Source organism: Nipponia nippon, unplaced genomic scaffold (assembly GCF_047370975.1).
Source record: "Nipponia nippon isolate SJK-2023a ecotype South Korea unplaced genomic scaffold, ASM4737097v1 scaffold_3, whole genome shotgun sequence".
Taxonomy (NCBI): domain Eukaryota; kingdom Metazoa; phylum Chordata; class Aves; order Pelecaniformes; family Threskiornithidae; genus Nipponia; species Nipponia nippon.
Window position 1 is genome coordinate 67,685,265 of NW_028262347.1, and position 127,315 is coordinate 67,812,579.

Below are 127,315 nucleotides of genomic sequence, written 5' to 3' on the forward strand. Positions count from 1 at the left end.
TGTTCATGCGTGTTCTTTGTTTTCTTGACAGTATTTGATCTCTGCCACTGCAGAAAAAGCTTCTAGGTGGAGTATGGGTTTACACTTAACTTCATACCATTTCTTCTTCTTTTTTTTTTTCTCTTTTTTTTTTTCCCCTGTGTATCTTACACAGGAAATCAAACAAACATGTTTGGTCACACAAACTTGTCCCACCTGAAAATCCCCATGTACTTCAGTGGAACTAGTCAGATAAGATTCAGAGAATCAAGCTCATATTCCATTTTTTCATTTTACCGCAGTATTTACAAAAGACTGAACAACTGTCAGTTCAAACAAAAACCTGACTGACTCTGAAGAAAATGTCTCTGTGTAGCTTTTGCTCTCTAGAATTAATCAATTAAGTGGTCAAAGCTTAATTTCATGAAGAAGACAGGAGATAATGCAACATTTAGCAACATCAAAAGAGAAAGTGCATTCTAAAGAGAGACCTTGATTCCTTTTAATTTGCACTAAATAATGCAAGGCTGCAATAGCACAGTTCAAATACAGTCAAGATTTAAAAATGTGTCAAAACTGCACATCTCAGCTAAGGCTACAATACAGACTTGTACCTTTTTCCTGATGAGCAGCTGTTTTAAAATATTTATATGTCAGCTTAGCTGTACACCACGGAAGAGGAAAAAAACCAACAACATTGAAAGAATCTGAAGTATTTGTCCTTACCACATCTCAGCTCTTTATGTTTGATTTATAGAACAAGATATTTTCCCTTTGCTTCTGATTTTGTGGTATCAGTATGAATTAACAATTCAACAGCCCCAACACGGAAGAGAGTTCACCGTGTTGCAGATTTCAGTTTAAAGAGCGTAGGTAGGACCGCAGAGCACGCCACCTGGCTTTTAGGTGCCGGACTGAGGTAGAAGATGCCAGAGGACTCCTCCCGCCTTTACTCAGTCCTCATCTGAAGCAGAGGCAGCACTGCTGTTGACTCCAGCACTTTCTAATTACAGACCCTCAGTGGCATCCTGTGTGATCGTGGGCAACACACTTTAGTTGGTCTTAGCTTCATTTTATCCATCTGTTTAACAGGTGTAAGCAGACAGTGACTTGGCTTAGACTCAAGATGGTAAAACATCTCTCATTGATCTGAATAGTTTTGGATGAGGCCTCAAGTGAAAGAAGCCTGAGTGAAAGAAGCATTCAGGAGATGCAGATTTTTTTTCCCCATCCATGAATTATGCATGAGTACATTGTGATTGTCTTGATTCTATCCTCTATTTTGAAATTATTCATCTAATTCCTGCAGAATTTTTTTGGTCTGTAGGCTGTTTGCAAGCAGTTCTGAGAATCTCTACTCAAGCAGCTGCCTACTTCCAGGTGGGGCTGAAAATGCCCCGTCTTCCCCCAGAAATCAGAATGGAAGGTGGCAACACAAGACTGTGATTCTTGCGTCTCCTCCCTCCCATCTTTTACTCTAATTCTGTCTTTTTTATATGATTTGTGTTATGCTTTCTTGTATACTTCTTAAGAACTGGATGAGAATGGATCCGGTGGGAAACACTGGCTGCGGGGATTTTACTTGAGATTCTGCCACGGTTTTGAGAGAGACAGGAAGAAGGGGAGAAAACGTTAGGTTAATTAAGGTGGGTTGGCCAACGTTAAATCTGCCTTTCCTTGAGTACTAAGGACTTGACCTTGAACACCAATAGTCTTTGTTTGCATTTAGGTGCGCTTGTATATAATTCTCTTTCTCCTAAAAGAAAGACAATAGAAATATACGTCTTACAGAAGTATAAAAACCCTTACCATAAGCTCATAAGCTTATGATAATAAGACCATAAAATCATAGCTGGGAACCTAAGCTATATGCCCTGCATCTCAAACTGGTAGCACTTTGGATACTGAATTACCAGGAGCAAGTTGTTACCGTGCAAGGCCTGGGCATGGAAGGTGGAGGAGAATGGGGTCAAACGCAAGAAATGGGGAGAAGGCTGCCTGGATTTGCTGTGAGGAGCCCCTGTCCAGGAGGAGGAGATGGAGTGTAACTGAGAGGAGGGAAATGCCTGGAACAGAACTTCAAATGGAAAAACATGGGAAGTCTTTACCTGTCAAAAGGCTGGAGTGATTTGTTCGCATCAAGTTTCAGTGAGCTGTTGCAAATTAAAGTGGGATTAGGACCTCTCAGAAAATGTTGTAAGAACACTCTGCAGTGAAAATTTTTCTGCAGATGAAACACCTGAAGATGTTACTACCTTCCCTATCGTGTGTGCTTATTAGTATACCCTTCTTTATGGATTCACTCTCCTCTGACTGAATTAAATAGCTAAATAAATATAAAATTAAATCACATAGTATTAGACCTTTCCATTAAATCCTGGGGCTTGACTCATTTGCATTTTGTTTTGTTTTTATAATGCATGCTTATTTTAATTACTACTGCTGCACTTTATTTGTAATTGTCTGTGCAATGCCCAAGCACCTTGCTAAGTGGATAAGGGAAGCACTTTATTCCATAATAGCATAATTAATCTATTATTATTCATTATTATTTTTTCCTGGAATGGACTGAAGAGAATCAGGATTTTGAAAAATACAATGCCAACAAATTATCTGTGGCAAAAATAGTTTTAACAGAATTCATACTTTCCTCATCTTCACCATTGTTTCCCTCTAGATATCATCTCTCCTGAAGAGAGAAGCAGCAGCATTTAATGACCTGAAGATCGGGCTAAATGCCAACGATCCGTCCCACCGGCTTCCTGCATGGCCTTGGACAAGTCATTTAACCACTCTGTGTCCCTGTTTCCCTATTTCCGATGGCTACAATCCTAACATTCACCTTCTACGGAACAGTGACACTTACTTCACTCGTGCAGAGCTTTGCAAACGACGTATGCTAGGTATTGCAGCAGCATAATCAAAGGGACACAATGATGGCTGGATAAAAGAGGAGGCGTTTCCTAGCTATGCAGGATTCTTGCTTACTGAGTGAAAGAAGACATTCAGTTTCTTCTGATATCCTTTCAGAGTCCTCCTGAATGAATATGCTGTCTTCAGTGAATTTTCTTATTACAGAGGATTATGCAACTCTATTACCTCTTGAAGATTTTTAAGGAGATCCCTGCATAGTTTTTCATGTTAGGCACAAAAGCATTCTGCTGCATTTTCCTTTGGCACATGCTCTCTGTAGAAACCTGGAAGGTCAGGGCTGGTCTTACCATTTTTGTCCACCAGTCACCACATCTGCACAGAGAACGGGTTTCTTTCTTATTCTGCTAGCCTGCGTGTTTTTACCTTACCAATCCATGGCTGTAGGTCTCTGTTTAATTTATGACAAAGATTTATTAGTAGAAACTAGGCCAATGAGGCTGGTCAACCAAATTAAAGGCGCAGAAAAAGTGAAAAAATGTATCGGATCCACTCCGTGCAGTAAAAGTCACATCTTCTGACAGGTATTCAAGCACCTGACATAAGATTTCCAAGCTGGTTTGCCCCATCCCCTATCATCCAAACCAGGATGATTTTTTCTTTTTAGTTAGTATTCCCTCAAGAATACATGCCACGACCTGGCTGACTATACCTGGATAGGCCAGTACAATGTCTATGACCCTGATTTCTTCATCACTTTTATCCAGCTGAGCTGCAAAGGAACATGATGCCCACTGCAAAGACAGAACTCTGCACAGGGCTTGCCTTAAGAGTTAAAGCAGCCTCCCCTATTCTGCAAGATAAACAATTTCTGCCTGAAGTCTCTCCTAACAAGGACAAGGTAGCTGTGTGTGTGTGTGTGTGTACGTACATACATACGTACGTCCACATGTGAGCATACCCATAGCCATCCCTGGTTGTTTCACAGAATGTATTAATGCCCAAAGCACATTATTTCCATTGGTGCCCCTGGACTCTGTTCCTGTGAGGCAAGACTGAAATGATGCTGCTCAGTGGTGTCTCTGAAAGGAAAAAGCACACCAGCACAATTTCCTGAACGATCGCTTCCATTCTTCTCTCTCTCCCAAATATAGCTTGGGTGTTTTCACCTCCCCTGTCTTTCTGTGTGAGCCTTTTTTCACATTCCCCTATAACCATCTCTCCCCTTGCTAAATAATGCCAGTTCCTGCTCAGTCAATCTCCCATCACAAGACATTAATGACACCCTAGGCAATGAGACGGAGGAAGGTCTCCCCTAAAATTTTCCAATAAAATCGTAAAGTGTGTGGGATTTGAATGCTCTTACTCCTTAGAGTTCACTCTGGGGTCTTCCCTCAACACACAGGGGGACATATGGCAATGTTTCACGATCCCCAAGCCATCTCTAAGTGCTTGCAAGAGAACTGTGAATAGCAGTTCTTTTTTAGGAGGAGTCTGTGAACAGCTTCTAATCCTGGTGATCCTGTTTGCATCAGTTTACATTCCCAGGGCTATCTGTGAACTGGAAATACACTTTTTCAGCTCATCTGAAACAGAGATTCTCCTTTACATTGCTCGCTTCCTCACTTCAGGAAATCCTTGCTACGGTGCAGGTTTCGCTGATCTGAAAAAGGAAAATAAGAGTAGCTCTACACTCAAAATCACCTACTTAAAAACAGTTGTGTTTTGTTCTGTGGTCTTGCACCTTCTGTACCCTCAGTTGAATCTACTGACACGCTTGCCTAAAACCAGGTCTGACTGCTCGTTACGCCTCCTGGATCTTCAGCGCCCACAGTGACTGGAAAGGTTGCCACTCTTCCGCCCTTTACAGAAATCATCAAAATTGTTCACGGATCTACACAGGAGCTCCTGAAAGTAAGTTTATGACCCTTAGCCAGGTTACTCATTGACGGGTATGACAGACAGCACACAGGTGGTTTCTCAGACCCACGGCTGTTAAGGTTGCAAACTCCGACAGCTGTGGATGAGGCAGGGCAAGGGAAGGTGTTGCCTGAGAAACGAACAAAACCTGCACGGAGCGTAACAGCAAAGGCCCGGCCTCTCACTTCTCGGGTGTTGCCTCCCCAGCCCCCAGCAAAACTCCACGGTTAACTCCCAGTTTTCTTCCCCAGAAGCTGAAGGGCACCGAAGACTGGAAGGAGTGACACACTTGCAGGGAAGCAGCAGATTCCCCTAACATCCATTTTCCTCGGTGACTCCTTCCCGGGGGTGCAGAGGCAGCCCTGCCCTCCGCAGGCTGCAAGGCAGAGCGGAAAGCGGGACCCCTATCAACAGGCGGCCGAAACCAGCCACGAATATTCAAGTCCCTTTGCAAATAAAAAAAGAAACCACTAAGTCACCCTGGGGAAAGCCAGGAACAGCAACACCTACAAGTGCCATTCAGGGCGGAGAGGAGAGCGGTACCGGAGAGGAGAGCGGGTACCGGAGTGGCCGCCAAGGACTCCGCAGAGGCGCACGGCCGGGCCGGGCCGGGCCGGGCCGCGCCCCGCCGCCGCTGCCCGCTCCCGCCGCGGGCTCCCCTCAGCGCCGGCCGCTCCGCAGCGGGGGGCGGGCGGCGCGACCCGGACGCGGCCCCGCCGAAGCCATGGGGGAGGGCGGCGGGGCCCCTCCGCGCCCGCTCGCCCCGGGAAGGACCGGCCCGGCCGCCGCCGCGGGAGCGGGCCCCCGCTCCTCCGCCCCCGCCCCCTCCCGCGCCTGCGCGGCCCGGGCGGGGGGGCGGGGCCCGCCGCAGAGACCCCACCCCTCCCCCCTTCCCTCGGCCTCGCCGTGCGTGGCGCGCGGGGGCAGGGGCCGGCGCGAGAGCGCGCGCGGGGGCCTGCGCGCGCGCGGGGCGGTGAGGCGCCTCCTCCCCTCCCCTCCTCTCCCCTCCCCTCCTCTCCCCGCAGCCCGCGCCGCTCTCGGCGGAGCGGCGGCGGCCGGGCAGGGGGGCCCGGGCCGGCGGCCGGGGCATGGAGAGCCTGCTGGAGAACCCGGTGCGCGCCGTCCTCTACCTGAAGGAGCTTACCGCCATCGTGCAGAACCAGCAGAGCCTCATCCACACCCAGCGCCAGCGCATCGACGAGCTGGAGCGGCGGCTGGACGAGCTGAGCACCGAGAACCGCAACCTCCGCGGGCAGCAGCCGCCGGCCGCCGCCGAGCCGCCGCCGGCCCCCGCGCCGCCCCAGGGCCCCCCGCCCGAGCAGCCGCCGCCGCCGCCGCCGCCGCCGCCGGGCCAGCCCGACCCGCTCCAGCACCACCAACAGCTCCCGGCGCCGCAGCCGCCGCCGCCGCCGGCGGGCAAGCAGGCACCGGCGGGCCCCGGCGGCAGCGGCCGGGCTGCCGGCCACCAGCACCCCCCTCTCCAGCCCCACCAGCACCCGGCGGAGAAGGACGGCAGGGAGAAGGGCTGCTGCGCCGCGCTGCTCCAGCACAAGACCCCCCAGGCCATCGGCAAAGGCGTCCTGAGCCGGAGACCGGAGTAAGTGAGAAGGGGGAAGGGGGGCGGGCAGGCGCGGCGGGGGGGAGCAGGAGCGTAACGGGCTCCCTCCGGGCCCGGCTCCAAGAGGGAACCGGGTTATACCCCCTGCAGCCTTGCACGGAGGGAGGCAGCGTGTGGGTGGGTGGGGAATCCCTCCCTCGGTGCGTGCTCGGGGAGAGCAGGCAGAGTGCGAAGAGGAGCCAGGATGCTGCTTCCAAGCGGCGCTTGCCTCCTAGTTCACCGCTTTTATTTTCATGTACAAGTGCCTCTGGCCCGTTCGAACCCTCTCGGGCGGCTCACCCGCGGCGCTCGCACGCAGCGTCGTGCCCTCATTGTCTGCCGTAAATAAATAAGTCTTTGAGCAACGATGAGTGCGGTTTAGCCCAGGCAGGGAGACGCTTTGCAAAGGACAGCAGCATTGTGGCAGCTTCTCTTTGCCTTAAGTCGCTGCTTTCTGTCAAAAAAAAAAAACCCGTCATCCCTGGAATGAGCTGGGATTTTCCTGCCCTCACTGATGTAAGGGGTCTAGGGTATGCATTGTATTGCACGTGATGTATATATGTTCGTAGAGATACAGATGCCGTACATATGTTTGACATTTAGGATGCTTATTGCACTTGTGTGTGGGGGTTGTCTTTTTTTTTTTTTTTTTTTTTTTTTTTTGGTGAGTGGTGCCTGACACTGATCCAGCTCTTCAAAAGGACAAAGTATTTTTTGCTGGTCTTTCCTCTTCAGTGAAGAAAGCATGACTACTAGTACTGAATACTGATAATGCTCTATGTGCATGCATGTATAGTAAACAAGGATGAGCATTCCAGCACTATAGGTGGTGGAAGAGGCTGCTATTGAAGAGTCACATTTTCTTGGATTACATATCCAGTATATGCCATCAGTTCACCAGCTGGTAATTACAACTGTACTCAGCATTGTATTGTCCTTTGTTTAGGCACTTTGAAAGCAGGGGAATGTTTTCTGGTTGAAAGCCAGGGTTAGTGAAGTTAGGAAGAGAAGGAGGATAGTTTCTGGTGTGGCTTCTTTTATGTAAGAAATAAGCTAATATAAGTAGTAAAACTAGATTGGAATTTCTTTCCTAGAACGAGCTCTGTTGTTTTGGTTATAGTAATGTCAAAACAAATGAAATATGCAGCACACCGTATAGCCCAAAACGTCTTCCGTGTCTCTTTTGACACTTTAAATAAAAGGGCCCCTTCCCTCTCATGTCTGTTTTGAATACACAAGCATAGCTACAACATGGAGCTGGATTTTCAGCTGGTGTAAGTAGAGTTACACCACTTCATAACAGGGAAGCATCTAGCACGTGATTCTATGAAAATCAGTGGAGAAATTACTATTGAAAGAAATAGTATTAAAAGAATATGTATGGTCAAGGCACGCTCGAATCCCAAAAGACAGATCCATACTTCTAAAATACTGCACTGTAAGACTCAGGTTTGCAGTCACAACTTAAAGGAAGTGAGTGGGCTACTCAGAGTATTAATACAGGTAGTAAGCATTTTCAGGATCTGGCCCTTATTCGTCATGCAATAGATGGAGTTTTAAAAAGATGTAGGGCCAGATCCTGAACTCATGCCGATTGGTGTAAATCCAGAATAGCACAGTTTAAGTCACCGAAGTCAAAGGAGTAAGAAACCCATATAAAAATGCATAATCAACCTCATTGTTTTTTCAATAGTGAATCCCTGCAGTGAAGGCTCTGTTAGAAACATCGTATCGGTAAGGGCTTTCCTTTCTTCTGAACGGAGTTTCTAACATACGTCATTACACAGACTAAAGAATCGATTTCTGTGCATAAGTATAAATACCTCCTTCTTATCTGAGCTTTTTTTGCAGTGGGGTTCGACTGGGGGAAGAATTGTAAATTTTTTCTTCAAACCAAAATGCACAAAGAGAAGTGCATTAAGAACACAGCTGATTGCTGGCATATCATATGATAATCTTTATATTTCAGATAGATAGATAGATGGATGGATGGATGGAGCCTTTTTGTGGAAAGTCAGGGCTGCTGCTGGGGATAGCAGAGCAATCCCTGCAGTGTTCTTCACTCAGGAAGACTAAAATAGACTGCTTCTGTTTCCTTCTATAGCTTAGGCAAACCAAAATCTTTGTATAGCAAAGGAAATATGAGAGATGCGAAACAGTCTACATTGCTCACTCCTGCAGGTTCTTTTTTTTTTTTTTCCCATTGATTGTATATATTGGGTTTCATCTTCTCTCATCTCTGACTGTTAGAAGGAAATCAAAGAGACTGCAAAATCTAACTTAGAGGCAACTTGTATGGGGGGGGGGAATCTTTCACCACCTATTGACAGCATGCCCAATATCCCTTATGATCCAGCTGGCCAACCTGAGAGCTGTATTTTTGCTTTTGTGTGACAGCAGGGGACATATACTTTAATACCTACACAGACTAGGTATCTGCACTCTCTTCCTTCCTTCCCACATCTGAACATGTTTTTCCTTCTATTGTAAATCTGAAATTCAGTGTTATCTAAATTCTTTTCTCTTGGCCAAGAGCATAGGAACTGACTGTTCACTACAGAAAATGGCCACTCTAAACAGAACAGAAATTATGTTTTAGCATGTCAGGATGCGGTGGCTGAAAGCAAGGGTTAAAGCAGCACCCAGGCAGTGCCCGGCTGTCACTGCCCAGTAATGGAATTTCCTCTGCTTCTCACAAAACAGGAGGTTCTGGCAGCATGTTTAAGTGTACTTGTGCTGGCCCTTCTCACCTCAGACACAGCCCGGGGATTTTGCTCATTTTGAGTCAGGATTGAGGTTTTTTTGCAGCCCAGCTCACCTCAAACCCCGGACAGAAGTGAAGACCTGAGCTGTTGGACACGTGTGACTATTCTTGTCAACTGGGGCAGTCTTCTGTGAGGGGCTCAGAAGAAAAAACAACTGAAGCATCTCTATTATTTTAAAGAAAAGTTGAGTCTGATTTTTGTTGTTCGCTTTTTTTAAAAATGATAAACTGTCTTTTTCTAAAGCTCTTTTTTTTTTAAAAAAAAGCCTACATTTTAAAAGAAAACAAACCTAAGCTCATCTCTAGAAAGGGAAGAATTCCTGAGTTATGCAGAGGCCCACTAATTGTTGCTGCATGCTGTTGTGTGAGAAAGGTAGCAGTGAGCTTACCTGTGAAAGGAGAGGCAAGGAGAAAGAATTTTGCAGAGATTCTCAGCAAGAATTAGGCTGATTATTATTCCGTGGCATCTGTCTCTTTCTACCTTAGGAGTCTATTGCATAAGCACCTCACAGCTTTAAAAACAAAAAAATAAGGTCATTCGTCATGGAATGTTTTGCTTCAAAAATACAGGTTGCCAAATTAGCATAGCTTAGATCACCCTTACTTGGCAGCCTCTTGTCTTAAGGGACCATCCCAAAGGATCGCCAAATCCTGTAAGTATAATTTTTCCTTCCCTTCTTTATCAGAATACTACCTTCTTTGCCAATCCCCAGTACCCTTCATTGAGTATCAGGGAAATGCCACAGGGTTGAATTTAGCAAATTAAGTCTAAATGGCCCAAATCCTGCTGTTTTTTATCAGTGAAACTCTCAGTAGGAGCTCTGCCTATGGAAGGGCTTCAGATTTTGAGCCTATGCATTAGCTGGAAAACTCACTTCAATAAATACAATTACAATAATAGCTAATAATCTGTTATAGTTCCTTCCATCAAAAGACATGGGTGCAATTTACAAACATTCGGCATTAAAGTCTTCTTTTAACCGTGTCACCAACAGTGAAAACAAGGCATAGAAACATTATTTGTGTAGCATGACATAAAGAATCTAAGTACTGCCTTTAAATTATTAGTCTCTGTTTGCGCTACAAGATATCTCCTCACGCAAAACAAACTCTTAGAACTCTTGCAAGAAATTTTCTAGAATCACATTTTCCCAGAGGTCTTAAAGCTCATTTGGATTTGCATTAGGCTGAAAACTATTTTATTTTATTTTATTTTTTATTGGTTTAGGATAGTATTTTTTGTCTTAGTAAAGAGGCAAGTTTTAAAAGACAACGTTAGAGCACTTAGTTGCTGTTGTGGTCTGAGGCTGTTTGCTATATTTTTGTTGAATTTTAAAAGCTCAATTATGTAACTTTAAAATGAAGATATCGCATATGCAGAGGTGCTGTTTTCCATAATTTTTCTTTTTAACTATGCATTAATGTTCTATTCTATGGATTATCTCCAGGGTAAAGGCATTAGACACAATCCCACTGATTTCAGTGGATACTAACAATAACTGTAAATATTACGGCTTACTATTAACATATTTTGCTATATTTGCGCATTGCACCAGCACCAAAAAAAAAAAAAAAAAAAGACCAGAACAACTCTGAATGGCTGGTGTACCCCAGATACCCATTCCTTTCACTTTGGGCACACAAGGAATGCTACGTTTGCCCTCTGCTTTCATTCTTTCAGACTTCCCCCAGCCTATTTCAGGGTTTAACTCCCTTGAGCTTTCACACACCAGAAATAGTTGCATTGGTGCTGCCCTGGGTTCTGCAAATCCCTGCTAGAAATGTACCGTTTCAGCATCAAAAGTTATTTGGAGTAGAGTGCTGTAAGCTGGTTTCAAATGACAGAGATCTGCATTGGCATCGCTACAGAGATGCTAAAGCCCTACTTAGATGATTTTGAAATAAAGAGCATAATGAGAGGAAAAAAGAAAGTAGACTGTCTGTGACTACATCCCATTTAAAGATATATCCATACTGGTTCCATTCACATTGTAATCAGCCTAAGATGTACTTTATGATGTGAACACGCCTGTGTCGTATCTACATCAGGGCCTGTAAAATCCCAGGCAGAGGAATACAGAATTAATGATTCACAACAACATTTAAGAAATAACAGATTAAGTGAGAGAAAGAAAAGGTCTCAGCCTAGGAAGGGTTCAGGATGCAGTTCTAGGTATAAAATTGCTGAGTAAAGACAGCATGAGGAATTCCACCCACAGGGATTGCACCTCAATATGATGCTGTATAAAGTCCCGGCCAGAGCAACACAGTGTCAAGGCTGAAAATACTATCGTGGGAAATCTCACTGGCGGGATGGGAGCATCAGGAAGTAATAACAAGGAAGGAATCCGTGTGAAATACCGCCTAGCGGTGCTTTGGACAGATACTCCCTGTGTATCTGTGTCCCAAGCCCAGTTACAGCACCAGCTGGAGTAACAAAGACTCATACTAATCTTTTAACAAGAGAAGCCAAGGGCTGAAAGCAACAGCAAAAAAGGTGAATTTTTTAATGCTTAAATGAGGAAGGATGCAAATGCATTATTTTGTTTTTCTGGTAAGACGGTGATATTTTTATGGCACTCAGCTATGTGTTCTGTTGCAGCCAGGCTGCTCTTCTCTGGTGGCAAGGGTACCTTTCTTCCATACGCTTTGCATTGGCCCATTTGGTGTTGCTTCCCAGGCAGATCCAAGGTAGGGCTCTATGAGAGGACTTTAGGAGCAATGGGCTCACATAGCAACAGTGTTAACATTCAAAAGAATTCACGCGTGGCTGTTTAGAAGAGGTATAAATGGAAAAATGTCCCAAAGGAATAGGTATTTCAGTGCCCTTGGGAATTCCTGCCAGGGACTCAGTGCCAGGTGACTCTTGGGCTGGCTGTGCCATTCTTTGCAGCACGTACAGTGTGGAAGGACACCCATTGTTCTGAGATTGCAACAAGTGACTGATACTTCCATGTCCTTCATAAAATGATGTGCACACAGGAATATACAATTTAGGCATGGTTCATACAGTTCATGCATGCAGCAAGTGGCTACTTATATGGGGCATAGACTGTACGCATTCCCACCTACACCATACTTGAAATTATTCACACTTTTAGTCAGAGTAAGCCGGAGAAATCTAGCCTTGGGATGCTCTTCTAGTCCTTAGATGGTGCCAGATCAGAGCCTGTCAGCTAGAAGTCTTGTCTTCTATTAATTATGGCTTCTACCTACTCATTCAAAAAAAGTGTTCATTTGATAAAACGAAGTACACTTCTGCAAGCAAAAATACCTCTAGACAAACAGATATATTAGATTATAGAAATTTCCCAGTTTTATTTTTTTTCATTCTACCTTAGAATCCAAGTAGAAACAGTAAAAAAAAGCTACTGTCTCTCTACCTTAATCTTTCAGTACATAGGGTCTACTCGTCTTCTGCTTTCCTGTTATTTTCCCTATAAATGCCTTGTTAGGTTCTCCTTTCTTTCCTAGTTCGGCAGTGGTTTATTTCTCTTTTTCCATTCTCAGTTATGAAACCTTTTGTTGTTTCTCCCTTAGGAAAACATTATAGAAAGCCAGAAATATTCCTCTGTTTAACAGATGGAAAATATTTCATTTGTTATAAAATTACCTGTAGCCTGTGATCATCATTTGGTCCACATTCCATGGAACCATATAAAAGCAAATAAGGAAAAAATAAGAGAGTCATTTATGAAGACAGAGCCTGAAATGTGACCATTTTTCCTTTCTTTTTCGTACTTTTTTTTTAAAATACATATTTTTTCCCTCAAAGAGGTGTATCTTGAAACAAACTCGTAAAATTCTTGTATTCATCTATTCTGGAGTTCGTCATTTCGTTTAGCTAAGCCCTACGTGAGACAATGAGAGTTTTGACTATTGGATTTGTTCTGCCCAATGGCTCTGTTTAAGATCCCTTAGTTAGAGCATTGGACTAACAGTCTTAAGATTAACGTTTAATTCCTCCTAAATGTATTTCTAACAGACTTGTGATGCTGGACAGTCCCTTTCATCTCTGTGTATTTCAAGATCTGTAGCAAAGCAGTTGGAGATTTATTGTTACAGATAAGAGTGGGCAGATAGATCAGGAATGATCCTTTTTATAAATTTCAGCATAGGAAGCAGCATAAAGCTCCTGTCATTACTTGCAATGTGTACTGCAAGGCAATATGTATATTTGCACATAGAAGAGAGAATGTATTGTCTACAGTAGGTGTCTTAAGAGCGAAGTTGAAACAGCACCTAGTTCCTGTGCTTTTTACATACAGAAAAGCAAATCGTCTGCTGGAGGAAATCAGTGTATCTTCACTGACGTCAATACAGCCGTGACAATTTACATCACCTGAGGATCTGTACCAGATTTTGTGTATCCGTCCTCACTCACAAATACACATACATCCACTAGTGTAAATGAATGTTGACAATAGCAATGAATAGCAACTCATCACAGAAATAACAGTGAACAATGTGAAAACCATTAAGCAACATTCCAATTCTTCATATAATAGGTTTGTAATGTTTTCTTATGGTATCTTAGTATAAGGTGGTAGGAGTTTTGTTGCTGCAGGGTTATAAAGATATATTTGCTCTGTTTGATAATATTTTTTCTTTTCTCTACCCTGTGCATGCACCCGCAATCTGCTTCTCACACAGGTATTATTTTTATTGCTTTTGCTAAGATTATGCTCATTGATCAGCTGTTATTTTCATGTGCTCTGAAGTTGCACTTTCTGAAGGGGATAGAAGGGAATCAATGTTTTACATAATTAGTCACATCTAAGAGGGGACATTTTGGTGAAGTTGAAGTGATTTGGAATAACAAATTAAAAATGGCAAACCTTCCTGCCCTTTTCTAGCTGAAAACAAGGGGGTCTGTGAGCTGCAGAGCTAATGAAGTTTGGCTTCCAGATTTATGTCACGGTTACTTTGTCTGATGCTTAACAAGATGGGAGTTCTGATCTAAGCTTCTCCTGGTGTTGAGGCTTTTATAACATCTCTCTCCAACATGGAGACTTCTGTGTGGAGTAATGGCTTCAGTTCACTCGGCAGCCTTTCCCTCAGTGGAGAGCCTACAAAGTTCTCACTGTTACACCCCGACAGCTATTTTCATGGAACTTTAAGAGGTTAGTATCTGTGAGATCACTGTTACTCACTCAAACTTGGTTGAAACTCACAGTGGGATCTGCAGTTACAAAGCGGGAACCGACATAGACGCACACACCAACACAGAGAAAGAGACACACATGCATAGAAGGAAAAAGGAGAAGATTATATGAAAACATATTTTGCTTAGGAACCCAGGCAATAATGACCAAGTCCTAGATAATTTTTTGATTTAGCTCACTAGTACATCAAAATGGCTGAACAGTCCACTCCAAATCTGTGACACTTTCTTGGAGCTGGTGTTCTCTGTGTGATAGCCTCTTAAAAGTCTTGGAATATTAAAGTTATAAAGAATTGGGAAATTACTGTAGGAATTCAGGGGGCGCCTAGGTGGAGGTTTACCATTGGCAAATGGAGGCTGTTCCTCCTCCCGGCTTTAAATATGAAGTTGGTCGATCATCTTAATCCACTTGCCAACATTTGCATGGGCATGGGCTGCTGCTGAGACAGTTACTACTAAAGAGGTTAATTTATATTTGTTGAAACACACTAAAGCATCTATGTCATTGTCAGGAGTAGTATAAAATTGACACTGAAATTATTACAGAACTTAAGGAGGCTTGGGATTTTTTTCAGGTTTTGCTGTACTTTGGATGTTTGTTCAAATTCTGACCTTTCTATTAAAATTCAGGACCGTGCTGTCAATCTGTTTGTCTCTGTGACGTCACTTTCCAGGCATTCCTCCAAAGTGGTTCACACTATCCCACTCCAGTGGGAGAGTTGCTCTGACAGTACCTCCTTTAGCCTCAGCGTCCAGCATCTTGGCGTTGCTGTGCCTGGGTGAGCACTGCCTCCATGGCACATCCTCAGATCTGCCTCCCGGAGCAGTGTGGTTTTGGCCCTGAGGTTCTTGATGGACTTTATACATGAGAGCATTTTCCAAAAGAGAGGGTACCTCTCCAGATTTATAGAGATTATTACCTTTCTACTGCAGTTATGGAACCAAGATCAGACCTGTCTTTCCTTGCTTTTGCCCCTCTGTGAGGAATACTGTTTCTGCCCCTGTTGGGCTGTTCCAGGAAAAGTTTCAGCTCTGCAGTCAGTTCAGAACTCTCACAAATGTCCTTGTCTTTCATTTGCTGGTTTTTAATTTGCAAATCCATTCCCAGTAGGACACCAGTAAATTGCCTGTGTCTGCCTAGGCACTCACATGGCCCCCTTCACCATAGTAACTGAGTATCTGGATTTGTCCTGAGGGCCCATGCTGATATCCATGCACGCTGGACCACTAACCTTCATCTGAACTAGCAAAGAATCTGAGGAATCTTCTCCTTTTTCTCTGAGCATTCCCTGGTTCTCATGCCAAAGACCTCTTTTCAAGCAGTTTTCTTCTATAATGTTTTGAGCCAATAAATCTACATCCAGTCAAACTTCTGATGTAGATAGACTGCATGGCTCTGATCAGTAATTTGCAGTATTTTACAATCTAGGTGAGTCTAAGAGCCAGATTCTGTTACCACTTAACTGTAAATCTGAGTGGCTGAACTCACTTAACTAAGTGGCTTCAAATTTGAAGAGACGTGAGGTAACGCTCATATATAACTTCTGATGTTACGGATCTTCTTGAACTGACTTCTGTCCCACCACTGGAGCTAGTTAGTTTGAGTTAGCTATTAGCTTACTAGATTCTGTGCATACTTGCCATGGCAATCATTTGGGATGGCACAGCCAACTGCTGTAATGTTTCCCCCAAGAATTCTTTATTACTCATTTGGGAAAATACTGATCTCCATGTTAGCTGCAGCAACATCCGCTGCTGGTCCCTTGTTTCTGCCAAGAAAGGAGTGAGTTTCTCATCTTTGTCAAGCTGAATACATAAATATTGACTTCACTAGACATGCTCTGACTGGAACTATTATACCACCTTTATCACCTCATTTACCATAGCTCTTACACAGCCAAGCAGATAGGGAATACCAGATTGTATCTTTGATGAAAAGCATTGGCAAAGAGTTTCAGTCTCAGACATTTAAAGGTATTAAGCCTCCCAAAGGTGGAAGAAAGAATCTACTTGTTTCTAAGGGAGGGATCAGACTTCTGCCAAACTCCATTTGCTTTCAGCAAGTTATTTTACACATAGGCAGAAGAAAGGAAATACTGGTGACAGGGGAAGAGGGGAAGAAGAGGATAAGAGGCATCTACAGTGTGTCTCTACTCTCTGCTAAAGGCAACCTTTAGGCTGGTTTTAAGTCCTTATTAACCTACTCTTCAAATCCCAAGCCTGAAAGCATGGCTGGAGCGTTGCCTCAGGACTACATCCCAGCGGTGTGCACATCTGCATGCTCTCCAAAGCCTCTGCAGAAGTAATAAGATATAGGGTATACCGTACTTCTGGGTTCTGCAGAGGTTGTCTGTGCAGGGAGATACCAGCTGGTGGAAGAGTGGACAGCAGTGGGGAGAAGTTACAAGTGGAAGGGGCCCAGTGGAAGCTATAGAATGCAGGAGGGCCAGGAGCCCCATAACCTTATCCTGCAGAGGCTGTGAAGTTTTTGAATGCCTGGTTCATTTACATGTGCAACTGTAATGATGCTTCAGTGTAGCTGGAGAGAGGGAAGGAATGACAGGGTTTATGTTCTATTTTTATGAAGCTTCTTACTCAGGAGAAATTAATAATAAACAGCACACACTGAACATTATCCTTAACAGATACTGACTGGTTGAAGCTACCTCCCTAGTAGGCAAGTCCTGGGCTTAAGGAAGGAGCTCACTACTGTATGCCCAGAGTGCATGTGACTAGTTCTCATCACTGTGGGGTGGGAGGTTTATCAGATCTTATAAAGCAATGCAGTTTAACCTGGTCAGGCAGTGTCTGGGAGATCTCCAAGAAGTACCCAGAGTGCTAGGAGAGGACAGTGAAGTATGTCTGCAGATAGCATCCTTTTCAGGATGTCTCTGCCTGGCATTAGCACCTCTTTTTTCAGATGAGGTGTTGGCGACCTTGGCCACCTGTGTCCCTTCACAGGATATATACACACAGAGAGCAAAGGTGTTATCCCTGTTCACGTGCTGGTGTAAATTTGTCATCGCATTTCTCTCGCTGTTTCGCTTTATTGACAACAGGCCCCATTCTTCATTGTCTTCCTCTTGTGAAGTTATTTTCTTTTGTGTGACATGGGTGTCAGATGCCAGCAAATCCTCACCAAGCAATTCACATCCCACTACCTCAAGCAAAAATGATAATATGACTTATAAAGCATAAGGAATCAGGGCCATTCTTCTGCTGCAGTTTTTTACAAGGCTTCATTGCAGGCTGCTATGGCCAACTTTCATATCTAACACCAGAAGCAGCTGCATTTCAGAGATGAGCACATATACACAGTAATGATATGTTTTTTAAAGTGCTTTGGGAAGTAATGCACTTATTCACAAGTGAAATATTGTTAGTGTATGTCCCTACAAATATCTAAAAGTGCAGCAAGTAGAAAGCATGTAAGCGTTTCCTCTAGTACACCTCTAACCATGGCAAGATCTTGCTGCAGGATGAGTGATAGAAATACCATGCAAAAATAAGTAATCATAATAATAATACTGTCTGTTCTGCATTACTCTTTATCAGTAGACCCTTCAGTGCTTACAAAGGTAGTCCTCATTTTACAGAAGGGGATAAAGACATGGAAAATGGTTTGCTTGAGTTCACCCAGCTAGTCAAAGCTGAGAGTAAAACCTGTGTCCCAGGGCTCTGATCTGTCAAGTAAGCTACAGTGCCTTGAAAGAAGGAGACAAACAGGACAAGAAGTGTTAAACATTACGAGGTCACTTCTATGGCATAAATAACATTGCTCTAAATTCTGAAATCTGATTCACTCCCCAGACAGCTTGATATCAGGAAGAGTTTTGGCCAATTAAAGATCTATAACTTGGCCAAAAATCTTTAACAGCCATTCATGGTTGGTGTCAGTTATGTACACTAGAAAGAATGAGCAGTGGAGGCTGCAGATAAAATTGAATACTGAATTTGAAGATGAATTGAGACACGTGGTTTCAGGTTGGCAGGGCTGTGAACACGTATTGCATGCAAGTCCAGCAAGATTTATGAAAGCACCTAGTCCAGCAAGAAAATGTGTCGGAGTAAAAAAGTGGCGTAAATGTGTTGGAGTAAAAAAGTGCTAGAAACCACACGCATGCTGGAGCGTGTTTTGTTTCTTGCAGCAATGAACCAGTTATGGGTTGCGCAGAATGCTGAGCGGAGGGGGTAGCGAGAGAAGGTAGGTTGAGAGTCTATAGTCTCTGCTGATTCAGTTGTGTTTCATGGGAGAAAGCTCAGCAAGCACATGGAAGACACCAAAAATACTCCTCTCGTGGGAGCAAAAGGAAAAGCCTCCCACAGAGGTAGGCATTGCATGTGAGCTAGGGAAGCGGAAAGTAATTATCACATCTGTGCATGTGAATAAGTTGACAGAGTACCTTCTCCAAAAACCACTGCCTAGCAAGACGCAGTTCCTCCTTCTCACAGCTATATTTTCTCTCCCCCTGTTCTCCTATTAAATGCAGAGCCATACTGGGGTCTGCTGCCTCCATCCCCCCCTCCCCTGACACAATCACAGCAGTACATGCAATCACCAAGTCGTGTAGACAGTCTCAAAGTCTTGCTCTGTCAGATTTTTCCTGCCTCACCCAAGGAGAACTCCTGCGTGACTGATACGTGTGGCTTAATGGATTCTGGGACGAGGTTTTCATTTCCAGTAATAAGAAGAGCATTTGTGTTCCCCCATCCCTCTCGTTTGTGGTACAGGGCTTGATGGTAACAATGTTTCCTTAGCTCAGTCTGATTAGCTGTTACCTGGGGACATCACTTTGATAGGGATCCTCCTCCATCCCGCCTGTTTTTTCGTTCAGTATTGGGGCAGGCCCCAGCGTTTTACAGACCCGAAAGGTGCTCTTTGGCACACTCTGGTGCATGGATGAGAGGGGGGCACGCTCTGGAATTCTTACACAACTTGAATACATTTCCCACAGTCAAGGGGTGCGTTCAGTATAGGCCTAGCCTGCATTTGGTAATGACAGAGATGGCAAGGGAGATCTGGAACAAGGGCAAGAATGCCTTCAGGATGTGAATGTGCCTTGGATGTTTCTGGAATTCCTTTCTCTTACCAGCGAGGAGCTATTTATGTTGGTTACTTTTTCCTCTCAACTTGTACTGTAGGAGTATACCGATTTCCTCAATTTGAAAGGACTCAGCACCTCAGAGGATCAGGACCTCATTCTCTCTCCTTTATCTTTCAGCTCTATTTTTTATTTCTCCATTCTGATTTTATTTGCTGCTGTTTTGCATTCCCTGAGGTAAACACTAACCAGAGGCACAATTAGTAACTGTTCCCTTGGGATCCAGTATGGCACTAGTTGGGGATATGTCACAAAAAATAGCTAAAATATGACTGATTTCATGACATTTCTCTATTATTACTCCTTTTATTAAAGTCACGAAGAAAAGTTAGGACCTGAGTGGCTCCTGATAGTACAGCAGCATTTGCAAATATACCAGCAAGAATGAAACTGGCCTTCAGGAAAAGAGCTTGGACCCTCTCTCCAAACTTCACTGGTTCCTTCCAGACAGCACCTCCTTTTCATCCTTACTTAGCTCGCCCTTGTTCCTCTTTCTCACTGGCAGTTACACTCTCTCTTTCCCCCAAAACCTCCATTCTACAGCTCTGCTGCAAGAGTAGTGTAGGTGGCAGCTACACCACAATGGCAGCATATGAATACAGCACTGCTGAGAACAAGGCTGTGATAAAGGTTTCTGTGGCTGGATTCCCAGGTAGCTGTTGGGAGGATGAGGAGCATGGCATGTCTGCATGTACTGAACAGTGAATGGGTAGGGTGACATGATGTGTGAATGATACACCTGTATCCCCACGAGAATATGTCTTCCTTTCCCTCTAGATATACATCTCTGTGTGTAGAAGTGAAGTCTGAAGGAATTAGGGGTTCAAAAGTATATAGACATATATATTCACTCACAACTGGCTGGGTGAACAGTCTAAGTGAGATGTGCTTTATGTCACATATATCCAGTTTTTACATCTGGTGACTTATATGGGTTTCAGGAACTGGATTAGCAAAATCATCAATAAGGAAAGATGGAAGGGAAGGTTATTTTTTTACTCTCTCCTTCCAGTTGTGGGCAGTGACATTGGAAGAAACAGACCGGCCCATTCTATTAATACATGTTGTGGCTGGCATTACTGCAACAATTTTGGGTTTTTTGATAATAGGATGGTCTACATGGCACCAAGCTTGCTGGCATCAGATGGGATTCACCTTTCTCAAAGGGGCAAGAGGGTCTTTGCTCACAAGCTAGAAAGGCTCATGGACAGAGCTTTAAACTAGACTTCAAGGGGGGGAGGATAATATCAGACTTGCCCATGACAAGTTGTGGGATGACATGCCAAGGTTAGAGGGACAGGGTGCTAGTGAGGGCCCTCAGCCTGTTGCTCTGAGATGTGCTGGCTACACTGTAGCACACTTGAAGTCTTACAGAGATGAGCCAGGGGCTCCTGAGGTAATGGGAGCCAACAAGGAAACACCAGTGAAATACCTCAAAGGAATTAAGGGGTGTTCCTCTAAGAAGGTGACATGGCCAACAGCCCAGCTGAAGTGCCTCTACACCAGTGCACGCAGTATGGGCAGCAAACAGGAGGAGCTGGAAGCCACCGTGCTGCTAGAAAGCTATGACCTAGTTGCCATTACTGAAACTTGGTGGGACGAATCCCATGACTGGAGTGCGGCTATTGATGGCTACAGGCTGTTCAGAAGGGACAGGAGAGGAAGAAGGGGTGGAGGCATTGCCCTCTACATCAAGAAGTGGATAGAGTGTGAAGAGCTGTCTCTGAAGAATAGCCAGGAGCAGGTTGAAAGCTTATGGGTAAGAATTAGAGACCGAGGCAACAAAGGGAACCTTGTGGTTGGTGTCTACTACATGCCACCTGATCAAGGGGAGCTATTGACGAAGCCTTCTTACTCCAGCTACAGGAGTAAGTCCCCCTGCTGGAGGACTTCAACCACCCTGACATCTGCTGGAGAAGTAGCACAGCAAGCTTTAGGCAATCCAGGAGACTCCTGGAATGCACTGAGGATAACTTCATAAGCCAGGGAACAGACAGCCCCACCAAAGGGGATGCGATACTGGATCTGTTGGTCACCAGCGCAAGTGAGCTAATCGGTGGTGTCAAGATTGGAGGCAGCCTGGGCTGCAGTGATCATAGACTGGTGGAATTCACAGTCCAGAGGGATATGGGTCAGGCGAAGAGTAAAAAGTCAGGACCCTGAATTTTAGGAAAGCAAAATTCCAGCTGTTCAAGGAGTTAGTCAATAGGACCACCTGGGAAACTGCCCTCAGGGACAAGGGAGCAGAACAGAGCTGGCAGATCTTTAAGGACACTTTCCATAGAGCGCAAGAGCTCTCAATTCCCAGATGTAAGAAATCAAGAAAGGAAGGCAAGAGACCGGCATGGATGAGTTGAGACCTGCTGGTCAAACTAAAGGGCAAGAAGGAAGTGCACAGGCAGTGGAAGCAGGGACAGGTATCCTGGGAAGAGTATAGGGACGCTGCCCGGTTGTGTAGGGATGAGGTCAGGAAGGCCAAGGCGCAGCTGGAGCTGAACTTGGCAAGGGGTGCAAAGAATAATATGAAGGACTTCTGCAGGTATGTCGGCCAGAAAAGGAAGGTCAAAGAAAGCGTACCCTCCCTGATGAGCCAGACTGGCAAACTGGTAACAATGGACGAGGAGAAGGCTGAGGTACTCAACAACTTCTTTGCCTCAGTCACCACTGACAACCTCTCTTCCCACACCTCTCGAGTGGATGGACCACAAGACAGGGACTGTGGGAGCAAAGTCCCTCCCACTGTAAGGGAAGATCAGGTTTGTGACCACCTAAGGAACCTGAACATATGTAAGTCTATGGGACCTGACAAGATGCATGCCAGAGTCCTGAGGGAATTGGCTGATGTAGTTGCCAAGCCACTCTCCATGGTATTTGAAAAGTCATGGCAGTCAGGTGAAGTCCCCAGTGACTGGTAAAAGGGAAACATTGCACCTATTTTTAAAAAGGGTAGAAAGGAGCACCCTGGGAACTACTGACCTGTCAGCCTCACCTCTGTGCCTGGGAAGATCACAGAACAGATCCTCCTAGAAGCTATGCTAAGGCACATGGAGGACAGGGAGGTGATTCAAGGCAGCCAGCATGGCTTCACCAGGGCAAGTCCTGCCTGAGCAACCATGTGGCCTTCTATGATGGAGTGACTACATCAGTGGACAAAGGAAGAACTACAGATGTCATCTATCTGGACTTCTGTAAGGCCTTTGACACGGTCCCCCACAACATCCTTCTCGCTAGATTGAAGAGATATGGATTTGATGGGTGGACTTTTGGTGGATGAGCAATTGGTTGGATGGTCACATCTAAAGGGTAGTGTTCAACGGCTCCATGTCCAGATGGAGATCAGTGAGAAGTGGTGTCCCTCAGGGGTCTGTATAGGGACCGGTACTGTTTAATATCTTCATCCATGACATAGACCGTGGGATTGAGTGCACCCTCAGCAAGCTTGCAGATGACACCAAGCTGAGTAGTGCAGTTGACACACCTGAGGGATGGGATGCCACCCAGAAGGACCTGGACAAGCTTGAGAAGTGGACCTGTGTGAACCTCATGAGCTTCAACAGGACCAAGTGCAGGGTCCTGCACATGGGTCAGAGCAACCTCTGGTATCAACACAGGCTGGGGGATGAAGGGATTGAGAGCAGCCCTGAGGAGAAGGACTTGGGGGTACTGGTGGATGAAAAGCTGGACATGAGCTGACAATGTACGCTCGCAGCCCAGAAGGCCATCCATATCCTGGGCTGCATCAAAGGAAGCGTGGCCAGCAGGTCAAGGGAGGTGATTCTGCCCCTCTACTCTGCTCTGGAGAGACCCCACCTGGAGTACTGCGTCCAGCTCTGGAGTCCTCAGCACAGGAAAGACACGGACCTGTTGGAGTGGGTCCAGAGAAGGGCCACAAAAATGATCAGAGGAACACCTCTCTTATGAGAAAAGGCTGAGAGAGCTGGGGTTGTCCAGCTTGGAGAAGAGAAGGCTCTGGGGAGACCTTATTGTGGCCTTTCAATACTTAAAGGGGGCTTATAAGAAAGATGAGGATAGACTTTTTAGTAGGGCCTGTTGCAATAGGACAAGGGTTAATGGTCTTAAACTAAAAGAGGGTAGATTTAGACTAGATGTAAGGAAGACATTTTTGCAATGAGGGTGGTGAAACACTGGAATGGGTTGCCCAGAGAGGTGGTAGATGCCCCATCCCTGGTTCAAGGTCAGGCTGGATGGGGCTCTGAGCAACCTGATGTAGTTGAAGATGTCCCTGCTTCTTGCAGGGGGGTTGGACTACATGACCTTTAAAGGTCCTGTCCAACCCAAACTATTCTATGATTCTAAGATTTGCCCAAGGGTTTTTTAAAATAACTTAACATTTAATTGTTTTGTTTAGTGCTGTGGTGTGGTGATGACTACAGAAAAAAACCAGCTCCTTTGAACTATGTTTTGTGCTTCAAAGAGTAAGTGACCACATTCTGAACCTGGGACTAAGAAGGCTCCAGAGATAGCTTAGAAGAAGCTCTGAGTAAGCAAAAAAAAGAAGTCATGCTACAAGAAGGAAAGAACTAAGTAGAGGCTTCTAAGCAAGAGGAAGCTGAGATTGGGAAACTTCTGACAGTGCGCAAAAAACCCCAAGTGGAAGTGCTCAGGAGGCAAGCAAAATGCTGTCTGTCTTCCTGTTACCCACTTCCTGCTATACACTGAAACAAAGAGCCATAGTTACATATACTACTAAAATCAAGCATAGCCTTCCTCAGCATCAACTGTCAGACCACAGTCCATAGAGCTAAAAGATGGATCAACCTTTCTCGCCACTCCATTTCTGAGCTGTTGTAGGAGACAGCGTGGCAGGTGCTGTAAGATCATCAGCAGTCACAGCTTTGCTTTGAAACAAACTTTAGAGATGCATTTATTGGTAATAGCACCATAACAGGGGATGCTCCTATGTAAACTGAAGTACATTTTGTCTACTACCACTACCCTCTGCTAGGTGGGGAGATTTCTGATGGCAAGAAGTCCACACAGTGGCTATCATGCCAGTAGGCTACCATGGGTCTGCCTTAAGATAAACTAGAGTGAGCTTAGTGACATTTGTCCACCCTTCATGTGGGTATTTCCCCAGGTAGCAAACCCAAGTTTGCTCAGCAGAGCCGCTGTGCAAGTCCAGAACTGCATTTGTGAAGTAGGAGTTGCTGGGCAGAACTGAGATGAATGCGAGAGGTCTGCATTTTGAGGAAGAGACGTGGAGAACTGGAGGAAGTGATGCTGCAGGACTCAGACCAAGACTGAGTGTTGTGCGAAGGACTAGCAGATGCTGCATGTGGTGAGACAGGTGAAAGAGCAAGACTGGAATAGCACAGGAAAGAGTAAGACAGGATTCTAATGCATCAGCAGAGCCGCATGGATAATCCACACTGGAATAACGAGAGATAATATAGGCAGCTTTCTGCATCAGCAGCAGAGCTATGTGGATGAATAGGTCTGGGCTAGCAGGGTTTGGGTGTACTGGCAGCTGCACGGGTGCTCAGGACTAAGCTAATGGAGGTGCTGCAGGTGAGGAGAAACTGCAGAGCTGCACAAAGGAAGCCTGCCTGTGCTCTGCTTGGCACCAAGCAGTTGCTATTAATCTTTTACTTCCCCAAGGACTGATACTCATATAAATTATGAAGAAAAAAAAGGTTCCTCAAATGCAGCAGGAAAGGCTCTTTAGCTTCATATTTATGAACTTAGATAAAAGAGAACTTGATATGAATCTGGAAAAGTGACATCTCAATTTTACCCTGCCCATCATGATGATGAGTGCAAGTGTGGGTTGATTACTTGCTACTGACCCCTCCCTTTCCCTCATCCTTTGTAAAGTTCTGTTTCTCAGGGAACTCCTTTTCACTGAACAGTTGAGGCTGTTCTTTGTCCTTACAGACTTGTGATTTCCACTAGCACCAAGCCAGAAATTGCCTCATTTGCTAATATGTATTCTAGTTAATAATAGCAAATCCATCCACTGAGGATATTTCTGGCCTGCTTTGCAAGACAGGAATGCCGTTTTAATGGCACAATGCTGGCACACGAGTGGGAATGCTTGCACCCATTTGTGTAGCTGCATGTTGCACACAGTCTATGCACCCCTGAGAACTTGCGATGCCCCACATCGCTCACCACACCATAATTACGACGGTGGAGAGAGCATAACAATTCCATAGATAGCTGAAAATCTCCAGGGTAGAAAGACTTGCTGAATTTCCATGGCACAGGATTTCTGGGTATGCGTTCATTGGCTGTTTAGGGATTTGACTATGAAGAATCCAAACCAATTTTCTCAGTCAGGCTTTTGATGTTGTTGTTTTAATTATTAATTACGTAAGAATAGGTTTTCAAGAAAAGATAGATCAAGCTGTTTCCCAAACAGCATTCAAACCAGTCTCCAAAACAGATTTTCTACAGAATAAACTATAGATCTAAACACGAGAATTACTCACATATTTTGTCTGTTCCCAATGTCTTCTAGATGCTTAGTGTATAATTCCTGTTTTGTTTACCTTGGCACAAATGGAGAGTAACCATCAAAGGCAAAGAAACCAATCCAGTGGAAGCCCACAGCCATGAACAGACGTAAGTAAGGAGAGAGCAGAGGCCCTTGGAGTTCTAATGGGCCCACAGGCAACAGAGGCAGATTTAATTAAACTTTTAGTAGCTGGATTGAACAGTTAATAGGGAAGGCTATTTCAGCCTTGGTCGAAATACAGGCTGCATTGCTAACTAAAAAATATCTTGAATAAGCAAACAAGAAGAAGGGTAGTGCTGTAGTCAACAGTGGCTATTGTCTGTAAGAGAACAATTGGCTGTAGTAATGGACATGGCATGGGTCCCAATGCCACAGCAGCTGTTCTGTGCACTGCTGCATATCTCAAAGTTCATGCCCATCTTGGTTCTATCATGAGTGAGACAAAGATGCATCGAGAAACATTTTTTCCTTTTAATTTGTCTTTTTTAGCCCCAACAGATTTTTAATTTCCAAACACTCAAAGCATGAAGTCTTTGTTCCCCTATTTCCTCCTTTTTCTTGAATTCAGTCAAGGATATTAGAGATTCACAAATAGGAATGTCACATGAAGCCAACACTGACAGTACTGCTTTCCTTCTGCACTCCAGTATTTAATTTGTCTTTAAAAAGTACAAAAAAACTCAAAGAAAATCGTCATTATCATCAAAACCCTCCCAAAATGGAATAAAAGTTACACTACCTTTATCCCTCATCCCCTACTTCTTCCCTGACACAACTGTCAAGACCAAAAGCCCCAGGTTCCTTTCAGTAACAATCTGACACAAAAGAAAAAGGAGGTAAGGCTGAATAAAAACTGTGAGAGGAAAGGAGGTATGAAATTAGAAGTACAATGTCATATGAAGGCAACCTTTATAAATGCTAAAAGCAAAAAGCAAAACACTTTATTTTGCCTTGCATTTCCCCGGAAAGCATTTACAGGGGCACACGAGTGCAACAGTCAGTCTGTTGAAATACATGCATAGTTTTCAGCATACTTATTCAGTTGCCTTCATTTTGCTTCCTACTTTAACAGGCTGAGGGTCTTGAGACAGACTGCAAGCCTTCCCAAGGAGAGATAATAAAGAGAACGTTGATACCAGAACTTGTTAAGACAAATGAGTTTCAGGAGAGTGATTTATGTAAAGGATCTTGTAATCACTCCAACCCCAACACTGTCTGACAGCAGTTGTTTTTATGAAGGAAGCTAAACACAAGAGTGGCTGCTGCATAGCCCTCTCCTTCAGAAGGCTGGGTTAATTAAACAAAACAAAGCAAAACAACAAACAGCTGGAAGGAGAAGATGAGGCAGTAGCTAATGCTATCAACTGATAAGACCTGCTCCATTTCAGAGGTGCATGCCATCCAGGAGACACAAAAACTTCAGCACGTTCTGCACGATGGCATTTGGTCATCAAAAGCTTCTGCTCCTGGGCCAGATGGCCTTATTGCTGTTGCATGTTGAGCAGTCTATTCTCAGATTCCAGCATTGTTGTTTTGTGGAGAGCTAAGGGTCATGTGGCAAGTTTCCCATTCTCAAATGTGCTAGTATTGCTTGATCCCGGAGGTTCACAATTACCTCACAGCTTATTGTATTTCATATGGAGCCCATCAGTGGAGGAGCTTGCAAATTCGTCTTTGAGGACCAACCCCCAGATGCATCTGAATTTCAATTCTATAAGGTTGTACAATTCCCTTTTTTCTTTCTTCCTGACTGTATCCTCCATCTCCTTCTGTTATTAACAATTCCTCATCTTATCTTTCATTGGAGCACTCCTTGGATTGATGTAAAAGCTCTAACTTAATTAGTCGCCAAGGCAGAATTAGGGTGCCCAGAACCCATGATAACACTCCACATCCACCTCTTGTACTTCCATCGCGCTCTCTTCCTTTCCTTTTTTGTCTTGCTCTTTGTAGGTTTTTCTTGCTATGAATCTCCCATTGGTCAAAAACATCGCATAACCAGACAGAGGATTTTTATTTTGTATGAGGTCAAACAATAAATGTAAGTGCCATCCCCTTGATCTTTTTGAGATGCTGAGGCTGCCACAGTCTTTCTGAGACATTACAAGCAAGTGAAAGGCTGAGGAAAGGGAATGAATTGCAGGCACCTCCTAATTTCATCCTGATGCTTGGAGTCTCAGTACCAGCTGTTACAAAGCTGTTACACTGGTTCTAGTTCCTTGCAGACAAAGGCAGCTATGCAGTAGATATCTAGTAACAAAAATCCACAGTACTTTTATTCTATGTGCACTGCAGGCAGCAAAACACTTTCCAACAAACTTGCAGCCTCTCTCAAAAGAGCAAAAGAACAAAACCAGAGCTAGAAAATGTCCCAGAAAGAGAGCAAAGGAAATCAAGAATACTACACAAGTCTTAATTACTGTAGACATAAGGTGTGGTAAGTCAAACTCAATGACCCTAGAAAGCAAGCCATGCTGTCCACTGGAGAGAGGCATGATTAGAAAATAATGATAGGCTCAGGAACGGCATGAAAGAATATGACAAATGCTTTGGGTTTAGAATCTCCCAGAAAAAAATGAAGGAGTGGCACAGACTTACACATAATAAAACTCCTCCCTCCCTGACCATAACATCTCAGGAGCCCATGATTAAGGAACCTAAGTCTATTTCTAGGCATTCACAGAATTTTATTCAGAGCACTTAGCACATGAAAACACCAACCTGTTGCGTTGGACTAAGATGGCCTGTATCTTTCATGTCTACATAGAGACTACGAAACTTTGGGTACTATATAAAGGAGAAAAAACCCAACCCTATAGAGATTGAAAGCACCATCACTCCTTCTCTGCTTCCTAGCGTCACATTAGCACCTCCTGCCCTCAGCTGTGTTTTAGCTTCTAAAAGTTGAGGAGTCGGTCTAATTACAGACATACTTTCAGAGGTTAAGAGTTCAGCTCTGGGTTATGGAGAAGAGGGTGATAAGGAAGGACCCAAATAATTGTCTTTCCCATTTTAAGGCTCATGAAGGAAAATGTAAGGCTGTGACACTGAACTGTTGAGTAAAGAATATTGAGGAATATCCTGCCAACCTCTAATATCTTACCCATTCCAGCTAGCCACCATTAGATTTCCAGTCAGATTTCCAGAATCAGTGTAATGCAGAGCTGTACGCACATTTGAAAGTTCAGCTCATCCCAGTCTCTTTGCTATTTAGTTTTCCTAAGGAAAGTCTTGCATGCACTTCCCTTCTGTGCCTGGTCCTCGGCAGTGCCCAGCCCCACAGGTCATCCACAGAGCATTGCTTTGACACAACCATGCTATACCATCTATTCCAAGCATGCTCTCAAGGTGCCCATGACCAGTCCAATGGATTCCACTTCTCCTGCTCTATGATCCCAATTCTGTTGTCTGCTAGAGGCTTTGGTGTGCACTTCACAGGGGCTCTTACACAACTGCAATTAAATTTCTCTTAGTTTCCAATAGTTGCATGAACTTTAGAGGGATTCTTAGCATTCATACCCTGCTCTGAAGCACTAGCTGAAGCAGTTAAGAAATTCTCTCCCTCCATACACAGCCTTAACGAGGCTTTTCAGAAGCATTATTCCCCTTAGAAAAAAAGTGTTTGTGAATTAAGGAGTTCAGAGGATATGTAATTGGAAACAATTCCATCAAATAATGGCTGTAGACTGGAATTCCCTTCTTGCCCTGAGGGACATTGTACTTTGTTTCCAAGCCAGAAGAATATTAATTTTCATTGACAGAACCTTTCTTCTTTTTGAGCATGCAAACTGACCATTACCTGCCACTGAGACACAGCTGCCTCTGGGACGGAAGGCAGCAGTCCCCTGTGATCAGAATTTCCATTTCTTCCACTAATTTGTTGTGCAGGTGTTAGACTAACCAACTGAGACCAGGCTGTTAGCTGGTACATAGGACCACAGCACCAGTGATTTCTGTTAACCAAACGGACTTTGACAGAAGACTCCAAGTTTAGACATGCAAGCATAGAACAACACCACCAACAAAAAAATCCATTTAGTCTTACTAGGAGTTCAAGTGACTTCAGCATTACATCCTGGTAGGGACACTGAACTTGTAGCACCATGCCATGGCACTGGTGCAATGATGACTCAGAAAGAAGACTACCACTTACTGCAGCACCTCCTTCAGTTTTTCTTGGAAGTCTTCAATCCAACCACACGCCTAGACTGACTCACTTAGCTTATAGTAGCTGACATGCATGCATCCTGAGGAAGTGTAGCTGTAGGTCACTGAGCGTTGCTAAACAGACTTATTCAAGTCGGTGAAGGAGGTCTAGCAACTGCAGCGAAAACTTGTCACAGTCTGTCTGCTTTGGAGTCACCCTGAATCTAACTTCTCTGTGCATTTTGTCATCCTAAACACAAAGATCTCACTCCAGTTCTGTTTAAAGGAGAGAAATTAAACATACCCTTGCAGGTGACAAGAATATGACACAAGCAATGCCCAATCTTATTCCTAAAGCATTTCTAACTACCAGTCTTGAACTAGATGAGCCTCAATTTCTGCCTGTTCTCAGTATTTTCACATTTTTTCTTATATAAAGGCTCCTCATGCTTCAGTTTCTACTGGTGAGAGGAAACTAAGCTATCAAACACAAGTGAAAGGGTAATTTCCCTTTTTGTAATCCAATCAACTGCAACAATTTAGTCAGAAGTGCAGAAAGACTAATGCAAAGTGATAAAGAATCATGTAGAAGCTTATGTAGGGTCTAAAAGCAGTAGAATGACATACTGTTGTGGAAACTCACATAATCCAGCCTGTACACTTGCTCTAGGACAGCAAAATAAGCTTAAGGAAACCAGTCGTCTTTCAAGGAACCTTGGTTTCTGAGGACATGCTGCAGTCATATGTGGGATCTTCAGCTTACCTGCAATCTATAGTCAAGTGGGACAGCTCTTAGTTTCTATCTAAATGACTTTAGTGATCTAGGCATTTATTTTCAAAAGGGATTCAGTTCAAAGGCAAAGAAGCTGGCTTCTCAGGAGCTCACAGTGGAGCAGCAAATCTCGGATTTGAAATCTGAAGGTCAGCGTTCCCATCTGCCCTGAACGAGTTAAAAAGCCTGCATCTTCCAAAGTCACCAAGAGATTTCAGGTGCTTAGGTTCCATTAACACTCATGGAAAAGGAGCAGTTAGATCCTCCTAGGCAGACTTGAATCCCTAAATGATCTTCCAGTATATTTTGCAAGAGAAAGGGTTTGTTTAGATATCCCTGGCTCAAAGTTCCTCCTTACACAGCTGTGCAGCATACTGACTGCCAAATCCCACCTAAGAGATGGCTAGACATCAATGGCACTTTCTCTGTTTCTCTCTCCCTCCTACCCCCCTTATAAAGCACTTAGGGGATTAATGGAATTATTAAAAAAGTTGCTTATTGTTCTTATTCCAAACAGCTGCTCTACCTTAATTTTACAAAAGATATTAGTAGCAGCACAGAGGGCAAGGTGTCTTCACTGTCTCCTTTGCCCAGCTATGCCCCTCACACAGGCTGGGGACTGAAGACACTTAAGTGTCATCAAGACGTTAATTTTTCTCTCTTTCACATCTTCTCCAGCAATCAGGTTTCTAACATTTTCCCCTCGCCAACATGAATGCAATCACATATGTATCCATGGTCACCACTACTGCATGAGAAAGAGCACATGATATATCCCAGATCAATGAATAGCATTGCAATGTCTTTCCACAGCTATAGCGTGAAAGCAGACATCATCATGCCAGTAGATGGGGTGGGTGGGGAGAGGAGGTGAGCATGTGTTCACAGGTAGTTTTGAACTGTACTAACACTGTTTTACAGGGAGGTAAACTCTGCTTCGCAGGTGCAGTTCAGCCACCCTGCACTGAGATGGATCATGCTACCAAATGAGGGAGAAAACACTGTACTTAGTCCATGATGATGGAATTGTGCTACCAGAATAACAGTATCTAGTGGCTAGTATCCAAGAGGATAGGTTTTCCATGTTAAGAAGTAACACAGATTAGTTAGAATTCAGAAGCCCTTTCCATTGAGCACAAGCATAAGGAGTTCTTGTAATCTCTCTCTGGCACCATTTGAGAATATTTATGAACACTAAAACTGGCTAAGAAACCACCCACACATTTTCAATGTATGATAAGGTCTCATGAGAACCTGTATCTTTCAATAAAATGTGACGCTTAACAATCAGCAAACTGTTTTTTGTTCCTAGATTTTCCATTGGAAGGTTGTTAAAAAAAAGTTAACCAACATTTACAATTCTTTAAGTGTTCCTTCTGGGCTGAAAAAGCACTTCTTGTCAGGAGAACGTTTGGACTCTAGCAATTCTTGACCATTTGTTGTTTAATGAATTGTCATTCAAACCAAAAACTGGAATGCTTTGAGTTCTTTTGTTTCAACCAGAAGTGATATGGGTCATGGCACCTTTGGAGCAAGCTGTCAGAAAACGACTCAACAATTTTGCCTCTAATTGTACCCACTAACAGAGCAAGGAAACTTCCTACTCATTATTCCAAGAATAGCAACAATGCCTTTTGAAAGAGGATTAGCTGAAATTTCAAGTGTGCCAGTACTCCTCAACTCTGAAAGCTCTTCCATTGACGCCAAGCAGCAATATTAGTCTGCAGGAGGAGGGAGCCTGCACAGCAGTGATGTGGTGTGCAGGACTGATGACATAAGTTGCAATGTGATGAAAACTTCTAGCTATTCCATATGAGTAAGCACAGTTATAGCAAGATGGCCTTCCTACTGGCAGGCTCAGCAGAAGAACTCACGCCTGTGGGAATCTGCAAAGGCTAACAACCTTCTCAAACCTAAAACCAAAGACAAGGCACAATGCTAGAACAACATGGAAGGGGGAAAAAAGCCTGCTTTCCATTCTGTGTGCATTGTATGGCCCATTGCTTTCATGTTCTTTCCCCATACTGGAAATTCCACATAAAGGAGTATGTGTTGGGATCAATCACAGAAGGGGATAAACCTCATTATGTGAGGGCTGCATTTTGTTTGTCTATGTTGTTTGATAAGGAGAGAATGTCCCAAATGCCTGTATGAACGTTTGTTGGTGTTTGTTCCTGTTGGCTGGCTGATGCTTCCATTTTGCTGGCTCTCCATTTTTTTTTTTCCTTTGCTTGCAGTAGCTATTAGCGACAATCAGTTAGTAAAAGAGATTTATTGTTGCCTGTTACGGCATGTTGCAACTTTTCAGTCTGATTATTTTATTATATCAACCCAAATTAAGTATCTTGCGTATGCCGCACTTCCCACCTCCTGATATACCTTCTGCCTGAATGGAAGCAGGCAAGGTGTGAGGACTCAAGTAGATTGTTTATGTGTGCCTTGGGGAAAGTTAACATTTTTAATGATCCCATGAAACAGACCCAAGTTCTAGACATATCCTTTATCTCTAGTTTTCTTTGTGCATATATGCCATCTGCTCTTTGTGGTGTAGTAGGAGAGATGGAGAATGTTTGGTTTAAGTAAGCCTGGAGACTGGAGGAAATAGTCCCAATGACACCTATGCATTCTCACAGAGATCCTCTTTTAGCTCAAGCAGGAGAGGGTTCTTTCTTCATAAGAAGACATCAGGGGCTCCATTTCTCTTCTCTCAACATACAAGCAGATGTTTAGCCAGGTGCTGCTGTGCCCATTTGTATGCTGCTGCAAGACTTTTATGAGCTTTAGTGGTGATTTCAACAGGTGTTGCTTACTTGGTGTGCTGACAAATAACTGGAGGTTCTCACTGGGTTATAGAGGCTATATGTTCTCTTCTGGAGAGGAGGAGGCTGGTTAAAATACCTGCAAAGCTAGCCTATTAGTACCAACTGAGCAGTACAGGTCAGCTTCATTCCTGTTCCTGTGGTTTATTAGTGACGTGAACCATTTCATTCCAGTTCATTTTGTGTTGCCTTTGCTACTTGTAACAAATGGATTGGTTTGCTCAGCCTGGAAAGACCAGGTTTATACTGCTCAGGTTCAAGGCCTTTTTCTGGTTATGTGAGCTCATTTGCTATTCCAATGACAGTTTACATAGCATCTGCAGCCCTGTCAGAGCAAGGATAATATTTAATTCAGACAGGCTCAGAAGCATAGTGCTTCTGAGACAGACATACTCTTTTGGGACCGCAGTTTAGGCTATGTAGAAGAGCACCAAGATTCAGATGCCATTCTTTTCAAGGAGAGGTGCCCAGTTCTGTTCCTTGGGGCTGCTATACAGTGACCTTGAGGGGAGCACCTGGCCAGGTGAGCTACTGGGCAGAAGTGACTTGCACTCTGTTCTCTAGGCGGTTTCTCCCTCATTTAAAGAGGCTTTTTGCTCTGCAAATTATCACAAATCAGGGCAGGGGAAAGCAGTATGGGAGGGCTAGATTTGACAACTACAAGCTTTAGCAGTTAAGCGTAGGTTGTTTCTGTCTCTTAATCAGTACACGTGTTCTTCACCCCCCAACTTGTTGAATTCTTTGTGCTGGTTCCTTTCTCTCCTGTGAAATTAATTCTTCTGGCTCCCGTTCAATATGGTGTTAAGTACCTACTTAATCCTTTGCAGTAGTTTGAGGTGCTGAAGACAGAGGAAGCTTGGGCTATTGCTTAGAAACTAGGACTGAGGTGTTAGAAAGGTAGGAGCTTCACGCTACAGACAAGCTTGCTGTGTGACAGCGGGCAAACTGTATTGCCTTGCTGTACTTTAGCATCCCCCTGTGTGACTAGATGAGTGTTACTCATTTCCCTTGCAGGGGGTAGCACGAGGTGTCTGCCAGTGGGGTTTATAAAGAGCTTTGAGAATGCTGCCTTTGAAAGATGAACAGTTTTGCTGCAGTGAGCGCTGGATGACTGGACATGTTTGACAGCACTTTGTGGAGCAAAGAAATGAGTGGGACTGTGCATTATTGTCACAAAGGGGAGACAGTTTCTGAGACAGCTTTTGAAGTTGAATTCTATATATCATTGTAATGCAAGAATATATTTCAATTTAGACGCAATACAAGGCGCCACAACTTCAAAAATTAGAGTAGAGGCTGAATCAGGCAGCCATACTGGAACATTCCTAGTGCTGCCCCAGAGCCAGCACTGAGCTTTGGATCTTAAGACCCTCTGATGGAGAGAGTCACATACTATGCTTAACAACTCCATTTTCTCTTCGAGTCAGGTTAGGCGGAACAGTTTGAGGTACAAACACTGTTTGGTGAGAGAGCTCTGAGGATGGCAGTTTTAAATTGCTTACCCACATTCCAACACCTCAAAGCAAGCATAGTGATTAAGACGTATGGGTGACAACACAACTTCCTATCCCAATAGGTGGAAGACGGACCCTGAAAAGAGGCAAGAATTGCCTGGGAAAGCTCAAGGAATACAAAAACAGTGAGAGTGTTCTGCTAGTCTCTGACAAAGACTAATAAAATTTTTGGTTTTTAAATATGTTTTGATTATTAAATCTGTAGATGGGTGTGGCATTCCAAATGCAATGGTACAACTTGCCAGTGAGAATACTAAGAAAAAAATTTGGAGGCTGAAATTCAGATCCAGCTTAGCATTTTTGCAGGTAAGTTTTTTGGATTCAGAGCTCATTTGGGAAGGGAGAGAGGCATAAGTTCAAGTCCCTGCAGATTCAGAGCAGAGGGTTTCCTCTCCAGTCGCTCTGAATTAGGTAGAAGAGCAACACAGCTCACTCAGTCTTCCACATGCCATATCAACAACTAGAAAAGCCCGTTATGCAGGTCGTACACGACAATCAGAGGTCTCCTTCTGGCCTTCTGGCACACTCATGAGAGGACGATGTAAGACAAGATCTGAGATGACTAAACATAGAGATCATTCCTGCTGCTCTTTTCCCTTCAAAGGGAATTTAGCCCTGGTGAGAAGCTCAGAATTGACCTTACTAAGGTCTGAGATTTCCTGTTTACCTCAGAAAACAAGCACAGCACAGGCCGTGGTAGCTCAGGCTTCCACGGAGTGCCTCAACAAATCATTGTCACTCCTCACCCAAAGGGACGCGCCGCAGGAGCACAGGGGGTAGTATCCTTGCAGCCACCACCCCTTCGCTCTTTCAAAGTGTCCTCAGCCCAAGGATCGAAGGTCTTTCCAGACATTCCTAAATGATGTGCCTAGCACCTGCAAGAGGTTCACTGATCTCAGTGAGGAGATGGGGCAGCTAAGAACTACTGCTTTCTCTTCCTAACAGTGAACCACGCACCGCCTTCTACTGCAAGCTGTGCCTGCTCTCAGCATTAACTTAGTGGCACACAGTAAGTCATGCAGAACTTTGTAATACTGGCATGCAGACTCTGTACAGATAAGTGGGACAGTTCACACCTCTCTTGCTGTTACTGCAGTCTTTTTGTGGCTCGTGCTGGATCGTATGTTGTGGATTATATGTGAGCCACAGATTTTTCAGAACTGCATGCCTGCACACGTAATCTCTCTCTAAACCCATGTTCAAGAAGTATTCAGCATGGAATCATTAGGGGCTCTTAAGATCAGTTGATTCTGCTACCCATAGAAAAATATTCCCATTTGAAAGTGTTTAGTTACAAATGTAAAAAGATTGAAGACAGAGAGGACAACGTAGGCATTGCTAGGGGAGGCTGCTGTGTGAGAAGCCATATTGTTTACTGATTCTCCCACTTGAAATGGCAATAGATGACATTTCTCATGCACCAAACACAAAAGTAAGATCTGTTCATAAGTAGGAAGAGCCTTCATTTGAATGCAGATAGTTAGCATTTGAGTCAGGACAACCCTTAAGAGCTGAATTGGCTAGGATTCATTGCATGGGACTTGAAATCAGATTATATACAAACTCAGTGGAAATACTGTTTTAGTGGGAGTTGGAGGAGATCCCAGATGAATAACAATCAGATTCCATTTCAACCCTTACTCTTGGCCAGCTGCTTCTTTTGTATGTGCTGGGAAAGATTAAAAAGTTTGGAAACAGTATTCATGTGGTGCCTTATCGCAGTTCTGGGGCATTCACTGTACCAGAAGTGCTAACAGTTTAATAAGACCAGAGTCTGGGGTTTAAGAGTGTGCTGTTAAAGGACTGCATACAGCCAGCCAAGGTACATTCTGTTTCAATCAAACCCATTCTGCCTTGAGAAAACTTCAAGGACAAAGGATGATTAGATGTAGAATTGATGCCTACACAAGCAAGTAGGTGGTCAAAGACATCACAAGCTTTATTTACCCTTTTCTGGCTAGCATATTGATAGCAGTTATAATATGTTTCCTCTGAAAAGAGTAAGAATTGCATAGAGGCCTCCAAACTCCTCCCTTGTTCTGTACCTCGTACTCTATACAGAGATCTCCCTGTGCATCATTGGAAACCTTTCAGTCCTCTGGAATCGTTCCAGTCTTTTTGCTTATGGAGAATCTCCTAGTACATTTATGTTTTGCTTATATTTTGTTTATGGGGTATCTTCTAATATGGTTAACCTTTGCTAGAATCTCTGATCCTGTCTCAGAACTGTTGATAAATGGATTGCATGGAAGCATTACCATGGCGCCTATGAAGTTCTCCACTAGAGCTGGACAAACTGATTCTAGAGTAAGAAATATCACAAAGTTCACTGAATATTTTATTCATTGATTTTCACTTTATTCACACAGCTACAGAGTGAATAAAAACAAATTATAAAATGACTCAATTAATGTCATTTGCCTAGCTACTGTATAAGAACAGAATCCTCCTTCTCCTGATATCAAGGGCTGACATTCCCATTAAACTTGTTGATTAGATAGGAGCTACAAGTCTCCAAACCAGATGCATCTATGCATAGGCTATGTAAATGCCATTGATGCCAATAAATTTACAGTAGGGTTGTATTTTGCCTTAAATGTCCTTTTAGAAGATTCTTCTCCACAAAATCCAGTCTCCCATTGGTACTTCAATTTCACTGCAACACAAATTCACCCTGGGTTTGACTATTGATTTTTTTTAAATAGGCTGATATCTTGAAAACACACAAATCAGCTAGGCATTTTCAGCTATGTAAGCAGTGAAAGCTGACTACTCCAGACAACATCTTAACAATGGGACCTGAAACATGCAATTGAATCATGGCATACAGTTACATCCCGTGGCTGAAGCAGCAAAACTCCCCTATTTTCTCCTGTATTCATGCCTTTTATACAATTCAGCACTGTTTTGCAAAGAGGCTTGAACTGTCCTATGACAGTAATCACTATGAAATCTCAATAGATGGTAGAAAAACATGGTCCATTCCAAGTGCAGCCTAACCATGAGACTCCAATCTGTAATGCCGCCTGTTTTTCAAGATGGGAAATTCTGTCTCTGTCCAACTAAGAATGGGTCACTGTTTGGAAGTGAATGTGGGAACAGAATCCAAGTCCTGCTATCGTAAGACCTAAAGAGAAAGACAGTCTCTTCCACTTAAGTTATTTGAAGAGCATTACTTTGGCAAGAAAAGAAAAATTATTGCTATTCTAAGACCTTGCAGGTTCCAAAATAACATCCCTCTGGAACATCCCAACGTACTCTTCCAGTGAGCTTTGTCTATGCTGGGTCAAAACTCTGGCAATATGATCTTCATTGTCTTAGTAGTGTATAGTGCAGAGACAAGTGGTACACAAGAAGAAAATTGTTAAGGCAGTGGATGTTCCTAGAGATACAGGAATTAAAGTGCCTAGTAACTGAGGACATAGAAACAGGGTCTGAAATGTCTTATATATTCCAGTTATTCTGTTAATTTACTTTGGAAAAAAGAGATGGTGGTCTTCAACATGCCTAAAAGGGTGGAAGAATTCAATTGTTCTGCACAAAGGTGCAAAACCCAAGCAAATGCCCTCAAATTCACAGTGGCATCAATTACCCTGAGCTTGGGAATTTGGAAGATAGGCTTCAAATTATGGAATAAAGCAGAAACAGAATAAATAAAACAGCCAAGTATGACATTGCCTTTCACAGACAGAGAGTCATGGAGGGAAGTAGCAAAGCAGTCGATACCACAGTTAACCAGAGGATAATTTTGCAAGGGGAAGAGAAAAGGCTTTAGAATCTGCCTTTTCCTTAAAGAGACAAACGTAAAGCTTTTTATGTACTTGCTGCCCTCAGCCCCCGCCCTCCACCATGCTTCCATAAAGGAGGGAGCCTGGTACCAGCAGAGGGAATACCACAGCAACACAATTCTAAAATGCTATCAGTGAGAGAAACTTCTGACTTGCAAGAATCAGCTTAACTTTTTTTCAGTATTCAGCTTTATACAAAATGCCTGTATCTCAGGACTGTACTATACTGCTTCTTTCTACCACATACAGACACACATCAGTACTTTTAGTGACATCTCTTTTGTCATTTTGTAAATAACACGTAATGCATCCTTTCTTGCAGAAGCAAAGTTCCTCCTGATAGAAACTGCCTGTCAGAGTATCCCACCACGTAATCTGTAGTGACCACTGTTATTGTCCTCTTGCCAAAGTATCTCTTGCTTATGATGATTCAGATCCCAGCAAGGACCACTGTGCTGAGCCTCATCCCAGTTGTATTGCAGGCATAACTGCTGCCACACAGACCAGAGAGATTAATCTGTTGGCATCAAGCTTAATTTGAAAATATGGGTAGAAGGAGAAACAAACACATCAATGAAGTATGAGTTTTTATGGCTTGAGTAAGCACTGACTAGAGTGGTGGTGAAAGCAATCAGCATTCAGCTGAGAAACAACTGTTAGGAGAGGTACAATGAGAAAGGGGATAAAATGCAGTGGGAGTTAAGTTTAGACTGAGCTGGGAGATCTGCTATTTGATGGAGCGGTCAGCTGACAAACATGGAGCTATCCATACAACTATTCTCATCTAGTCTGGATATGATGTTGGCCATTGTATTGAAGTAATCATGACCAAGGAGGAGGCAGGGATAAGGAAAGTCCTGAGGAGATGATGCCTTTCTAGTCAAAATAGAAGGCAAGTGTATAAAAATTTGCCACTCAGTTATTTACTTGTTGGTTTTGAAGCAAGGCAGAATGACTTTTATCTCAAAAATAGAGAGAATGCCCTTTTTCCACCCCATTTAGGTGTGTTTGTCAGTTTGCTGCAACGATGGACATTATTCAGTATTACTTGCCCTCCACTATGATTTTTTTTTTTTTAATCAGATGACTGCTGACTGTCTAGCAAGAATTTCACTTTACAGATGGTCCCCAGATCCCTGTCCAAAATGACCTTGGAGGCCTCAGCCTGTAGAGACTAAATAGTGGTCTGGAGCTGCAACTCAAATTCTGCCTTTCTCAAGGGCACACAGGCAGGAGCCCAGGACAGCATTCCTGCTTCTTATACATTTCAAGAGTATTTCTGCTGTGTGAGCATGCTGGTCTCTGCTAACTGTGTAAGGAATCAGGTACTAATCCTTTAGAAGAGGAAGTAGCAGCCATGGGAAGAGAGGAATCCTGGCAAAACAGAATCAAGACACAAGGCACAAAGAATCATATCTCCCTGTAGGGCAGGACTGGGGTGGAGCAGCAGAGCCTCATGTAAACAGCGTAGAACTAGACGACCCTGGAGACAGACTACGCCTCCTAGCACAGGAGGGAGGGTATTTAGTCTCCATGGCACATTGAGCGAGCTCTACTTCATCGCCATGAAAGAAATACGGTGACTAATGAATCTCTGTCACAATTTGTTTGTTCTGGAGTCACCCTGAGAACAACTATTATATGTAGCTACTCCCTGGATGCAGGGGGCTGTGTTTCAGCTACAGGCAAGGCTGACCCTCCTAGCCTGGGAGTGTGATAATTGCTCTCGCCAATTCATACCTGTGCTTAGAGAATAGGAAGGGAGATGGCTGTCCTTTCTAATCCAGAGTTCTACCTCTGTGCTTCTCACTGTTTGACACTTGTTTGATTAAAATCTTATTTTTACTAGGTTGTTTTTCCTGTGAGAGGCTTCATTGTCTCTTCCCAGCACCTTTTCTACAGCTCTGGGATCTCTTCATGCGCTACACACTTATTATACAGAACGGCAGCTGCCAAAAGTGGAATTTCCCCCACCACACAGCTTCCAAGGCTAAACTAGAGCCTAGGCAGAATCTGTTCATCACAAGAATCAAGATTTCAACAGCTCCTAGTGCTAAAGTAACCACAGATGCAGCTACTGCCACTGCTGTCACCTCTTCCCAAGATGGGAAGTGTTGCCACATCCCAGCATCTAGGGTCTGGAGCCATCACTGATGTAGCTTCACAGCTGAAGCGTGAAAGCACAAATAGCACTGCTAGCTTATGCTGAGCCACATGGTGTCAGCTTATGCTACAGCCCTGTTGGCACCAGGGTACTGAAGCAAACTTGTTAAATCTCAGTTGTTAGAGGAGATTGCCCAGCTCTAAGTACCACAAGGTTCAGAAGGTCTGCATCAGCCATCTTGTTTCAGGAGCAGAAACATAATCAGTCCCACAGCTGCTCACCCTGATTTCTAGTATTTTTTTTTGCAACTTTCCTGAAATATCTCTGCAGAAATCAGGCTCCTGTACTACAGGAATATCTTTTATGTTTATGTTTCCAGAACCACACCTTATATATATATTTTTTTTTCCAAATAAAGGAAAGGAAACAAAGGACTCCAGCACATGGTGGGAAGCTCAAAGCTTTATTAAGTGAAGAACAGTAATGGATTTGTAAGTCAGATACTTTAGCAAATTAAGACTCCCCACAAGGCACAAGCTAGCTGCAATAAGGCACTACAGAGACATCCAGTAGTATAGACAGGCGTAAGCAGCTCATTTAATTCAAGATAAGCTGTACCTTTGGTTGCAGATGCAGGCTATATGGGTTCCTATAGTCATCACTGACTGAAGTACTGCTCTTTTGGCCAGGTATATGAGTGTAAGCTGACATTCGTATCTCAGTTCTGAGATAGGGCATGGATGAACAATTAGTGTATGCAAGGCATCAGGTTAAGAAGTGATGCCTTCTCCATTTTTGTGGTGATTTTTTCCCAGTGCTGCCACACCAGACAGGGAGTATAAAATAATCCAACTCCTGGGACTAAGACTAACCTAAACCGTCATTGTCTTGATAAATGGACCTGACAGTACATTGTATATCCTACTGGTTTTAAATTCCAGGAATTATTGAGCAGTTAAGATGGGGAAAGGGAACAACTTTCATAGCTTTTCCAAATCTTAGGATACCTCATTAATTTGACCTACTCTTCTGCTACCTTAGCAAGGTCAGGAGTTTATGAAGCCTCAAGAAACTGTGAAATCTCCTCTTAACCCAAAACCAAGTATCCATGATGGCCAAGTGCTGAGCATACAAGTTGGACCCTCTCCCCACTTGCATTAATGCCAAATGGTACTTTCCTTCCAGGGCAATTACATATACAAATTCAGCTGCTTTTGGTGTCAACCAGCTGCTGTGTCCACAAGCAGTCTTGAACATTGCCTGCTTTCCATATGTGAAGGCCCTGGTGAAAGCACATGGGTATGTGTGGAAGGGAAATGGGGAAATTAAATTTCCCCTGAAACAATGGTGACTATTCCTGTCTGTCACCTGAGGCATTAGAGTCAGCTCTGCAACTGGTCCTGCCCTTTTCCTCTGCTCCTCCCCTTCCCACAGCAGAAGCAGCTCAGCTCTGAAGCATCAGAGAATGGCAAAATTTAGTCTTTTGTATGCCACCAAGCAGCTTATGTCTGGCTTTGCATTCCTAATTCTCCTTGTTGTCCTTCCCAGTTAGGAAATCACTCCACTTTCAGTTTTAAGTGTCATTGATGCAACAGCCCCAGATAGCTGCAGGTCTGGTAGTAACTGGGTTTCCATAGCCAAGGCCCCAAACCAAGGGCCTGCAGCAGCCTTCTGCAAGCCACGCCAAGCCAAGCCATGATCTTTCTCACTGTGTTGTGATCTTTATACTGTTTTGTGTCAAGCCTCAACATACAGTAGAGTCTGAGCAGCTCAGTACTAGGGAGCAGGACTTAACCCACAGAACAATCTTGATAATCTTTGGTGAGTAGGCACAATAAACCCACTACTTAAATTTAGTGCATCAGCCCAATGTGGTAGTAACAAGCTTTTAAGCTTCTCTTTAATAGCTGGTACAATTCCTTCACGCTACTCTGGTATCCAGCATTGAATGGAGAGCTGCCTGCAAGGGACAGAACTGCAGTGATACAAGCAGCAAATCTGGCCATGCAATTCCATGCAGTGGCAAGTCTACAGAAGACAGTGTGGCTAAGGTGCATGAAGAGCTCAGTGATGAGCCATTTCTGTGTATGCAGCTAATTTGCATGTTTATGGGATTCTGAATTATTGAGCAGCACTCCTTCATATAGCTTTGTGTCATTCCCCAGTGCTGAGGGACAGTTTGATTTTAGCCTCTGGAAAATTCCAGGGCTTTCTTCCTGTACTAAGGGGTTAAACATGAGCCACTTGAGTGAGAAGCCAGTAAGAAGTCTAAGCCTGATTAAAAACAGATCTAATACTCAGTCATAACAAAAATCCTTTTACTGAGTCCAATTCTGACACTTATTCAAAAAGTAAAAATCATTTATTCTTACTGAGGAAGAGACCTAAATTCCGTTTATATCTCACAGTCCCAGTAATTACGAAAAGGGTTGCCAATTCCACTAACACAAGCCTTTGCTTTTTGATAGTGTTCATACATATTAGCCCAAAATAGGAAAGAAGAAAAAAGGTGTTTACTCTGCTAGCAGAGCATTCAGGCAGAGCGCTAGTTCTGGATCGCTTTAGGAGGACCACGTACTCATTGGTATTAGGCTGACAAACTATAATTATTATATGAAGAACTGGAGGGGATTTGAAGAATGCTCATCAGTGTAATTAAAAATGAGCTTTTGCCAGCTATTTCCATTTTATGGAGTTATAAATCTATTATTTGAACAAAGAAGAAAGGGCCTTTGTATAGTACAAAACAGAAGAGGTATGAAAAGATGTTTCAAAGCTACAGAAGGTCGCTATCAGCATGCATTTGCAGACATGTAATTATTCCATTACATATATAACCTTTAAAAGAAACGATGATATTGAAGATAGTTGGAAGTAAGAGATGCTGTCTTGGAAAAGGTCACATGTTGTCTTGGAAAAGTAGTTTTGTATTAATATACCATCTTTCCATTAAGAAATTAATTGATACAACTTCTGTTTATGGTAATTATTTAATTGAAATGATTTCAGGAACTTACACAAACTCCCCCTCACACATGCTTCAGATTTACATAGCAGCTTCCTAGTTGTGATATCCAAAGTATAGTTTTGGCTACAACTTACTAAACCTCTGCTCACTCCCAGTGAGTGCTGCATGTGTCACTGGAGGATCCCTTCCACATGATTAGCTGTGCACATACACTTAGAATATCAGATTGCTCTTTTATACAGTAGCTGTTTTTCCTGAGTACCACTATTCACCCTGTTAGCAAGCCAGAGCAAATGATGTTGTGACTTGGCTATCACAATAAGTCCTCAACTGTTTCCACCTTTGACAGAGGATCTAAACAAGACTGGTGGTGCACATCGGGCTATTGCATAATCCAACACACAGCATTCCCTCCCGTCATGGCCACTTTACCTTCTTCCTCTTAGTGCGTACAAAGCACCAATCCAATTAGCAGACAGCCATGCTTTATGTGGCTGATGTTCCTCTGGAAGAGAGAAATCCAATTTAAATGGAGTGAATGGACTCCTTATTGACATGTGATTCAAAGACATTTCAGGAGAGGCAGCCCCCCCAACCCCTCTAGCAGCCGATGACAAACTCTCTTCCACCCTGGAAGTTTCTTCCTGGGAATTGCTTAGCAAGTACAATCATTTCGCTCATCCCTGTTTCTACTGTGCCTTAGGAAAGAAATTAATAGCAAGAAGAGAAGCTTCTGAGTGAATCGCTTCTGCTGGGCAAACATGAGAGCATGAGAAGCATCCCCCGTAAACCCAAAGAGTATTTCCTCAACTAGTAATTCTATAAGAGACACCAACATAGCTACATCAGAGATACAAATACCCCTCTACAGAGAGCTTTCAGCAATGCTAGCTTCTCCCAGGCTATCCACGTGTCCCACATATGAATGTTTTGTTTCATCCCAGTTGAGTATTGGTTCCAAATCACTTCAGGCTGCTGCCTTTTATTAAGGCACTGCATGTGTATGCAATACATTATGTTTACTGCTTTAAGGATCAGATTTTCTTTGTACAGTAGATACTTAATCTTAAGTTTCCTCCTGTGGACAATTTCTGTCACCTAGACTGACTCTGGTTATAATGAAGTTAGTCCACAGATAATTGAGAGTGAGCGTATCATCCTTAGTTCACGTTAAGTAAGTTATTTCATCCCACTGTAGCTGAAGCACCAAGAGCCACAAAACTGCACAAAGAGTAATGCACCACCTAGCATGAGAAGTGCTGGAAGTGGGTCCAAAAGCTGGCCCCAGACTTTCCTTCTGGCTGTCACAAGGACATTATCTGGCAGACTGGACCCAAAAGCCAGGATGGACTCTCCCCCTCCAGCTGAAGTTCCTTGTTCTGCTCTTGCCCTTTTCTAGCACATAGGGGAAATCTGGCAGTTAGCCCAACCACTCCTTGTAGGCTTAACAAATAGATTAGGTTTCCTTAAAGTGTTTCTGGGTAACAAAATGGACTTGTCAGCAACAATTTTCATTGAATACAGTGAATCCACAAGTGACATCTTTCCAATCTTCCTCACTCTTGCTAGTGATGGCTGGAGCCTAGATCCTCGGGTAAGGAAATTTCTGTGAAGTAGCCTCTCACCAACAAGACAAAAGAGAGTGTCTAGGTCTGTGGCAGAGGAGCAGACCCCACTGAGCCAGAACACAAGAGGCCACAGCTCATTTTCACCATCTCCCAGACACATTGCTGACTCTGACTCTAAGCCCATGAATGCCAGCTCACGCTACTGCTTCATGCTCAGACCCTTTTTGGTACACATCCACACACGTGTGTCCACCAGTCATGTTCTTCACACTGAAGTTGGTGCAAAACACCCCAAATTCTTTCCGAAATCCATGCACTCATCTGCCAGTCATGCCCACACTTTTCCCCAAGAATTTCTTCAAGGTAAGAGTGAGGATGTACATGGGAAATGCCTGCCCCATATATGGACTAAAGTAAGCTGAGAAGCCAACTGTTCAGGAAGATATGGCATTAATATCTCCATCCTTAGAAGCAGATGGTGATAAATGAATGGCATATTTGACATATCTGTTATAGTCACCCAACTAGTTAACCAAAAAAAGATCAGATCACAGCAGCATTGGCTCAGATCTTCTTCCTCCAACACAGGAAATTCCATTTCCTCAGCACGGTGCCTTGTGCTTACCCTTCCAAGCTGTGCTGTTCTGAAGAACCCACAATAGCTCAAAGACACACATTTGCGTCAGCATGTCACATTGAATTTTCACTTTCCAAACAGTAGTGTATGCATATGGTATTTTATACTACCGAGGTGAATTTGTTTTAAGATATTTTATAGGGTCTCTAAAATCAACATATTCTGGTGAGGCACTGGAAATACTCTATCAATGGGAATCCCGCCTTCATCCTATCCCCTAGCACAAGAAAAACAAATTTATAGTAATGCTATACAAAGGATGTATGACTTAAAATGAATGTGTACCAAGAAACAATATGATGGTTAGGCAGGTGCTAAGTAGGTTTTAGAGGATAAGCTCTGATCTTTTGATCATCAAATTTCTAGAGAAACATCATGGAAGAACACATTCTCTCCAACGCTCATGAGGTGTTCAAGGCAGGCCAAGTTCCAGACTACAAAACATATTTGATTTTTCCTTTTTGGCAGGCAAGCAGAGAGAATAGATGCTCCTGGTAAGTTCTCCCCTCTTCACTCCTCCCAGCATGACTTGGGGGGGAGGAGGAGGGAAGAAGGAAGAACAGCTCTGAGAATGCTAAAGAAAGAGCTGTGGAATGATAAGCACTCAAGTGGACTGAAAGAAGAGCTACCATGCATCCTGGCAAGGCTGGGCATGTATGTGTATGCTATACATTCATCCATCATGCTGACACTGGCAGGGGGTTTCTTCAGCAATTTGTTTTTGTAGGCAGTAGTTACATGCTGGCATCTAGACATCATCTAGACACACCTTCAGTTTTTTTCATACAATTAATTAGATATCTAAGCCTGTGAAGGGTTACAGGCAGAGCTAGAGCTGGTCTGAAATAAGTTAAGAAAATCCTAGATCTGGGTGATGTAACTGGCACTCTGCACATAGATACATTATGAACATCTACTCCTGTAGGCAACAGACCAGAGTCAATGGAACAGATAGATATAAAGTGGTTCTGCATATACTATAGTGGGATATGCAAGCCCTTTACAAATATGGCATTGACCTTCCAGATAGCTAAAGGACTAAGGATAGTCACTGCCACTTGAGAGGATGTTTCTGATGAGGGAGTTGAGGCAGTGATGACTTGGAGAGCAAAGTAAATCTACAGCTGTAAAAAAAAAAGTAGCTTAAAGGTGTCAGTAAGAGCTTGTTGGGTCAACACACAAAAAGTCCAAATCATCTTCCTGTCAGCTTTTGCTCAATTCTTCCCCGTGCTTCATTTGTTGTAGTTTCATCCTCATCAATCTACCATGCAAATCTGACTCCAGACTGCTTCAGGCTCATTCTCCTCTTTGGGGATTAATACTGGAACATTTTTTGACTGAATACAGAAGTCTCTGACAATTAAGAGAAGATTACCAAATCAGTCCGTTCCTCAGCTGCATCCCAGGGACACTCAGGTTGGGATTGTTGTAGTTACTGGAAATGTAAAACAAAATTACAGTTTCAGTCTTGTTGCAGTCCTACACTTCAGTATTGTGGCTACTAAGACCCTTGCCCTTTAACACAGGAATTCTCAGACGGTCAGATTTGTGAATCTGCTTTGTGTAGCTGTTTTTCAGAGATAGCCAACAACAGATGTTCAAGAGGGAAGAGCAAGAAGAGTCACAGTAGATAGCCATGGGACACCTGTAAAAGCCACCTTCTAATGCTGAAAAGTTTGAGTCCTATACATTGGCTTTGGGAAGGATCTGCATTAAGTATTCTCATAGCATAGTCTTTAAAATGTCCAGTTCCTCTCTGAATCTTATCAGATTCTTGCCATCAGCAGTATCCCATAACAATGAGGAGGCCATCAGACTTACAAGGAGTTAAAGGACTTAAATTCCAGAAATTACCTTGAATTTATTTTTAATCATGTATGGTTTCCCTATAACATAAACTCTGCCCATGCTCAACTCCCTCCAAAACACCAGTCTAATGACCTACAATTGAGATGAGTAATTAAGACAGCTAGAAAGTTTTAGTGAGGGTATTTTGGAACAAAGAATGAAGAACCGGAGGAGAAACGGCTAGCTGCTAGAAGGTACTCTTTTGGAAACACTGCGTCTTTCAGATCTCGCTTCAACTCTGAGTTCCAGGTTGACTGGAGTCAGAAATAGATCTAGCACAGGAGGGAGATGACAGAAGGAGTAAGGCCTGCAGCTAACCTTAGCTAGGTTGTGCCACAGCTCCATTGGTAGGTAGAGGTAGCATTGAGCTATACATTTTGGGGGAGTCAGAAGACCGTGCAACCGGCCTTTCATGAACTTGACATTGCTAAATTGTTCCTGTTTGTGGTTCTCCAGTCCTCACCTTAGGAAAGATAACAGCCAGTAAAACTTCATCTGAGATTAATTCAGTTCTCCTTTGACTCTTTCTGCCTTTAATCTTCCCCTTCTAGGCCATGATTTTCTGTGACTCCATCTGTTCTCTTGGCAGCTATCAAAGAAAATGCAAGATAGAGACAAGTAGCAAAAGTCTCCAGGAAAGCTGAGATATCCAGCACTACAAACAACGATTTTTGGTCAAAGCCTCTAGCATTTCTTCAAAACGTGGAGTTTTAAAGAGAAACCAGAAAGGCTGCATGAGTTGGACTAGTTATTTACTGATAGAACATTGCTCACCATTTGCCTTTCATTGCATTGAGGGCTCACCCTTTGCCTTTCAGCATTGTCAGATTTCTAAGAACTGATGTGCGCTTGGGCCAGGGGCAAGGCTACTGAACATGCAGGTCAGTAGTGCCCAAGCACCAGGCTACAGAGGTTAAGCAAGTTGGAGAACCCAGTGATCTTCATTGTTCCTGCAGTAGGGGCCACGCCAGCTATCCTACATAACTGACCAGGGCAGCAGTCACGGTGAGATGCAGGGGTGATGCAGCATGTTAGAGAGAAGCACACTCTGTATACTCATAGTGAGAGCAATTTTCATTCTGTCTTGTTTTGGCATTTCTTATAGTCTAAATCATTCATGCAGAAAAACACAGAGCTGCTCTTTATCTATGGGAAGAGACTACACTGGCTATTTGTTTAATTAAAGCTGACTGCTGGAGAGCAGGGAGCACCACCGTTTTCCATATGCTGTCTGGGTTGGGGGTTTGCTTTTGCAGGGGGCAGGAGAAGAAGAAAAAGGGGTTAGACTTGTTTACCATAATACAGCTCTCAGCAGACAGGCATCTCTATTTCAGGACAGCTGTCATCAGCGCTAAACTAGTGGGCACTGATGGTTAGGATGGGCAACAACACTGAATGAACATAAAGCCCCAGGCACTTGTTCAAAGGGAAGATACAGCATTAAGGCAATTTTAGGAAAGTTTGCACTCCTTTGGCCCTGTGTTGTGCAATCTAGGTAGCTACAGAGACTTCCAATTTTTGGAGCTCAACTCTTGGACCCTCTACAACACCCGTTTTTAAGAGAAAAGAGGCTTGGCTCTTTGGGATCCATAGCTGTAAAGATCAAGGCAGCATGAGTCAGGGGGCCCCTTTGCAGCACAGTCCAACTTTCTGAGAAACCAGAAAGGTAGAGCTAACTCCTGAGCTGACTAGACAGCTTGTACTAGCCAGGAGGTTTCACACAGACCTCTCTAAAGTTCATCACAGAGCAGGAATTGCTGTGGCCGGACAGTTCATTCACAGATACCCCCATTGAGGCTGCAGGCAGCTGGCTGGAGGATACCTCTTGTCAGGAACAATGTAAAAGACAACTCAATAAAATTCAGTCAGTTGTTTTCTCTCAGAGGAGAGGGGGCTAACGTTTCAATTGACAGCATGGGTTACTGCTGGGCCAAGCATAGCTTTCTCTGCATTTAAGATAGGTCTGGACTGTCAAATCCTTGCCTCCGGAGCATGCGTCCCAGCTAGACGGAGCAAGGCACTGACAGGCTCAGGCTGTTCCCAGTCCTTCTTTTGCATCTATGCTTGCTCCTCCCCACACAACTCACATACTGCTGGCAACATTTACCTCAATAGGCCCTTCGGCACGCCTCCTCCTCTCTGTTAGCCTCTTCCTCTTTTGTACCACCCAGCTCCTCTTCACTCACCCAGAAAAACCTTTTCTTCTTGCTGGATTTTCCCTTCCAAGCTTTCATCAGGGTGCAGCCCAAGAGATAATAATTTGTGTGTTTTTAAAGCAATAAATTGGAAACAGAACAGTTCAACAGTATCCTGACAGAACAGAGAAATCATCTCTCTTCCCAAGTAATGAGTCTGAATCAACTGTCACTGGATTGACGACACATTGCCTTCCTCACTGTTTTTCAAAGGCAAAAGAAGCCTTAGGCCTTCTAGTGTTTAACTCCTCAGAGGCTGCACATTCAAGTTTTATGTAGCCTTTATGACTTATGAAGTAAGATTTGTTTAAAAACAAAATAAAAAGAAAGCACAGAAAGGAAAAAAAAATACCATCAAAAGTCTTACACTGACTTCAGACAGACACTAAATATATCAAGACTCACTTTGAAGCTGCAAAGGTTGATGACAACACCACAGGGGAATGAAATCCAGGTAGCCACCAGCCATTACAACCCAGCCAGGCCCTCTTGAATCACAGCAACAAAAATAACATCTTACCTGAAGACTTCACACAGTTAAGAAGACATCTGCTTTCCTAGAGCACTTACTTTAGGCTTAGAAGTGATAGTTAGGCCCTAGGACACTTGCCTTTTCCACCCAGATGAGAGCTGCTTTGTCCAGACAGCAATTAATACACCCTCTTCAAGGTGGGAACAGGTCCACTTCTTCCATAGCAAGTTAACCCTCTCCCAGCTCCTGTCTGGGCTATGCATGCTATGTTGCAAAGGTGAGGGCATGGATTTGCAAAATAACAGACATATGCAGGATCAAGAGATGGAAAGAAAGAGGGAAATGAACAGGGATAGCCTCCAAGGTAGAACCCAGTCCCTGTGCTGTATGCCTGGGTAGGACAAAAGAGAAAGAGAAGCAAGCTGCAAAAGAAGAATGTAAATAGACTCAGAGCTCCAACTGCTCTTGGGCATTTGGGGAGCTCAGATTTAACAGGAATAATAAGATATCCTTCCCTGCCCCCAGTCAGGGGAAGAGCTTTCAGCACAGTCTTGGAAAACCCATTTACACCTCATATATTTACCTCTATCAGGCAGTGCCTGCTTCTCACCACCTCCCTGGTGGCTTCTCCATGGGAGTCATGGCCCCCGGAGCGGGACTCAAGGATCCCAAATGCCCTGGAGGCAGATTTCTGCCTGTGGACATGATCAACATCTGGTAGTAGTATGTAAGGTACACAACTACTCCAGAGATCTTGGGATCTCAGAGGTTCAAGAGGACTCTGGTTTGGGCAGAAATTACCCAAGTTTAGTGTTAAACACACATGAGAAATCATGAGAACCAGAGTCAACAGCTGACCGTGCAGCTGCCGTGCTCAGAGCATACTGATTCTCCGAAGAGTATCTGTGAGATGTTTTTTCTTAAAACGCCCACAGGAGACTGAGCCTGAAGTCCTGTAGCTTCACAACACTCTTCCTTTCCCTGTTTCTCCTTTACTTTTCTCCGTGTTTTTATCCTGATAATTAACTAGCAAGGCATTTCATCTGTATACAGGCTTTTATTTCTCAGTTTTTTGTCTGTCCTTGTTCCTTCCTCTTTTTCCCTATGTTTTCCCTCCCTGTTGTTTGCTTTCTTCATGTGTAATTAGGAATTGGAGTGGTGCATCTGCTGTTCAAATAAAAGCAGAGAACGGTGTAGTTCATTTAGGGAAGCGTTGAGATTAGAAATGGCTGAAATTTGGGGTGTCCATTTTTTGGAAGATTCCATTTGGAAGCTGGTGAAGGGTCTAGAGCACAAGTCTTCTAAGGAGCGGCTGAGAGAGCTGGGGTTGTTTAGCCTGGAGAAAAGGAGGTTGAGGAGAGACCTTCTTGCTCTCTACAGCTACCTGAAAGGAGGTTGTAGCGAGGTGGGGGTCGGTCTCTTCTCCCAAGTAACAAGGGATAGGACAAGAGGAAACAGCCTCAGGTTGCGCCAGGGGAGGTTTAGGTTGGGTATTAGGAAAAATTTCTTCACCGAAAGGGTAGTCAGGCACTGGCACAGGCTGCCCAGGGAAGTGGTTGAGTCCCCATCCCTGGAGGTATTTAAAAGACGGGTAGATGTGGTGCTTAAGGACATGGTTTAGTGGTGGACTTGGCAGTGTTAAGTTTACAGATCTTAAAGGTCTTTTCCAACCTAAATGATTCTATGATTTCAAAATATGTTGTTTCTTTTATCTGGAAGTAGACCCTTTTTTCCCAGCTGTTCCTGTAGAGATGAAATTCAGTAGGAAATGTCAATATATAATACTTCTGAAACCAAGCATGCTCCTCAGAATGAATGCTGGCTGTTGCTGAATCACCTGAGCACCTCGTGCCTTTCCACACTGCAGCTGACGATGTCCGTGACTCCAGGGCTGCTCTGGAAAGCCAACAGAGGTGCTCCACACCTTTTGGGCTAGCCAGCTCCCAGCATTGCTGCTTTGGAAGCTGGGCAGAACAAAGAGCCGGGTGGAAAACCTGATGTCCCCTCTCGGAGGGGCTACTTGTACGGCCTGGCTGCACTAGAGATATGGGATATGGAGGCATGGCCCTCCAGCAGCCTGCCAGGAAATCCAGGTAAAGCCCTGTAATTTGAAGAATCTTTGTCAAACCCAAGGTGCTTTCATGAGATAGTTTAAATTTGATGAATCAGTGTTTTCATGCAAAACCAAAACTTTACCAGAAAATTCCTGACAGATTCTAGCTGGAAGCAGAGTGACAAGATGTAGGAGATGGAGTATTTGTGTGAGCCTGCTTGAACATAGACTCAAATGTGATCCCACCACTTGCTTCAGTGAAAAGACAACACAAGTAATTTATGGACACACCAGTCAGATAGGTTCTTGCCACCTGAGAAGTTTAAATTAGAAACAACACAGTGAGAACGAGCAATAGCCAGGCTGGCAGGAGAGAAAGGATGTGAGCTGCGTAGTTACAGAAATGGAAGAAGACCAGGAGATGAATTTGATGTGTCACACAAGCATGTCCTCTCTTTTCCAACAGATCACATGTCACAGGCAGGGACTGAGGGCATGGGCAGAGGTCAGTGAGGTAAAGCTAACGCTTTCATCATCCCCCTGCTGTGTTGCTCCTGCCAGTCCTGTTGTTTCTAAGGCAAGATTCCTTTTGAGAATGCACTGGAAGCCAAGGAAGTGGAAGAACTAAGCAGTTTGTTATATTAAGCTAGCTGGGAGGCTGGACGGAGGTGCCTGGGAACAGTGTCATCATTGTCTGTAATTTAGCTACCTTTGTGGCCGTTTCTGTCAGATTTTCAGAAAGACAAAGGTGATAAGCTTCACATTTCAGAGTGACAGAAAGTGTGGCAGGGCCCTTGGAAGAATCTGAGACTCCACGACAAGCCAGGAGACTTAGCCTTACTGGTTATGTCTGGGTTAGAAGCTGTAAAAATATTTTTAAAAGGAGATGACCCCATTTGAGCCCTGGGTCTCCGCAGTAGCACTGAGAACAGAGCTCTAAGTGCTGTTCCACTGACTTGGAACCAGGGTGATTTTATACCATCTGAGGGTTCAGCCTGCTTTATCTCCCCTGCTTTTCTTCTCCTCCTCTCATTTTGTTTTCCATTCCCCTAGTACTTTCCCCCCTTGACACTGTGTCTCTTTTTAGTGACTCCTTTTCATTGATGAAGGTCAGTGTGTTCAAAATTGGCTGTTGATTTGTGCTGCCTATGACACCTCAAGGGCCTCCCTGGATGTATCCTAAAAGGAACTCATTTTCAGAGGTGCTGAGCAGCTCTTACTGGGTTCCAATGCTGTGATAAGTGTCCAGCACCCCTGAAAAACAGGCTCCTTACAAATGGTTCCAGACAAGGGATCCAGAAACAAGTCACTCAAGATTAGTGAGCAGTTTTGGAAGTTTGGTCTAGGATTTCTTCCTTTGGATGAATTCTTTTGTCTTTCTGACCTAATAAATGCATTTTTAGCCTTTTGTTTTCCTGTTTTGCTCAGGTTTGTTACTTCTTACGGTTTTGCTTTTCTTTGCTTTGATCTTTTCCTCTTGTATGATCTCAGCCCTCCTACTTGTGCTTGTCCTGTCAGTTTTCCGCTACTATTTCTGGTAATGCCCAGTGCTGATGTGCTGAGGCTATTGCTGTGCTCTAGAGAGGTTTCAGGAGAAATGTCTGCAGAGTTAATTTAGCCACTGTCAACATAAAATCAACTTCTTTGCATTACAATGTATAGGAAACATATCTAAGAAAACACATCGAAGGAGATGTTTCTGTCCCAAAAGAAATAAAAGTTAGAGACAGGCAAAACTGTTTTTCATGAGATGTACGGGATCATGAGACAGATACTGATAGAAGGAAAACTTTTTGTTCAGGTGCTTTTGCCCCATTCTCTACAGCTTGACATCAGCAGCAGGACAGGTAAGGTAGGGGAATAGAATTGTCAACCCCCTTCTCCCCTGCTCCCCACCTCAGAGTGCAAAACGTTCATGTAATAATCAGATTTCTCTGTCAACATCACTGGGAGTCACTGTCCCCTTGGAACAGCCCTGGGAAAGACATTCTCCCTTGAGTTTTCTGCTGAGTGAGCTAAAACACTGACCTGCTATGGTTTGTTTTTTCTTACAGGAATGAAACTGTTTTACACCAGTTCTGTTGCCCAGCAGCTGATGCAGAGCAGAAGCCTTCATCTCCAGACTCCTCACCAAGGTGGGAAATTGCTGCCAGCAAGACTTTTTCTTTTCCATCCCCTACTTCCTTATCATCCATCACTAATCTTCCTGTCCCAGAAAAACTCACATATTATACATGCCCGTCCTCCTCCATCCTCCCTTATGTCCCATGTCCCCAGCACTGCTGCCCCTCTCTTTTCCCTCCTAGAGATTACTGTTCATACTGTTGTGTAATTGCTCAGAAACCCACTCTGGCCACACACACCCATGAGCCTCCAAAAACATACTTTCAGCCTCTGTTCAAACATCTACTTCCATCAACGCACATCCACGCTTGTACCTTTTCTTACCTTTCTGCATTGCTTTGACACTTACATACGCATGCTTCACTCTTCTCCTTCAAATTAGTTGTCCCACAATATAAGGTGCCTGGACACACACCAGTATAGACCCATAACCTTTGAACTACAGCGAAAGTCACCAAACAAGCTCAAGGTTCTGTCTCAAACCCTGAGACAGGGTGGGGGGTGCAGTTTTACATGTGTTGAAATGGTCTGAGCTTGCCAATGAAGGACAGTTATAGACGGGTAATATTAACTCTTACCAACTTGCATCCAGTGCAGCCAGGTGTGGGTACACCAGCAATTGTCATAGCTCTCCCTCATCAGAGAATGACATCATTGCCGAGACCAAGGGGTCCAAGGAGCTTCAAAAATACTTGAGATGTACATACTGCATATAGCTTCCATGCTCGGCCTTGTCCCTCTGTTCTTGCCATCTCCTTCTCCTCTCACAATTTCTTACATCTCCATCTCACAGACCTACTCCTTTTTCTCACGCCTCATCACCCTTCTGTCAACAGCAAACAGGTTTCTCTTCAAAGATTTCCCTCATCACACTGCTAGACTTTTACATCTGACCTTTGGCATCTGTATAAGAAGCCTGAGTTACTAGGGAGGGCTCTGGACAGAACTGGACATCTGAATTGCAGTAGTGACGCTACAGCATTTTTAAAATTATATCTCTTGTTTGTTCTGCTCACTGGAGCAGACTGTGGTTTTTTATTTCCTTCCAAGGAAAAGTGTGAGTGCTGGACAACTGTGAAGAGAACAGAGGGGTGTGTGTGTATGTTCAAAAGTAGGGTTCAGCCACACTTGGAGACAGGGTAAAGAAGCAGGATCCCTCCTACCCATTTGTGTATGAAGATGGAAGGGTTAACCCCCATGATGTCTGTGCTGAGGGCTTTTAAGCATTGGTAAAGTTTGTGTGACAGCCCTGTGGGACATCTGCAGCTGCACCTCCGTGGCAGATGAGGAGATGCTGGCAAGGAAGAGGAGGAGGCAGCAGAGGTTTCTGTGGTAGGGACAGCCACCTCTCCCTTGCATTTCTGGAGAGAGGGAGTTTTGGTTATGTGCTCTATTTTGTCTTGAATCGAAGCTCAATTTTGCCGTAGTGTCCTATCTTCATACCCTGATCCTTGACCCTGCCCCATTCTTGTCCCAGCCTCCATCTTATTTCTGATCAGTTCCCTTAATTTCTAGCATTTTCTTATCCTACAAGGCTGTCACTCCTACAGTGTCTTAAGCTCTAGGGTCGTTTTTGTCATGCTCACGCTTCAGGCCTTCCTTTTGTCCCAGCAACTCCCAAAGGCCCTACCCATCCCTTGAGTCTGACTTTGCCTGCCATCCTTGTGCTGGGAACCACCAAATTTCTCACCTGGGGTTTGGCAGGCAAATTGAAGAGGAAGCAATCATTTGTTTCAGTAATTTAACAACTTTGGCAAGTTGCATCCAAAGATGAGTCTGAGCCACGAAATCAGAAGTGGGGATGAATGACAATGACCCCTACAGCCTGTTACATCTGGGCTTCCAGTTAAGGGGCTTCTCATACTGATCTATGCCTGTCCATTTTATGTCTTTTGTAGCTTGTCCCACTCTGCAGGCCTCCTGCTTTCCTTACTTTTTTCCCCAGTCTCTCTCTTATGCTCTCCATTTCTAATGCTTCCAGACCCCAATAGCAGTCCTGAATCTGTCTGTGTGCGATACAATATTCTATGTAGAGATGGAGATGGTTGAAGCCACCATGGCTATTTGAAGGTGAGAAACAGGCACACAGAATTCTTGCTTTTTGAAACAGAGCAGCTTTTATATGCGATCTCTCTATGTGACTGTCTCAGGCGAGAAGAGCTTCCCTACTTCCCACACTGTGCCAGAAGAAAGGCAGAGCACATGCAGGACTATTAAACTCACTGGTCAGCTTTATGCTGGCCAGAAAACACCTCCTAGCCTCTGCCAGGTCCTGCAGTCAGTCATGGGCTTCCTTCATATCTGAAGTTACATATACAATGCAGTGAGGAGGGCAAAAAAATGGCAGAGAGGGAAAAACACAAGGTCACCATGGAGCTGATGTCCATAGCTGATAGCTGTGCTGCTCTGGAGTGGCTCAATACGGTGCTCGGAGAAGCTCATCAGATCATTTACAGAGCTTGTCACCCTGCTCGAATCATGAACAGGCTCCCCATTGAACCAAGGCAGAACAAAAGTCAATCAAGACTGAAGTATGTGGGTCAGACAGCCTGAATAGGCAATCAGTTCCTGGTGAGCCAGGCATATCCCTAGATAAGCTCATCAGGGCTCCTGATGGGAGAGCCTGGGACACAGGGGCTCCCTGTGGAGCTCTCCTGAGCCCCGCTGAATGGACAGCCAGTCACAAGTGGTGCTGTGGTGAATTTGATAAACCAGCTGGGGTTTATTCTTTCTTTTCCCCCTCCATGATCAGGCATTTCCCTAAATGAGATAAATCCTGTCAGAACTGATGCCACTAATAACCGTCAGCCATCTAGTTTTAATTAGAGTTTGCTTCATTAATGCCCCAACTCCTCTCTGTGCAGAAGATTAAATAATGTACTTGCAGCTCATTTACACAAACCCCCAAACTGCAGGGCTGAGCTGCAATCCTTTAATTAAACAGCCTGGCTGATCCCTACCGCTGCCTCGGCTCATCAGTCTAAGCCGATTAAAGAGAATAGGGACTAATAAAGAGCATAAACAGGGAAGTGACTCCCGTCTCTTCAAGGGACTTGGAGACTCCAGTGGTGATCGGCTGCTTTCTCCTCCTCTGGCAGGAACCTTACCTCAGCCCACATCAATCCCTTCTGGGACCTGCAAGGACAGTCCTGCTTTCAGCAGGAACCCAGCCTTATCTTGTGGGACAGAAATCCTGTGGGAGACTGAGGGAACATGGGCAGCAGGAGGGTTACACAGCAAGGAAGGTGAAGACAAAGAAAGAGAGGCATCAAGGCAGTAAGGAGAGTGACTGCCTGACTGCAGGAGAGACCAGCGAGAGCAGCCATACAGCTCAAGTATGGGACAGAAGGAGAAGGGACCACAGGGCATAACAGTGGGAGGTTGGCTGTCAGGAACAGTCTGGGACAAAAGGTTGTCTCTGCTTGTGGTTTGTGGTGGTCATTGTTGTTCTTGTGTGGTCTTCCCTAATGTTTGTCCTGCAAGATTTCTGACTCTTTCTTTGCTGCCCATACAGCTAAAATGCTTTGGCTTTACCTGGGTGGGAATGATTAGGAACGTGTCAGTGTCTAACCACTCAATAGAAGCCAACTCAATGAGGTGGTTGCGATCATTCCCACTCATATTTTTCTGCTTTGCTTCACTGACTGCCACAAGAAGTGCTAGCCCCCTTCTCTCCTCCAGCATGTGAATTCGGGGGGGGCGGGGGGAGGGGGGGGGGCTACAGCTCCATGAGTTTGGCAATGCAAATTTCCCCCCTGGTTGCTTAGCTGGGTCACACCAGCAATCAGCAAGACTGGTGCTGTAGGCCATGAATATTAGGAGACAGATTTGATCCCAGAATCTGCCCCCAAGAAGCTCAGAGCCAAAGTACAGTTCGAGGTGATGGCAGCAGCAGGCAGATTCCTGTTGCTGAACTCTTAGGGCTTCCCTATTTCAAAGTACAGTGTAAATCCTGGATGCGGACCACCATGGTCTCCATTGGACCTGTACACTACTGGCTTCATGACCATAAGCCATCTTGCAGGTTGGGCTTCCACCAGGGATGCCAAAGATCAGGTTGAAGGGAATGAGGAGACTCCATGGATGGCAGTAGGAGCTAACCCTGCTCCTTTACTGAGGTGCTGATTAGACTCTGATTTAACCAAACCCTATAATTTCATAAAGCAACTGCTCTTTTTCTTGCTTGCTTCTGCCTGTTAACGGCAGGGTTTCATTCTAGGGATTTGAATAGTCTAGTAATTGCATTTCCCACTTCTCCCAATCTCACACAGTGGGGACTGGCATCCCAGAACAATGACCTTAAAATGTGTCCAGCAGCAGCCCAGCTCTAACAGGATTACATAGCATTTTCCTTTGTGTGAGGTAATAGGGCTGAGATGAGAAAGATTTGTTTCTATTAGAGTAATGAGAGGAAATGATGGAGTCACAATTGGAGGGAAGAGTATATTCATTCAGTTGCCTTTCATAGGCTTTTTGGAGCCTGCCTCTGGCTCGCCTGTGGTGCTGAATAGGAAATCAGCAGAAAATCACCTCTGCTCCAGTAATGGGAAAAGTTCTCCATAAAACTTTTAAGCGCCTGGGGCAGGTCCACTTTGGCAATGGACATGGGGATAGCACTGGAGGGCTGAAGGATCATGTCACATAGGAGACTGGATGGGATCCAGGTACATTTGTGTGAAGGGCAGGATCAGATGCCAGATAGCTCTTTGGGAAGAGAGGATGTTCCACCTGCATTTGTGGGAGAGAGACAGTCCTTCCTACCTGGAAGAAGTGCAGATAAGACCTGACTTGCTTTTAAGGCAGAGGAGACAAAGAATCCTCCCAGGAAGAGGAGAGGTCAGGGATCTGAACGGAGTCTTCTGGAAGAGCTTGGATGTGTACTGAGCAAAAGGGCTAGGGTCTGAAACATCTATGAAAACATCCATGGAAAAGCTGGGCAAGCTCTGCTCATATTTCCCCATAATATTTCCTCACTTTCCAGTAGGGAGACTGTTGCTTAGATCAGGGTTGAAACACGATTAGTGCAACTGGCAAGTGTTTATTTCATGATTACAGACCAATTAAATTGTAACTCAATATAGTTTAGACTTCAAACAGCTGTGTACCCGTTTCTAAAGTGCCTGCTGGATTAGTCACCATCACAGATTGGTTACTGCCTGGCATCACAGCACCAATTAGTGGTAAGGAGACATGTAAGCCATTGGCTACATCTCCGAGCCAGCCTTCCTTGCAGTTATGGTGAAACTCCCTCTTGCCTGCTTCTGACTTACCAAAGTACTCAAATGGAAATATGTGTTCTTGCTGGAAGAGTTCCTTTATGCTTATTGCTCCATTTTTGCCTGTGGGAGGGTAAAAAGTGGATGGACAGATTTTGGACAGTTCTTTGAAACCAAACCTTCGAACATCTTTCTTCCCAGCTCTCTGAACTGCATAAAAGTATGCTACAGCCTAAGCAGCACACGGTTAAAAAACAAAATCTGATTTCATTTACTTCTGGAGGTCTGGTGTCTCTGACTCTTTGTGTCTCTTTACCTGAACTCTCTGTTTCCATTGAACATACGTTTGTTCTTTATCCTATGAAGTCATGCTGGAAGGCATTGGCACAAAAGTGCCATGATATTATCCACTGCACAGTCACAGCATCATGTCCCTCTTTGTCTCCCCACTGCTGTAGCCCAGGAGCATCTCTCCTCCCAGTACAGCTTTCACTTTGCCCTTGGGTCACTCTAGGTCCTCTAACAGATCCTCCTGAGAAATCCACAAGACTGTTTGGATTGTGAATGCAATACCCCTTAAGGCTGAGGCCCATGAAGTTGATGAGAACTGAACCTCTCTCCAAGTCGATTCTCCTTTTAGATAGCACTGAAACATCTTGACAAAAAACAGGTGGGGAATGATGATTTTCCACCAGTATCCATCACTCTTTAAGCATTACAGAAAAACAACTGAGCTGCCCAGCATTTTGTCTGAACTTGTAAAAGATTGACCTTGCCTGATAGAAAGAATGCAAATGCAGTTCGTGAAATGGGAAATTAGCCTTTCTGGCTTAGGATTCCTGGCAGGATATTGGATATATGATCTGTAGGTCAGTGCTTCCTCTCAGCTCAGAGGTATTCGGTGGCTCTGGCCCAGGTGTGAAACATGATACTGATTCTAGTCTGTATCAAATCAGATCTATAACCTACCACACAAAACAGCATAACAACTCTGACTAATTGGCCCCCAGCTGGCAGTGTCAAGTGCAAGCTCCTATAATTAGTGGACCACAGAGGCTGAATTCTCCTCTGATTCTTAATGGAGAACATTCCAGGTCAGGCGTACAGCACCTGGACATACCAGTGCAAAGCAAGCCTCTAGGCCCATGGTCTGTGCCTTGTGCACTCTGAGGACAAACAACTTCATATACAAAGCTCTTCAATCTGACTTCTGTCATTCATGCTAAAGTCCTCCACAGCACTGTTTTTGAAAACACATAGGAGAAGTTTGAGCAACATTTCTGCTTTGTTAGCACATCCTGTTTGTGCTTCTTTTCTCATTTCTTTTCCTTATTGAGGTCACAGGCATGAAGAGAGGATTTTTTCTGCTTCTTAACAGCTCATCTACTTCTTATTCTTTCCTCCCTGTAGACTTAATAATCCTGTTCAAAATATTATGATTGGAGGTTGTGGGGATGCTGCAAACAGGCAGGGATGGGTCAGCAAAGTTCACATAAATATTCCCCAAGCTCACAGTTGTCAGAGTTTTGATTTTAGTCTGACACAGAGATGTGGGCAAGGAGTAATGTCTAGACCCAGATTTGAACTCTTCCTAAACTTGGGAGTGAGTAGATTCCTCACTTTTTATGGGTGTTTTGTACAGTCAGGACTAGCAGCTTCAATTGCTTTGCAGGAGCCTAGGTCCAGAACCACAAAGGTATTTAGTGCATGTATATTTGGGGGAAAATAGGGAAACACAATTATAAGCAAAAAATGTTTTAGAGAACATCCTTAACATCATAGTTACCAACAACCTTGGGAATCTCTTGCAGGGAGGTATAGTTGGCAATTCTTCTGGTACTATGACCTGGGAGGAATGGCTCTTTCTGGAAGCATCCAAAGAAACAGGAGGTGAGTTTCAGATGCAGCGTCTCAGTCCTGTAAAGGAGATCCCCCAGGACATTTTGGCACTATCATCTCCCACACAGGCATTTCTCTGCTCCTTCTCTCCGACAGCTGGTGCAGCCACTTTCAGGCAAGCTTGGAGAACATGAGGGTGGGGAAGTAAAGTGAGGCCCTTCAACAGGAAAAAAAATCTCTGGCAGAAACTGGAGTCTCCTTGTCATATTGCTTTGTTTGCCTCTATCAACACATTTCTTCAGGAAGGAGGAAGATGGCAGTCCTGTATCTAGCACTGGAAAATGGACACAGATGGTTGATAAAGTAATAGTAGATGGACTGTGGTGGAGCTCACACCATCCATTCTCATCCTCTACTGATATTATCTGACCTGATCTGCATCAGTCAAGGTGCACCCACCTGCAAAACTGGGCCATTCCAGGTCTTTTGTACACTAAGGTGTGTTCTGTTGAACTTGACAGGTGGTTTCTGTGGACCCTCTGTCCACACACTTGTTCATGGCTTACAAGGCAGAGAGAGATAAGGCAAAGAGATGGAAAAATGAGCCAATGAGAAAGAAAGGGAGACAAACTCACCCCAACAAAGATAACAGTGCTACTGTAAGGAAAATGGATGGCAAATATGCTACACAGAGAAGGAGAATGACAGGAGAGAAGGAGCAGGAAGCTAAAAAATAGTGTAAATGAAAGAAGAACCTGGAGGGAACAAGAACATATGAACAGGAGATAAGTGAGCAGGTCCCTTGGCTGGAATATTCCTGTTCATGCCAGCATTCTTTGGCAGTGACAGCAATGAGGCTGTGGCCTTTTATTACACATTTTCTTGCAGTGTGATGTCAATCCAGAGGCCTTTTGTCTTTTCTGTGGTCTGCAACGCTAACTCACTCCTATGCAGGTTCATCTTCTGACCACCCCCATGGGGCAGGCTCTGTGCTCAAATACAATAAGCTCTCCTTTTGGAAAAACATGTCTGTGCTCCAGAGTTCCTTCTCCTGCATGTGGCCCTGGCAGGCTTTCATATGCTCCAGGAAGAACTGAAGAGTCTGGGATGCTGGAGAGAAGCACACTGGACAGCTGCTCAGGCCACTCTACTTGGGCTCTGGAAACAGCTAGATAGCTGAGGGGGAGGGTGTAAAAAAGTTGGGAGTTTTTTGGGACTGTCACCTGGCCTGTTCAAAAACTGCAGAAGAGATGGAGACCACTCCATCTTCTGTGAGGACACATCATCCTGAAGAAAAACATCAAGACATAAACAGGAGCTGAGTTCAGTGAGATTTTTCTTTTAAGACTGAGGAACCTAACTCTGGCCGCACCATTTGGAAGTATGTTCTAGTAACTTTTAACCGTCTCTCGTTGGTACCTTGGTTCTTTCCACACACAGATTGTACCGTCATCCGATCAGGAACTGTATTTGCCTAGTGACTAGAGCCATGTGTCACCTTTGTCATGTCACGCACTGGTATGTTGCTGCTTTCCTGTAAACAGGTTATGATGCTGTTGTTATTGCCTGTGTATCTGGGTTGACTGCAATCTCTCTCATTCCATGTTTTGGGGAAGGAGGGAAGATGGGGATAGACTATCCTATGTACACATTGCTGGTACTCTTTTGCACATGTGTTCTGGTGTGACTGGCAAAACATGACAGATGCCTGTAATTTCCCAGAATACACTAATGTGAGAGTGGTAGGTCAAGATGCACAAAAATGGATGGTGCAGAATTGCACTGTGAAAAGTATTGCTATGCTGTTACAGCGCAATTGGATTTGATAAGCATGTTACAGATTGTCTTAAAATATAGCATATTGGGCTAGATCCTCCAATGCCTTTGGTGCAGTCCACTGGCATAATGCCATTTAGCACCAGACATAGTTCTGCTCAACAGCACAGTAGGACTGGTTGTTTCAAGGCAAGCTCCTATTTTTCTTAATGATCTTGCCCCAAAAGATCTGTGTCTGAGTACCAAGTATAGGGATGGGAATCGTTTTCATTCCTCATAGGGAAGAAAAGTTTAAGTGGCTTTAGGGAAATCTGAGCTTGTATGACCAAATGCGTAAGCTGCTAAGTCATCCCATTTTCCAAATGGGAATGAAGAAAGATAGAAAAGGGAATAAGGCCTCAGGGAACAGAAGTGACATGAAGTGGATCAGAGCGTGAGTGAAGCAGCAGTGAGAAAATAGGTTAGAACTTGGAAAAGCAGAGCTTTGTGCCTGCTGCACAAGGCTGTGGGGGTGGTCACTGGATTGGGGAAAGGAGGAAGGAATGCTAACCATGCTGTTTCTATCTTGGTCTTCAGCCATAGGCCAACCCAAAACCCTAGATCTGAACACACTGGCAAAGTTAAAATCTGGATCATATCTGATTTCCTAAAGCTGGTGAATGGTGTTTGGACTGTCTGTATTGAGGACGGTGATTTGAGGCTGTGTGTTTCTCCTTATGTTGAGGAGGACCGGACTTCCTTCTTGGTTTGACACAAGCAGTGGCCTTCTCCTGGGCTGCTGTAATCACAAGAGGTGAAATAGCTGAGACACTTGACAACAGAAACAAAATTTATCTGGGTTACGCAAAGATCTTCCTGTGAAGCGGCTCACTCACAGCCTTCAGTAATCAATTACCTTGATCCCTTAGGAAGGAACCCAGAGGTGCAGTCCAACGCAGGGTCTGTCACAACAGGTAGAAAAAGAAGACCACAGAAGCCCTTGCTTAGGTCTTTAAATGCCAAGAGTTGTGTCCCTCACCCAGCTTACAGGTAGCTGGAATAGGAGAGCAACGGGCTGAGGAGATATGCAAGCTGTCCTTGCCTTGTAGAGGCTCTGCTGCCTCCCAGCCCTGAATTCATCTCATTTTAGCAGTGAAATTCTATCTTCTGCATGATTGCACTGGCAGGCTTTTGTCAGCGAATTCGGTGATGTTCAAACCTGCCTCAGGGACGAGGAGCCAAGAGATCTGAGTCGAAGTGGCAGAAAGACTGCTGCTGAGAAGCCAAGTTTCCCTTTCCTGGGGCGCTGAGCAGGCAGTTACACTAATGCAGGATGCCATCTGTTTTTTCCTTCTCTAGAAGGTCGTGTTTACCAAACATTGCAGAGGCAAGAGAGGTCTGGGGCTAAAGTAAAAGTAATTAAACCCTGCTGAGCCAGGCCACCCTGTGCCTTCACTGTCCACTTGGTGCTTCTCACACCTCAGTGATAAGCACAGGTGCCCTGGTTGGCACAGCCACAAGTAGCCCCCTCTGCAGTGACAGGCTGTGTGACCTCCTCCTAGTCCAACCTGCAGAGGCAGCCCAGCACCCAGCCTGGGGCGCCAAGCACCGAGGTGTGGCGGGCAGCTGAGAAAGGCACTGTACTTCCTAAGCTGTGCCCCGTGCTCCTGCAGCTGGTGAAATAGGAGGCATGGCTGGGAAGGGAGGAGGAAAGAGGGGTACGCCAGAGAGGTGGCCCAAGTGTCATTCTGAGGTGTCACCCAGACACACATAAGAACTATAAGAAAAAAACTGTGACAACCACACCACCTGGCACAGCCAGCCTTGCACCATAAACACCACTTCTCAGCTCAGTGGGAGCTGCCTTAGCTGTTCCGAGTCACCCTCTGGAGGAGCCTGTTTGTCTCCATGAAAAAGCAGAGATCCTAGTTCTCAGGTGGCTAAAGTCAGCCATGGAAGGCCTGGCGCTCAGACAAGCAGCCAGCCCAGACTGACACCTGGGCAATCATCTTTGCACCATGAGGGCACGGGGTGCATCGGAAAAGTTCAGTTCCTGTAGTGCAGTTCTGTAGCAAAAGGCACAACAACACAACAAGGTGGGAATGACACAGCACGTGGGGATCATGTTTAAATACCAAATCCGAAATGGAGGCCCTGACTTTGGCATGTTGGACCCTGTGGGCCATGAGGTGTTTGCTAGTATTATTACATTTTCTGTCTGCTTAATATACATCTCACCGAAACCACTTTAAACAATGTTGAAAAGATGTTGCCTGGTTCAGTCTGTGCTAAAGGATGTTAAATTTAATTGATTTCCAATATATTTACCATACTGTACTGTGAAATCTATTTTACAGGTGTGTGTGCCAGCCTTTTTATGAAACAATATATTCTGGGATGGGTAATGAGCTTGGCTAATTATCATTAATTCCTCTTGGGTAAAAGTAGTGTGAGAAGATGGCTTGATGCCACTGCGTTGCAAGGTGTTACGTGAATGTAGACAAAATCAGAATCTTGTTCCTATATTTGTCTGTGTTGGGGGAGACTGTCTGAGAAAGCTGCAGCTCGGCTGGCAGGGGATGATTTGCCAAGATCAAGTTCCAAGTTCCCTGCCTCTCTGGCAGGAGAGACTTTTGCCTTCCATCATTTTCAGCATGCTCCCAGAGAGTATTGCCTCCAAGTTACCCTAAAATCTGAACTTAAAAGCAAATCAGAAGCAATTCTTTTGCACTCAGACCCCCAGCACGTCAGAAATCTCTGAAACTTGAAAAGATCCCATAATATATTAGCAAGCCTGTCTCAGCCATTTTTTTCGTTGAATTCTGATCAACCCATTCACCATATGTTATGGGTGTCCCCAGGGAACACTGACATGAAATAAACTGAAAAGGCACTTTAGACCCTGCTAACTCAGCAATTGATTTTTTTTTTTTTTCTCAGCAGGGAGAGGAGAGAGGACAGTGGAAATGCTGAAATGTCTTAAGACAGAGGGAGCACAGGTTCTTGCAGACTTTGGGTCTGGACTCCATTCTCTCAGCATTAGTTAGTGACCCCTTTCTCTAATTCTCCATATGGCACTTTTGAAGGGTTTTTTTATTCTGACATCTCTGAAGCTTTGAAGTCTCGTATGGCTCTCAGGCCATGATAACAGTAATTGCTTACAGCACTTCAGAGCAGCATATATACAGTAACCAACTGATCCTCATAAGGATCTCTGTGGAATGGATTCATAAATTTTTGTGTTCCTTCACAACTAGTCCATGTAGTCTTTGCTTCAGTTACAGGTCACAATCCTGCACACTGACCTTGAATACCATGAGGAAGGCGTTTGGTAAGTTATATATGGGAAACAGCAATGTGGTCTTCTCCTGGAGTGACACAGGGACACAAAGAGGAAGTGAGATCAGCCTCTGCAGTACTTCTGTAACACCTCACACCCATAGCTTCCTCCTATCCAATTAGCTAGATCTTTTTGCATAACCGCTATACCTGCCAACGGGGCATCTGAGCATCCTCTTCTTGAGTGACTGGTTTCTTCCACCACTGTCCAAGTCCAGAAGAGCCATTGCTATTTTTTTTACTCTGTTATGGCTCTTATTTATCTGTAATAATTTTTCTTCTTGTAGGAGAGATGGAGCAAAGAGCTGAGCTTTGTGTCTTGACCACATGGGAGCTGTGTAGCTATGGAGTGAACAGTGAGAAAGCTCAGTTTTAATTTCTTACAGGACTAACATTACTGTCCTTGAGAAGAGTAGCTCTCCTGGCCCTAGAGCCCTGTTTAGTCACTCAGCTAAACACCTTTCTGAGAGCTCTGAAAATTACTCTCAGACCGTGAACTGATTCTGGCATTTGACAGCAAAGCAATGGAATGTAATGTCTGGAGCATCCAACTTCTGTGTTCCTGCCTACAGGTCTAGCTTGAAATTGTTTTGAAATATTTGGGGGGAAGAGGCTACATGTTCTTTCTGAAGTCACCAGGTATGGGAATGTTTAAGCCTCACAGTAAAGATCCAACTAATGAACCACGGTTCAGCTCCACAGCTGTCAGTTAGAAGCACAGATCCTTGCCAAGCTGGAAACGTGTGTTTCCAGCAGCAAGGAGGTGGTGAGGCATATGCAAGGAAGGGCACCATCCTGATGCTGTAGGAACTGAAAAGCAGTCAAATCTTTCCCAGGACAAAGAATGATACAACAACTCTGTACAGACATGGGGAGCTGACACTACTAGGAATGGGCAGATGGGCTTCTCTGGTTTGATAATGTAGTATCACTGATTTGGGCTTTAGGTTTCCAAAATACCAGGAAGGGAGAAAAAAGGAAGTAATAAAAAACGCTCTGCATAATACCATTTTTCCTCTATCCTATCCCTACATCCTTCCTTCAGGGTACTCCTTATAGAAAATCTTCCTGACAAATTTGCACATAAATATCAGAAGTCTTGCTTACCCATGCTAGACAAAAATACTTATGGGTGCCCAGCTGAGTTGTCTCCATGAGAGCTTTTTCACCATCCTGTTTTCTTGAAACAAACACTAGGATTCAGCCCAGAACCCCGATATCCCTGTTTTGAAATGCTAGACTAGCTGTAGTATTTAATATAAGCCCTGAGTCAGATGATTGTCTGTAGTCACCATCTTTGTTAACAAAACTGGTTTCTGTCTGCAGCAGGCATATACAAGTCAGCAGTGCAAAAGTAGCAGGAGATACCTGAAACATGAGAGATGTTTTCTACAGCAGACGAAATCTATTTGTAATAACGACTAAGCTAGTTACTATGGGTCATAAAAGTCATGTAGGAACATCTAGGAAGAACAGAACAGCTGAATTTGTAGTCTTCCTTTTTTTATCTGATTGCAAGTGATTTACATTAATATTACAACTTTCAATCAAACAGAATTCAAAGACATTACAAACCTTCCCTACCTGATTGCATGACTAGCAGTAAATTGCTTCATTTATCATGCAAGCGTAGCTGTAAAAGCTGTGAAAGATGGTTGTATATGATACTTTAGGACAGCAAGTAAAGAACACTGATGACAGTTGAAACTGCAGGGGCGATGCTGGGATACAGAGCTAAATTAACCTAGTTGGCGTTTGGCCAGGACATTGGGATTCACACCTTAGACTCTGCATGGGACTTTTAAGTATTACAAGTGGTTAGAAAAATTTGCTCATCCAAGAAACTGAACATGCAATAGCTCCATTCCCTTCCTTCATCCCACAGTCAGGGAGGTTGATTGCTCACGGGCCAAGGAAAAGCAAGTGGATCCTCATATTCTACTTAATAACATTTTTTTCCCAGAGATCTTCCATGATGTAGTGTCTATCCTTGCTCTACTTACTTTTCTTACTGTTGGGTTTTTTTGTTGCTTGATTACAGTAGCTCCTGATTTATTTATTAACAAAAACTGTGCTCTACCAATGCAAATCAACTGTGTCATTCAGGACAGAGGGGAAAAAATCAGGATCATTAGGGTTTTAGCCTATATTTCACTGCAGCATCAGTTTTGATCTTTAGCAGTGTGTTTTGTCTCTCATATGGGGGCTTCATCCATCGCTGCTACTGGACAACAGAGAATAGACCTCCCCACAACACTTCCACAGAAACAGGTTCAAGATGGGAATAAGCCTGGGAGGAATACAGGGTGGTAAGTGGAACCATAGGGCTGTAATGCTAACATTCAGGCTGCTAAGCAAACTCTGTCTTTACCCCTTTTTTCCATTGCTTATATGTCACTGAAGTTTACCAGCTGAAGCAGAAATTTGCCAGGTTTGCTCTCTTGCCCAAAGGTGAAGTAGGTTTGTCTTTTTTTTTTTTGAGATTTTTTTTTCCCCACTAAGTAAAAGTGGTTCAGCCATTTTTTTCACAGAAGAACATGTAGAAACTATTCCTACTTCAGCAAGAGTATTTGCTATTGCTTTCTGAACAGCACAACAGCCAAACCAGCAGGGGGTTAAAAAGTTTATATTTAGCATAAAAACATCTAGCTGAAAAATGCCTTTGAGTGCTTCAGTGGAATCTGATTTTGATTTGACCGAGTTTTGACCCTCAGAAAATTCCACGCATAAGCACAATACTTTCTATATGGGTGTATTCATTGGGCTCAGAGCACGCATGGAGGAGGAAGGCAAGGTTATACGTGTACGTGTGCTTAGCTTACGTCCTTATCCTTAGCACAGTGTCTTTAGGGGCTTCAGTTACGCACTGTGGGCTGGAGCACTGAGCTTGGTGGTGCTTCTCACACATCTGTGACTGAGTGTGTGCAGTTAGTGCTTGCAGTCTTAGGGCCCTCCCATGTCTTGAGGGATATCCTAAATGCCTAATGAGGTTAAAGGAGGCTTCTGAGCATTTTGGGTTGGTCCAATGCTCTCTGCCTCATTTGCCAGGGTAAGAATCGGGTCCAGTGAGAGTACCTAGGGTCAGACGCAGCCCAGTGATCAAGGGCTAGGTCCATGGTGATGAGGCAGGTCCAAGGTCAAGCTGGGGAGTCAGTCTGCAGGTCAGAGTCCAGATCAAGTGAGTCCATGCCCATGAAAAAGGGAAGGCTGTGGTGGAGCTGGAGACCAGCACTCTACAGCGTTGCTGGGGCAGGGACTGATGGCCCCGGGCTGGGCGGAAAAGGGAGAACTGTGCAGGGGATATTTGTGTCATGGAGCAGGTCATCTTGAGTGCCATTATGCAGCAAGTGCGGGACAACTGAGGGATCAGGCCCAGCCAGCATGGGTTTATGAAAGGGAGGTCCTGTTTCACTAACCTGGTCTCCTTCTATGACAAGATGACCCGCTTAGTGGATGAGGGGAAGGCTGTGGATGTTGTCTACTTGGACTTTAGTAAGGCCTTTGACACTGTCTCCCACAGCATTCTCCTGGAGAAGCTGGCTACACACGGCTTGGATGGGTGCACTCTGCGCTGGGTCAAAAACTGGCTGGAGGGCCAAGCCCAGAGAGTGGTGGTGAATGGAGCCAAATCCAGTTGGCGGCTGGTCACGGAGTGGTGTTCCCCAGGGCTCAGTACTGGGGCCAGTCCTGTTCAATATCTTCATTGACGATCTGGATGAGGGGATTGAGTGCACCCTCAGTAAGTTTGCAGATGACACCAAGTTGGGTGGAAGTGTCGATCTGCTGGAGGGTAGGAAGGCCCTACAGAGGGACCTGGACAGGCTGGACTGATGGGCCAGGGCCAACTGTATGAGATTCAACAAGGCTCAGTGCCGGGTCCTGCACTTGGGTCACAACAACCCCATGCAATGCTACAGGCTTGGGGAGGAGTGGCTGGAGAGCTGTCTGGCGGAAAAGGACCTGGGGGTGTTGGTTGACAGCTGCCTGAACATGAGCCAGCAGTGTGCTCAGGTGGCCAAGAGGGCCAATGGCATCCTGGCGTGTATCAAGAATAGTGTGGCCAGCAGGACCAGGGAGGTGATTGTGCCCCTGTCCTCGGCATTGGTGAGGCCGCACCTCGAGTACTGTGTTCAGTTTTGGGCCCCTCACTACAAGAAGGACATCGAGGTGCTGGAGCGTGTCCAAAGAAGGGCAATGAAGTTGGTGAAGGGTCTAAAAAACAAGTCTTATGAGGAGCGGCTGAGGGAGCTGGAGTTGTTTAGCCTGGAGAAGAAGAGGCTGAGGGGAGACCTTCTTGCTCTCTACAACTACCTGAAAGGAGGTTGTAGCGAGATGGGGGTCGGTCTCTTCTCCCTAGTAACGAGTGATAGAACAAGAGGAAACGGCCTCAAGCTGCGCCAGGGGAGGTTTAGGTTGGGTATTAGGAAAAACTTTTTCACCGAGAGGGTGGTCAAGCATTGGAACAGGCTGCCCAGGGAAGTGGTCGAGTCTCCATCCCTGGAAGTATTTAAAGAACAGATAGATACGGTGCTTGAAGACATGGTATAGATGGGCTTGGCAGTGATAGGTTGACGGTTGGACTCGATGATCTTAAGGGTCTTTTCCAACCTTGTTGATTCTATGATTCTATGTGGGGGCCCCAGCTGAGGTTGGTCAGGCCATTAACAGACAATTCATGCACTGTTCATTCACTAAGGGCCCTGACAGGGCTTTCCAGAGAGCCTGGGGAATCTTCATGTCTGGAGGTATTCAAGAGTTGATTGGAGAAGGCCCAGATCAACCTTATCTGTCTTTGAAAATGGCCCTGCTTTGAGCAGGGAGTTGGAATAGAGACCTCCAGCCTTCCCTCCTAGCCTAGGTTATTCCGTGATTCTGCAAAGCCTGCTGGTTTTTCTTCTATATTAGCAGCACATGCAGGATATCCTATCACTATGAATGTTACTCAGTCAGACTCTAAACTGTGTGTGACAGAAAACCAAATAGGTACCATACACTAGAAGTGATGTACAGCCTTACAGAGCAGTGGGCTCCAATGCTGCAAACTCTTATGCACACACCTCACGTTCTACCATGGGCAGTCAGTGGAGGCCCTCAGAAAAACAGAGTTAAGCATATGTGCGAGTGTTTAAAGGGCCATCATGTCAGGGAATATTTGCTGGCATTTAGAGGCCATGCATGCTCCAAGGGAAGTCAACTAGCTCTCTAGTCCACTGCCTGGGGCCCTGAACTGCCCTAAAGAAAGTCTGCGTAGCACACTGTGCACTGTGGCCTTGACTCAGCAGAGCAATTTGGGATATGATGTGGCTTGCTGAATCAGAGCTTATGCATCTAGCTGAAATTGCTTTGTCGGGCACAGTTCGGTTCCCACTGAAATACTTGAGAGGCTTTTGGCACGCACTTCAATGAAAACATGATCAAATCTATGTTCACCTGGTCATCCCTTGAGCTGAGGATAAAAATTACTGCTCTGCTGGTAAAAATGAGAATGGATAGAACAGAGGCTGCCAGTAAAAATGTTACAGGGAGAGCTGTAAAGGAGGAGTCTTTTATTATGTTTCCTGCAATGTAGATGGACATAGAAGAGAAGGAGTTAAAAATGGGTACATACTTTACATGTACATCTTTGGGTGTAGAAAAAAGAATGTTCAATTGTATAGTATGAGGAATAGAACAAGGAAAGATTTTATAAGGTGTACAACCTAAGAGGACAGTTTCATGCCTCATTTTAATGGTGGCATTTCCTGATTGATGAGTATGCAGGTATGTCATTTTAATATGCTTTGACAAAGTTGGTTATATAGTGTTTATGTAAGAGACTGGTTTCTTCTGTGAATTTATTTTTTAAGTCTAACTTGTGACTACATGCATGTCTATAAAAGAAGAAACTTTCTACCTTTAAATCCTTCATCTTAGTGCTGAAGTTGTGGTGCTGTCTTTGGCTCATCAGATTTGGAGCCCTTTTAGAAATTGTGGGAATATTTCTAAATTTGATTGTTAAATCTACTGAACAGAAGAGCTGCCATTAGAGAGTATAAACTTCCTTTTAAAGTACTAGTAAGTATGCAAAAGTGCTCCGAGGCTTAGGAGGCAAAGTCTATTTACAATTAGAAGACTTGGGCTCTTAAGTGCTTACAGCACTTTTGAAAATGAGACTTGAATGCTTCTAAGTAATTTGGGCACTACAGAAAATCATATCTAATTTCCCTGATTTTGCTCTGACATCAACACCAATCATAAAATGATTTGTTATCTAGATGACAGCGGAACTGGTCGTATGTGGAGCAAATCCAAGAGAAAGAAAGATGATTCAGAAGTGAATTAAATAATTTAATGGTGTTTAAATATGGGAGGCAGTACCCATCCTTGGTTTCAATGGAATTAAATGCATTGGTTCTGTAGTAATTATTTCCAAACTAGATGTTGCTCTCAGCTAAATACTCATCCCGTGGAAACCAGTGGAGCTGTATCTGATGTACACAGTGCAGTAGAACCCGGAGTCCATGCGGACTGGCCTGCATACTCTTGGAAATCATAAATTATTTCTCTCTAGCCGCTAGAAAGAGACTAATGTAACAACAAATAAACACTCCCGTGGTTCAAACAGTCCCCCAAAATACCAAAATCTTGTTTGAAATTGGATGATTTTTTAAAATATTCGGCAAGAGAGGTTAACGACAGACTTCCTGAGCACTTCAAAGGATCAGACGTGCTAATCCCATCCTGTCTGGAGCAACATGTCAGCCCTCTTAGAGTGCACTGTTGTCAGGCCCTGGTTTCACCCAATTTCTGCTGTGGCTGACAGGAGAAAAGGGTGTTTTCCTCTCTCCGCAATATCTCAGTGGCACAGCAATCTGTCCTGTGGGTCAGAAAGAAACGGCTTCTTTCTTGGAAGCTCTGCAGTCTGCTATGGCTGTATTGCAGACACGCTTTAAAGGGTCAGGATCTCAGGGCTGACTGGCTCTGTTGCATCTTTATACTCTCAGCTCCCCAAGAGTTCCTCTGGAAACTCTGCAACATTCAGCTGCCCCTGCACCATTTCCCACATGCCCTTAGAAACTCCAGGGGAAAACTGGATCCTTGGGATTCAGGCTCCGTGCCAGATGGGACTCTGGGATGCACAGGGAGATGCTGAGCAATAGACAGCAAGGGCACAGGGGTGACTGCCAGCTGCTAGCTGCTCCAGGGAGCAGGAGAGGTGTCCATAGGCCATGACAACCTCCTTGGCCCCTCACCTCCAACTGCAGCACCTCAAGCAGAGGCAGCTGGGCAGCTCCAGGAGTCACAGGACTGGTTCATACAGTGTGTGCAGCACAGGTGCCTGCTCTTAGGGAAGGAAGGATCAGAGCTTCGGCTGCATCAACCTAAAGTCCTGATCCATCACTGAGAGAGACCCCTCACAGCCCAGGCTCCCTACGCATTTAAAATGCATCTCAGTGAATGAGTATAGTGAAAAACAATAAACATAATCGTAACTAAAATATAATAAAAGCAAATAAAAAAAGCGAAACGTTGCGTTTTGTTCACAGTGACGATCCCAGCGGTTCCACAAGCAAGAAAGCCGGGTGTGAAACGGAGGATCCGAAGGAGGCCGGCAGACAGAGTGGCCAGGAAGGCAGGTCCGACACCCTGACGCTAAAAGCCCAGCATGCGGAGCTCCAAGAAGAGCAGGCAGCGGGGTGTTCCCCTCTGGTGCAGAAGGCGAGCCTCCACCACACGGGCTCCCCAGTGAGAGTGCAGCGCAGCAAAGGGACGGCCTCGTGTTCCCATGCAGCTGCCTCCGATTATGAGCTCTCCCTTGACCTAAAGAATAAACAGGTACAGAGGCTTCCTCCTCAGGCTGTGGGAGAAGGGAATGGGGTGGGTGGGACTGCATTCACACTGTGGTGGGACATCTTTCAACAAATACTTCAGCCTTTTGTTCACCTTCAGCTTTTGCCCTGCCTGAACAGGCCTGGCCCTTTGGCTATGTGGGGCTGATGGGGGAAGTAACTTCCCTACCTCTGACTGCTACACCCTTTCACTCAGACCTGCTGCGCTCTGCTCCTCATTGCATGGGTTCTGTGGTCCAAAATGGACCCAGGTACTCAGTTGTGACTGTAGGCTTAGAGACGGGTTGTGGGCAGCCAAGAGCTGCGGTATCCAGAGATACTGCCTTGCTCACAAGCATACGGTGCCTGTAGGGCTCCCAAGAACTGACTGTCCCAAAAGACCTCCCTCATGGGAGAGGTCTCCAAGAGCCATCTTGCCCTCTTGCATCACGCTGGGCAGGCCCCCTTCCGCATTAGCCTCTTCAAATCATGAGCTTTCAGGGGAAGTGGAGTTTATTCAATGAGTGTCCTGCACAGTGTCTACCACGATGTTTGTGCATTGCTACCATCACTGTTTGCAGTCCAGTGATGGACGCTGGAGGCAGGCAGGTTTACCAGGCTGAGAGAAAATTATTCAGTTCTTGAAGTGGCAAGCCTTGCCTCCTGTGCCTGAGGCTACAGCCTAGCTCCAGGGCACAAGTCTACCCATCTCTAGCTGCATCTCCTGATGGGCTCTCAGCAGGGGATAGTGGGACAGGGGCTAATAGCAGCTAGCCTCCTCACTCAAAGGCAACGAGGTGGAACGTGTATGTCCCCCGTGTCCGTCCGTGTCGTGTTGTGTCCCGTGTGTCGTCCCCCCCCCCCCCCCCATCTCTGCAGATTACAGCCCAGGAGAGCTGTTGTGCAAATTAAAACCTAAAGAATAATTTCTGACTTTTCCGTGGAATGGCAGCTCAACCAGATGCTGTTTGATATGCAGACCCTGCAGTATGTGAGATGAGGAGGACAAGCAAGCGCTAGCGACAGTGTCCAGATTACATTCAGTGGGAGAATTCAGTGGGAGCTGTGCTATTGCAGATGAAGGGTCTCAGCTAATGAAGTTCCCACAGAAGAAGCTGCTGCTTCTGGGACATCTCTCTGCCACTTCCCTCAAGGCATTGCTGCTATCCCTAAACATACATGTCAGATCAATGGCCCAATAAATTCCTGAGCAGAAAAGAGACCTTGGCTCTTTAGCTCTGTCTTTCTTAAAATACTGCATACTCAACTCAGACAGAATTCTTGCTCACACCAGAAAAGAAACAAGAGAGACTAATTAACTGGCTTCACAAACTAATGTGAGATATCCTCAGGGTGGGCCAGATCTTGGCTGCTATATATGGGCTTAGCCTCCTCGATATCCTAGAGCTGCTCTGATTTGTCCTGGGGAGTTGTCTGTCCTGTGTTATTTTAGCTTTAAGGTCATGTTGTCCTATCACTGCACTATTCTTGCAGCAGAGGCCAGACCTGCCCTGGGTGCATGTGAGACAGAGAGACATGTTAGCTGCTCGTTCATTGAGTTCTGGTGCCTCGCAGTACTGACCTTGCAGGGACCTAGCCTATCTCATAGGTGAAACCACTTTTCTCACAGCAAAGGGGGCTCACAATATGTGTGCTCCTCCAGCCTGCTGGATGTCCTCAGTGGATTGCCTCCAGCTCTGGAAGGGGAGATTTTCAGGGGGTGAAGAGTATTAAATTTTCCAGTCTTGCACTCTAGTATGTGTTTTCATCGGTATTCCTATCAACTTACTTGTCAGGTAGTTCTCTTGAATGGGAATAAGGGTAATAGGACCCTCACAGCACTGGACCAGTAGTTCCCCAGTTGTAGCACAAATTGTAATACATTAATAGAACTTACAGTAAGAAAAACAGGTGGAAGGGGGCATTTTTAGTCTCACAGTGAAGTTGAAGTCACATTTAGCTTTTGGGAGAGGAATGAGTGCTGGTAAGGAAGGAGAGTAGCGTACAGCCTCTTCTGTAGGGCTTGGAGGTGCAGGTCATCTACCAGTCATTGCCCCTCAGCATCATACTAGAGGGCTGGTGAGTGCAGTCGTGGCTCTCCTTGCTCTGTATCCCATGAAGCAGAGCACGCTGACAGTGCGCAGGACAGAAGTACACTATGCTGGGAGGCTGGAAAGGAAAACCAAGTGCTGAAGTTCCCCTATGTTTAGGCTCCCTTGTAATGCTGGGAAAATGGAGGGGATCACAGGAGAGAGGAGCATGCTTTCAGTTATACATACTCTTCTGCTGTGCTGAAGGGTGATAGATGTCCCATGTATGAAGGAAAACGTCCCATTAACACATGGCCGTTATAGCAATGTCCTTCCATTGTGAAATGTTAGTGGGAGGGAGGGGCATTAAGAATGGGTGTTAGAGAACATGTATGCCCTGGGTTTTTTTTTATTTTTTACAATGCATGCATTGACCTGAGTGACTCAGATTCTGTCGCTGAGCCTGATTCTCTTCTTGCTAACATGGTGGTATGTCTCCATGCTCAGTGGCAACCTGGGTGGAAAATCAGTGCTGACTAAGAATAAGATCAGGCCCATTCTCTCCTGGCAGATTTATGAATTTATGCCTATGGGCAACAAAGCCATCGGGTGTGCACCTCAAATGTTTGGCCATATCCAGGCCTGACACTTTGGCTTGCCTTAGGCTGACCTTGTTAAAGCTCCCTTCATGTGCAATCCCTCATGGCAATGGATATTTCCCAGCCATTTCTAATTCAGCCACAAGGCCTGAATTGCTCAGACTGAGTGTTCATATTGAGGCCCAGAAATGTATTAAGCTAATTATTCTTTGAAATCCCCCTGACCCCCTCCTGCTTTTCCCTTCCTTTGGCGCCAGCTGTCGGATCATTCCCCAGAGCAGAGTAGCTTTAAGTAGGCAATTACTTGTGATTCATAGGGTTTATTAGGAGTGAGAGAAGGCCAATCATGCCTGGCCTTTCTTGCCTCTCAAATGGAAAGAGAAGGTTCCTCCAGCAAGCCACACATACATCTCCATTACCTGTGACTGCTGTGGTGCTAATGGATGCCCTTTCCTCCTCTCGAGAGGAAGAAAACGGGCCAACAGCTGTGTGAAATCCTTAACTCCTCTGGAGTGTCAGTTAGCTTGACCTGATAGCAATGTGAATGTCTCAGACATCAGTAAACAGTAAATGGCTGGGCTCCATCAAAGAGAGACAGACAGAGACTCCTACCAAGCAAGGCTGGGGAGGGCACTTCTCTATGGGGGTGCTGCTTCTGGCTTTGCCAGTCTTCTCAAGCATCCTTTGGACCAGTCCCCGGCCCTTGTTATCCCAGCCACAAAACACTGTAGGACGCCTCTTGGTTTGGACAGGGCTGTATGGCAGTGGACCACATGCAGAACCTGTCTTTGCACACCTGGTATGAACTGGAGAACAGACTAGGCTGGGAGTCCTCTCACTTTACATCTTGTTCTGCTCCTTAATGTCTTAGCCCTTTGGGAGGACTGAGATAATGGACTGCAAAAAGCTGGTGATGTTTTATCAAGGTACTGACAGCTTCCACCATTCATTTAGACTTTTATAAGGATCTCTCCTCTTAGTAGTTATTAAAGTCTGCCTTTTTGGGAACTGTCCTTGCATGAGATAAACTGGCCTTTTACTTCAGATCAGCAATGACATCTTGTCTTGGCCTCTGATAAGATCAGAGCATATGAATTTCATGTTTTCAGAATGGCTGTCACCTCCTTGGAAACCTCAGATAATTATAAGGCTCTTGCTTCTGCCTTATTTTGCATCTTACTGTTATTCTGTCCCTCAGATAGCTGCGTCTGTCCCTCCCATTTGTTCCTCTTTCCCTCCCAACACAATTAGCTCTACATTTTGATTAACCAGACCGTTCGTTATATTAAGTGCTCATGGTCAGTTGTCAGTAGTAACTGTCTGCATCGGGCCTGTGCAGGTTATTGGTTTAATTTGCGTTTATCTGCATGAGCCTTCCTCCTGAAGGGAAGGGCCAAGGATAACTCAGTCTCTTTCCAGGGAGGCCAGCTTTGCAGAAATGTGGAAGAAGTGCTGGTTTTATGGTGGGATTTAAGATGGTCATTTTGGAAAGAATGACAAAGAACCCCAACAAAACCCTTCTGCTTGCTACCCTGAATCTCTTCTTGTCTGTATTCCTCTCTCCTGCCACATCAAACTCGGAGACCTTGTTTATCCAAAAAGCCTGCTGGCAGGTCTTGTGGTAAATGAACCTAAATCCATGATCATTGTGTGGGTGATTTTTAGCACCAGTTCTGGAGACCCTTTCTGGGAGGGCAGCAAGGCAAGTATTAGGGCAATATTTTTTAAACTAGGGGTAAGCAGAACTCTGAGTCAGCTGCCTCTACAGCTGCAGTGGCCAACCCCATTGCTAAACAAATTGCTAGTATTCCTCAGTGCTGAGCTTGGATGCTTGCTTTGGACAGATGTGAATTCAAGGGCAAGGCAAACAAAAAACAGAAGCCTACCTTATGCTTGAGCACAAGGCAAAGGGTCCCTGCTTCATTTCCAGCAAGGGAAATACGAAAGGATGTGTGTCCCCCCGATCCCTTCCAGAAATGGCAGCCTCTCATCCAGTGCAGCAGGATCCCTAGACCTGTTGCTGCTTGGGGTGATGGGGTGCCAGTGAGCAAGGCCTTCAGTACTTACTCCAGTAGCCAGGATACCAGTGCAGGGACAGAATGGCTAGAGTCATGCTGTTCCTCTTTTCCTGTCATCTCCCAAGGTCATATCATCTTCCCCTACTTCCAGAGGACTTAGTATTGGAAAGGTGTCAGAGGTGGTTTACACTTCTCACAGCTGTCATTCCAGGCCTTCACTTGTACCGAGATCACTCACTGATGGTTTTATCTGCAAATTACGTAGTGTAACAAACAAGGAAAAGAAGAAGGAAGCAGATGACATAACATGACTCTGCGAGCTGAGGCTCATGCCTCAGTCTCGCTTTGTTTACAACAACAGTTTTCACTTAAACTCAGATCTTCTGTGAGCTCAGTCCTTCATCTTGTGAGTACTGGGCCAGCAAGGTGTGGTGAGGGGCAAGTGGTATCTGTCTGGGGATAAGGATGCAGTCAGTAAAACTCATCCTTTGGATCTGCTAATGAGCTCATACTCACCACATGAATGATGTAGTGAATCCTCTGTTAATTCAGGCCTGATTTTACCAGCACTCCCAGTCCTGCACTTCACCTTTTTTTGGCTTTTTGACATGTGCACACACAGATATAAACACTACAGTCTGCACCTGCGCTCTGCCCTATGAAGAGCTGACAATGTAGAGTTTAGCTCATAGTTCAGCCAAAACCTCAGTGAAGGTAATTCTAGTTCATCCTTCTTTTTTCTTCAATGCCATCATCGACCATCATCTTCACACCGTCCCCCTTGTCCTCTGTCAGTCACTCACTGGAACCAAGTCATCTAACATCCTCCTGTAGCATGGTAGTGAAGGCCCAGCTGCAGAGGAAGAGTGAGGGGATTACCAGGAAGTATAAATACTAGACTACAGAAGAGAAATTACCATACATACTTGCTTTGTAGAAGCCTGTTGAGATGCCACTTAGCTGTGTGTGTATGTATTTACATGTGTGTGTGTTGTTACCAGCTCAGGAAGGAGTAAATCCTCCTGTTACTTGTTCTTAATATCTTGTCTCAACATTTAAAATCAGAATTTTTTACGTTTCAAAACTGAGAGTCTTTCTTTTCTTGGGTAGTTTTCATTTCACTGCTGGCTGACACCTGAAAAACTCAGATATCAGAAAGGAAGACACTTCGGGATTCAGAGTGCTTTTTAAAAGTCACTGAACAAACCCAGCCTCCACTAACTTCTGTGGAAACTGATGTTTCTCACTAGCTCCTATGATCAAGGCAGCATTTTCTGCATTTAAAAATTAGCTTTTCTTTCCTTTTTCTGAATGGTTTCTCCTTACCCTGAGAGTATTTCCTAAGGTGACTACTGACGGGAGGAGCATTAGTAACACTCTGAGACAAGGGATGATGCTTGACATTACCAGAGCACTGCTGAGCAGGAAGACACGTTGCTGGAACACTATTTGCAGTGATGAGCTTGCCCTAAAGGCCATCAGAAGTAGGTCTGCAAGGGAAGGGCACCTCCAGGCTCCAGCTTGTATGGCTGGCACTCTTGAAAGAGGAATGATCATATTACAGCTCTAAGGAAGCTCACAGTACTGATGCTTTAACCAGCCATGCCCAAAGGGGGGCCTTCAGTTGAAATGAAGGGCATGGCAGTGCAGGAAAAAGCTAATTCAGTGTTTAGAAGTTCCTCTGACAGTCATTACAGACTAATCAGTGTAGGAACTGGGGTCACAGAAAGCCATTAGAAGTCAATTAACAAAAAATAACCTCTCTTGTTTGTATGTCTTTCAGATCGAAATGCTAGAGCACAAATACGGAGGTCACCTGGTATCTCGCAGGGCAGCCTGCACCATCCAGACTGCTTTCCGGCAGTACCAGCTCAGCAAGAACTTTGAGAAGATCCGCAACTCACTGCTGGAGAGCCGCATGCCACGCCGCATCTCTCTGAGGAAAGTCCGGGTCCAGAACTCAGAGAGCTTCTCTGCTGAGAAAGCTCTGGTGGAGGGGTACAACTTTGTGGGCATCCCATTGGTGAGGTCCCCATCTTTGCCAGCCACCATCAGCGGTGCACTGACCGAGCTGGAGGATTCCTTCACAGAACAAGTTCAGTCCCTGGCCAAGTCTATTGATGATGCCCTCAGCACCTGGAGCCTGAAGACCATGTGCTCACTGCAAGATGGGGGCTCATACCAGATAAGGGAGACCTTCAGTGCCAGTTCAATGCAGCCAAACCAAGACTTAGAAACTGAGCTGCAGGACAAGGAGAAGGAGGAAGGGCTCCTGCCAGATACCCTACCCAAGAGCAGCAGCACTCTCATGATGGCTTTTCGAGACGTCACAGTCCAGATTGACAACAAGAATATCTCTGTCTCATCGTCTACCTCGGTGTCCATGGCAAACTGCCTCAGCAGCAATGCCCAGGCTGAGCTCTCTCAAGCTACCAAGGCTGAAGAAAGCCCAGGAGAAGGGGAGGGAGAAGCCAGTGAACCACCGGCTGCCCCAGAGAGCTTACCTGAGTCCACAGCTGTCCAGAACAGCCACACTTTCACCGAGGTGAATGTCAGCACTAATGGCACGGGAGAGAGCAGTGCTGAGCCTGGGCAGATGGCAGTGCAGAAGCTCCAGTTTGATGCTAGCAATGAGACGGGGCAAAGCAAAGGCTCTGAGTCTGAGAATGCAGACAACTCGGAGCAGCTGAGCAGCAGCAGCACCTCCACTTCAGCCAAGTCAGCCTCTGAGGTGTCCTCGAAAGAAGCACTGCAGGCCATGATCCTCAGCCTCCCAAGGTACCACTGCGAGAACCCAGCTAGCTGCAAGTCCCCCACACTTTCCACAGACACCATGAGGAAGCGCCTCTACCGCATTGGGCTGAACCTCTTTAATATGTAAGTGGCTCTTCCTCTTTCGTGTTTCTCAGTCTATTCCATGCCTCACAGGAACAGGAGATGGCAGGCTTTTGGTCTACATCCATCTCCGGAGAAGTTCTTTCGTATTCAAGGGCATGACCCTCAGGGTATGCAATGCAGACCACAGGTTGGCTGCCCAGAAGCTTTTTCCCCCAAGTGCTGACCTGATCTTCTGCCCAACAGAGGAAGAAGCCCGATGCCCCATGAGTAGTGTCCATACTCTCCTGAATTCTGAACCTTCAGTCCCAGTTTCTGTCCATTTGGCATCCACCAGCTCAGCCTGGGATCTAGGCTCCTGCTTCACTCTGTTGCAAAGGAACAAGCGTAGCTGGGGATGTAAACCAGCCCTGGTTACTTAACATGAGGCACTTCCAAGTAAGAGAGACAGAGGTAGAGCTGAGCTTAGCTAGCCCAGTATGAGTGGTCTGGCTGTCATTTTCCTTCTGGTATTTGGGTAGATTTTCACCTGACAGACCAGGTTTAGTCATCTCAGTCTCACACTGAGTCTGATATCCTATGGAAGTGCAGTAGGTGTGACAGCAAAAGCAGAGCAGCCCAGAGATTACCGTCAGAAGAGGTTAACTTGAGGGGTCACACAGTCTATTTTGGATTGGCAGAAAGCAGCTGAGCTCCTATAAGGAGCTTTAGATTTGCTCGTTGCCTTTTGATGAGACTTTTCTCATCAAAGCAAGCCACAAGAAATATTGGGGTTTGCTCCATCATCACACTCTCATCTTATGCTGTCTTGGTTTCCATTTGAGTCCCCTGATGAAGGTGCTGGGGACTTAATGCACCCATACTAGAAGAATGTTTTGCCACACATTAGCATGGGCGTTTTGGTCAGAGAGAGGACTAAAGATTACGCAGTCCTACGCAGAAGTTTTGCACAGACAGGGGGGCAGTGCATGGGATTTATATATGTGTAGTATGGAGGCTGTGGACTCCAGGAGGCAGGAACCCAGAAGAGGCATTTTTAGGGCTGGGCTCACAGCACATCCAGAACTGAAGTGCTGTTAGAGCAGACAGATTTGGGACTCTTGCAGAACTGAGGAGGACATTTTACTAGCTCTGAGATTAGGTTGTGAACAGGTGAGTCCATGCATATATATCAAAGTCAGGCTCTGGTGCACACAGATTTGCCTGATGAACACAAGCAGGCTGGAACAAGAGAAGGTAGGCACCAGACATAGGTGGGCGTTGATTATGATCAAGAGAGTTCCAGGTCCACACAGACGTTCTGGTGTTTGTGTTGGGATAAGTGTACTTCTGGAGGGGGACGTGGGGCTCACATCTCTGCTACTGTTTCAGTATTCTCAGCGGTGCTTGGCAGGAGTCCCTCCACCCAATGTGTTTTCCTTTGGTTCCTGCACAGTTGACATAAGCATTGATGTGAAGATAAAGCAGGAGCAAAAATGCTTTTTCCCAACCTTTCCTCCTCCCCAAATCAGCCTGGCACACGTTCATGTGACAGATCAGCAGCACCAGGTCTGTTTTGGGGAAGCACCTCTGCCATCCTCCTTCAGTCAGTGACTTGGGTTCACTGCATCTTGCAGGTCCCTCTGGGACAGAAGACTTACTGTGGAGCTCTGAAACACAACTTCCTAGCCAGGCCTCCCCTGTTCCCTTGAAACTAGCTACTGAAAGAATGTGCGGTAACCTGTAAGGCTCAGTTTTCTTGACAAAACATTGGAAGACAGGGAGGGAGTGAACTGACCTGTTAGCTCTGGGGAGTGAAGCCTTTTGTTTATTGTCTGAGTGGGATCTAAGGGACACATGGCTCCCCTTGTGACACTGTAGTGTACCTCAATCCAAAGGGCTGGGAAGGCCATTCAGCTTTCTGCAGTTATTTGATCGTTGGTTTCCCTGCTAATTTCTAGCAAGGAGCCAGTATACCATTGTAGGGTTTGTGATGTGGGCACCAACCCACAGGGCACGGAGCTGAGGCCATACATGCCTGTGCGCACATCCTTTTTGTTGACCGCTCTCCTGGACCAAGAGCGGAAAGCCTCCAGTTGCTAGGACCATCTGCCATAGTCTATTCAGCCTTGAGTTGCTTTTTCAGCAAGCAGCGCTCTGGCTCAGAGCAGGCCCCTGGGAACACATCGACGCTGTGCTGCCGTGGCACTTTCCCCATCCCCACTCCACAGTGAGGGGGTGGAATCCCTGGAACGGAGAGTGCTTCATTATGCAGCGCTGCTGTAATAACTCAGTGTGTGTGGGCAGCTGGCTGCGTGGGCAGAGGGAAAACCAGCAGGACGTGAGGAATCCCGCAGCATTTGCTGGCCGTGCTTAACACCCCTGCAACGCTGAAGAAAATAGCAGGGATCAGACTCAGGAGAGATGGAAGGGGAGTTGTCTGCTGCGCATCTGGGTAAAAGCCGCATGCTGCAGTGCATGGGATACATCTGCAGGTGTTCAGTGGCAGAGATGCTGTATTGCTATCAGGATTTTCTGGAGAACAAATTGAATCCAGGGAAAAACTGATGAAAGGCTGCTGTTAGTGGAAGAATAGCATGTGCATGTATATTTGAGTTATAGTCTAGGCAGTGCAGGAAGACTGTCACAGCTGGACTGTTTTATCCTACATGCTCTTGCATTGCATGTGCCATCTCCACTGAAGTGTCCATGGCAGTGCGTGAGCTGCATTTTTCTGGCCACGTGCGGTTTCCAGCTCCTCTGGAGTGAATCCAGACTCAGTCCAGTGGCTTTGGAGTCACACCAGTGTGGCTGAGATCATCCTCATGTTGTGTATGCCGTACTGACCCTTGCCAAATACCAAAGTGTGCAGGTGGAGGTGCATTTTATGAATCTCTGTTGCTTAGCTTGACTTTAGCCCTGGCCATATGACATTTGCTCTTAGCAGAGAACTTTGCCTGTGCTCTTCAAAGGTGAACCAGGAGATCTGTGTGATAATACCAAAGGTGCACTGTTGCTTTTCCCTGAAGAAGGCCTGGGTTTTTCAATATCAGATCTTGCAGCTCTCCCGTTTGTAATTTTAATGGCCTGACTTGTTCTCCCAGCCACTTTCCCTGCGGATGCCACACTGCCCAGGATATTTTCTTAGTGATGTTACAGAATAAGCAGAACTATTTCAAGCCTGTCTACTTTTTTATATACCCATGAGGCCCCTGTAAGGAGCAGGCCATTCTCCTGAATGCTGATCCCCTTATAGCTAGACATATGTTGCTCACCCACATCCTTCACCACCTGACAGTGTCACAGTCTGTGCCTGTGCATATCATGCGTTCACGTGCTCTGACATCTCATCCTATCCTTTCCTCACCCCAGGGAACTGCCTGAGCAAACTCACTCCTTGAGCCTTGACAAAGATCCCTGAATTTGGGTTAATCATGGAAGTATGGCATCCTTTCATGAAGAAGCTACCCTCTTACCTCTCCCCACTCACCAGCTCAGAGAACCAAAGGAATGTGGAAATCTTCCTGGCATTGCACTAATTCCCCTCAGCAAGAGCGCATCATGACAGGCACCCTTCAGTGGGGCAGACTGAAATATAGGAAGAAAACCTCCTGCACAGTACACACATACACACTCATTCCTGTCTGTACTGTGGGACAGGCACCACATAGGCTCACAGCCACTCCCAGGATACATAGAAGCATGTAGGCTTATAGGAGACATGAGGAGAAAGCCAAAATGTGCAGACACACGGGCTCTGATGAACATGTGTGGTGCAAGAGAAATCTGCATGTACAGGACATAGACACACACAAACGTGTGCTTGTTGAGATGCAAACTACCCCCTCAAGAGCTGCGTATGCGGGCACAGACACTGGCACACTAACAAGCAGAAAAACACTCCCACAACCAGGCAGTCAGGCCCACTCTGCACCAGGCTTATTCTCAGAGAGGCACTCACAGACACAGAGGGAGAAAAACCCTCTGTCTGGGAGCTGCACGCAGCTCTCTCCCAGCTCTGACAAGGCATTCTCCAGGTTCGTGCTCTCATCCACCCACACACAGAGATTTCTGCCTGAGGGGTAAATCAATAGAGAAGGGAAGAACAACACAGCTAAGGGGCGGGGGGGGGGGGGGGGGGCGGGGGGGAGTGGAGGAAGATAAGCAAATCTGAGCATGGGATTTCTGTTCAAGCAGCCAGCACCAGGCTCAGGTGAGGAAGGTAGAAAGTGTCACTCAACACTGAGCACTAAATATGTATGAAAAAGAGAATTATTTTTTTTTACAGAAAAAAGTGCACACCTTTGGTTATCCCTCTTTGTGTCTTGAGCCTCATTTGCCCATAGATTGTGGCAGCAATGTCTCCTAAGTCTCTTTGGAGCCACGTTTTTCCCTTTGCCTTTGTCTGCCCCACCAAAGGTGCAACCCCAGTCCCCGTAAAGCAAAGGGTCACGTGCCCAGCTCTCACCCCTGGTCCTTGGGGACAGCTCTGTGAGTTGCATTTGGAGCAGCTGAACGTACTGATATTTCCTGTGCTGCCTGTGTGGGACACACAGTCTTATCACGTCCTCACAGGGTCCCTAAACAAACCAAGCTGGAGCAGGTAGGATACAAGAGCCTTTGATTCTGGAGCAGACGGATGGCAGAAGAGAGTCACTGATGAGGATGGTATCGAGCAGCAGGATCCTTTGTAGCACTGGGATGGCACTTGTGATCCCCAGATGACAGCAGGTGCTGCAAGTGACACAGCAGGTCCTGTGGCATCCTTTTGTCCTCAGAGGCAACTGGAGGGGGACTCCCCCAAGTCACTTTTCCCTGCTTGCACCAGTCCTATCCCTGCCACACACATGAACTCATAGGAGCTCATGCACATACTGCGTGCTGCATTGCTGCAAGCCATGAGGTGAGCCAGAGGCAATAATGCCTCAAAGAGATCATGCAAGCTCACCATGTCTCTGTCCTTCCCTTTCAGAAACCCAGACAAAGGGATCCAGTTCCTGATCTCCAGAGGCTTCATCCCGGACACCCCCATTGGGGTGGCACACTTCTTGCTCCAGCGGAAGGGCCTCAGCCGCCAGATGATTGGGGAGTTCCTGGGCAACAGCAAGAAGCAGTTCAACAGGGACGTCCTGGAGTAAGTGTGGAAACCTCTTCCCCTCCTCCCTGCACTGTAAAGGAGTTGCCAGCCCACTCTGCCCCTGGCTGCACCAGCAAGCACCCCATCCTTCATGTCCCTCCATCCCCACTCTGCAGGAACTTCACCATTCCCACTCCCTATCTGGCACCTCTCAATGCATTTCCCAACAATGTGTTTCCCCCTTAATATCAGCAGCCCTTTCATTTCAGTCTCTCCTCAGAGGGCCTGCGATCATCTAGCAGGAGCTCGGCACTGTTGGGTGGTAGAACTAGTGATGCTGGGAGGTTTTGTGGCCGGGAAACTCTGTGACTGGGGTCTCACCTCATCCAGATAAAGCACCTCTGATGCTTTCTGGGAAGTACTAAGAGTCAGAAGAGGAAAAATATCTGCTCCTTGCTGTGAGACTGGCAGGGAGCAGCAAATGCTGGCTCCACACCTGGTTCTCTTTCTGTCCAGTTTTGAGATGGGTGGCCTTTTCAGTTTATTCAACTGCACTACGAGGATAATAAGAGGGGAATTGGTCCTGTTTGTGGTAATGAACAGGCCTGCATGAGGAAGCATGCTACTAAGGGTTTATCATTACCACTGCAGTCAGAGCACTGAGGAACATCCCCACTCCAAAAACTCCAGTGGGCTGAGCTGTCCTTTTTCTGAACAAGATCTCAGGTTTCCTCCCTGCTTCTGTTCAGTGGCTGCCTTTGCTGGATTGTTCCCTTCAATTCTCTCACTGTGACCTTCTCCTGGTCACACAAGCCATGCATCTCTCAGCCTACACCTCTCTCCTCTTTCAAGTCTTGCAATTTAGTCTGCAAAATCCTGTGAATACCTGAGACCTATACTACCTCAGCACATGCCTGTTTCTCTGCCTTCGGCATTGTAACCATTGCTAACTTGTCAGCCCCCAGCATCGCAGGAGCAGGGTCTGAAGTGTTGGGAGGAAAAGCATCTTACCTGTTGTTCTGAGCATTGTCCAAGACAACAGGCTTTCTGAAAAGAAAAAGGCCCGGGGAACTGAGATGAGCCTTTGCTTCCTGCTTGATCCTTATCTACTTCAGATGAGGGAAAAGGAGAAAGCACAGCTCTCTGTATGATAAAAAGGGGACATCAGGAACAGGGGACACCACCTCTCCCACCCTGAGAACTGCTACAGGGAGAGCAGCGGGAGTTTGCACCAGAGTGTGAATGTGAGGGCTGCCATGCAGGGTGATGTGACCTGTGTAGCCAGGAGGCAACAAGCTCATTCAGAGACCTGTTTCAAGGGATGACCAGCACTCAGCTGGGTCTTTCTTTTATTAGGCAGAAGCACAGTTCTTAGTGAGAGCTGCCTTTCCATTAGGCAGGGAGTCCTTTGCACTGGGTCCTTTATTATATTTTCCCATTCTCCAAAATGTTCTCTATCTCCCTTTACTTTTGCAGTGGTTTCTCTTGAACCAAGCCAAACAGAAACCCTAAATCCAATACACACCCCACTTCTACTCCAGGGAAAGACTGGAGGATGCCAGTTCAAGAGCCAAATCTGGGCCCAAATTTCAAAATTCATTCCTGCTGCAATTGCTGCTGCTTATTGCTGCAGGTACCTGACCTTTGGTCCAGCTCTTTTTTTAATATACTGTATAGGTATTGATTTGGCCAGCAACAAGACACATGTTCTCTCCAGTCTCTTCATGCTGAGAGCTACAATTAAAAGTAATTGCCTCTTTTTCTCCAGCGAGCAATGTGTGGGCTGCTTCCCCTGACAGATACTCTTGTGAAGTCCAAACCTAACCTCTGCACAGACAGGGAAATATTGCAATAGCAATAGGCTGGCACTTCCTTGTAGTCCTAAATTTGGCATCATCCCTGCAAATGACCATGTTCTTCTGCCTCACGTGTGACTACAAATTGTGTCAGCAGCTCCTGGGAACAGTCCCTATTGCAAAGCTTGGTGTCTGCCTCCCAGCCTCAATGCCCAGGAGCTGGTATGTTGTGGTTGCCTGTCTTGTCTCTGCATGTAGCAGGAGGGCCATTAAAGCAGGTGGCCCTATTCCATCATGCTCATTACTCTCAGTTTGCACTGCACCTCCAAATGTAGCACTCCAAATGTTCAATGAAAGAGTGACTCTGCCATCCTATTTACCGATGTAGAAAGCAAGGCTCAAAGATGGGAACTGAGCTGTTGAGGCTGTGTGTACATGGACATATCTTGGGCATGGACTGTGTGAACTTGGACATATATCAAGCAACTGAGTCTGAATTCGGGGTTCAAACCTGTGTCTGATCTCTCCAGGCAATAGATGATGTTCTTGCACTAACAATCTGTGCTGCCATCCCCTCTTCACAATAGATTGCTGATTCGTCTTCCTTAAAGGCAAAGATAAAAGCAGATATCAAATACACACAAAATGTTCTAAAACAGGAAGGAAAAACCACACACATTCAGCTGTTTGTAGCTGTGCTGTTTGCAGGTACTTTCACTCTCTTCCTTTGTCAGTTCTGAGGTTGGGGATAGCAATGCTTGGTGGGTTTTGCAAGCAAATTTTCATCAGCTGCTTGTGAGAGCTGACTGGGGAATGGCTGCACATCCAGTGGTGTGACATGCATGGAAACAAGGCATTGCTAGGAGAAATTCTGGCCCAGGATTATCATCCTGGGTATTTTTCCTGTCCATGCTGCAGGAAGAAGAGGGCTGGCAGTGTAGCATAGTGTGTGGGCATTTCCAGTGTACTATAGCTCAAGGGCTAGTCACAACTTCTGAGCTGTTTCTGTCGGAGCAAGAGGCAGCTGAAAGACCTTTTGGCATTTTAGAACTGTCTAAGACCTAGTCTGGTTCTCATTCCCCATCCAACTCCAGTCAAACTAGCTCAGGACCACTGGCACAGGTTGGGAGAATGAACTCTGCAAGGGCCGTCTCACAGTCCCCACATCTACCCACACTTAGCAAGCCAGTGTTAGGGTGCGTGGTATTCCCTGGAGAGCACGTGGCAGGCAGGATAGCTCCTGCAGTAGCTTCTGCACAATTTGCCCAGTGCCACAGTCATTTTTGTGGCCCAAGTGGGCAGAAGAAGAACTGGCACTGCTAGTCCTGGCAAGCTCAAATGCCTAGACAGGGTGGCCATGAGCAGGCAGTAGTTGTTGGACAGGCTCTGACAGCCTGCTGTGAGCGAGGCTGTACGCAGGGGAGATGTCTCTGCTCTTTCATATCCTGCACCTTGCCCTGGAGCCTTCCTGGCCCGTCGTCTCCTTCCCGAAAGAAATGTCAATTATTGATGCCACTTGCTGTGTTAGTTTAGCTTTCGCTCGATGTGAAAACGCGTGTTAGAATTGTGTATTGTAAGCATTGTTTCTATTGCAGCCAGGTTGAATTAACCCAACTGCATGAATAAATAATAGGACAGCTTTTAAAACATCTGCAAAAGTGTAAGCCTCCCTTGTGCATTCAGAGGCGGGGCAGAGCTGCCCAGGTTACATACTCCAGACTCAGCTGTAAATCCAGCCATAAGTCTATACTCTGCAGACTTCTCTTGGCTTCCATAGGTATTGAAGCTGTGCTGGCTGACAAACCAACCACTGCCTGTGTCTGGAATCGGGCAACAGCGCTCAGAGTGCACAGTGGCATTTGGCACTGTGAAGATGATTCCTCTTTACTGCCCACCTAGTAAATGCAAAACTCCAGAGAAGTGCCATGCTGGTTGCAAAGCCTCTTACATACGTGGGCAGGAGGGTAAGCGAGGGTAAGCATAGTATGAGGCTTGAGCACTTTGGTATGCTATTTTCCCTCCCCACACCTGCATGCTCAGCACCTAAATGCCCTGAAATTATATTCTTCCTTCCATCTTCCTACTCTATCTTTCAACCTTTAACTGATTTTCTGGGAACCCAGAAAAGGTGTCTGGATAACTCACAAGTAATCATACACGCTAGCTAGAGGAACAAGGGAGAGAGCAGGGGATTTTCAACAGTATCTGACTGTAATTGGCACACATCCTTTGATAACACTAAACTGCTCAGGCCTGTCTGTTTAGGGAGATGCAGTATGTCATTTTCTCTTGCAGAAAACGCTTCAATCTTTAAAAGTAGAATTTATCTCACCTATTGTTAGCCACCACCAAGTTTAGTGTCTTCTATCAATTTATGAATTCCTTTAGTCAATGGAGAGACACAGGTCCCTCAAGAATGTTGTTTTTCTCAATGTGCTAGTTTAGGCTGGACATCTAGCTTTTAGGTATTTTATGTTACAGGGGATAAATCCCACCTGTAACCAATTTTGAGCATCCCACAGTAATAACCACTCACTGTGATCCTGCATCCCACAGTTAGATCCAGCCTCTTCCCCTGGGAATCTGCTTCCACAACCTGCCTTGCAGCCAGCTGGGAGGAGTCACTGGGGACCTACCCCAGGGTTTCAATGTCTACCGGTCCAGGGAATACAGCTGTAGAGAGGTAGCCTGGGCCATTAAAGCACTGATCTGGTACTGAGCAGTTATTATCAAATCTACTTGCCAAGTACTGCAGAAAAATCATTTTGTTGCTTTGAAAAAGTCAGGGCCAAGGCATTAACACCTATTTTTAATATGAGACACATCATCATTCTTGCATCCTTTCTTCAGTCCTTTCTTTTGTATTACTTGCTCAGATTGTTTACTTCTTTTTGTGCACTCTTCATTCTGTGTTTATTTGTTGCTTTTGTTCTCCTTCATTCATACTTCAGTTCATTCTTCCCCTCCACCTGTTCCTGACTCAGGAATTGCTTCCATTTATAGTTCATTCATGAACAAGATAATGTGAGCGATGCCATGAATGGAGTCGGCTGTGCTGCTGGTACTGGATGGTTTGTGTTCAGGTTGTGGGACTTGGAAGTGCAGAAGTGGCTGCTCTGGTGCATTTGCTGTCAGAGGAGAAAGGGGCAGGGATTCAAGCAGAGGAGACATTGTGCTGAGTCGGGGGCTGGTTGGTGTTAGACTGTAAGTTGCTGTTAGACACACTCTCCCTGTGGGTGAGCAGCTCTCCTGTCTGTCAAGCATGTATTGTCTTCTCTTTCTCTCATGAGAAGTCAGGGAGAGAAAAGCTGCTCTTAGGAGTGTAAGGGCAGAGCTTGGAGCCCAGCAAAGAGGCTGCCTCTCAAAGAAGTGTTAGATTCCTCTTGGACTGGCAGAGTGAACTTGACAGGTTAGCCCAAACTAGCCTTCTTTCCCCTTCTCACTGAGGACATTACGGAGGATCAATAGGGGACTTGCATTACAGGAGGGTTTGAGCAGCACGGAGCTGCAGCTTGTGCTGTGGAGCAGTAGATAATGATGTGATGGAAACAGGACAGAGGGAAGAACGTGTTAGGGAGTTCCGACCTCCTGCTGCAAGCAGAGCTGTAGCACAGATCAAACTTGTGAACAAGAGTAGCTTTCCCCTGCCAGGCTTGCAAAGGCTGAAGGTGCAGCTTGAACCTGCCTAGGTGCCCAGGGAAACAGTGTCTTCCCTTGTTCCTTCAGGGACAAGGGTTCCCAGTGTCCCTTGGAGAGGAAGATGAAGGCTGGGCAGAACCCTCCCCTGCATGGCCAACATGCCTGGAGTGGGAACAGCTCTCCACCTTGTGAGGCAGCTCTGGTGCAAGTCATGGTACACTAGGCAATTTCTTTCTTAGGAAGGAGTGGATGCCAAAGTGAGTAGCCGTGTGAGCTACCAACAACCCTGGGAGGGCACGTAGGCGTGACTCAGCCTCAGAAAAAAGCAGGCAATACACGTAGTTCAGCATCCCCCAGAAAGGAAAGACTGGTGTGGGCCATGGTCTCCATTGTAGAGACTACCCTTGCGCAAGGAGGTCATGGAGGGCAGGATTGGGACACATGTCTGTGCCCGTTGGTGCAAGGAATCAGTGAGTCCTGCTCACTCTTCTTTCTGTGAGCCTCAGTTAACACGTGCAGGGCAGCCTCTTCCCAGGGAGCTGAGCTCTTCCTCTGCAGTCCACCCTAAGCCCAGTTCATCTTCAGAAAGTTCGTGGGGTTAGGGAAGCTGAGAAGAGGGATGTGTTTTATTAATATCTCTGTGCCTTGTGGTTTTAAACTTTCCACCTGGGTGCCTCCCCCCTTGCTCCCGCCCTGAGCAAGGGCTGCAGGTTCATTACAGACACTTTTAGTTGCAGCCCAGCTCCTGCTGCATTGTCACCTGAGTGGAAAAGCTGGAAAATAGGTCATTACACTTGGGCGAGCAGATCCCAGCCCCACACGATACAGCTGCTTCCTGCCTTCGCAGAACCCTTTCGCCACAAGGCTTTTTTGCCATGCTTAGCCCTGTGCTAAATCCTCGCAGCTCTGATGCCACTATGTCCACCCCCTTTTGGGGGCATCTATGCCCTGCAGCCTAGGAGGCAGTATGGCTGCCACAGAGGTAATAGCTGAGCAAAATGATCCAACTAGGAGCCCACCCTTTGGTCCTGGCACCTGGCGTGCAGTTCTCTGCAGTTGTGAGGTGCCTGTCTGCCGGGTGCCTCAGGACAGACTGAGCTCCCCATGTATACAGGTGGCACAAGAGCCCTCAAACTCCACCACCTTGTGTATGAGGCGGGGTGTCAGCACTTTTCCTGCTTACCTCAGCAACATGATCCAAACATCCAAAGTCCTGTCCCTGCAGGGCTAAATGCATCTCTGGATGCACTGTGAGCTCAATTCACATGGCTAGTTGCAAGTCCGTGGGGAGGAAGGAGTTGAAACAGGAGGAGCTTTTATAACGTGATTACTCTGCCCCTACTTCATTATCCTTCAGGCTTCCTGGTGGTCCTGGATTAGGCATCTCACAGCCGTTCTGCTCTTTGTGGAAAAATGAACTCAGCACTGCTTTTGGCACATGCATATAAGCTGCTGGTTTATTCCTTGGATGCAGAGAGGCATCCGCTTTCAGCTCAACCGTTGTCTCTTATATTGGCAAATCCGGTTCTGGGGAGAGACACGCCTCTCATGCATGCGGTTACACTGCCTTTTACATTGCAGCTCTGAAGGCTGATGAGATCAATGTACTTTTTGCAGTATATTTGCAAAGATATCCTATGTCAGCTTCCAGGATCTCTACCTTGGAAAGAAAAGACCTCCTTGCTCTGGTTTCACAAAGAAAAGTTGCATTGCATTTCAGGGGAGCTCTGACATAGGCCCCACAGAGCATTCAGAAAGTTAATGGGAGTCCGTACAAGAATCAGCAAAACTTGCAGCCACCTAGAAGAGGAGCAGGAACATGGCAGCCCCATGGCACAAGGCTCTTTGGCTCTTTGAATGGACTTTGCTGTGTCAAATTTGCTCACAAAAAATATCAGACAACTATGATCCACCATTCTTTCTGTCTGTCTAGCAGCAGAAAGTAGCAGCATACCTGATAGCTTCTCTAGGAGTTATTCCTCAGGCCTTTGGCACAGGCTTTGTCAGATAAATCAAATGCAAGCTTAGGGTGACTTTGCTTGAGTCGAACTTTCTTCCCAACCTGTCCTTTCTGCCTGGTCAGCTTTTCTCAGGAAGCAGGATGGGGAGCACCCTTCTTTGGGCTGAGAGACAAATGGAAGGGACTCCCAGGAGTTCATCTTAGAATTTGTACAAAGTAAACCTGCATCTGTGAGTCTGTGAAAGAAACTCTCAAAGGAGAAGCTGAGCATAACTCATGTAGCAATGCCTGTTTGAGTTTGAAAAGAGCTATAAACAGCTGCCTTTTCCTACTTGTCCTAATAAAGGCTTGATGCTTTCTGTATCAAGGGCATTGACTTTATTATTTGAGATTTGTACACAAAGGGGAGGACGTGTTAGAGCAGCCTGTGTGGCGGGGGAAGGATTGATCAATGAGGGAGGGAGCGGAAGGTACATGATTTAATGCTGGTGGATTGGGGTTACTAGGGTGACCTCAGCAGGTCTCACTGGTGTGTGCAAGGACTCTGCTTTCACATGTCTGGAAGCAGACAATAACAGCAAAATCATTGAGGTCAATACTGAGAAACATCACACATTGGAAAGGATTAAAAAATAATAACAAAAGTCCAACTGCAGAGGTGGTTGCAGCTGTGAACACAATAACGACTAACCAGAGAAAACCTTTTCTTACTGTCAAAGATAAATTCCAAGAAGCAGAATGCCTTGATGTCAACCCAAGGGACATGTGAGTATAAGTATGAGAAAAATAAAAACAACAAAGGAAAGAGGCAGTGGAGGAAGTTTTTGCTGATGCCAGAAACCATTTGTGAGTGTTTCTGCAGTCCACCTCTTGGAGAGGAAAAAAAAAGATTTCATGTAAGATTTCCTGTGAGAGCGGCCCCATTGATTCTCTGCCCTTGCTCCTCACCAGTTTTTCCTACATTTTGATTATATGGAGTTTGTGCAGGGAAAGAGCCCACGTTTCCTCGGTGGGGTTGTAACAACTCCAGCCTTGGAAGATACTGAACACTCTATGTTCAGCCAGAACTCTTGGTAAGTTATTCTGTGGGTGTCACTCCAGTTAAGCAATGATATCTCAACTCTTGAATCAATAGGGGAATGGAGGAACGGAGAGACGTCTCTGAGCATTTGAACCCTGTCCGTCGCCCATTTGAGACATGATGCAATAGATTTTTATTCTAGCAAGGCTGCACATGGCATTCAACAGCCTAGCTCACAGAACATTTCCCAACAGCCTACAGCAAACTGCAGCACTATAGAAAAGACCAACAGACACATCTCCACTTTATCACGGAAAGGAAGAAGAAGAAACTGATGACAGCACATCCCTTTATTAGCAGAGGTTCGTTTGGTAAAATTTCCAGATAATCCTAGGAAATGGAAGGATCCAGAAGAGAGCTAATCCCCTCCCCCTCTATTTTTCCTGTACCACTCCTCATACAGTCCCAGCAACCTGTCCTTGGGAAGATTTCCTCCTAACATTAAATTTGGGGTCAGTTTATCCTTTGGGGTCAGTTTATCCTTTACAACATGAGAAAGCAAACCAAACACAATACAGAGGATGAAATAAAGGGGGAAGGAGAGGGAGACAGAATTAGCATCCCAGGTATATATAGAAGCAGAAAATATGAAGTCCTTGAATTTTTAATACACTTGTAATGTCAAGGTGGTGCCATATGACTGAAGATTAGCAAATTAGTAGCTTTGCATTTAAGGAAGGCTTAAAGAAAATGGGATTTTGGCACCTGTGAATTTCTTGGTCTGTCAGATAGAATGCCAGCTTTGAGAATTTATTTATGGGAAAGAATAATGGCAGACAGGAAGGTAAATGATACATACCAAAGCCATTGGAGAGTAGATTAATTCAGTGTCTGTCTTTGTTAAAATAACTGGTTTTCTAGACAAGGGACATGCAGAAGGTAATTCTAGACTTCAGCAAAGCATTTGACATGAGAAATTGTTAGTTGAGAGTGGAAGAGAGAAATTAGCAGAGGAATTGTAAACGGAGGAGAGAATTGGCTGGTGCAGACATTAGTGCCTACATACTCTGCTGAAATGGGAAGTGGGGCCTAAGGGAGGTTATGAGCAGAATTTTCTGAGTCTAGTCTTTTGATTAAGGTTTACAGTAATGACCTGGACACAAAAGGTAGGAACATGCTAACAAAATGTGCTGAAGCCACATGGGGAAGGTGGTGTCATTACAAATGACCGAAATATCATGCAGTAAGAATAAGAACAACTAGATTATTTGACTAATACAGACAGAAAAAACTGTATTAGTAGGTTTTGGAGACTAACAGTAGGACTTTTATAAGCTGAGAATGGTTTAGTGGGAAACAAGAGAAGTGGCATCCCCTCCTTTGGGTATATAAATTGGCTATGAATTACCAGTGTGCAATGCATCACTGTGAAAGGAAAAGTGGTACCAGATGTATGAGGTGAAGGATTTCCAGCAGATAACAGGGAAGCATGGCACTGAAGTATGGTGGAAATGGAAAAGATTGTGTGGAATGGGTAGAAATGTATAAAATGAATAGGGGTTTGGACAGAATGAATTGTTGGGGACTCCTGGTGTTTGACTACATGGGCAGAGCTTTACCCAGCCTTGATGTTACAAGCCAGCTGATGTTGCAATGTTATTTCTGTGCAACAGCTTCCATTTCCTATTTTCTCTGAGCTGGCTCTGCTCTATAAAGACATAATGAATGTTCTTGCTGCAGTCATTGAGTGGGACTGAAGAGTGGTGAAGAAGGTACAGGTTGCAAATGGGGATGTACACTGGACAGAATGGAAGGTGGGGAGAGGAGAAGTGCAGGAACTGCCCAGTGAATAGAGATAAGAAAAGGATGGATAAGTGAGTAGTGAACAAATGCACATGCTGAGATGGAGGGATGAATGGACAATGTGTGAAGGATTATCAGATGACAGGAAAGGCAGAAATAGACAGATCTATATTTATATTGATATTGGTATTGATATAGGTGTCTAAATATCTATGTCAATATAGATGTCTAGATAGCTGTATCTATATAGATAGAGATAAATATCTATACATATATATACTTTCTCTGTATATATATGATGTATATGGTATGATATGAGAGAGATATATATCATGGTGTATATACACACACATGCATATATATATATATATACAGTTAGGGACAAGAATTGCTCACCTGCTGTAGAACGCAGGAATCACTTGTCTGAAATTACTGGCCATTTTTAGTATGATCTGGGCAGCTCTAATGATGTCTCAAGGCCTCTCCCATGGTACTTCCCTTGGGGACTGAGCCTTGGCACCGCAGTGAAGGAGCCTGCCTGGCATCCTTTGCAGCAGGAGGTGCTGATGAAGGCTGTGTCCCCCTCCCACAGCTGCGTGGTGGATGAGATGGACTTCTCAGGCATGGAGCTGGACGAAGCCCTGCGGAAATTCCAGGCCCACATCCGTGTGCAGGGGGAGGCGCAGAAGGTCGAGCGGCTAATTGAGGCTTTCAGGTAAGAGAATGATTCCCGCAGCCACACTGCTGCAACCAGGTGGAAGCAGAGAACACACCCAAGGCAGAAAACATGCAGCAGCCATGGAGCGAATGGCCAGGGACCTCCCTTCCAAAGAAGGTGATCATGGAGGGGCTTCTGAAGCACGGAGTCCTCTGTGCCACTGCTGTGGCAGAGCCGTGTCCCTGTCAGATGTTCAGTGGCATGAAGGGCACAAAGGGCCGGAGTGAGGCCAGTCCTGACATGTCTGCCAGCAAGGGACTCCCTGTTCATGGGTGACTCATGGGAAGAGCAGCACTGGGGCTTGCAGGGGTGCTGGGTTGCTCCCTTGGTGCATCCAGAGGAGTGCTTTGCCCTCAGCAAGGCAGGCTGGAGTAGACACCTCCTATATTACCCTTACGTAGTGACACCAGCCTGAGTTGTCCTCTCTAGTCTCACTTGCTCTTTTGGTTCCTGAGGACAAGAAGGCTGAAGTTTCAGTGGCCTACTTCAGCCATTGGTGGGTAAATTTGCCTTCAGAGAGCAGTCAGTTCCTTCTCATTTGTGGGAGAGGTGGAGTGAAAGGACGAATTTGATCCACTTGTGATGAAGCCATTGCCACCCTGGAGCAGAGGACTCTCATGTTCCGTTTTAAGTGTGTGCATCCCTCCTGCTGCAGCCAGAGGTACTGCATGTGTAACCCAGATGTGGTCCAGCAGTTTCACAACCCGGACACCATCTTCATCTTGGCCTTTGCAATCATCCTCCTCAATACGGACATGTACAGCCCCAACATCAAGCCTGACAGGAAGATGATGCTGGAGGACTTCATTCGCAATCTGAGAGGTGAGGGTCCCGGTTTGATTTTTTTGCCCTCTTGCTGCTCTAAATTCTGCCTAGGTGAAGGCAGCAAAAAACCTAGTGGAGCTGCCTTTCTTCAGCTGCTCCCTGTGAGCCAGACATGGAGGGCCCTTTGAGGTGTCTTCTACGATGCTGGGGAAGGGGAAAATCTAAGCTTTGTATTCTGCAGAAAGCTGTCCAGCCTTCTCAGAAACGTACCAGTTTCCTTGAGAGATGGTTTCATCTTTTAAGAGATCTCACTGCTTGGAAGCAGTCCATTGTATTACATTTTCCTATTGTTCAACTCCATCCTTCTTAGACCCTGCTGGATTGTGCTAAACAAGCCCTTCTCCTCCTTGCTGCTTTGAATATATAAACACATTTTTTCCTTCTATTCAGGCTAAACCTTCCCCTTCTTAATTGCTTGCAATTACTTATAGTAACTGTAGGCCTGACAAGGTCCACACATACATTACCTCTTCGCAATTTCCAATACATCAGTTCCCCACATCAATTTTCTTCTGTGTTTCAAGGTTGGTCCTTCCCATCTTGGTAATAGGTTGCTAAAAGAACTTTTTCAGATGTGGTCACAACATACTCATATACAGAGCCATCTGCCGCCTCCTTATTTTCAGATCTGCTAATGCAGCTTAGTATTGTTTGGCCTTTTTGACATTATGTCTAGACAAATTCTTGTCTAATTTCCCAGCCCTGTTCACTCCTAGGTCATCCTAGGTCAGCCATCTTCCAAGTGTCTCTTACTGCACATCTGCAATACAGATGAAGTTCCCTCAAAGTTTTTCCAGTGTAAATCCCTGCCTAGATTTTGAACTTCTGTGGGTTCCTTTGACTTGTTTCTTTGTCCTGACTGCTGTTCAGAAAGTGTCTTCTCAGCCTCCCACACCTTACCCAATTTGTCATCCACTTCAGACTGGTATAATGTGACACTGAGGCCATCTTTCAAGTTATTTCCTGAGATACTGAATGGGGCTGATACCTGCCATCATCCCCTTTGGTATCACAGCTGATAGCACTAACTCAAAACGTTTTTTTATGTTAACTTACACTTAGAGTTGCTTGAAAATCTGCCAGTTCACATCACAATGAATTCAGCCAACATGAGGATCATTCACCTCCAGTGTGTAACACACCACAACTCACTAGAGCGAGTGAATGTCACCCCGTTACAGACAAGGGGAGACAGTTCACTCCAGACTCACCTGCAGGCCAATGCCCAGGTGAGTAGCTTCACCAGCCTGTGTCTGAAAAAAGACAGTGTGTTCAGGCTACATTTGCGACGACGTGGATGAGGGAGCCAGGAGATGACAATGCCTCTCCATTCCTCAGCAGTTCCTCACCTGCATCATTCAGGGTAGCACATCTCAGAGTAGGGAGCTGGAGGGAAAGCAGAGAAAAGCAATATAAAATGACTGAAGGAATTCAGTTCAGAGGAAAGATTGGCAGTTTAATTTGTGGTGTTTGGCTCAGGGAAGGGTGAAAGAAAACTTTTCTGCCAGGCTCTGCAAGGGTCAGACGGCAAAATTTGGAGAGTTACCTAAGGAGATGTAAAAGGGGAAGGGGACAGGGCCAAGACAGAGATATCACAGACAGAGTAACAAGAAGGTATTGCTCCTAGGAGACATCACAGAAGGAAAATGATGGAGGCCGCCAAGCAAACAGGAGAGCTGACGCTTGCATTGGCAGGAGGAGCAGCTGGTTCCCATCATAGATCTCCTCCACATCTAGCACTTCTGATGATATGAAATCAATGCAGAGGTTGCTGCTGAGTGGCCTGAGATATATGAATGTGAAATTGTGGCTATAAAACCTTAGGGAACACATGGAAAGGAGCCACCATGCAGAGCAAAGGAATAATGAAATCTTCTGCATTGGCCTTAGAGATGTCAGTCTCTCCTGCTGGTGCATTAGGTGTGTTAGAGCAAGAAAGAAGACAGCCTAAAGTGAAATATTGCTCTTTCCCTTCAGCCTTCCCAGCACTGCACAGTGCAGAGGCAGTAGTTGCCTGTCAGGGACCACCAGTTCTTCCCTTTCCTTTTCTGCCTGCCTAGCCTGCCCAACATTTTCTGTGTTTGGCAGGGGTGGACGATGGTGCTGACATCCCACGGGAGCTGGTGGTGGGGATCTACGAGAGGATCCAGCAAAAAGAGCTAAAATCCAATGAAGACCATGTGACTTACGTCACCAAAGTGGAGAAGTCCATAGTTGGAATGAAAACGGTGAGCACCCATAACCCTGCTAGCACCCATCACCCCTTTCACCCCCACCTCCATCACTGGCCCTCTTTTCTGCCTTTTTCCTCTATGCCCCTGCTCCTCTTCTGTAACACTTTCCTTGCTTGTCTTGATGAATTCACTCCTTTTTCTCCAAACACCTTTTTCCTTGCGATCTCATTCTTTCCTGATTTTGGGGGATCTTCTTGGCCAGAGTTTACAGTATCTGGTGTGGTAATTGCTTGCCCAGGAATCTCGTTGCAGGTCCTGCCTTCCAATGCTCCAGTGATAGCCCAGCAGTGTTTCAAACTTTCAGGTCTTGTGAGGGTGTAGGAAGTGATAGAAAACAATTTCACCCATCTGTCTGTAATGAGTTCCCTAAGGATTGCTGGGGTTAAGAGACCTTCAAATGCAGAGACACCATCTTTAGCAGTAACCGATCTGTAATGCAAAGGCATACATACTGTCTTCCCAAAATGAGCAGCATAATTTCTCAAAGCCCAGGAAACCTGCAGATGTCCAGTGGGGTGAGAGAGGATGAACAGTCACCCAGTGACTGGAAGCCAGAGGTATATGAAGATAGGATGTGTGAGCAAGAGGGTTGCCTATAGCCTGTCCCACTCCTCTGATTTATCTAGATCACAAAGGCATAGCTCTCTCTGCTATTGCACCAGCAGGAAAAGTGATGGTGAGGAGTGGTGGTGAGGACACGATTTGAGTGGGCAGAGTGGGCAGAATTGGCTTGTGCTACTGTCACTGGGCGGGGTTGTGCAGGCTGAGGGTGGGGGACACCCACAACAGCACCTCCCTCAGCCCCTGCATGCTCTTGTGGGTCTTCTTCAGGTTCTGTCCGTGCCCCATCGCCGGCTGGTCTGCTGCAGCCGCTTGTACGAAGTGACTGATGTGAACAAAGTCCAGAAGCAGGCAGCTCACCAGAGGGAAGTTTTTCTCTTCAATGACCTGCTGGTGGTAAGTGTGCTCTGGCAATTAGGTACTGCAGTGATAAAACTCGCCCTGATTTCTACAAAGAAATCTAAAACCAGTCCACAACATCCACTTCCCCCCTGTCCTAAGGACAGACCATCTCCTGGTCCATCAACATGGTAAGACACAGCTCTGGATCCTTCACTGTTAAAAACCTATCAAATCTAAAACTCCTCTAACCCTTGAAAAACAAACTGTCACATCCCACAGCCATCCAATCAATGTCATTGCTCTCTCTCATGCCTTTGCCAGCAGGGAGGTTCATTTCATGAAAGGGAGGTTCATTTCTTTGTCTGTCTGTATTATAGTAGACAGAGCCCTGCCATGCACTTTAAATGTTTCCTGCCATACTTTAAAACCACTGCCTTCTAACATTGCAAAGGCTGTAGGAGAGTAGATATTACTTACTGGAGCGCCAAATGTGTATAGTACTTTTAAAAGTCTCCTGCCCCAGCAACCTTGCAACTGTGTTCAGACAGGCACAAGGGAGGGCAGAGGTATGCTGAGACTGGAAGGACGCCAAAGAAGATGGAAGTTCTGCTGAATTTAATGGCAAAATGAAACTGTGGATGTTGCAAATGTAAGGCTAAAACCAAACCCTTTTGTAGGAGCAGAGGACAAGAGAGCTTTCCCCACCTATATTTAATGGTTGGACTTGATGATCTTGAAGATCTCTTCCAACCTAAACAATTTTATGATTCTATTCCTCTGCACTCATTTGTACAGTTGTGAACCTGGGGAGAGGGTCTGCTCCTTGCTGTCCCTCTACACCATGGGATAAATCAGATCCATAAGAACTAGTGCTGAGGGAGCGAGGGCAGCGCAGCGTTCACATATGCTTTTGTTCCCAGCTGTAAGGTATTTCTGACAGACTTCCCTTAGCCTTTTCATCTGGCCCTCGGTGAAAAGAATTACCCTTGCAAAGTCAGAAATGTGGGCATCAAAAAGCCAGCACCCCTGGGAGACAGAGAGCTGAGTGGGCCCCAGGGCTATGCGTACAGAATTTCAGAAGTGTTGTTACAAGTGCAACATGCCAGGCAGCTTTCTGGGCAAAGAGCCTGTCAATCACCAAGTGTTACTCCCATGTACAATTAACAGAGCTTGCAAAAACCTTTTCTGCTTTGAGCAGTTTGCATTGTTCTTGCCTCACTGTTCCCCAGCACCCTGCCCAATGATGCATCTCTCCCTCCAACAGATCCTCAAGCTTTGCCCCAAGAAGAAAAGCTCCTCAACATACACATTTTGCAAGTCAGTCGGCCTGCTAGGGATGCAGTTCCATCTCTTTGAGAATGAATGTAAGTCCTTTGCTCCTTGATTGCCTGGAGGGGTTTCGCAGGGAAAAGGAGGAGGGAGGGGGCTGTGTCACCCAGTGTGAGATTGCATCAGAAGAGAGATTCCATCAAGGTTAAAAGTGGAGGGGAGAAAACTGAGGTTTGGTGCTGAGGAGATCACTGTGCAGGTACAGTGTGATGAGAAGAGGCTCCTGGTACTTCTCACTAGGTCTGAGCACCTGCAGAAGGTCTGAACTCAAGCTCAATGAAGAATCTGGCTTGTCATGGTGGCAGAGAGATCATTAGTGGGGAGGAATGAGGGAGTCAGTCCCCAGATACATCTCACAACTCTCAGGAGCCAACTGTGGGCGGAGAACCTCATTGATGAAACTGATGCTGCCAGCTTTAGCCCCTCTCCCCTCATGCCCAAAGTCACAACTCCCACCTCTACCTTTGACACTGATAAAGGCTCAGGTGCTGCTGCCACCTCCCCACACTGTGCCATGCTGTGCCATGCTGAAAGCTTCCCAAGACAGAAGCAGAGCCCTTGGAACAGCACCCACCAAAGCATGGCAAGAGGCCAGCCCTAGTCAGCCTGACCTTGATGGTCTGGGAATAGAGCCATGATGTGTCATGATTGAGGCTGGTTGTGTGGTGGAGGAGTTCCAGAAACAGGCAGGCTTCCTGCTGGCACAGGCAGAGGGGCTGCACAGCAGTCCCAGGCAAGCATGACTGATGCCCACTGGGGTTTTTGTGAGCACCTGCAGAACATGCTGCAAGGAAGGAAGACTGTAGCAGCACTGTGGCTATACTAAGTTTTTTACATCCTCCCTCTACCCTATGGGCAGCATGAGTCACTCTCAACACCCTACCCTCTTCAGCATGCAGAGGCTTTCACATCCCTGTATGTACAAAAGAGTCATTCATAACCAAGCATCCTCAGGAGGCACCATCAGAACTGGGTTCAGCTTTCAGGTGTATCATGACTGTCCTGGGAGTGCCCAAGGATCTCCTGGCAAAGGCATCCCGTTGTGTATCCTCTGCAGAAACAGAAAAACAGATGTTCTAAAGAGCTTGTGATCTGAACAGATGAGACGGACACAGGGTGGGAAAAGGGGTGTGGAACTCAAATGGGGGGAGCTGAGGGCTGGCAGCAAACAGCAAGTTGGTCCTTTGACTTGTTTGGTAAAAACTGATAAAAGAAGAGGGTGGGCAAGGCAGGCAGATGCAGGAGCAGTGGAGGAGAAGCGAAAGCAGGACAGGGCAAGAGAGAAATTAAATGTAGAGAAAGGTGAGAGGGAAGGAGAAAAGGGATTGAAACCACTGGCCATTGAACAAAAGGTAGAGAAAGTCCAGTCACAAGTGTAGCAAGTTCTCTGCACACTCTTGTTCTCCTTCTGTTGGCTGAATCTCCAGCCACCACCTCCTTGCACCCAACCTGATCTTTAAAACACAAGGCCTTTTGTTGTGATATTTTCACTCCTTTCATTTACATTGCTGTGTGATTTGCCTGTTGGTGGGTACTAAGCAGAGACCTACAAACCCACATCTTTCTCTTTACCGTTCTCTCTGCACAGCACAACGATCTCCCCACCCATGCTCTGCTAACACCCCTGCCATGTTCTCTGCTGATGGAAGTAGAGACTGGGGAGAAGTTCTGTCACTGTGGATGTTAATGGCTGTTCTGGCTTTGACTCCAGGAGCCACCCTCTCCTGCTGTGTCTCCCACAGGAGAAAAAGTAATGTTGGGTTCTCATATATACTGTTTACTCCTCCGCATATCCAGAAGGGCTTTACAGTCGTACCTCTGTGCTCAGGTTCCCAGAGCCAATGTTGCACTAAGTGTACCTAAGAGCTAGAGTTTTCTGGTTTTGGCAGCACTGTGGTGCTGGCGGTACTTGCCTTGCTGCTGCCACTTAGCCATTCTGTTCCCTTGTAGGGCTGCAATGCTGCAGGTTCCCACAGTTTGCAGTGTGACAAACTCTAGGTGTGCCATTCCTTTGGACTCGTGTTGGAAACTCTGTCCTGCAGAAGTACCAAAGCAGCCAACTACTCCAGCAAGAATGCCTAGGGCCTCTTTATTTTGTTGACACATCTTCCTTACAGATTACCCCCATGGCATCACACTGGTGACTCCAGTTTCGGGCTCAGAGAAGAAACAGGTACTACACTTCTGTGCTCTGGGTGCTGAGGAAATGCAGAAGTTTGTGGAAGATCTGAAAGAGTCAATAGCAGAAGTGACAGAGCTGGAGCAGATACGAATTGAATGTAAGTTCCTCTAATACAGTTCACACTCCAATGCCATCACACTGCATGTGTCCACAAGGGAGAAAGGGTAAAGGAAATGGGTTCTTCAGGAACAGGGGGAAAGAGGATGAGCAGCATGAGTCTGCACAGGATTGTTCTTGTGTTCACCGACAGGGTGAAAAAACAGTCAATCTCTGTGACCACCCGCCAGCAGGAGAAGTGGAAGAACTTAACTATTTATGATGCTTACAAAACAGGGTGTATGATACCGTGGCCTGAAATAGTGAAGCTTAGACTGTCAGACCCAGAAGACTCTTCTCCATCCCATACTCCTTTGACTATGCAAATATGATCTGTGGATAGCTGGGAAGTACAGGACAGGTCTGGTAGCCTTAGCAGAGTTGTCCTTCACTCTAGGAATGTCTAGGGGACAAGCAGTCTGTACTGTGTCCCTCTGTGGCCTGTCTTACACAGGTTCAGTGTCCATGTAGCCTTTGATGGCCTTTCCATATATAAACTGAAGAGCCAAAGTAGCTAGCATCAGTGGTCCCCTCCCATATAGGAATAACCTATTCTGTATAAACACAGGTCATACATAGAAGGTCGTGTGGAGATGTACAGGTTCCCCCACATGTCAAGTCCTCTCCAGTTTCTGTTTTTTCTTGCCCATTCCTCTCTCCCTCCCTTCTTGACACTCTCTTGTCATTTTGTTGCATTAATTCTCCTTGCTGACTTCCCATATTGCTCCTTCAGTATGCTTGTGTCCTTCCCTCCATCCCTCTCCTCATTCACTTCCTTATGTCTGTCTTGCAGGGGAGCTAGAGAAACAACAAGGGGCAAAGACTCTCTCATTAAGGACCAACGGAGCCCAGATGGAACTGCAGTCTAAGCAAGGCTCTCCAACAGGTAAGAGGACACCCAACTTCTCTCGATCAAGCAGTGCTGCCTTTGCAAATGTGTTCTCATTGGTTCCTATGAGAATAACTGCAAAAAGAAATGATGAGTTTTGTATCCTTTCGCCTTGGGCAAATAGTGGAAATATGAGAACATATGCATTCTTCAAATAATACCCTAGAAAAGCCATTAAAGTCTCATTACGCAGTCTGTAGCTGTAACCTCTAGCAAAGAGGCGTTACTGATGGAGCATAGGTATCTGCCGGAGAACCTGGTCCACTCTTTCTTCTGCGAACTGATGCAACACAGTAACTGCACTATCAGCTTCCTCCAGCCTCTTCACCAACAGTTTGGACCAGCCTCTTTGTACCAAAGGCTTTGTGCCCATTCATGCCTTGGCTTGTATGCCAGCAAAAATCAAGTGCAGAGGTGAGCGGCTACCAACTCACTAGAATAGCACTGAGATCAGGACCTAAGGATGGGATGCCAAAGGGGCCTCCCCCTACCCCGCTAAGCAGCTATCATGTTGCAAGAGGGTCTGGATTTGTTCTTGCAGTCAAGAGCCTGGTTTGGCCCTGTACCTCTCCCTTTAGCTTTCCAGTCCACAGTATGAGGGCCAGCTCTTGACAGGTACAGACCTCATGAGTGAGATCTTTTGTTTTATTTCAAAGGCAAGAAGGATTTGGGGGAGAAGGTCTCAGACAGCACAGTGGAGGTAAGTAGCGTGCAGAGCAGCTGAGGTAAGTAATTCTCTCTCACTTCAGCTCTTCTCACATTCTCTGTTGTTTCTTTTCTCAGGTTTTAATCAATGCCTCCCCAGCCAGACTGACAATTTTACCAATTTCCAGAGATACAATTAAAAGTTACTGCTAGGACGGGTAATACAACTTTCAAATCCAAACTAAACTTCAAAGCATTTTCAATCCGTTTTTATAACTGTAACATCCCTCATGGACCAAGCTCCCAAACGCTGTAGACTAACCCACCCCACTGCTTACGGGGAGACTGAGAACCCCACTAAAGACTTCCCTGACATGCTAACTCCATGCAGCATCACATGCAAATTCCCTGCAGCCCAGCTTTCCTGCACAATCTCTGCAGCCCTGTCTCTCCATCCCCTCTTGAAGGGGATTCAGCATGGCCTTTGTATACCAGAGACTTTCCCTAGAGCTTCACCTTCCTAGGTAGGGAGCTTGGCTGTCCTGTGTACATCTATCTTTGCAGGGATGTCTAGCATCCAGTGGGTTGCCTGTTTCTTCACAGACACCCATACTCCCACTGCCTGTGAGGAAACAGGAAAATGCGATCTTCACACTGAAAATCTTATCTATTACTTCCTACTCTCTCCCTATCTGGAATGTCTCCATTGTCCTGAATTTGCCCTTTTCCAGGGTAGTTCTTTCCCCTCTTGTCATAGTATATTTACTTGAAGAGTTCAGCTTCTCTGTGGGGAGTGGGTGCTGCTGCTTTTCCCTGAAGAACACCTCATTTCCCTGCAGACACCCCCTTCCTGGGGAAAGTGCCTCTCCCAGCCAATTTCCTATCCCTGTTGGGAGGAGTGTTTCCTTGTGGAGAATGGCTTCCATGTATCCTAATGTCATTAGCACTTCATGGCCCAGAAACCAGTTTTTGCTAGGGGATGTTCCACTGCCTGAATAAATATTGACACGATATTATGTCCTGCTGTGCAGTGAGTCTGAGCAACCCCCATGCTTGAGTAGGGACAGACAGCTCATCCTTGTTCCAGCATGGTGGGAAGCTTGGCCGCTCCACAGCTTCTCCTTCCCAGTTGCTGGCACTGCTGCCCAACATGCCAGACCATCAGGGCACCCCCACTGTCCCATCTGCCCATCTGTACCCCTCCCTAGCTGGAAGTGCTGTGCGAACCTGCGAGCACTTGCTTCCTGCCCAGGGTTTGTCACTTGACTGACATTCTGTTTTGAGCCAGCAACTTTGCTCTGGCTTGGGGTCTCCATCAGCCCATGTCCTTGCCAGGAGGAATTATAACTTCATCCACCATTCGGGAAGCACCATTTTCCTGCTGTGCTTACCTCCCTAGGGACTTCCAGTGCAGACCAGCTCCTCCTTTTCAAGCTGGACTCAGTGAGCTCCTTTATTTGACTCCATTATCAGCGTCTCTCTGTGGGGACCCTGATGACCTCCTGCTTCCCTTCCCCCTTTCAGCTCCCCAAGTAATACTCTGCCAGCAGAGGAGCATTTCCATTTCTTTGAGATTATCTAATCTGCTGCCATTTCATCATGAATTTCTTTTATCATTGTATGAGCTAGATGGGCATTTTTTCTTTCTTTTTTCTTTTTTTGAAAATCATTTCCTTTCGCTGACAAACCATCAAATGGATCAGAGGGAGCTGCCTTTTGCTAGAGTATGTCAGATTTCTGCTTTTTCCTTTGTAAACAGATTAGCCAGTCATGTGGTGTACCTTCCTACTCAGAAAGGCAGGGAGCTGGGAAAGGCTTGAGTCTCTCTGTCTCTCTCTATCTCAGATTCACCTACCGTCATTTTGCTGAAATGTACAACCTCGATTATCTGAAACCTTGCTGTCTGGTTCCCCTCTCCTTTTTGCTGGTGGGGACAAGGGCATGACCTCTGAGGTCTGTTCATTACCATGAGAATTCATGGACGCCTCCACTCGTAGAGTTGACTTGCGTTCCCTGTGCTGTTTGGATAATCAAAGTTGCACTGAATTTGGGAACGCCAGCCCTGCTGCCTTTGACGTGATGGAAAGGACAGGGGCACTTAGGCCTAGACGGAGATGATGGGGCTATTGGGGGGGGGGGGAGAGCTGTGCAGCTGGGGGTTGTGCCTGTTCTGTGTTTTTGAGGGGGGGAGGGTTTAATGCACGTGAGGCTGGCTGGTGGCGGGGGTTCAGGGCAGCCAGTAGCAGCAGATAGGAAAAGTCTTGTAACATTTAATGCTTCTTTGGCTGTTTCTAAACTAGGTGTCAATTCACAACAGGCTTCAAACGTACCAGCACAACTCCGCCCTGGGGCCCGAGAGTGGAATGCAGCCCAGCATGCGTCTTAACATGCCACGGGAGCGGCTGGAGACAGCACTGGTGCCCTCGCACCCCGCCTCGGCGGGGACACTTGTACAGTGCCAGCAGATTGTCAAAGTCATTGTCTTGGACAAGCCGTGCCTCGCTCGAATGGAGCCGGCCCTCAACCAGACTCTGACACGCTACGTCACCTCCGATTCCTGCACCTCCACCCCCTGGCGCGGTGTGGGCAGTGGGCTCCCTGGGACCCCCATGAAGCTGGTCCATCAGCCTCCCCTCCCACCTCCACCACCTCCCTACAACCACCCCCACCAGTATTGCCCCCCCAGCTCCCTGCTTCAGAGGCGCAGGTACTCCAGTGGCTCACGCAGCCTCGTGTAGCCACACCACCAGCACCAAAACAGCACAGACTTCCCCGCTTCCCTTCCCCACCACCTCCCGGGGACCCTTTCTGCCTACAGAGATCTAGTTTGTGATTTATTTTTTAGTAAAAGAAGCAGAAAAGAAAAAAAAAAAAAGCTGACAGACCTAACTCTTACCCTGTCTCCCCTCAAGATGATGCTAATTGTGAGGAGCCATCTATAGAAACTGCCAACCTACATGCTCACACATCCTCACACCCTGCCAGCCCAGCTGGACTCCCATGCTCGTGCCGTCCCCTTGTAGGACTTCGCTGCCCTGTTCCTGAGAGGCTTGATGACCTGCTGCTTTATAGGCACTGTGTCTTCCGTTTGCTACTCCTCGACCTCCTCCCCTGCCTTGCATTTACCTGGCCATAGGTTTGTACTCACCCCAAAGCTTCGCCAGCCTCGGAGAGAAATGGACTCACCTGTGCCAAGGACCGGCCTTGGGGCACTCCCGGGGGTGGAGTTCCCCCTGCCACTGCTGCTGCTGCCTGCTAAGCTGGAGCTGAGAACTTGTACCACTTGCCATGCTTTCTCCTCATCGCTCTTCAAATATTATCTTCTTGCAGCAGCCGGTTCCAAGCGAGGAAGTGCATGAGAGGAGGAGGAGGAGAGACTGTCCTGAGCTGCAGTACAACACAAAGATGGCCTCACTCTGAACACCAAAACTCTTTCTGTTGTTATATTGGAGCATTGTACCAGAGACCTCTGCTGAGACCCAGCAGACCTCATCACATGTAAATACACCTGTATGGTAGCGTATGTATGGTGCATGCTTACTAAAGGAAACACCAAGCAGTTCTGAGGGAGCAGAAGGGAGGGATTAAGTCCAGGGATCTTCCTGGAATGGATGAGTACTTTTCCAAAGAGATGGCACCAAGAGGTGCCCTCCCACCTCAACACACACACACACACACGAAGATTGTCTCCTCTAGCATAAAACAGACCCACCTCAGCTGTCCTCCTTCTAGCTGGTTTTGTGTTTCCTGCCCACCTGCTTTTTTATATTCTGAAAGCGAAACCAAGTGTTATGTTCACTTTCTGGGGTGGATGATCCCTTCACTGAGGCTTTTCCTCCTGTGTTAGAGGGAAGAGGCTTTTTGGAGACCACCCATGTGAGGTCCCATCTGTCTCTTTTACCTGGCTGTACTCTTGCCTCCATCAGCCCTTCCTATAGGACAGCTGCCCAGATACCAGACTCCAAGGCCTGTTCTCCTCTCTCCCTCCCTACCCCAGCTTCAAAGTGAGGGGAGGGGAAGATCCTAAGATAGAGATGACAGCTCAGCTCCTCTGCTTTATTGGGGACATTGATGTGAAGGAAGACGGCATTAAAAATGGGCTATGGATGTATTTTTAGAAAAAAAAAATCTCTTTGAGCAGTAGGGAGGGGAAGATATTAATTAGCTTAAAGGCTTTGGTCTCGCTCACTCACTCTATCTGCCTTCGAAGTTTAAGAAGATCAACTTTAGGATTTTAAAATAGGACAGAATGCCTTGTAGGGCCTTTATTTTTATTTTATTTTAAGAGAGAAAGAAAGAAATGCTCTTCCTTCCCATGTGAGGCTGAGACATGAGAACGGGGTGCCGATGACACAGCTGTTGGGTGAGGGGCAGCCGGAGCTGTTGGCAGTGGTGGGGATGTGCGAAATGTCAGGGAAAGAGGGGCCGTGAAGACAGATGCAGGAAACTCTTTTTTACCTTGTGGGGTAAAAGCCACACAGCAATTTCCTTAGGGATTATGCCAGTATGCTCATCTCTGGGGCTATTGCCAGTGACAAAGCCACAGTGCATCAGGGACTGGCTCCCCTCAGTGCTCTCGGGATGTCTGCTGGCTCTGCTGAAATGTTCAGATGAAAGAGTTCACATATTTGACCTGGGCATAAGCCCAGCTGGGGTTAGGGGAAGCGAACAGGGGCTGGGGTGAAGCCCTCCAGGGCAGGAGCCTGCTCACTTCCAGGACCCCTTATTTCTGAGCCTGACCCATGTACCCAGATGTGCCAACAGCTCTGTCTAAGTTCTTTGCTTAGCTGTCTGGAGCAGGGCGGTAGGCTGCCGCTTTTATATGGAATAGCGGATGTACTGACCAGGAGCCAAGAGGCACAGCCTCAGGGTGGACTGTGAAAGCGGAAGACAGACAAGATTGTAGGAAAACCCTGAACAGAAGCCCAGGGTCCCTCCAGACCAGAGAAGCGTTCTTCTAGCCAGCCCCCCAGGGCAGTGAGGATGCTTTGCATCTCAAAGCTGGGCCGAGGGAGAGGTCCCCACCTCCAGCCAGGGCTCAGCCCCTCACCCTCCAGCCAGCTGTGAGGCACAGCTGGCCTGCTGGGCTGCTGGCTCCCTCCAGTGTGGCACCCTGCCACCTCACTGCAGCTGGGATCTCATCCCACCTGCCCCTAGCTTCCTGGGAAAGCATGCGTGTGGCATGTGCCACTGTTCGGTCAACGTGGTGTGTGGCTGCCATTTTACTTTTACTCACTGCTGCGGTGAAAGGGGTGGTGTCCAGGAGGCACTGGCACTGCCCTCCCTTCTCAGGGTTACTTCGCTGTCTGAAAGGAATGGCAGTACTTGTTTGTTTGTTTTTTCCCAGAGTGCAGTGAGCCACTGAAGGTCTCTGTGTGTGTTAAAATAAATAAATTAGATTTTACTTGACATTTAACACAAAGTGACAACAGCAAAACCTTAAGGTACTTGATGAAATAATTTTTTTAGATAAAATATTTATAACGATGTCTATGAAGTTCCTACAAGAGAGTTTTGCTGCTTTAATAATTGATTGGGAGAGCTACAAGAATGTAAAGGAGAAATAAGGAAGCTTCCATGAGACTCCCTTTTTTGTGCTGGATGAAGGATGGAAGCAAGTTAACTGAAGTGCCGAGGTACCTGAGGCACAGCAGGCTCTCAGGGCGAGTTAGCTCCATTTCCCTGACCTTGCAAAGGCTAATGCTGGCCTTGAGCTTTGGACAGAGAAGCAAATGTAGATAACCCTTGCTATCTTCTAGCCTCCTGGCTACAACTACTTCTGTCAGGTTTAGCTGGAGAGACATCAAACCACTCTATTCCAGGTTGTGGAACAGGTTGCTCGAAATTCTACTGTGTAGCTGAGCCCTTCGGACCTTATTTCAAAATATGGATTTTTTTTTTTTCCTTTGAAGATTGGTCTCAAAGGATGACAAGCACTTTAAAGCATGTCTACACCTCATCTGACCTATTGTATTTTCTGTCCCACAGCCCTCCCACACGCAAGCAAGACACACGGACGCAGTGTAGCTGTAGTACTGTGAATAGACACCCTTGCACACAGACTGATCGCTGACAGGGTGTAGGCTAGAAGCAGCATGTCGGTGACAACCTAATGAAGGACAAAATGTGTACCACAGCTTGCCCGGAGGGACCAGCCCGAAGAAAAACCACTAGCTCTTGACAGCAGCCATTCTGATTGTGAACCTAGCACAGTCTTTCAGGTGGTGAGATCAGGCAAGAAGCTGCTGCAGAGATTAAATCGACCCAAATGAACCAGTGGCTTTTTGTTGCCGAATTCATATCCTTCTATATTAAAAAAAGGAGGAGGGGAGAGAGAAAAGAGAAACCCAGTAAAGAGCATTCTGCACTGAGTGTTGGGTACTCAGTGGCCAAACAAGAAGGTGGCTCTGCTGGAAGGTGGAAGAGAGCAAGGTGTTACTGAGGTCTACAGAGCTGCATTGCACAAACTGTCAGGCTCTGTCCTGATTCTCTCTTGCTCATGCTGGTGCAGGTCCAGTGAAATTCATCTGTTTACACCAGTAGCAAAGGGAGGGAAAAATGCGACAGGAGAATCGAGCTTAGTGCAAACAATTTGGGTTTAATGCAGTGTTTGTCCTCTGCCATAGTAGTTTTAATGCCATAATGTGGGCCACTGTGGTAGCAACACTTTCTGCAAGACCTTCAAAGCATCCCACTGTTCATGTTTTCTCTCCTCCCTGTAGATGAAAGGTGTGGGTATGGTCCACAACCAGGATTTCGTCAATACTCAGACTTCTTCACAAAAAAGTACCACCAGATTTGGAAGTATTTGAGAGCCTCTGAGCTGTAAGAGTTTGAGTTTTGTTACACGTTTTTCAGAAGGCTCAACCTGCAACTGTCTGCACACGTTTCTGAGGTTTCCAAAACAAATCTGAGCCCTAAATCAAGGAAGCTGCTGCTTGGCAGAGTCTCTGCTTTGAAATGCGAGTTGCTGAGCGAGCTCCCCCATCTCCTGCTCCACCAGCAGCCTCACTGCGCTAGCGTAGGCTCCAGGGACTGCCAGCAGTGTTTTGTGAGCTAGAGCTGTCCTCGTCCTGCCCGCTCTTTCACAGCCGTGCCTGGGACAGCAGCTTTGAAGTCACCCAGCTCTTCAACATTAGTCACAAATCCCATCTGAATGTGTCTTTTTAAAAAACTAACAAGAGAAGTGTTACCTGTGTGTAGGCTTTTGAAAGCACCTGTCTGTCTGTACCTATTTCCTGCTGTAAATATCACCAAGAAAAGCTTCCTTTGGGAAAAGCGGTGTGGTCACACCTAGCAAAGAGTCCAAATGGCTAATATTTTGTAACAAAATAACAAAAATAGATCAGAGGTATTTTATCTGTTCAGTTAATAGAGTTTTAGAAATTATATTGAGATATGTCACTTGTGCGCTAATGTCTTCTTTGCGCCCCCCCCCCCACCCCCCCGTGTCCCTGGGCTGCGCAGGCCTCGCACCAAGGCTGTGCTCCCGAGGAGCGCTGAGCATCCTGGCTTCCCGCTGGCCCTGGGGGCAGCCCGCTCCGGCTACTGCGGAGTTTTCCTCGAATGCAGCAGGAGCTAGCTCAATGCTCAGGCTCTCTGAGGATCAGATCCAGAGGAAACCAGGAAGAAATAATCTTACCCAAGAGATGGCAGCTCAGTGTGAAATCCACCCTTGCAGTGAGGCAGAGAGGACAACGGGGCGGGGGGAAAGGCAAAGCCCTTCTGTGCTGCAGCTCCTTCCTTTCCATCTTGCTGGCACACAGCAGAGCCAGCCCCAAACCCTCCGTTCACATCTGTGTAGCTCTGCACCTCCGGGGAGGGAGGCCCACACACCCATGCAAAGCCCATGCTGCTGCGTGTGCACGCCGCGCCAAGGAGAGCAACTTCACAAGCCGCATGTGCCAATGCATGTGTTGGACGCCAGCTGGCCACAGAGAAACTCGTGTACCCAGAGACATCACCACATACTGTGTGTTAACGCACACACCATCTGCCAATGTGTAGGACTATGTGGCAGATAACATGCAGGCACCTCTACTATCCACACAGCTGAACGTGCAGTACAAAACTATCAGGCATATGCAGCCACGCACGGCCTGAGCGGGGCAGCTGTGCTGGCTGCAGTTACCATCGCAGCACATCTCACAAGCTGCGTAGGCTCAGGCTTGGTTGCCATTTGGATGGGAGACACGTAAGGAAAATGACATTTCCCATGCAAATCAGATATACATGCATATTTACACAAAGCATAACCCCAAGGTTAATGAAACTGACCTTTGTGAAGTTCTGCACAGGGATGAGAGAGATGCTCAAACATGTGCACACAAACCAAGCTCTCCTCTGCAATGGATGGGGGGAGGCAACCTACATCTTTGCAGCTGAGTTGAACAGATGCTGGGTTCAGCTTGCACCTGCTAAAAAAACCTGTCTGTAGGTTGCAAATTCTTTGCTGGCTTCAAAGAATCCCTTAGATCCCCAGGCCCACAGTGAAACACCTGGGAGGACACAAATCCCTCTGAGACAGACAGGAAATTTCCCAGGAATTCAGAAGCTTCTGTTTCTGTTTTTGTGTGCCATGGATATATTATAAATCAGCCCATCCCAAACAGTCATTTTCTAAGATGTTTTGAAACAGGAGATTATTGGAGAAGTTTCTGCCTGATGTTTAGATCACACACCTGGCTGTAAAGATGAAAGCAATAAAACCAGATTGTCTATATGTGAAATACTCCTAACTTGCTCCAATGTGCAGATACTATTATTAATCAGAAGATGGCAGGTCCCTTTGGGACGGATACTATGTAGACACATATAAGCAGTGCTGGTACAAAGAGATTATAGTCCAAAAAGCATATACCACGACTGTCACATTGCATCTGTACACTGTTACATTTATGCAGTATGCATAATGTGCAATGACATATATATAGTGTGTTCAGAGTTGATCAAAATATGCTGCTCTTTTCCACAGAGAATTTTGAGATGCAATTTTTCTCTGAAACTTTTAAGATGGACTTTAAATTAAGTACATCCCTCAAGCGCTTTGCTGTAAGTGGGTTCCACCCACCCCCTGTCGAGCAAGAGGCAGAAGACTTGCCGCTGAACTCAGCACCACACAGCCTGCTGTCTGCCGCTTCCCAGGCGTTGTCCCCGGGGGCGGATACCCATCCCAAGGCCAACGCGAAGAGCGGAGCCCTCGGGGAGCCGTGCGGCGGCAGGGAGGTTACCGCAAACCCAAAGCTGCCGTGTCACCGTCCCTTACCAGGGACAGAGAGGGGACGGTGCCTGCAATGTCACCGTTGTGTGCCGGGCGCGATGGGCCCCTTCCCACCTCACCTGGGAGACTCTGGGGAGATTGCGCTGGTGCCTCAGGGGTGCCTGGGGGCAGCTGATCACGGAGTCAGGCTCCACCATTCCCCACAGGTTTGGGTTTCCCGTCATCGCCAGCTGCTGGGGGAGAGGTGCCCCTCTGTAAGTCACTGCCCAGATGCTGAGCCTAGCAACCCGCAGTCATGCACAAACTCCTGCCCGACCTGAGAAAGGCGGCTGAAAATAAGCAGGTGCCTAAAGGATGAGGTCGACTGGTGAGTAGGGCTGTGGGATTTAACCAGTTTAGGAGCTCCGTCACACTTGGCTGGCCTTGGAGCATCTTTTTGCAGATAGTGAGTGCAGCTGAGGTTAAAAGCAGGCTGAGGAGCTGTATTTTCTGCCTTAATCCATACAATCCACAAGCTGGAATTGTTCTCAAGCATGTAGGGCAGGATCTTATTTTATGCAGTGCCCATGCTCTAACCTTGGGGTCTGACACTATGGCATAATCATCAGTGACTTCTTGAAAACAAGAGTCCTGTCTTCCTAAGCCTTCCTCCTCATGAAGGGTAGAGTCTCCCAAACAATATCAAGTTCATTTAAAAAAAATTAAAAAAAAAGGAGTGGAAGGGAGAGGGACGGATCTTCCTCCACAGGACTAGAGGGCCAAGGCTGGAGCAGCGAAAACACTTTAAGTGCCTGACAGAGAAATGTGCCCATCCTGATATTCCATATGCACCTTCCAGTTCTCTCCCATTACGAAAGGCTTGATTTTTTCAGTATGTTCCAGCTCTTCATCTCAAACGTGCAGCAGCCTCATGCTGACTACTCACAGACTTGCTGATCAAACAGGACTCACACGGTGCCAGCAACAGGAGCAATTGCCCCTCTCCTCCACTCGCCCAGCTGCATGCTCAGGATTTCCCTGCGCTGGCGGCCCCTCTTTGCTACTCTCATCTATTTCCCATTGCTAAATCAGAGAGAACAGGGCAGCCTCCTCCCACACCCTGCTGCAAACTGGTGTCCACCTGCAGGACGCTACAGCCATCCATGTCCTTCCATTGCCACCCCGTCCCATTTGCACAGCTGGCTGGGAAAGCGCTGGGTCAGTCCAGGGCAACTTGCAGTGAAAGGTGACGGCTTTGCAGGGCTCTGCGCTGGCAGCAGCCGCCTCCGCACCCTCCTGCCTCCCGCCGCTGCCTGCGACAGGGGAAGCGCTTCCCCCTTCCTCCCCTCACCGCCTTTTTGAAATGAGCTATTCATTATATTTCATAAAAAACTTGGAGCAAAGTATCTGGGCAGCACAGGAGAAGGACATGTTCCCTGTAGGAAAACACCAATCTATACATTCTGAGCAGACATCTCTGTGCTGGCTCTGGCTAAGCCCGAAACAGCTAAGCCCGGTGCAGGCAGGCCATGCCAACAAGAGGGCATAGCACGGGGGGCTGCCAGCCGCCTCTGACGGCAGCTAGCTGGACACCAGCCCTCCTGGGATGCTACGAGCAGGGCTTTTTCCCCGCCAGGACAAGCAGCCCTGGCAGGAATAGGAGCAACCTGGGGCAGCTGATGTTACAGGGCTAACTGTTGTAACTAACTATCCAAGTAAAAGGCAAGAAAAGCTGCCAAAACCCTCTTCAGCTTCCTAGGCAGGGGGAAACAAAGGCAGGGGAAAACAAAACAGCAAGCGGTGCTGCAGCCCTGCCACGCAGGGAGCCCAGACCCATGCTAACCCTCTCGCTGGGGCAGGCATCACCAAACAGGTTGGTGCTAATAGTACCAAGTCCCCAGGACGCCTGGCTTTGAAAACTCTTTAGGAAAACCAAGTACTGAGAAAGCCTACTAAAAACAGGGAAAATAGTCACTGAAGTGAGCCTGGCCGTACCAGGGCCTGGTGCCTGGTGCTGGTGTCTCCACTGAGGCATTGCCATAAAGCGGCTGGTGCCCAAAGCCTCCTCCTGTTTCCCTGGTCTTCGTTCTCATGCAGAGGGACGCTTTCCCCTTGCTCCTGGAGCAGGTCCGGAAGGGTTTAGGTCCTTGTACATCCCCTTCAGGGCCGAGGAGTCAGCAACAGTGTGGGGAAATCCCAGCTTCAGCTTTCTGAAACAGCTTTCAGCCCCACTTACTGTCTGGCTGATCCCTGCCACCTTAGCTCTCCTTTGTCCTCTCAGTCCCAGCCTGTGACCCTCCGCCTACAGAAGGAATCACCTCCTTCGCACCCAGCGGGCCGCAGCAAAGCCACGCAGCCGATGGCAGCGTGAGCCAGAGCACAGGGCGGTCCCTGTGAGACAGATTTCAGCTGGTGTGAGCGGGCAGCGTGCTGGTTTCACCACTTATATCAACTTTCTGCACACTTAGGATCTGCCTCGTAGGACCCACGATTTGACACAGCCCTTCTCACCTCCCTGTGGGGACCAGTTCTCCACCATATCTTTTTGTAGGGAGGGAGAGCATTGCTCAGTAAGGGCCACATGAACCCAGGCAGAATTATCTTCCCTTTCTAAAGGGAAAGAAAAAAACCCATCCCCTGGGATCTGACCTCAGCCTTTAGCCTCAGCTCACATCTTCTGGCATCCCCGATGAAAAGGACAACCCATCCAGCAGCTCAGGACAAGCGGCCAAGAAAGAAATGTGCGAGGGAAAAGCAGGAGCCCTTATTAAATAGCTTGTTCAAAGATAAAACCCTGGCCATCTGTCGACTTGCCCTAGAAGAGGCACTGCTATAATAATTAGCAGAGGGAAAGGCGGCAGAGATGCCAGTGAAAAAAACAGCAGTTTGCTAGCATTTCGGACAGGTCTGCCATGAACACAGTGGGAGGAAGGAGCAGGGGGAAAAAGTGCAAAGGAAGAAAGATCGCGTTGCCTCGCCAGGGCAAATGCTGCCGGTGGTGAGGGGCAGAAGCTTCCCAGGGGCCACAGGACACTTTGGGCTGGGGCAATTTGGCACTTGGCATCCCAGGAGCAGATGCTGCCATGGGGGACCAGCAGCAGCTGGTCTCTCTCAGATCCTGGGGCCCTGCCCTGTGGAGGAGTCCCCACAGCTGGGGGGTGTCCTGGTGGCTGTGGTGCTGCCGGGGAGGGGGCAGCCCCCGTGGGGCTGGGTGCATGTGGCACCCCACCAGGCAGTGGCTGGGACGCTGCCAGGGGGACCGTGCTGCCACACACCTCTCACCATGGCTGTGCTGCCCACCCAGCACACTCCCATTTAAACAGTGATGGCTGATACAGACTCACCCTCCATCCCCAAAGAAAGAGGCTCCGCTTTCTTTTCAAAGCTCAAAGCATCCAGGAACCCCTGAAAATCCATTGGCCCAGCGTGACAGCAGCACCTGCCCAGCACTCAGATACGCTCTGCGGTGCCAAGGCGGGTGCCCGGCCATGGGACACCCCCCGTACCCTCACCCCACGCAGCCAGTGCAGGAGCCCAGAGGGCCCTGCCGAGCCTGCGGTGGCTGGGGCAGTGACAGCTGCTCTGTCACCCAGCTCCCCTAGGAGCATCACACTGAAGTTCCCCTCGCAGAGCTGAAAAGCCGCTTTAAAATAAGAATCTTGGATTATAATTCCTAATCCCTTCATTTGCAGTAAGTGCAGAGAGGGGACAGAGATGCTGGCTCTCTTTCTCTCCCTCCTGCAGGACGAAATGCACATCAAAAATGCATCAAAGCGTTTGTGCCACGGGCTGAGCAGGCGGCAACCTGGAGTGGCCGCTCGGCCAGGATGTTGTGGCACCGTCAGGAGGGCAGGGAGAGGCAGAGGGGGATGTTGCCTTCCTCCCACCAAAAGCGCTCATCCCACTCCATCTCTTGTCCTCATCCCCACTGCAGAGTTATTTTTAAAGGCACGTCAGTCAGCTCCAGCGTGTGCCAGAGGGGGATGCGCAGACGAGAGGCGGGTGGCGGCCGGGCTCAGCCATGCAGACAAGGGCGAGCTGCAGCCAAAAGGCAGGCGGGCTCACTGGGGATGGGCAGGGAGTGGGGCAGGAGCCAGCGCTGCCTGCGCGCTGAGACACGAGGCCTGGGTGCCCCTGTGTCCTGCCCCTTGTCCCCAGGGCCAGCTCGGGGGCTGATGTACCTCCAAGACTGTGTACGCAGCTTTGGAGCCATTGAGCAGACGGGAGGCAGCGCTCTTCATGCTGACAGCAAGGGCTGTGTTTACATTGCAGAACCTCCTTTCTGGACAAATACAGGGCAGGTTTTTTCTCAAGCTGGGTCAGCAGCATCAGCACAAAACTCATGGGTGCTTTTCTTCACAAGGTCATTGAGGGGGTATTTGTGCTTTCCTGAAGAGCACGACTCAATGCAAACCAGCCAAGAGCCGTCTCTGAGCCACGCAGCCTTCAGAGGGAGAAAAACATCCAGCCAGGCAGCCGTGCCCTGCTCTGCCAGCAGCCCCCGGGCTGGTTACGTGCCCCGTGGTGTCCAGGCAGGAGTGCCCCCCGGGCAGGTTACCTGCCCCGTGCTGTGGCTATGGGGCCCTCTGAGGCTGGTTTCCCCCACCGCTATCATTACACCAGTGACTCGGGCAAGTCCTTTCCCGCTGGGTTGGGTTTCCTCATCTGGAAGCAGAAACACCCAGACTCCCAGGGGTCTCCTGGAGAAAGCTCCTGTGGTACACAAATACAGCCAGGATGAACCTCTCCATGGCTGCTCCTCACTGGGCTGCAGCCACGGGGGTGAGGGCTGCTGGTCCCCAGGGGCCATGGTGGCGACAGTGCCGCTCCGCGAGGGGCTGGGGCTGCTCCCCTGGGCTCCGATGAAGGCTGGTGCTGTTTTCTTGGCAGTGCAGCAGCATGACGCCGGGCTGTCGGGAGGCATCTCCATCAGCGTCACGGCCGTCAGGTATCGGCCCGAGGAGCACTAACCTCTCCTGAGCGTTTCCAGACACAGACACTTCCCGGCTGACAGCATTGTGGGGATGATGGACGTGTGCTTGGCAGGAGCCTCGCGTTGCCCTCGGCGGTGCTGCCTCGGCCAGCGCTGCAGTGGAGACACCGGGATGCCACCCCTGTCCCCTGCCACCCCCAGGGCATCTGCCCTGGTGCCACCACCTGGGCTGAAAACCCTTTATCCAGTAGTTAACAGCTGTTCGTGGGTCCCAGGCCCCTTGGGATGTGCCAGGGCAAGCACTAAAGCCGGGGGAAACCCTGCACCGCCCTGCAGGCGGCCCTCCCAACACTCGCCAGCGGGGCACAGGAGAGAACACGTGGGGACCTGTGCTGGAGAGGGCACCCGACACGCTGGAGGGAGGGACACCAGCCCCGGGGGCTGCTCCTGATGGGGTGAACAAACCCTGAGGGTCAGGGCGGTAATGTCACTGCTGCCGTGCGGCTCTGAGCAGATCTAACGCCTGCCCGGACCTCTGACTTTAACATACTATTAAAGATGCAGAAAGTGGAGGAAAGCTGTTAAAATGCTTGGAGGGTACGACGCTGTGGCTTTTGCTTTCACAGCGCCGTTGTTCCCCTCCATCGAGGCTATGGAGGGCTGTCAGTAGGGGAGAAGAAAACATCTGACACCCCCGTTAGATGTCAATGAAACAGCACTGGCTTCCCGCACCAGGCAGATGCGCTCCTAGCAGTGGCGATGGGAAGCTCCGGGGAAGGAAGGAGGCACGGGGCTGACCGGGTGAGCAGGGAAGGGTCAGCACTCCAGCCTCTCTGCAGAGCCTGCCCCGCCGCTCGCTGCCAGACTGCCTGCCTTGGCCATCCCCTGGCCCAGCCGCAGGCACGCCTGTCCAGCCATTCGGGGCTGACAGGTCGCTGGCGCCAAGCAGGGCTGAGGAGGAGAGAAAAGCTGGCATGGGCAGGCAAGCCTCTCCCCAAAGAGGGAAGGTGAGAAAGGTGAGCAAGAGGGTGCAAAGCAGAGAAGGGAGGAAGAAGTGACAGGTACCTGACCCAAGGGCTGCTGCAGTGGCCAAGATGGTGGAGGGGGAGACAGTAGCCAGCCCCCACGGGAGCCCCCATCTTTCAACCCTCCCTTGACATCTCTTCTGTTGCCTTTCCAAGGGTTTTGAGGGGTGCAATGATCAGAGTGGTCCTTGCACTCATTTTTAAGAGCTAGCTCCCAGGTGTCATCAGGAGCTTTCAGAGTTTCCAGGCTTCTTCTTCCTGCCCCTGAGCTGCTCAGGTGGACTCTGACCTACTGGAGTTGTACAGAGACAGGATCAGCCATCAGGAGAGGAAAACCATGCTGTATGGGCACACCACATGGCCTCCAGTGCCAGTATTGGCATTCAATGCTGAGCACCGTGTTTCATGCACTCAGCTCCTGAAGAAAGCAGGCAGTGTGGTTGGTGCAAGCTCCATCACCATGGGTGGGCTGGTAGCCCTCAATACAAGCAAAACCACAGCGGACATGCCCCCTTAGTGGTGCAGACCCCCTCCCCATTTGGCCATCACCGCCAAATGCAACCAGGGTTCCCAATCCAGAGAGAGTCCCCCCGGGACAGGAGAGGGATAAGGACAAGGTGCTCATCCAGAATGACGCCGGCTTTAAGGGCACCCCTCAATGCACAGCACAACTGCACCCAACACATCGTTTAATAGAGTTGTGGAGAGACTACAAGCTACGTGGCGGTTGGCTAGCCGAAGCCTTACAGTGCCACACGGCATTGGTATTGTGTTGCGGGCATTGCGCACGTGTTTTACAACCAGCTGCCAGCTGTTGGAGCACATCTGGGAGAATGGCAGCAGGAAGAGCTCCCTTCTCCTGGGGGAGAGGATCGCACTCGCATCTCCAGGGGAAGCGGCACTTGAGCAGCAACAAAGCAATCCTACCTTTCCCATCGCCCCCCTCAGCCCCTGCTGCTGCGGCAGAGGGTGGGGGCAATGGCATTTATTTTATTTTTTGCAGCCCTCAGGAAAAAGAGGATTTCAGAGGGATTTAAGCACAGCTCCCTAAATAGCTCCTTAGAATTAAGAGGTTTCATGGGGGATTATTTCAAGCGGCTGCCCGCGGCAGGAGGGAGAGGCTGGCAGGTGCTGGGGAGGCGAGGGGGCAGAGAAAAAGCAGGAGTGCTGTAGGTGAGCCCAGGGCAGCAGGATCCCCTTCTGAACCGCAGCACGGGGGAGAGGGGAGCATCCCACCCCCCCAGCCACACACGGATCCTCTCTGCTGGGTGAGTCAAAAGGAAGGAGGAGCAGAGTGGTGGTCAGCAAAAGCAACGCACAGTGGGAACAGGACAAAAGCAATTCTTACAGAGGCATCACTGGCACCGAGCATGGCACGTGCCTTTCAGCTGGTATCCGAAGCCTGACATCAAAAAGTCAACGCACAGATATGGCTGCTTCTCTGGACCTGCACATAGCGGCATTTCTGAGGCATGGGGTGAGCTCAAGGGGCCGTCCCCATCCCTGCCCTCTCACTAGATGGCAAACCTGCACGCGATGGAGGTGGGAAGGCTCTTCTAGCACTAAGGATGGGATAAGTTTGAAGTGCTGGAGAAGGGGATCAGTCAATCAGAGAGAGCTTGACTAAGGGCAAATTCCTCCCTGCAAGGCAAACTTTGCAGATCCAAACATTCATGGTGAAAATAAAAGTGCAAAACTAGGAAAGGCCACAAAATCTTTTGGAACAGGCACAGCTCTGCAGAGACTGGTGGAATATGGATTGAAATGCCTCTTCTAGTAATACCAAGAGGTAGCATTGCTTGGCACAGCACTTTCTGGTGCAAAGAGGAAGAGAAGACAGCTGGAACTTCATTATAATTTTGATATTGGGACGGAAATTGGTTCTTAGGGACGGGATCCTGCAAAAAGCTGAGCTCCTCCACGGGGTCCTGAGCTCCAGCTTTCAGCAGGGAGAAGGGTTGAGTGTGCACACAGCGAGCGGCTGAGCCACAGGCATGCAGGAATAAGTAATAAGGCTGGAAGGAGAGCGCATGAGAGAAGCAGGGAAGTGAGGCTGGTAATTAATAATAGAGAGAGATAGAAATGGGGAAAGAATAGAAAGGAGAAGAGAAAGGAGGGAGAGCTGTAATTTGACAGTAGTGGAAGCAAAATAGCAGGAAGAAGCAAGCTGAGGTAGGTAATTTCCACTGGATGGATGATAGTGGGGAAGAAGTGAGGCAAGAGAATGACAAGGAGCAGGGCAGGAGGGAGAGCAAAGGAGAAGGTCACAGGCAGGAAACTGAGGAAATGGTTAAATCTCATCAAATATTGTTATGAGCAGCCCATGTGCGGGGTAGCCCCTGCTGCTACACCCGGGTTGATGTTCTGCACCTGCCATACACAAGGCCACAAGTCAGAGAGATGCTGGGACTAAAATCCCAGCAAAAAGGAATTGGAGATTTAGGGATTTCCTCAGCCACCAAGGAAGGGACTTTGTTTTCTGGACCCTTCCTTCTCCACTCCCCTGGAGGAACAACGTGGATGGTACAACCCTTTGAACAGCTCTCCCAGCAACCAAGCTCTTTGGCCAAGAGTTTCAAAAATGACCGCTGACACTGATTTGTTCTACCTCAGATCTGAGCTGCCCCAATAAAGCTGGAAAAATTGGGGTCTTCCATGGTTTTAAGGCCTCGCTCAAGAATTTACTCCTTTGCCCATCACCCACCTGTGCAACTCTCAGTCTGCATTTAAGGGGAGGGAGGTTACGTGACCTGGATGCACAGGCGAAAGCAGGTTTCTAGTAAAGATCATTACTGCAAAGATCAGAGGTTAACATCTGTTTTCAACACAGATGTCCCTCTCAAAGGACATACATGTATATAAGGTTTATAAAAACAGGTGAAAGTGGAATAGAAAATTTCAGCTACACTAGCACTTGCAATTATGGGACAAGGAAAGATGACACGTCTGTGACTGGCTGAGATTAATTGTGATGAACTATGATTGCAGCTTTCAGGGTTTGGCTTTCGGCTTTACAAGATCAAGCCTGTAAAATCAGTGTTTCCTCATGTCTATTTAACAGCTGCGATTTTTTTGACGTAAACACCCTAATGAATAGATGCGGGACAGGGCGTGATCTCGGCTCGTGGTGTTGGAGACTGCAAAACATGCACTCAAGACGTGGCAGCCACGACTGCTAAAAGCCAGGACACAGCATGTACCACGTGCACAAACACAAATTGGTTACATGTCTAAAGCAACGTTAATCAAGGTGCATTGGTGAGCTGGCAGGGGACCCAACCCCAAAGGTGACTTCAGCTTTAATCACCAGATGACTTCTTTCCTCTTCACGCTGGCTGGGAGACCAGCAGAAGAGCAGGTTGGTCCCGTGCACCAGCTGGTCCCAGGGATGGGCAGCACAAGGCCAACCTGCATCATGTCACAGCTCCACAGCGTGAGTGGGACGTCCCTTACCTCAGACACTCATTTACGAATTCATTGACTCTGAGCTGAGTCTGGGAGTGCAAGCTGGCAGGAAGGCAGGCCAGCAGACCTGGCGATGCTCTCAGGGTGCCAAGGGAGGGGAGAGACTAATTTGCACTGAGCCACACCGTGTATGCACACGTAGGACGGGTGCTCATCAAATGCTCTGAGTACATGGGTATCTCTGCATGGGGTCCTTGGGAGGCTGTGACAAACAAGAGCATTGCTGTCACACCTGCACATGGTGCTAGGATGAGCCACCTCCTGTCTTAAGGCTTTATAAACCAGAAATATGCCGCTGCTTTAGGACTGCACTGAAACACTTCCCAGCCTTCTCCAAGGTGTTACACACTCCTCCAGCATCCTCTGCAACAGCTCACAGCCCCCCCATGCTGTGTGTGCTGGGAGTCGGGATGTGCCAGCACCAGCGGCTGGCTGTACAGACACTTCCCAAGGGAAGTCAGCACTGGTTTATGGGGGTGGGGTTAAGCATGGTGGCTACATCCTACCAGCTCCCCCAGGAGGTCCTGCCTTCCACTGGCTGTGTTTTAGGTGGTGCCACTTCCCAAAAAAGGTATAAGATAAACCACCCGTGGACACTATGCTGCATCTTACTGCTTCCCACCTGGGGACACAGCCAGGGAGGGTATTTGGCAGGAGCTGCCCAGTTCCGGCTGTGGGGCAGATTTACACCATGCTGGAAAGTCTCCCCATCATACAACAGATCTCTTGCCTCCACACACAGCCGATTGCAGCAGAGCGCGGTCAGTGTAGGAGACTGGGACAGCCTCTAGCAAAGAGCCCTCCACTTCTACCCTCTTAACTGCATTTTAGGGTCAGGAAGTGGCTACTGCACACAGCTGCAGAGGGCAGGATGCTCCAGAAGAAGAAAGCTGCCTACTCTGCTAGGCTCTGGCTCACAGTGACAGCCCCAATGGATGCGGTGATAATGGCTGGAGACTGTGCAGGGCTGAAACACAGCACCTGTGAGCAGCACACACTGTCCTGATGCCCTTTTCCAGTTTTGGGAACAGCTACCAACATGCTGGACTCCTCACTGGAATCCCTCGTTCTGCCACGTTCCCTCCAGTTACGCGTTTGCTAGTGTTGTTTTATGCTAGATCAGTCAACAATCATCTGGGATTGAACCTGGTGCTATGGGATGCTCTGTGGAGATTCACATGGCAAGGCAAGAAGAAGAACAGAGAAGTGGTCAGCAATCAGTCTAAGCTCTCTAGAAACATCACCTCTCATCAGGAGGAGGAAGACCTGGGCACC

At 46.5% G+C, this 127,315-nt stretch overlaps 1 protein-coding gene across 6 annotated transcripts; it reads left to right on the forward strand.

The window, feature by feature from the left end:
• Positions 1 to 5,768: 5,768 nt before the first annotated feature.
• Positions 5,769 to 114,822, forward strand: IQSEC3 (IQ motif and Sec7 domain ArfGEF 3). Of its 6 annotated transcripts, none has more exons than XM_087766653.1 (16): positions 5,769 to 6,367; positions 54,814 to 54,894; positions 74,559 to 74,847; positions 81,271 to 82,364; positions 87,274 to 87,435; positions 98,190 to 98,312; positions 98,971 to 99,137; positions 101,229 to 101,368; positions 102,206 to 102,331; positions 103,542 to 103,641; positions 105,724 to 105,885; positions 106,678 to 106,770; positions 107,430 to 107,473; positions 107,557 to 107,636; positions 109,122 to 109,142; positions 109,719 to 109,825. In XM_087766653.1, the coding sequence occupies exons 1-14, from the start codon at positions 5,859 to 5,861 to the stop codon at positions 107,629 to 107,631; spliced, it is 3,165 nt and encodes a 1,054-aa protein (XP_087622779.1). In that variant the 5' UTR covers positions 5,769 to 5,858; the 3' UTR covers positions 107,632 to 107,636; positions 109,122 to 109,142; positions 109,719 to 109,825. The 6 variants fall into 6 exon arrangements, with proteins under 6 accessions (XP_087622779.1, XP_087622778.1, XP_087622777.1 ...); XM_087766652.1 differs by having other exon boundaries at positions 109,736 to 109,775; XM_087766651.1 differs by lacking the exon at positions 109,122 to 109,142 and having other exon boundaries at positions 109,736 to 109,875.
• The last annotated feature ends 12,493 nt before the right edge of the window (positions 114,823 to 127,315 follow it).

Coding starts and splice junctions, on each gene's coding strand:
- IQSEC3 (XM_087766649.1), top strand. CDS start 5,859: ATGGAGAGCCTGCTGGAGAACCCGGTGCGCGCCGTCCTCTACCTGAAG. Junction 74,848..81,270: donor TTGACCTAAAGAATAAACAG/GTACAGAGGCTT, acceptor TATGTCTTTCAG/ATCGAAATGCTAGAGCACAA. Junction 98,313..98,970: donor CGGCTAATTGAGGCTTTCAG/GTAAGAGAATGA, acceptor CTCCTGCTGCAG/CCAGAGGTACTGCATGTGTA.